Consider the following 137,286-nt stretch of genomic DNA (forward strand, 5'->3'; position numbering starts at 1 on the left):
AGGGAGGCATGCTTCTTTTACATTGGTGGGTACCAGATAGTTACTAATTAACATTTACATCACAGAGATGGTATGCAGGGGATGAGATAATGAAGAAGAACAGAGGTTGTGCCCTGAGCGGTCTGGAAAAGAAGATTGCTCTGACATTTCAAAGGTATGTTATCTTTGATGCAAACAAACAAACACAACAACAAATAATGGACAACTCACTTAGGTAAAGAGTCACCTTTGTCAAGGAAGCTGCAGGCCTAAGACATGACTACCTGCCATGACCCACTGTTAGGAGTTTGTATGTTCAGACCATCCCATACGGTTACTTTCAGTCCCTGAGTTTGTAAGGCCCTCCATGCATGTCTTCCCTGAGCTTGTCAGGCTTAGTATGTAGCCCCTTTCTCATCCACATTATCATGTATTTTAGGTCTAGACTGTTCTTTTTAACCTGAAAAAACAAAAATGTGTTGTTTTATTCTTTCACTGTCCATTTAGTTCCGCCCACACATTCATCACTTTTATTGTCCATTATTCCACCTTACAGCTTATATTTTCTCTGAGATATTGCTCCTTTCTGAAAAGCTAAATTCTTTTCCTTTCTTTTTTTAAATCCTCACCTGAGGACATGCTTTTATTGATTTGAGAGAGAAAGATATGTGAGAGTGAAACATCAATTGTGTTGCCTCCCGCACGGTACCTGGACCAGGGATAATGCACCCCAATCTGGATCAAACCCTCAACCTGGGTATCTGTTCCTAAGGGGCCTGTGTCCTCTCCTGTGTGGCCAGTTCCCCTACTCTGTAGACAGCGCCTGGGAAGGCACATGGGCATTTCTTTAAATTGTTGTCAGCTGAGTCCGAGGCGACTGGCAGAGCCGCGTCTCGGATACATGTTTCCCCAAGAAGGCGGAGACATGTAATCAGCTTGGCCTTTATATCAGCCCAGGTGTCGGCAGGGGCAGGTCTAGATATGTAAATCCAGTCAAGCAATAGGAATGCTCTGGCCTATTCAAGAATGCAAATAAGCTCCTTTGACCCTAAGTTTTTGGTGATACTTCCTGGTATTTGGGGGTATAAAATAAAAGTGCTGCGTGGCTCAGGGTCGTCATCGTCCTGCCTTTCCATCAGAGAGAATGGCGTCCCACCCGGCTCCCAGCTTTTAATTCTATTTCTGCCTCTTGCTTTCTTTTTTTCTATTATTTCTCAATCCCTGGCCACGTCCACTTAGAACAGGTTCATTCATCTCTCTTTCCATGCTGGACGTGGAAAAGGGAGATCCCTGCCATATCTGGCCCCCACCGCATCTGGCCCCCGCACTACTCCTTCCCTTTCTTTTCTCAGGTTTGCAGGGCAAGGCTAGGTGTTTCCTATAAAATTAGCCATACTTCAAATGTTAAAAATATTTTAAAATAAAAGTAAAAAATATGCATTATACCAATACATACAACAGAAAAAATTTTAGCCAGACCAAACCTATTCTGTTTGGAGGAGTATCCTCCTCACAGGCCTGACTGTGGAGCCAAATGAAATCTTTCCAGTTTCTCTCTTCTTTGGTCTCTTTGCAAGCAAGCATGCATCACCTTCTCATTTTAAGAATTTGCTTAGTAATAATAATAAGAGAACTGCAGATGTCGCTGCCCTGAAGCCACCCGTGACCAGCCATGGTGAACCTCACCGTGTTCTTCAACATCACCTTTGACGGTGAGTCCTTGGGCCGCGTCTCCTTCGAGCTGTTTGCAAACAAAGTTCCAAAGACAGCAGAAAACTTCCGTGCTCTGAGCACTGGGGAGAAAGGATTTGGTTATAAAGGTTCCTGCTTTCACAGAATTATTCCACGATTTATGTGCCAGGGTGGTGACTTCACATGCCATAATAGCACAGGTGGCAAGTCCATCTATGGCGAGAAATTTGAGGATGAGAACTTCATCCTGAAACATACAGGTCCTGGCATCCTGTCCATGGCAAATGCTGGACCTAACACAAACGGCTCCAGTTTTTCATCTGCACTGCCAAGGCTGAGTGGTTGGATGGCAAGCATGTGGTCTTCGAGAGGTGACAGAAGGCATGCATATTGTGACGGCCATGGAGCGCTTTGGGTCTAGGAATGGCAAGACCAGCAAGAAGATCACCATTGCTGACTGTGGAGAACTCTAATAAATTTGACTTGTGTTTTATCTTTACCACCAGACCATTCCTTCTGTAGCTCAGGAGAGCACCCCTTCACCCCAATTTGCTTGGAATGTTCTATAATCTTTGTGCTCTTGCCAGTTTATTGGGTTCCATAATTTCCTTACCTCTTCCCAGTCTAGCTGGATTGCAGAGTTAAGTTTATGATTATGAAATAAAAATGAAATAGTTGTCTGTCAAAAAATAATAAGAGAACCAATATGATGGCATAGGTAAATGCCTATACTCACTGCCTCCCACAACCACATCAAAATTGCAACTAAAATACAGAACAACCATCATCCAGAACCACCTGAAAGCTGGATGAATGGAAGTCTTATAACTAGAGAAGTAAAGAGGAAAGCACATTGAGACTAGTAGGAGGGGCAGAGGTATGGAACGAACTGGTCTGACACCACGTGTGCTGTTTTTTAAATCTGGAGGGATATCTTGGCTGTGGAGGCAACCCTTGAGGAGCAAGGGGTCCCAGTCCCACACCAGGCCCCTAGCCTAGGGTTCCAGAGCTGGGAAGAGAAGTCCTCACAACTACAGGCTATAAAAACCAGTGAGGATTGTGACTGAGAGACACAGAGGCTGCTGGAGATGCAGGCATTCCTCTTAAAGGGTCCGTACACAAACTTACAGGGACCTGCTTCTTCTGAGCTCCAGTTCTGGGGGGACCCAGACACATACGGGGAGGAACTGGATTGTCTGGCATTGGGGCAGGAACTCAGGGCAGCTTTCTTCCAGACAGAGGTGCTCACAAGGGTCATTGTTCCTGTGCTGGGACCTCCCTTGATACAGGGTTGACTGGCAGCCATATATGAGTCCCCATAAGCCTGGAGCACACTATTTGCTTCACCCAGGGTATTTTCTGAGACCCTGCCCCATCCAATCTGCAGCCCCACCCAAGCTGTTTGCATCAGCTTTTCCATATGAATGGCCTGTTCTGACTCAGGCTTCAGACTTTGCTAAAATCTCTCAAACAAGCTGCAGCTGGTGTTAGCATGCCCCAAACCTATCAATAAAAGTTCCCAATCCCAGAAATAGCACCAGTCTGCCTTGCTTCATAGCTATGCCTTGCCTCCTGCACAGCAGCTCTCCCACTGTAGTTGCAACTTGTCCTCACAGCTTGGAGGTCAACTCCTCCCAGAGACATCAAGAGCAGTCAAGGCTCAACTACAAGACTGTGCTCACAGCCCACACAGGGGCACATCTAGAGTGCCTAGCTCAGGTGACTGGGGAGGCTAGGCTACTGGGCCCTACTGGACACCTACTACACAAGGCCACTCTACCAATTCCAGGAGACATAGCAGCTCTACCTAATTCAGAGAAACAAACACAGGGGAGAAGTCGAAATGCAGAGACAAAGAAACATGTCACAAATGAAAGAAATGGAAGCAAGAAAACTACAGGATACATTGAGTTCAAAACCATGGTTATAAGATTGCTCAAAGATCTCCATGAGACTTTCAAGGATCTTAGTGAGAATGTCAAAGACATGAAAAAAGACCAGTCAGAAATTAAGCATACACTAACTGAAATAAAGAACAATTTACAACAGTAGAGTAGAGGATTCCGAGAATCAAATAAACAATTTGGAATATGAGGAAGAAGAGCAAAAAAAAAAAAAAAAAAAAAAAAAAAAAAAGAATCCAAAAATATGAAGATAGTGTAAGGAGCCTCTGGTACAACTTCAAGTGTACCAACATTTACATTATGAGGGTGCCAGAAGGGGAAGATAGAGAGAGAGTAAGATTGAAAACCTATTTGAAGAAAGAATGACAGAAAACTTCCACTACCTGGTGAAAGAAATAGACTTACAAGTCCAGGAAGCACAGAGAGTCCCAAACAAGAGGAACCCAAAGAGGCCCACACCAAGACACATCATAATTAAAATGCCAAAGACTAAAGACAAAGAGAGAATCTTAAAAGCAGCAAGAGAAAAGCTGTCAGTTACCTACAGGGGGGTGCCCATATGACTGTCAGCTGATTTCTAAACAGAAACTTTGTAGGGAGTGGCAAAAAATATTCAAAGTGATGAATAGTAAGGACCTACAACTAAGATTACCCAGAAAACCTCTCATTTAGAATTGAGGATCAGATAAAGAACTTCACAAACAAGAAAAACTAAAGGAGCTCATCACCACCAAACCAGTTGATATGAAATGTTGAAGGGTTTTTGAAGAAGAAGATGAAGAAGGAGAAGAAGAAGAAGAAGAAGAAGAAGAAGAAGAAGAAGAAGAAGAAGAAGATCTATAATAATAATAATAATAATAGAGGAATATGCAAATTGTCCAGGATGCTGTCACAGTAACAATAACAACCAAACAGCAGGCTGCGTGGGGCGACAAGGCCAGCAGGGGGGTTAGTGAGGGACGACCAAACAATGGAACAGCAGGCTGTGTGGGGCGACCAGGGTGGCAGGGGGGGCAGTTGGGGGCAACCAAGCTGGCAGGGGGGGCAGTAAGTGGTGGTCAGGCCAGCGGGCGGGTCAGTTGGGGGTGACCAGGCTGGCATGGGGGAAATTGGGGGCAACCAGTCCGGCAGGGGGTGCAGTAAGGGGTAATCAGGCAGGCAGGTGAGCAGTTAGGAGCCAGTGGTCCCGGATTGTGAGAGGGTGAAGGTTGGGCTGAGGAGACCCTTCCCCCCATGTGCACAAATTTTGTGCACAGGGCCTCTAGTGTGAACAATAAAATGGCAACTAATACATATCTGATAACAATTGAATATAAAAATCAAAATAAACAAACAAGAAATCTAATGAACAAAATAAACTGGTGAATAAAATAGAATCAGAGGCATGGAAGCACGGAACAGACTGACAATCTCAGAGGGAAGGGGGATCAGGGGTCCGGAAGAGATTAACCAAAGATCTTACCTATGGACATAGACAGTAGGGTGGGGAAGGCCTGGGGTGGGGTGGGGTGGGGTGGGAACTGGGTGGAGGACAATGGGGGAGGGGGGTAAAGGGGGACACCTGCAATAATAAAGATTAAAAAGAAAAGAATTTGCTTAGCAAGTGGTGTGTAAAAACACAGAGAGTCTAAACAAAACCAACATGGGGACATGACAAGCATTCCAGAATTTTTATGTTTGTCCTAGCTCTATTTTCCCCAGCATCTAATTTCCGCCATCTTGTCCAGTGTGGTTGTTGAAATCATGATCCATGGATGCTTACTTAAACACTCTTCCCCTGGCCTCTAGAACATGTAATAGCTAAAACAGTAACTGGGCACTCACTGTGCGCCCAAGCCCAGCCTAAGCATCTTACTGCTATTATTGCATCTCATTAGAGTCTCTCAAAAGCCCTTAAGGTGGGTAATAACATTTTTCACACTTCAACGATGAGGGCTGTGACTGGGTCCATCTGTCCATGGCTTCCCTCCCATTTTCTAGAAGAGCAGCCTACCAGGTGTGTCCGTGGGAGGGGAGACGACCTGGAAAGTCACCGCAGTGTCTCAAAAGGCTCTCCACTATCACTGCTGGAATGAAGCCTCCAATATCTTCCTTGACGAGGTCTCAGTCTGGGCAGAACACTGGATGGAAGTCCTCATTGTAAATGCCTCCAAAACAGTTATTTCCTACAGAAAATATTGTATTTGTTCCTGACACATCCTTGCAGGGGACAAAAAAAAAAATGTGGTTCTTTAAGTTTTGAGAAGTAGAACAGGCCATCCTTTCTTAGACTGCGCCCCTCCATGCAGTTTTTAGGGTCAGAATAAAAAATATAAAATGAGAAGGCAAAACGGAAAAGTAGGTGCTGGGACAAAAGCTGGGGAGAAGGAAGAAACCCTTGGAAGGCCCTAGTCTTTAACCCTCTGGTGGGCGCAATGCAAACATATCCATCTTTATCCCTCCTGCCCTTGTCAAGGTGCTGAGTCCTTGGGAACTCAAGATCCACGAAGAGTCCTTCCCAGGTAGCCCCAGTTTTTAGGACAGGAAATGGTCTTGGACAGGGTGTCTGCTCTGAGGGCAGCAGCACCAACACTTGGATCCAAGATGCTGGAGAGACAAAGCAGAAGTTCACGAGAAACGGAGGCCCCAGCAATACTGTCTGGGCGGGCAAGGCAGGAGGCGGCTGGGAGGAAACAGCCAGTCAGTACCTGGAGAGGCATCAGTTATGTAGAAAGGAAGCCGAGTCTAGCCCAGAGGAAAGACTCTCAGATTGGGCAAACAAGGAACTGGAGGGGAGGACTTCAGAACATTTGGGACTTTCCAAGGTGGAGAGTGTGGGAGGGGATTTGTTAAAATCAGACACACTTGAGTAAGAAACCTTACTTAGAGTGTGGGTGAGATTTGGTAAGAAGTCAACTTACCAAACCCACGTGGATACAGAGAAAAAAGCCAGAAGTCACAGTTCAATGGAAACAGATACTAGCAGATACAGTCAGGAAACCATGAAATACCTGGGGAATGCAAATATCACCTTGTTGCTTATTACTTGTCATAAGCCTGTACTCTCCTGAGTACCCACGGAGGAGTGGAAAGTGGAAGTCACCACTGACTCTTTCTGCATCAACTCTTCATGGGGACAATGCTATGGAAATGGTATAAAATCTGGACCCCTCAACCCACTGTTCCGGCCCCGCTGGGAGGAGACTCCAGTGGGCAGTCTCATGCTGTTGCTACTCCCCCGAATGTGGGGAAGGCAGGAATAATGAAGCAGGAGGTGTTCTGCACCCTGGACTGGCCAGAGGCCTATTCACGGCCAGGTGCAGAACATTTGCTTCATCACCGTGGTGACGAAGCAAGCATTCCACCATGCTGCTCACACGGCCCGCTGTCAGCGGCTGCCCGGCCCCTCCCCTCCCCCGGGGGACTCCGGTGGGGCTGAGAGGACTGGGCACCGCCATCTTGTGGCTATGGGTTCTGCCATATTTGTGACGGAGTGTCGGTTAATTTGCATATTACCCTTTGTTAGATAGGACTAGAGGCCCGGTGCATGAAATTCATACACTGGGTGGGGGGTGTCCCTCAGCCCAGCCTGCACCCTCTTCAATCTGGGACCCTGCGGGATTGGGCCTAAACCGGCAGTCGGACATCCCTCTTACAATCTGGGACTGCTGGCTCCTAAGCACTCACCTGCCTGCCTGCCTGATTGCCCCTAATCGCTTCTGCCTGCCAGCCTGATCATCCCCTAACTGCTCTCCTGCCAGCCTGATTGATGCCTAACTGCTCCCCTCCCAGCCCGATGGCCCCCAACTGTCTTCCCCTGCCGACCTGGTTGCCCCAAACTGCCCTCCGTTGCTGACCCAGTCACCCCCAACTGTCCTTCCCTGCCGACCCGGTCATCCCCAACTGCCCTCCCCTGCTGTCCTGGTCAGGCCTTGTCACCCCCTCTTCTGCTGGCCTGGTCGCCCCCAACTGCTGTTCCCTGCAGGCCTTGTCACCCCCTCTTCTGCTGGCCTGGTCGCCCCCAACTGCCCTCCCCTGCCAGCCCAGTTATCCCCAACTGCCCTCTCCTACTGGCCTGGTTGCCCCCAACTGCCCTCCCCTGCTGGCCATCTTGTGGCAGCCATCTTTTGATGATGTGGGGGCAGCCATCTTGTGACAACGTGGGGGCGGCCATCTTGTGACAACATGGGGCAGCCATCTTGTGATGACGTGAGGGCTTGAGGGCCACCTAGGCTTTTATTATTATAGATTAAAACGAACAATGTCACCTATACACAATAAGGTGTATGATTCACAAGCCTAAGGTTAAATGGGAAAAGCCAATATAAGAGAATTAAAAATGTGTTATTCTAGCCCTGGCCGGCTTGGCTCAGTGGATAGAGCATCAGCCTGCGAACTGAAGGGTCCCAGGTTCGATTCTGGCCAAGGGCACATGCCTGGGTTGCGGGCTCGATCCCTGTTGGGGGGCATGCAGGAGGCAGCCGATCAATGATTCGCTCTCATCATTGATGTTTTTATCTCTCTCTCCTTCTCCCTTCCTCTCTGAAATCAATAAAGAAATATATTTTTAAAAATGTGTTATTCTATTGATATGAAGTTCAAAAATAGGCAAAACTAAACTAGAGTGTTGGGGAACATGCACTCAAGTAGTAAAACTTTAAAGAAAAGCAAAGGAAGGGATTATTACAGAAGTCAGGATGTTATTTGGAGGGCTCGATTGGAAAGGACTTGTGGCATCCAGGGCTGAGAGCAACATGCTTTTTTTAACCAGGGTGTTTCCTTTATATTTATACAATGAGTGGCATTTATATTTTATGTTCTTTCCTGTGTGTATTAGCTATCACAAAAAGGTTTTTAAAAACAGAAAATACCAAATGAAAAAAAACTAACAAACTATAAAATAACTTTTCAAGAAACTTTATTTTTAAAAAGTACCTACACACATGATGGTGATGGTTGCACAACAATGAGAAAGTACTTAACGCTCCTAAACTATAAGCTAAAAATGGTTACGATGGTAACTTTTATGTTATTGCATTTTATCACGAATTGTAAAAATACCTAAACACACAGAAGTGACATTAAAACATACCTAACTAGCCTAACCTGTGTAGCTCAGTGGTTAAAACTCAACCTATGAACCAGGAGTTCACGGTTCGATTCCTGGTCAGGGCACATGCCAGGGTTGCAGGGTTGATCCCCAGTAGGGGGCGTGCAGGAGGCAGCAGATTGATGATATCTCTCTCTCCCTCTCCCTTTCATTCTGACATCAATAAAAATACATTAAAAATGTGAGTGGGCAGGGGGGGAGAAACAAAAATAAAATAAAAAAAAAACCCAACAATAATCCTATATAATAAAGAGGTAATATGCAAATTGACCATCATGTCCTTGCACAAGATGGCCACCCCATGTGGTCATAAGATGGCCACCACAAGATGGTCAGCAGGGGAGGGCAGTTGGGGGCAACCAGGCCATCCGGGGAGGGAGGGGAGTTGGGGGGACCAGGCCTGAAGGGGAAGGCAGTTAGGGGCAACCAGACCTGCAGGGGAGGGCAGTTAGGGGCGACCAGGCTGGCAGGGGAGGGCAGTTGGGGGTGATTGGGCCGGCAGGGGAGCAGTTAGGCATTGATCAGGTTGGCAGGGGAGTGGTTAGGAGTGATCAGGCTGGCAGGCAGGTAAGCGGTTGGGAGCCAGCATTCCCAGATTGTGAGAGGGATCCCAGATTGGAGAGGGTGCAGGCTGGGCTGAGGAACACCCCCCACCCCCACACACAGTGCCCAAATTTCATGCACTGGGCCTCTAGTAAATAAATAAAAACAAAATAATGTGGGTGGATGATAGCTGATGAATGAGGACTTCTGGAGGGAGGCAGGGGGAGGGGCACACTTCAAGGTGTGCTTGTTTCTCAAATTGGGTGGGTGGGAGTTATGAGGTTCATTTTGCTATTACACTTTGTAACTCACATCTATGGTACAGACATAGTTTAGTATGTGGTGATTATATATATAAAAGCCTAAGCGACCGTCGCAACCGAAACACCCAAACGGATGACCGAACAGGCTGTGTGGGGCAACCAGGCCGGCAGGGGGGTTAGTGAGGGCCGAACAAACGACTGAGCAGAGGGCTGCATGGGGCAACCAGGCCGGCAAGGGGATTAGTGAGGAATGACCAAACGACTGAACAGAGGGCTGTGTGGAGTGACCAGGCCGGCAGGGGTGGGCAGTGAGGGGCGACCAGGCCTGCAGAGGGGGGCAGTGATGGGTGACCAGGCTGGCAGGGGGGGGAGGGTGGAGGGTGGAGTTAGGGGCAACCAGGCCAGCAGCGGGGCGGGGAGCAGCTAGGGGTGATCAGGCAGGCAGGAAGGTGAACAGTTAGGAGGCAGTGCTCCTGGATTGTGAGAGGGATGTCCTAGTGCTGGTTTAGGCCCAATCCTGATTGGGCCTAAACTGGCAGTTGGACATCCCCCAAGGGGTCCTGGATTGGAGAAGGTGCAGGCTGGGCTGAAGGGACCCCTCCACCCCCTTGCATGAATTTCGTGCACCAGGCCTCTAGTTATGTGATAAAAATGAAAAGTCAGAGAGAAGTGCCTGAGCCTAAACCCTGGGAATAAAAGTGAGATGGGAGGAGAGCCAGACCCTGTGGCATTGTGGAGGATATAAGAACCTCTCAGAAGGCAGAACAGTCTCCCAGGTTCCAGCTTCTGAGAGCAGGGAGGGAAGATGAGAAGTGGAAAGTGTGTGGGATTTGGATTTGGCCACTTGGGGGGGGTCTCTAGGCTTGGAGGAGCAGTTCTGGGAGAGCAGTGGGGTGAGAAGCTAGGTTGTGGCTGGCTGCTGGCAACAGAAGGACGTGTGGATGAAAGGAGCCACAGGCTGCCCTGACAAGCTCAGGGAAGGCCTGCATGGTGGTCTTGCACACTCAGAGACCTAACGTCACCGCAAAGGATGGTCCGAAATGAAACTTTAACTAAAAGCTGTGATGGTGGGTAGTCACCTCCTAGGCCAGTCTCTTCACTGACAAGGTCAACCTTCACCTTAACGGAGCCAATCTGTCTTTTTGCACCTATGATAACATATCCTTGAAACGTCTGGGTAACTTGTAACTTCCTTTTTTCTGGACCCCTTGGGACACAACCTAATAATGTGCCTGGGCACCAGGACAGATACCACAAATTCCTTCATTATCGTGTTCATTGTTCCTGTACCCACTTAAGTATGTGTCTATCATTTTACTTTTTATCCAATCCCAGGAGTTCCCCCCGCCCCCCTTTGCTTTCTCCCACCTCTCTAGTCTATCACCAACGGATTTCATGTAACCCACCTAGGTCCCTTCCCTTTGTTGGCAGTGTATAAATACAGATGTAGCCCGCCATTCTCCAGAGCATTATCGCAATCCGTTGAGGTTCTGCTTCCCGGCAATTGTTGACCGTTTGGCTCAAACAAATTCACAAAAATTCTTTACAGGCTTGAGTGTTTCGTTTTTTATTTTAAACTGTTTTTTAAAAAATATATATATTTTATTGATTTTTTACAGAGAGGAAGAGAGAGGGATAGAGAGTTAGAAACATCGATCAGCTGCCTCTTGCACACCCCCTACTGGGGATGTGCCCGCAACCAAGGTACATGCCCTTGACCGGAATCGAACCTGGGACCCTTGAGTCCGCAGGCTGACGCTCTATCCACTGAGCCAAACCGGTTTTGGCAGGCTTGCGTGTTTTTCTGTTAACAGATGGATTAGTAGAGGCCTAGGATGACGACAGTCCCTTCTTCAACAGGACAGTCAAGCGGGAAGGGCACCACCTTCAGCCTCTTCTATGGAATGAACTCCCCCACCCCCACTTGGTCATTTCTCCCGCTGGCCAGAGGGGAACATGACTCCAGTGGACATGCTATTCCAATTGGCAAGGTCACGACTCTCTGGCCCAGCCAGGACTCCCGGGGGAGGGAAGGGCCTGTTCTTTGCCCTTATCCTGGAAGTCCAAACCCTGTGAAGACAGAAGAAGGTAGAAGCCGTAAGGTAGGAGTATTGGGGTGCCTGCAAAGGACCCTGGGGTCCAGGCCTGGCCTGTAAGAGTCTTCCGTGAACCAGGGGAACGCTCTCTGGGTCCCACAGTCCTCCTTCCCTATTGCCTGGCAGCTGGGTGCCAAGAAGCCCTTGTTGTAAGGACAAACAGACTGATCTGACCTCCCCAGACCCAGGCAGCCTCCAATATCACAGCCGAAACCGCAGGAACTGGCCCGGCTTCCTCTCATCTGAGGAGGCCGCAGCCCAGCCACCCTCCCATTGTTAGTCTTGGGAGCGGCAATTGCTGAGCAAACAGGGAAGGGAAATCCTGGATTCTGCCTCTTGATCAGCCGTTACCCAGGCCTGCGGCCTCTGGGGCCCCTCAGGCCTGGCTCCTTCCTGGCCCTGTGTGTGGAGGGGAGCTGGGTGGCGGGTTACAGAAAGCCAGGGCTTGGCCTTGGTGAACACTCAAAAAACAAACAGAAACACCCTGGCCCTGAACAGGTTTCATGAACATTCCCTGACCACTTACTGTGTGCTGGGCCCTCGGCTAGGCCCTCCGTATGTCAGAGCTCTCTGACGCGGCTCAGCCACCCGAGGACCTTCAGTATCCAGAAGAGGAAATGGAGGCTTGGGGTCATGAAGGGAGGATACTGGCCGAGGTGGGAATCCCACCCAAACCTCTTTGATCCCCACATAGTGCTCTGCACCTCAGCTCCTCTCCCTTTCAGGGAGGGGCAGAGCTTGGACAGGACCTGTTCCCTTTACCTCTTTTTCTCCCCCAGAGACCACACCTGCTGTCCAAGGCCCCAGCAAAGCAGACAACGCCCTTCCCATGGCTGAGCTCTTGCCCCTGCTCCCTGGGGCGTCCCTGCTGATCCAGGGTGGAGCCCAGGACTCACTTGGCCCCCCAGCCGAGTGGCAGAGCCAGCAGCCACGGGATGGCAAGGCTGAGGACCTGGCCTCTGAGCCCTGGAGGCTCCTGGAGATGCCCTCCATTCAGATAACACCATCCAGTGATGGGGAGTCACCCGACTGCACCCAGGCACCCCAGCGCCTGCAGCTGCTGAGGACCCCCGACCTGGAGAGTCTGCCCCTGGACAGGTGAGACCTGGGTGGTGGGGCAGGAAAGGGCTTTTCTCTTTCTAGGGACGCACGCTCAGGAGTGGGTTTCCTGTGGCTCTCTGCCCAGGTGGGGGCTGATGTCCCTTAGAATGTGGCCTTAGCCTGGCTGGAAGGTGTGAAGTAGATGCACAAACAAAAACAGGCAATTGGGAGTACACCTTGGGACAAGCAAATCTGGGCTTAGGTGAGCGCCCGGTGTATTTCAAACTATGGATCATGACCCGTTCAAAGACCATGAAACGGATGCAGTGCATTGCAATTGGCACTTTTTCCCCCAACAGAATTAGGATAGAATTGGAAGTAACACAGCGTATGAGGCATAGTGACTAAGTAGGGTTCCTTACAGCTTTTGTGACATTACATATGTTTCTAAGTGTGTAGGGAAGCCAATATAAAGGTATTGCCTGCTGCAGCTCACAGGCAAAAAAAAAAAGTTTAAACAAAACTTTTGCAAAAGAACACTGGTTCTGGCACAAGGAGACAGGAACTGGGAGGTTCAAGGCTACAGGGGAAAAGAGAAAAGAGCTACACTGGCCCCGAAGAGAAATATACACCGTGGTTTCTTCCCACTCAAGATAAGATTAAAGTTTATGAAGGAGAGCTCTGTGTGCCAATGTGGACAAATCTCAGAAACTGATGATGGAGAAAGCAGGTTGTAAAAATCATACAGTAGGAGCCTAATTGTGTATCTTTTTATAGTATGAACAACAGGACACATTACAGTGCTGGTAGGTGCCTCCCTGTGGAAAAAGGATGGGACTTGCACAGCTCCAGGGCAGTATGTACCTTGAGGGCAGAGGCAGAGAAATGGGGTGGGATCTGGGCCTTTGGCTGTGACTGTAATCATTTCTTTCTTTTTTTTTTTTTAAATAGATATATTTTATTGGTTTTTTACAGAGCGGAAGGGAGAGGGATAGAGAGTTGGAAACATCGATCAGCTGCCTCCTGCACACCCCCTACTGGGAATGTGCCCGCAACCAAGGTACATGCCCTTGACCAGAATCGAACCCGGGACCCTTCAGTCCGCAGGCCAACGCCCTATCCACTGAGCCAAACCGGTTAGGGCTTTTATTTTATTTAAAATATATATATATTTTATTGATTTTTTACAGAGAGAGAGAGGGATAGAGAGTTAGAAACATTGATGAGAGAGAAACATCAACCAGCTGCCTCCTGCACACCCCCCACTGGGGATGTGCCCGCAACCAAGGTACATGCCCTTGACTGGAATTGAACCTGGGACCTCTCAGTCCGCAGGCCGACGTTCTATCCACTGAGCCAAACCGGTCAGGGCCATTTATTTCTTTAAAAAAACAAGAAAGGGTCTGAAGCAAAAATGGCAAAATGTCCACATCAATTGTATAAGGGTGGTGGGGACATAGATGACTGTTATATTTTTTCTTGTTTGAAATAAACAGTCCCTAATTAAAAATGTTAAAGTATTTCAAAACAAGAAACAGGCCAAGAGAGTAGTGAGACAGAGGGAGACGATGGGGGAGGGGGTGGGGTGTCTCTCTGAGATCTGAGGGTGAGAGGGGAGAACTGGGGGGAAGAGCTTCCAAGCACAGGAAACTGCAAGTGCAAAGGCTTGGGGTGAGGGTGGGGGTGCATGAACCTGTCTGGTGAGTTAGAGGAACAGCAGGGAGGCTGGGGGGCTACAGGGAGTGAGCAGGGGGAGACAGGTAACGTCAAAGTGGTGTCTTGGGCATCACTGGGGAGGGCTTTGCTTTTAGCTGGAATGAGATGGAGCCCCAGGAGAGCTCAGAGACCTGGCGGGGTTCACAGGCTCCCTCAGGCTGCCTGTGGGGGTGGGAACAGGAGCAGGAGGCTGCAACCTCCCAGAGGGAGAGGGTGAAGGCTGGGCCCGGGTGGGAGGTGGAGGGGAGAAGGGTTTAGGTTCTGGGTAGATTGTGTCGGTGGAGCCCGCAGAGTTTGCTGAGAGATTGGAGAGGGTGTGAGAAAAAGAGAGGAGTCAGGAAAGCCTGAAGTTTGGGGGCCGCCATCCACCAAAATGGGGATGTGGAGTTGGGCTGTTTGGAGGACTGGGGAGAGGGATGGGAATGGAGGAAGGCACAGCCTGTCCTGTAGAGGGCTGGGGAGCCATTCTCTCTGCGGGGTGCTCCTGGCCAGGAGCTGTGCGGTGGGGCCTCCCATTCCGTGGGGTCCCGCCAAGGGGCCCAGGACCGACAGACTCAGGCAGCGGCCGCAGAGCGGGGGCGGGTCTCCCCGCGGCCTGCGGGCTGGGTGTCTCGGCCCCTCACTCTCCATCTCTGAGGCCGGGCCTCCCCAGCGGTGAGAGGGCGCTGCTGCCCTTCCCCACAGAAGTAGTGGGGTCCCCGGGACTGGGCCGACTCCCTCCAGGTCACGGCACAGACCCGCGCCGGGGAGGCTGGGTTCTGACCTCTGGGCTGACAGCCGCTGGGACGGAAAGGGGTCCCCCAGCCCCGGCGCCGCCGGGACCTCCGCAGGACAACCCTTCCCGCAGCCGCGATCCCCACCCCCAGGGCCAGCCGCCCCGACTCCTCCGTGTCCCACAATCTCCCTTCCCCCGCAGCTCCGCCCCGCCGCTCAGGTTCCTCCCTGCGGGGAGGGGGGAGCTCCGGGCCCGGGGCGCCCTTGGAGCTGAGGACCCCTTCCCGGCCCGGGGCCGGGCGCGGCAGCCGGTGCCAAGGCAGCTGCCATGGCGGCGTTTCGTTTTAACCACGTCAGCCTCCGTGTTTCCCTCCCTCCTTCGGTTCTCGCTCTCCGGCTCCTCTCCGGCGTCCCAGCCGCCTCTCCATTGCTCGGTCTCTCGGTCTCACGCTCCCCCCTCCCGCGCCCCCCCGATCCCCGCTCCCCCGAGTCCCTCGGTCTCTACTTCGCCCGGCGGCCCCTAGCGGCTCGCTGCCCCTCCGCGGCCGGGACGGGAACCCCCCGAGCCGCCCTCTCTCCGCCCCCCGCTCTCCGTCCCCGCCCCCCCGCCCCCCGGCGGCCTGATCTCTAGGCCCCGCCCCCTGCCGGGGCCAGCCCCCCTCCCTCCCGCCTCGCGGGCCGGGGGCGGCGCCGTGACGCGCGGGGGCGGGAAGGGGGTGCGTGACGCTGCGGCGGCCTGCGGCTGCTGAGCCCTTTTGTGCGGGCGGCGGGGCGGTGGGGCGGCGGCCTCGGAAGGCGAGGCGGCCGTGCTGCCGGGACGCCCAGCTCGGCCCAGCCCCGCTTAGCCGCCGGCCCTGCCCTGCCCCGCGGCTGGGCGCGCCCGCCGCCGCATCCATGTTCGAGTAAGGACCGGCGGGGCGACGGGGGCGCCGGGGCCGGGCGGGGGCGCGGCCGGAGCCCGGGTCCCGCAGCCTGGGCACGGGGGCCCGGCCTGGGTGCGGAGGGGGCTCGTGGTCCTTGGGTGCGCACGGGGCTGAGCGCCGACGGCGGGGCGCTCCAGCCTGGCTGCTCCCCGGCCGGGAGCGATGCGCCAGGTTGGCGGGGCCGTCGCTGCGGGTCCCGGGCTGATTCCGCAGGAGCGCGGCCTGCGTGGAGGGCCCCGGCCCGGCTCGCTCCTGCCTGGGAGGCGCGGGGGGGGGGGGGGGGGCGACGCGCACCCGGGCCTTTGGACTGGGCTGGAGGCGGGGCGGCTCGCAGGCCCCGGGAGCAGCCCCTCCGGGGCCGAGCCTCCTCCCACCGTCCTGTCGCGGGTCTCGTCGGGGTTCCTGGCGGGTAGGGACTTGCAGGTCTAGCAGGCCGACCGCGTGCCTGGCCCCGCGGGGGTCCTGCACCCGGACTGGGCCCGGTGCACCCGGACTGGGCCCGGTGTTCGTAGGTGCCTGGGAAGAGTGTGTATGGGTGTCAGTGTCCTGGTGTGTAGGCCGCTGTGATCCTCTTTGGCCGTGTGTGTGTGTGTGTGTGTGTGTGTGTGTGTGTAATTTACATCTGATTCCATCTGTGGCTGCAGGTGTCACTCTAAGTTGACTGTATGTGTGACTGTAATGTGTGGCCATATGTGTCCGGGGCTCTGTGCGCACTCCTGTGACCAACCCTCTGGCTCTGCATGTGCCGATAATTTACCTCTGGCCGTGTTCACTCTGTCCACGCATGGCCACACAGGTGTGACGGAGACTCTCTGGGGCTGTGCCTATAATTTACCTCGGATTCCATCTTTGGGTGAACGTTCCTGTGTGTGTGTCCGTTTGCGGCGTTGTTTTATGTGGGTGCCTGGCCTGCCCTGTGTGCAGCTGGGACCCTCTGGGGCTTGGCGTGTGTGAAGAGCAAGAGAAAGGGACCCCTTGTGACTCGTCGTGGGCCTGGGGCCCTCCCTCCGGAGACCTTGCGGGTCCCCTTGACTATTTGGAACCATGGTCATAACTGCCGCTGTTCCTGTTACAGTGTGTAAGGCATGTCCCACACGTTGTATCAAACCTGGCCTCGGTGTTGTTGAGATGGGGCCACACCCCTGGGGCCCCGTTATTCTGAGTCCTTGGCTTCTGTGCGAGGGGGCAGGGCTCTCTGTCAGCCACAGCAGCCGACACTTCCGTCCCTTGCCGCGTCAGAGCAGGCCTTTGCTTTGTCTTCCCCACCCCAGGGGGAGCACCCTGGGAGCCGAGCTGACCCTGTGACTTAATTTCCCTAGGTTGTGCAATGTGTTAGCTGGGGTCCTCTGCGACTGCATGACTCTAACTGGGAATGTTGCTTGTCTTCAGCTCTTCTCTGAGATGTTCTCGTAGCTGTATGTGTGAATGGGATTTATCTGGGACTTTTGATGGTTTTCTGTAACTCTGCAGCCTCGTGTGTGTGTGTGTGTGTGTGCACAGGTGTATGTGTATGTAGCTGCTGGGACTTTGTGGCTGTAGCATACTTTAATGCTGTGCGTAATTATGCTGGGACTCACGGCTCTGTGTGTGACTGTAACGTACCTGTGGCACTATTGCTGGTTGGGGGTGTGGGGAAGACTTCTTGCAACTGTGGAGAACTGCAGTTTGCCTGGAGCTCTGGGCCTGTGTAGCCCCAGGAAGCTGGAGGGGAGGTGTCTTCAGTGGCAAAAACCCATTTTCTTCTTAGTCCCCGCCCCCATAACGGTACTCCAGCCACTTGGGGCTCCTCCCTTCTGTCTGCTGCAGGCTGCCTGGTTGGGCAGCCTCAGGGCTGGGTCTGCCCTTGAGCACTTCCTGTTCCTCCTGCTAAGGAGCAAGATCTGGGAGCACAGGCCCCGCCCTGCTCTGTCTGTCTGTGTTAGACCTGTCCTCAGGTGCCCTCCCCTGACCTGTTTGTGCGGGAGACTGTGGCAGGTTGAGGAGGGGTCTGCATTGAAGTTCATACCAGAGGGGAGAAGATGAGGCGGGGAGGAATGGTCACCTTTCCTTCTGACCCATCCATAGCTCACCAGGGCCCTTAGGGTGAAATCCAAACTCCTGCCCAGAGCCCACAGCACCTGTGGGTGGGCCTGTGCCTTCCTGTCCTCCTTCCCCACCCCACTGGCCACCTCACTCTTAAGACCTGCTTAGCTCACTGTTCCTGCTCCCTAAACAGTCTTCTCCGTCCCTTTGCCAGATCTCTGTTTATCCTGGGGGCTCAGCCTAAGTGTGCCCTGCACCCCACCCACCCACCTAGCCCTCCTTTATCACTGTGGCCCTCCAGCTGGAACATGCATCAGTCTCCTGGGCCCCATCCCGTCTCTGATTCAGTGGGTCTGTGGTGGGCCCCAGAATCTGCATTCCTCACAACTTCCAGGTGTTGCTGGTGCTGCTGGTGTGACCAGTGTCAGTGAGGTTATCACCCTCGTTTGCATGTTTCCTGATGGATTGTTCCCCAAACAGGACATCCAGTCCTTGCCGGCAGGGTTTACACCTCGTTTGCTCACTCCTGTGTGTCCAGTGCCTGGTGCGTGGCAGGTGGTCAGTGTGTAGTTAGAGAGTGAATGACTGCAGTTTGGGGGTCAGACGGGCTGAGGTATCTTGCCATACATACCTGTCGCGGTCAGCATAGCATCTTCAGCATGGGTGTGCTGGGGCAGGGGCCATGTACTCCATTTCAGGCTGACAGCCCTTAATGATCAAATCTGAGTGCCTTCCCGGTGGTGGGCTGTCCGTCTGTCTGACCTGCAGGCAGCCCTGTGAGGTTGGTCCTGTTCTATTCCCATTATACTCACGAAGAAACAGGCACACAAAAATCGTTCAGAAAGCTTTCAACACTTACCCAGGTCACCCAGGGAAGTGGCTAAACGAATCAGCTTTGGCCTCAGCCCTCAGAGGGTTGGGCAAGCCGTATACCTGGTTGAATCCAAGTTCCGGGCAGGATGGGGGAGATGAAGAGGTGGAGAGGAAGGGGGGTTGGGAGTTAGGAAGTGTGTGTTAAATAGAGGGAAGGAAGGTGTCTTGGGGACATGGCCATCCAGCTGAAGGAGGCGAGGGAGCCTGCAGGCGCCGGGGAGAAAGGGCATTTGAGCAGAGGGACTAGTCAAGGCAGGAGCTGGGGGAGAGGGAGCGAGAGGAGAGGCGATGAGAGCAGCCAGCCCTGGGCTAGTAGTGGCGTGAGGGGCAGCAGGGGCGGGCTTACGAGGAGGGCCCTGACCTGCCTGTGGTTCATAGGCTCCCTCTGACTGCATGTGGGGGGAGAGGGGGGGAGCAGGGGGACCTGGGGAGAAGGTGGCTTTGGAAGTTTAAGAGGAGTGGCGGTGGCTTAGGTCACCGTCTATTTCATTCATTCATTTATTTCCACAAATCCATTTCACAAGGACAGGGGACATGACTGCCGACCCTGGTCCCTGTCTGGAGCAATCCCGGGGACAGAGCGGTAACCAAGACAAGAGGGAGCTTACAGATCTGTGGGGGAAAGGGAGTTGTCATCACACAGTGACAGCATAGAGTAGTCAGGGCGAGGATGAGGGAAGCATAGGCAGAGTGGTGTGAGCTGGGGTAGGAGCTGTGGGGGTCAGTGTCCAGGAGGGTGGCGGTGTGGAGCGAGAGCCCTGAAGGATGCATAAGCATTTGCTAGGCCACGAAGGGAAAGGACAGTCTGAACAGGAAAAGAGCATGTGCTAAACCTTGGAGACCAGAGAAGTTGGAGGAGCTCTGGGTGGTTGAGGCACTCCTCCCTCCTTCCCAGGGAGATCGAGGCCCCCGTGTTGGAATCCTGCTCTGAATTAAACGGACAAGTGGTTTGCTGCTTTGGGCCTCAGTTTCTTCCTCTGTGAAAAGGGTATGTGTGTGATCATCGTATCAAGTGCACAGCATGTGGTGGGAAGAGTACGTACCTTCATCATATGCAGAGCTGGCCATGACATTGGGTCCTGACACGCGTCCCTTTACAGTTCCCCGGCTGAGCCCACAGCCCTGTGGCCGTTGGTGTTTATTCTGTCCTGGGAGCGTTCTGCTTGTTCTGGGCAGTCTCCCAGCAGCGGTCCAGTCCTCTGGGCAGGAACCACCTCGAGTGGTATCTGCTGCTCCCAGCTCTAGGCCGCGTTGGGATTACCCTTGTAGTCACCAGTGTGTATTCAGAGCTCACTCGGTGCCAGGTTCAGTTCTGGGTGCTGCTGGAGGAGGCAGTGAACACACTGAAGAAGTGATCCGGAGGAGTTTAGACAGTGTGGGTGGGGCTGGGGCCACTTCAGGGGGGCCACCAGGGGAAGAGCATTTGAGTGGAATAAGACAGAGCTGCTTATGCTGGGCCTCTGGAAGGACATTCAGCCACAGGGAATAGAAGTGCAGAGGCTGGAATGGGGGGGGGGGGGTGACAGGGCAACACCAGGCCTTGGTGCCACAGTAAGGACTGCTTTCAGCTGAACTGAGCTGCAGCCTGGTGAGAACTCAGCCGGGAGGGTCCTGTCCCGACCTGACTCGGGTTCATAGGGCCCCTCTAGCTGTGTGGGGAGTAGATTATAGGGGCTGCTGGTGTGCTGGAGGCAGAGCCAGGGCGCTGGAGGCGGGGAAGTGGGGTATATCATAGAAATTAATGGAAATAGATTTTGGAGGCGGGACTTGCTAACAGATTAGAAATGAGGGGGAGCAAGAAAGAAAATGCTTAGGTTTTTAGCTCAAGCAGCTGAGTGGAAAGTGGCTGCTCAATAAGTACTGTACGAATGACTAATAAGTTAATTAAAAAATAGCAGCTATACTGAGAGTGCGCTGTGTGCCAGGCTCTGTTAGAAGCACTGTGCATGTATTGATTCGTGTAATCCTCCGGACAACTAGATGGGAACATGTATTTCTCACCCTTGGGTCACAGGTGAAGTAACCGAGGTACGGAGAGTTAGGGGACCTGCTCTGGGCCATGCCACTAGGAAGTAGAGTAGATGGGTGGGGATCACTGGACTGGTGGGCAGGCCTCCCAGAATAGGCCTGTCTCCGTACCCCAGCTTGTTTGACCCCATAACCCCTTCTTTCCCTACCCCAGTACCACCCCCCACTCTGGCCGGAGCACGCCAAGCAGCTCCCCATCTCTCCGTAAGCGGCTACAGCTCTTGCCCCCAAGCCGACCCCCGCCTGAGCCAGAACTAGGCACCATGGTGGAGAAGGGGTCAGATAGCTCCTCAGAGAAGGGTGGGGTGCCTGGGACACCCAGCACCCAGAGCCTGGGCAGCCGGAACTTCATTCGCAATAGCAAGGTTGGTGCAGGCCCAGGCCGGGTGGGGAGAGGGGGGGAGTTGGGGGATCCAGGGGCTTGTTCTGATTCCACTCCTTTCTCTTGCAGAAGATGCAGAGCTGGTACAGTGTAAGTGTTGGGCAGAGGGACTTGCTGGCGGGGAGGGAGGGAGGGAGGAGGCAGCCGTCAAGAAGTGGGTGCTGGGGTCAGCAGACCTGGGGTCATACCTCTGTTGGCTACTTATGTGCTGTGTGACCTTGAGTGAGTTGCTTAACCTCTCTGGGCCTCTCTCCTTGTGAAACAGTCCCTATCTGAAGGTCACTATGAGTCGATGATGATGGTGGGTATGTGACACAGAGCCTGGCTTATGTAGGAATCAGTAGATGGGAGCTCTCATCATGGTCACTCTCATGTTACTGGCGGTAGAAGCCAGACTGAGCTAGACTTGAAGCCTCAAAGAGCCTGTCCGGGACAGAGGAGACTGAGGGGCTTCTGAGAGCATAGTGGGGCAGAATTAAGGGGATGAACCCCGCCTGGATTCACACCTCCCAAACTTTCTCCAGATGCTGAGCCCCACGTACAAACAGCGGAATGAGGACTTCCGGAAACTGTTCAGCAAACTCCCTGAAGCTGAGCGCCTCATTGTCGGTGAGTCTGATGCCCACCTAGTCTTGGACCTGACCCTGAGCTCCCAGCTCTGCCCTTCCGACCTTCCCCGCCTGGGTGCCCGCCAGGCCAGCCGTGTGACTCGGGTGTCTGTCCGCCCATCTCTCCCTGGCCGCCTCAGATTACTCCTGTGCCTTGCAGCGTGAGATCCTCCTCCAGGGCCGCCTCTATCTTTCCGAGAACTGGATCTGTTTCTACAGCAACATCTTCCGCTGGGAGACAACCGTAAGCCGACGCAGGAATGAGAAGTGGCCTCGGGGCAGGGAGGGCTCTGGCCCCTTCTGACCCACCTGTCCTTCTAGATTTCCATCCAGTTGAAGGAAGTGACCTGTCTGAAGAAGGAAAAGACAGCCAAGCTGATCCCCAATGCCATCCAGATCTGCACAGAGAGCGAGAAGGTGAGTGAGAGGACCTGCTGGCAAGGCCATGTGGTCACTGATCTTAGCCGGCTCCTCCCTTCTCCCACCACCAAAGCCCTGTATTTTCTGCACCCTGATCTGTGCTCAGTCGGTGGCTTTCTCTTTGTTCTTCCTGCCCCGGCCAAGGCTCCCATCATCTCTGACCTGGATCTCTGCACCAGCTCCTACTTCCTTAGTCCCTGCAGTCCGTCCCCCCACACAGCTGCGGAGATAGGATTAACAGTAAAATTCTTCCCCCCCACGTATCTACAACTCAGATGTCCCCTCTCCTTGGAAGCCTTCCCTGACACTCCATTCTGTCCTCACAATCTTGCCTCATGGTCCCAAGATGGCTGCCTCACACCCACGGCCCAGACAGGAAAGGAAAAAGAAATGTGGCCGGGACACACACACACACACACAGACACACACACACACACACACACCATTTCACAGCAGAATTCCCTTTGTGTTTTATTGGCCAAAAAAAGATCAGCTGACCACCCTACTGGGCAAAGGAGGCTGGGAAAGTACCATGGGCTCCTCCCCCTCACAGCCCAGTCACTCTGGACTGACCCCATCTGGAGATGTGCCTGTCTCCTGCCCTGGACTGTGAGCTCTGGGGGCGGGGGCAGGGTCCGGCCCAGGGACCATCTCCTCATCATAGTGACTCCAGCGTCCATTGCCGAGTTGGGCACAGGATACACATTCTGTGGCATGAAGGAAGGAATGATGGGTGGATGTACCTCAGGATGGAGATCAGGAACAGAGCTGGATGGGGATGGAGCTTCCTTCCATCCTTCCGTGTCTTTCCCACACCCCATCTCTCTCCTGCAGCATTTCTTCACCTCGTTCGGGGCCCGGGACCGCTGCTTCCTGCTCATTTTCCGCCTCTGGCAGAATGCACTGCTTGAAAAGGTGGGCCTGGATGAGGCCTGGGTGGGGGGGTGGGGGTGCTTACGGATGGGCCAGGGGACCCTGGAGCCAGGGGTGCCCGAACTGCAGGACCACTCAGCTCTTCTCTACGAGTATCTGGCCCCACATATCGGCAGCTTCCTCCATAGGCACCATGAGGGGCCACCATGGGCTCTAGCACCAGACCCTGCCCACTAGAAATATGTATCCATGGCCCCTTATTCGCCGTCATGGTTTTATGTGTGTGGCAGCAAAATCTGATCTGGGCTAATAGTATGTTTATTATCTTGTGTGTCAGCAGTTCATAATCGAACTTTGTGCTGGGATGGAAGTGGTCTCTGTCTGTGCTGTCCAGTAGAGTAGCCTCTGGCCAAGAGTCTGTTGAACTCTTGAAAAGTAGCTAGTGTGATTGAGGATCTGCACTTTTAATTAATTTAAACGTAAATGGTCATGCGTGCCTATTGCCTAGCACAGGTCTAAATCTCACTATGACTATTCATGTGTTTCAGGACAAAAAGTTATTAATGTGCACGACTGGAGTAAAGCTTAGATGTGATCAATATAAAGTTATAGTATCCAATATAGAATCTACCAGTGATTCTAGAACTTTATAATTTCAGAACCCTTTATACTCGTTAAAATAATTGTACACTCCAAGAACATTTGTGTAAGTAGGTTATACCTAGTGATATTTACTATATTAGAAATTGAAACTGGGACATTTTTATTTTTATTCATTTATTTTTAAAATATATTTTATTGATTTTTTTACAGAGAGGAAGGGAGGGGGATAGAGAGCTAGAAACATCGATCAGCTGCCTCCTGCACACTCCCCACTGGGGATGTGCCCGCAACCAAGGTACATGCCCTTGACTAGAATCGAACCTGGGACCCTTGAGTCTGCAGGCCGACGCTCTATCCACTGAGCCAAACCGGTTAGGGTGAAACTGGGGCATTTTTAAACACAAGAATACACAAGCACACTTGCATTAGCCACCAGAAAAATGACAGCATGGCCTGTTATAGCCTCTGGAAAAGTCCCTTGTATACTCATGAGAAAATAAAAGTGAAAAGATCAGTAACATCTTATACTACTAGTAATATTTATTATACTTGTGAAATAATTTTGACCTCATGAACCCCCTGAAAGGGTCCCGGGGACCCCCAGAATTCTTTGGGCCACACTTTGAGAACCTCTGACTTACTTATACACTGCACTGGATATTAAATATACTAGTTATTATCATTGGCAATGTACTGTCATTCTTAAATCCCAAATCTTAATTTTGAATCATATCTTGCCCCAAAGGTTTTGAGTTAGGGATTTTAGATTTTTACTTACTACAATCTGATAGCCCATTGAGTGCTAGCTGAGCCGGCTCTCCTGGAATGCCCACTGTGGTTGCGTAGGTTTACATAGGATGCGTTTGGCTGCAAGTGACTGAAATGCCAACCAAACAATGGCTTAAGAAACAGATACTGAATTATTTCATAAGGTAATAATAGCTAACACTTCTGGTGCTACTAAGTGCGAGGCACTGATGTGAGCATTACACGAATTAACTCATTCAACCTTCACACCCACCCTATGAGGCAGTATGGGTTATCATCTTTACTTCACCCATGGGGCATGGAGGGATAGACTGGCCCCTGGTCACATGAGCTTTTATGTGGCAGTCGGGTTCTGGACTCCTCTCATCCACTGCGTCACACTGATGCTCATGTAACGACAGGTCTGGAGGCGGGTGGTCCAGGGTGGGTTTGAAGGCTTCCCTCTGTTGTCAAGATCCCAAGCTCTTGTCCATTTTTCCGTACTCTCATCCTTTGCATATTAATGTTTTGTTCACATGCTTGTTGCCCCGTGGTTACACGGTGGCTGCTACAGCTGCAGGCATCATGCCCTCATCTAAGTGTCCCAAACATGAAGGAGAAAAGGGGTGACTAGAAAGTGGAATTTCCTTTATCAGGGAGGAAAAGCCTCCTTTAGCAGATTTCTCTTTGTATTTCTTTAGCTAGAGCTGGGGCACATGACTGCCTTCGGTTGCAAAGGAAGTTGGGTTTGTGGCAAAGGAAAGATGAATTGGCTGGAGAAGATTTTCACCCCCAAACAAATCAGAGTTCTGCTGGCAGGGAGGGAGGGTGGCTAGATGTCAGGTTGGCATGGCTCATGGTCTGCTGCTGCTGGCCTGTAGCCCCTCGAAGGCCCAGACCCGCTCCTCCAGCAGTGCTGCGCTCACACCCAGCCACTAGGGGCAAGAGTGCAGGGGCAGGGGCTCAAACAGGACAGCACAGTGTCAGCGTCTGTAAGAAGGGGAGGACAGAGGAGGGTTCCAAGCTCGGGCCCCGAAGCCAGATCGCCAGGGTCGGAGTTCCAGCCCTATCGCTGAGGAGCTGAGGGACCTGGATAAGCCACTGAGCCCCATCGGTGAAAGGGACGCTGTCCCTACTTCACAGCAGCCAGAGTTGGGCGCAGAATAAGTGCTTGGCAGTGTCAGCTCTTACGGGGCAGGGTTGTCAAGTGGTTAGCTCAGGGTGCTAGACCAGCCCCTGGGATCACATCTCAGCACTGCCACTTGGGCACCTCTGTGCTTCAGTGTCATTGTCTTAAAACGACGATAAATGCACCAACTTCACAGAATGGTTTTAAAGACTCAGTAAGTTAACTCATGTGAAGGAATTGGAATGCCCGGCACATGGTACCAGCTCAGTGAGTGTTGGCTCTGCGCGGAGAGGTTGCACACCCCTCTGCTGCTGCTGTCATTATTACTGCTATGACTGTTTTGTCATTGTCATTTACCCCTTCTGGCCATGGGTAGCTGAAAGGCCAGGGCTCCTGAGGACACTGGAGAAATGGGTGGGGGCAGGACCGCCTGGGGGGTTGGGGCAGAGGTTCCAGAGGCTGGCTGGGTTTGAATCTCTGACCTCGTGCACATGACTTCTCCTCCCTGGGCCTTGTATTCTCCTCTGTAAACTGGGACCATTGACCTGTAGCTGTGTGAGTATTGTGAAAACCTGAGGGGAAAGTCCTGGGCATACTGACTCCTCCTCCCCAGGGCTGCCTTGGGGCTGAGATTTAGGATGGGAGACCATGCCGCCCCGTGTGGGCACTGGGGGAACTGCTGAGGCTGGTGGGGACGGGTGGGAAGGGCTCTGGCCTGGGTGAGGTGGAGGCTAGCCCCCTTACGTCCTGCCTGCCCAGACGCTGAGTCCCCGCGAGCTCTGGCACCTGGTGCATCAGTGCTACGGCTCAGAGCTGGGCCTCACCAGCGAGGATGAGGACTATGTCTGCCCCTTGCAGCTGAATGGTCTGGGGTGAGTCAAAGGTTGACAACTGGTTCCGGGTTTGGGGGAGACACGAGGGGCTGCGTGCAGAGCTCCTGGATTCCTGGGTGGAACGAGGTGGGTGTATGGGGCTCAAGGATACAGTGACCTCACCCCCTCCCTTTCATTGCAGGAGCCCCAAGGAAGTAGGAGATGTGATTGCCCTAAGTGACATCACCCCCTCAGGGGCAGCCGACCACAGCCAGGAGCCAAGCCCAGTGGGTTTGCGCCGTGGCCACATCACCCCCAACCTTTCCCGAGCCAGCAGTGATGCAGACCATGGGGTGAGCAGGAGGGTGAGAGAGCGAGGAGGGTGCCGAGGGGAAGAGACAGGCGAAGGCTAGAGGTGGTGTTGGGGAGAGGGACAGGTTAGGGGGAAAGGAGGGCATGGTCAGAGGGACAGAAGTGGATGGAGGGAGGGGTAAGAGGGGGTAGATGGAAGGATAGGATGGAGCTTGGGAGTGGGCAAGGAAACTAGGGGCAGGCAAAGGAGAGACGGATGGAAAGAGTGAGAGACAGCAGAAGCAAGAGAGGAATGGATGGATGAGTTAGGATGTAGGCAAGGCATGGACAGGACAGACGGATAGGACACGTAAGAAAGCTTATGGCCCAGGCATCCAAGATAAGCCTGGAAGGGGCTCTCAGCCCTCGCCTGGGTGGCCCTAGGGCCTCTTGTAGCTCTGCTGTAAGCCCTTCATATACAATACCTCCAGGCATTGGTTTTCTTACAGTCTTGAATTCTAATGGTCGATGTGGGCACTCAGGAGGCCCTCAGGCTGGGATGGAGGTGGGACAAGGCTGGATTAAGCCATTCTCTGCAGGCAGAGGAGGACAAAGAGGAGCAGACAGACAGACAGCCTGACGCCTCTTCCAGCCAGACAGTGATTCCAGTGGCTGAACCCCCCAACGCAGAGCCCACCCCACCTGATGGGCCCACTTCCTTGGGCCCCTTGAAACTGCTGCCCAGCGAGGAGCTGTTGACGGACACGAGTAACTCCTCCTCGTCCACGGGGGAGGAAGGTGAGGCAGGTGGTCTGAATCATTTTTTTCAGTTGCATGTGACAACCTTACTCAGACTGGTATAAACAAGGATTTGCTAGCTCACTGGACTAAGAAATCCAGGGAGTGGGCAGGTAAGGCATGCACATGGTGTTGTTAGCCACCTGGTATCTTTAGCTCTGCTTTAAAGGTAGCAGGGCAGGGTGGATAGCAGCACAGACGCTGAAGCCAGATGGCTAGGGTTCAAATTCTGGCCACCGTGGTTCCTAGCTATGTAACCTGGGGAAATTATTTAACCTCTGGGAGCCTCATTTCCCCCATCTGAAAAATTGGATAAGCACTAATAATATTCACTGCATAAGGTTGTTATTAAAAGAATTAAATGAGTTAATACGAGTAAAGTTCTTGGGCCAGTTAGTATTAGCTATTCTTCCCATCATCATCATCATCATCATCATCATCATCATCATCATCTCCATTTCTCTGTACCAACTTCATTTTCAGGCAGCTTCTCCTCTTGTGGGAGCAGAGGGAGCCCCTGCCCTGCTCCAGAGAAGCCTAGCAGAAGGAAAAGATGCTTTCCCAGTGGCTCTACTAACAGCTTAGGGTGGCTCTGAGTGGAGAGCGAGCCAACTCCTGAGCTAAGCACTGTGGCTGCCTGGGGTCACACACTCCCCTCTGAAGCAATCACTGGCTGTTTGGTCTGGTTGCACACACCCCTCTGAACCAATCACTGGCCGCCTGGGATCACACATCCCCGAACATATCCCTGGGGCCAAGCGCCACAGGCCAATGAGCCTGTGATTGCTGGAAATGCCGGCCTACGTGATTGCTCCACCTCGAACCGATCCTGGTGGCTCTGATGGTCTGGGCCTGGGGAACACGCCACCCTAAAGCCAGCCCTGGGGCAGAGGGGGCCGAGGAGTGTGCTGTGTCACAGGGTCCACTGCGGTCTAGGAGGATAGGCCTGCCCACCCACTCCACAAGGCCAGGAGTGGGGGAGTGGTCACCACAGGGAATCCGAGGAACCACTGAGGAAGGAGGAGCGCGGGTGGCCTCATTCGTTGCCCTTGTGTGTGGCCCAGCAGACCTGGCTGCCCTGCTTCCTGACCTCTCTGGCCGCCTCCTCATCAATTCCGTCTTCCACGTGGGTGCAGAGCGGCTCCAGCAGATGCTCTTCTCAGACTCGCCCTTCCTGCAGGGCTTCCTGGAGCAGTGCAAGTTCACAGGTCAGGAGCTGAGGTCCCCGGCACAGGGCGGGCTGGGCAGGACAAACCCGGAGACAGACAGGCACTGCTGTGCAGGTTGGGTGTGGCAGGGCGCGGGGGTTAAAAACAGCCTCCGTGAGACCAGAGTGGGCTGCCTCTTACTAGCAGGGTTCCAGCCTGTCTGTGCCTCAGTTTCTTCTTCTGCATGAGAGAGGTATGATAATAGTTCCTGTCTTATCAAGGTCTCAGGAGAGTTAAGTGAGTTAATACTAAAAAAGTGCCTAGAACAGTAACCGATAGTACAGATTTCATAAATACGATGTAACGATCATACATTTAGTGCCCATTCTCTGCAGAGACCAAGACAGATGTACCCAGAATCTGGTAAGAATGAGAGGAAATAGATTCTCAGACAAATAAGGGTGAGTGTCAGAGGGGTAGCTGAGATCTGAGAAGTATCAGGAAAGGCTGCTGGCAGGATGTGAAACTGAAACGAAGGCCTGAAGGAGGAGCTTTTCCAGGGAAAGAGGAGGAGGTGGGGGAGAGGGACCCAGGAGGCTGGCAGTGCGCCTACAGAGGCTCTGAGGCTAGAGGCAGGCACTGTGAGAAACGCCTTGAGGCTGGGCCCCTGTGGCCTGGTGTGGCGAGGGGAGCCACGGCAGCAGGTAAAGTGCAAGGGTTGACCATGAGACCAGCAGAGGAGTCAGATGGGGGCGGGAGTGTTCAGGCCCAGGGCTCTGGGGAGAGCCTGGAGGACAGTTGTACCGCCCCTGAGATAGGGCTCCAGAGGACGGGCAGCTTTGAAGAGATGCTGAAGCCAATGTGGGGTCCAGTGGGTGGGAGGGGTCCAGGGAACTTTCAGGGGAAGGTGTTCACGAGGTCACAGGATCTTAGGTCTGAGGCTTAGGGGAGAAGCCAGGACTGGGACAGAGGGAAGCTGAGGTTGCAGGAATGGATGAGATGGCCTCAGGAGAGGTGAGAAGTGTAGGAAGAGGAAAGGTTCCCGCCATCATCAACATACAAGGTTTTAAATGTCTCAAGGAAAGTGGGGTAGGCACTAAGCTGGGGACGTGGAGGAAAAGCAGGCGGGGAGCAAGGCCTACATACAGCCTGTGGACAAAGGGCTGGAGAATAGTGTCCTCATTCTGCTCTTCCCTGCCCCAGACGTGACCTTGAGCCCCTGGAGTGGGGACAGCAAGTGCCATCAACGCCGAGTGCTGACCTACACCATTCCCATCAGCAACCCGTTGGGTCCCAAAAGCGCCTCGGTGGTAGAGACACAGGTGAGCCAGACAGGTGGCCAGCTGGGTGGGGTGGCAGGTGGGGCAGCCCTGACTCCCTCCCGTGTCCCTGCAGACTCTGTTCCGGCGCGGCCCGCAGGCGGGCGGGTGTGTGGTAGACTCGGAGGTGCTGACGCAGGGCATCCCCTACCAGGACTACTTTTACACTGCCCACCGCTACTGCATCCTGGGCCTTGCCCGGAACAAGGCCCGTCTCCGGTGAGCAGCTGCCTCCACCGGATGCCCTGGTGGTTGCAGAGCCTCTACGCCCCACTCTCCCAGCCAAAGTCAGCAGCAGGAAGTTGGTTGCTGCCCTGGCAGGCAGAAGTGTTGGTCCCTAAGAGGCGAGGGACACCCAGAGGTGTTGGGCCTGAGCTTCTAGAACGATGGCGCTGCCATGGACCAGGATGGGGAAATGGGGAGAAGTCGGTTTGGGGAAGATCAGGAGCTCAGTTGGGGACATGTTAAGCTATCTTAGACCCCCTTTGTAGAGGTGCATGCAGCAGCAAGATGGAAGGGGTTCAGGGCTGCAGAGGGTATTAAGCCTCCGTTTGGGTGGGCAGTGCTTACGGAAGGGAGTCTTGCCAAGGCAGTGGGTATGGACAGAGAAGGGTTTACGGGCTGACTGGTCAGCGCTTCTGGTGAGCAGGGATCACAGGGAAGCCATGGGTGGGTGGGGGCAGGGTGTTTGATTTGTCTATGGGTGTACAGGGCCTCTCTGAATGAGGGGGAAAACACCCCCAGAAATGGGGCAGCAAGGCTGGAGTCAGACCCTGACCCCTGACCTCATTCCTCCACCCCCAGAGTGTCCTCTGAGATCCGCTACCGGAAGCAGCCCTGGAGCCTCGTGAAGTCTCTCATTGAGAAGAACTCGTGGAGTGGCATTGAGGATTATTTCCACCACCTGGGTAGGGGGCAGAGCCGGGCAGGACGGGGGTGGGGTGGGGGTGGGGGGCCTGGTCAGGCTCAGACCTGCTCTTTGTGTCCGCAGAGCGAGAGCTTGCCAAGGCCGAGAAGCTATCCCTGGAGGAAGGCGGGAAGGACGCCCGGGGGTTGCTGTCAGGCCTGCGGAGGCGGAAGCGGCCCCTGAGCTGGAGGGGTCACGGTGATGGGCCCCAGCACCCAGACCCAGACCCCTGCACCCGGGCTGGCATGCACACCTCGGGTGTGTCCCTCAGGCCCGGGCAGGGCAGGCGGAGGAGCGGGGCCCTTGGGCTGGGCTTAGATGAGTCTGACTCCGAATTGCTCTCCCACAGGCTCCCTCAGCTCCCGCTTCTCAGAGCCATCCGTGGACCAGGGCCCCGGGACAGGCATCCCCAGTGCCCTGGTGCTCATCAGTGTTGTGTGAGTAAGGAGGCTGGGCTTCGGGCTCGCACAGGCCTGGGTCTGCATCTTGTCTGTGACCAGGGCCTCACTGGGCCTCCGCCTGAGTGGGAGTGTGTGCTCACCGCAGCAAGGATTGAAGGAGCTGCTGTCTGGGATGTGCCCGGCCGAGCTCCGTGCACGGTGTGCTGCTCTGTTCATCGCAGAGAAGTCTTCCTGCTGGGAGAGGGCCGCCCGGGACTCTGGGAGGTTAGAGGGACCTGACCTCACCCAGGGGGCAGGGAGGGCTTTCTGGAGGAGCAGGTACCCAAATGAGGTGAAATTAGGTGAACCAGGAGAGATGCAAAAGAAGCAGTCATACTTGCACATTGTATCCATGTTTTCTGCGCCTAACCCTAAGCTGGTGATGCTGGGGACTCGGTAGTTACCAACAGCTCTGGGGGGAGACAGTCCTGGCACCAGACCACAGTGATGGCGGGAACACAGGCAGAAGGGACAGGGCTGGAATGGGAGAGCCCGGGAGGCGCATGGAGGCTTCCTCCAGGCGGGATGGGGGGCGGTTAGAGAAGGCTCCTGGGACAGAAGACGCCTGAGCTGAGGCCCCAGAGGGTTAGGCAGGGAGACCCACATGCAAAGGTCTGGAGGCGTGGGGGGCAGGACACTGAGGAAATGGAGGTGAGATCCCATGGACATGGACTCTTGGGGTGAGCGTCAGAGTGGCCACGCACTCGGCCTGTCTGGGCCAGCCTCAGTTTCCCAGCAGCAGCAGCAATCTAATGAGAGGCTGTGTGGCATGCTCTGCTGGGACTGGGGTGAGGAGGGTGGGGGTGGGTAGGATGAGCTGGGCAGTTCTCATCTCTTTGTTTCCCCTCACTGCCTCCTCAGGATCTGTGTGAGGTAGGGTCTGCCCTCCCCTCCCCTCCCCTCCCCTCCCCTCCCCTCCCCTCCCCTCTCACCCCTGGCTGTAGCTTCTCTGTTCTCCGCCCTTGGCTCTCCCAGGGAGGTGATTTGGTGGACGGTTAAGGGTGTGGGCATCAGACAGGATGAGAACCCTGACTTGGCTGCTTCTGTACTGTGTGACCCTGGACATGTCTCCCCGACTCTGAGTCTTAACTTCCTCCTCTGAAAGGGGGGAGTTGTGGTGTCCTTTCAAGTTGTGTGTGTGCCCAACTCCTGACCTCTGTCCCCTGCCCCCAGCCTCATCGTCCTCATCGCCCTCAACATCCTCCTCTTTTACCGCCTCTGGTCCCTGGAGAGGACAGCCCACACCTTCGAGTCCTGGCACAGTCTGGCCCTGGCCAAGGAGTGAGTGGGCCCCCTGAGGGGGTTGGGAGCTTGGGCGGGTGTGGGGAGGCCAAGACTCCACTCAGGTCCTGTACCCCCCAACAGCAAGTTCCCCCAGACGGCCGCAGAGTGGGCGGAGGTCCTGGCCCTGCAGAAGCAGTTCCACAGCGTCGAGGTGCACAAGTGGAGGCAGATCCTGCGGGCCTCGGTCGAGCTCCTGGACGAGGTGCGGCCCCGGGGCTGGGGGACCCTGCACTCACACCCAAGATGCGGCAGATGCCTCTGGGCCTCAGTTTCCTCCTCCATAAAATGGGAGGCCATTCATAGTCCCCCAGCTTCTAGGGTTGCCCGAAAAATCGGCAGAATGGAAAAATAGAATGTACTGGCTCTCATCCTGGGTCCAGCCACTAAATGGCAGTAAGAATTGATCTCTGCTACCATATTTTGACTGCCTCGCCCCCCCAGGTTCGGCTTGGTTTGGGGCATCCTCTCCCCCAGCATGACCAGGTGGTGCCTGCAGCTCTAAGCTGACAAAGGAAAGTGCTCACTCTTACTGGCTGCTGGGCTCATGTGCCCACCCCAAACCAGCACAGCGGCCAGGGGTAGGCCAGGCTTGGTCTCTGAGTCCCTCCCCCACTTGAGGTGACTAAGGGATCACATAAGGGTGGGAGAAAAGTTCTCCAAAGGATACTGGGGTCTCACCTCTAGAAGGGGTTGCCCCATATACCCCCTATAGTTCAGGGCAGCATCTATTCAGAAGGCCAGGTTTAAATTCCAGTGTGTGACTTGGGGCCTTGGCTTCCTCCTCTGTAAATGGGAGAGTAATTGACGTTACCTCAAAGACTGTTATGAGGATTAAAGGAGTTCAAATTGGAATAGTGCCAAGTTCATAGCGAACACTTTGTGTTTGCTGTTAGTAGTGCAATCCCAGTGCTAGGCACACAGTAGGTGCTCAATAAAGTGGTGGCTCAGCGCAAATTCCAGGCTCCTGGGGTAAGTGCCCAATGTGGGGAGTGGGTGTGGGAAGTTGGGGAGCAGCTGGCAGTGGCTGGGCACCCAAGGGTATCTGAGTGCAAGTTGGTGGGTAACAGTGAACATCGTGTCTGGTCACTGTGGGCCATAATGCTGAGGCTTATCTAGGGGCCTCATTGCACCCTGAAATTATGCTCGAACAGGTACGCTCACTCTGGGAAAGGCCATAGGCCAGGGTAGAAGGGTTTGAAGCTCAGAGAGGGAGAGCGGAGCCTCTCCATCCTCAGCTAAATGCTTGTTATTTTCCTCTCACATTGCTATGGGCACAGAGTTGACTTTTCAAATGTATGCTAACAGCAGACACTGGTCAAGCTGGGCTGCTCTAAGCGTCAAAATGACCAGCTGCTTTGCTTCTCATGGCCAGCCTCTGAGGGAGGTGCTCTTATCCCCCCATGTAATAGGGATGCTGAGGTGTGGAGCGATTAGACTTGCCCAAGGTTGCATAGCCGGGAATAAGAATAACATGTGTGCCAGGTCCTAGGTGGTCACCCATCAGGAACCTGAAATAACCTGGTGCAGCAGGTATGTTACTGACCCATCCTTCAGCTGAGGCACCTGGGACGGGGAAGGGGCTTGCCCAAGGTTATTCAGGAAGTAGCAGAGGCTGGACTTGAACCCAGGCCATCTGGGCCCCTTTCGTCTGCTGCCTGTAAGAAGTTAAACGGTACAGATGGCTCCACTTGTGTAACACCGTGACCCAGGCAAGGGGACATGGCCTCTCTGGACCTTCAGTTCCTCAGCTGCAGAGTGGGAAGTGATATCACCCCTCCCAGCATTCACCTCTTCCCCCAGATGAAGTTCTCGCTGGAGAAGCTGCATCAAGGCATCACTGTGTCAGACCCTCCCTTCGACTCCCAGCCACAGCCCGACGACAGCTTCTCCTGAGGACGCCAGGTCACACAGCCATTCCCCCAAACGGACAGATGGACACAGAACCTCGGTGACCACTGCTGGCCCGGTGTGAGCACCAGGAACCTCCTGCCCACCCATCCCCGTGGCCCAGCTAGGGGCCATGCAGACATGGGGACCACAGAACCGAGATGCACTTTAGACCAGCGTGTGCGAGTCCAGCTGCCATTGCCTGCCCAGCCAGGGCGCTGGCCTGGCCTTTGGCAGGCCCCCTGCTAACTTATTTTGCCCTGCTGGAGTTGTGGGGGCACCTGCTGGGGTGCACGATCCCCTCAGCTCTGGGTTTAATGTATTATATTTATTTGGGCTGACAGAGTCCCAATAAAGGGTTGGAAATGGCTGTGGCTGTGCCTATGGAATGGGCGGGAGCCTCCTGTTGCACTCATCCCGTGCGCCAGGGAAGGGGATCTGTCCATTTCCTGGGGCGATAGTCACTGACATGACCTGGACTTCCCTAGCGTCGCACACAAGCTTTGCCTCATCAGGGTCCAGTGTGGGGGCTCCCAGGACAGACTCTAATGCCTGGTGGCCTGGGTTCAGATCCCACCTCTGATACTTAAGCAGGCATGTAACCTGGCGCCGGTCAGTCTCTTTCAGGCTTAGTTTTGTCTTCTGTTCACTGGGCATAAGAATAGCCCCAGTCTCTCAGGGTTGTTCAAAGAGAGTTGTTCTCAAACTTAAGCTACATCAGGATCTCCCGGAGGGCAGATGGCCAGACCCACCGGCAAAGTGTGGTTCAGCAGGTCCGGGGTGGGCCACAGCCTGTGCTGTCCGCAAGTTCCCAGGTGATGCTGCTGATGTTTGTCTAGGGTTCCCACTTTGAGAACTGCTTTGTGAGGAGTTAATAAATGTGGCCACTTATGATAGGGTACTCACTAATGTTACTCATTGCAGAAGAGCTGAAGGGGGAAAAAGTGAGTACCAAGTACATACCAGGCTAAGTGCCATGGTCTGGTGTTCATTTAGTTCTTGCACTGGCTCTATGAGATGGAGACAAATAGTTACATGCCTGAGGCCCTTCAGTAGGAAGGCAGGGACTGTAGGCCTGGCCCCTGGTGGCTCCACATTTAGATGCGAGGTCCTGACTTCTTCAGGACCCCACTACGGCCCATCCAGATGAGGCTATCTGAGCCCCTGTCTTACTGATGAGGAAATGGGCTTACTCAGCATGGCGCTCAGTGCGGGGGGGGGGGGGGGGGGGGGCGGGAGACACAGCGGGGCACTGTCAGTGACTGTCGCCCCAGACTAAGGGATACAGAGAGACCTTCAGTATGTCCCAGTGAGGCTGTAAGAACTTTTGTAGTTGATGGCCTGGGGCAGAGGACTGGAGGGATGGGACAGGGGCAGGATGGACCACAGGTAGGGAAGAGCAGAGCCAGCCTCTCCTATCCTCTAGCTATGTGGTCATGGCAAGTTACCCACTCTGAGCCTCAGTTTCCCATACCTGTAAAGTGGGCACAATGGTAATACCCACCTTGTAGGAAAAATTATGTGAGTTAATGTTAGTAAAGTGCATAGAGCAGCACCAAGCCCATAGCAGGTGCTCAGGGAACATGTGTCAGTAGGTGCCCATGTCCCAGGCCTAAGACCTGTCCTCATTGTGCCTCTGCCTACCACCCCTGCCAGAGGGAAAGCTCAGAACAGCAAGGTTATTTTCTGTAGGGGAATTTCACAACCCAGGAAGTAAGTGCTGGCACAGAGGCCCAGACCACAGAAGTGTCCGATGTCCCTGGCTTCCTGTCCCTCTGCCACAGGCCTGCCCCACACCCTGGTTCCTCTTGTCCAGCAGGGCTAGGCCAGGGGGTTTCTGAGACCCTTTCCCCCCCACCCCCTAGAACTGGTGGCCAGGACCTGAACTGGGGGCCAGTGACACCCCCCCCCCCGCCCCCCGCATCAGAAGTCTCACCCCCACCAGAGTCTGACAGCCTATCTTCTCCATTTGGCCGAACCTACTGACAAGACAGGCCACTTGCCATCGCTGGGCAGGATTCCAGATCTACCTGAGGCCAGGGGCATGACCCCAGGTGAGGGAGTGATCAGCCTCAGTTTCCTCTTGGTGAAATGGGGCTAATAATAGAGCTTGCTGCCCATGTTAGGAGTTAGAATTTGATTCGGCATATCACAAGGACTCTGGCATTTATTTATTCACGACAAATATTTATCAAGCACCTACAATGTGCCTGGCACAGTTCAGGTCTGGAGACACAGGTGCACAGGACAATGTCCTCACCCCGGGGGTATATATTCCAGGACTGGAGGGACAGACAGTGAACAGAGAAACTATATACAGGAAGAGTACAATGTCGGGTGACAACTGCTGTGGGGGAAAAATGTAACAAGTAAAGGAGGTCAAGTAAAGACGGGGGAGGCAGTTTCTCTGGAATGGACAGAACCTGAGGAAGGTGACATTGAAGCCAAGAGCTGTAGGAGGAGCTGGCGTGAGCCTTTTGGATACTTGGGCGAAGAGTGGTCCTGGCTGACGGGAGGGCAAGGGCCCTGAGGTGGAAATGAGCTTGGTGTGCTGGAAACAGCAGGGGCCTGGGCAGCCAGCTTAGCAGTGGGGGAGAGAGGAATAGAAGATGATGTCAGAGACAAAGGAGGGGGGCATCCTCCTGAAAGATAGCACCCCAACCCCCCAGGGTGTCCTCTGGTTTGGATCCAGAGTGACCCTCCTGTTTGGGAGGGGTCTGCCATGCCCTGGCCTGATGCCAGGGATCACTTGGTGGTCCAGCAAGACCCTCTTGATCCCATGAGGGTGATCTCTATAATGTGAATTCTTAAGCCCTGCCCCCAAACTGCCCTCTCAGCCCCCTTGTGATTCTGGGGGTGACCTTTCCCAGACTCTGGCGCTGGGGGTTCCCAGCCTCTGGAGGGGCCGGACACCCAGGCCATGCGCCCTTGCCCAGAAGCCGTGGTCCCTGAGCCATCCGGAGAGGCCGGTGGAGCGGGCGCCTCCCGGGCCGCTGCGGCAAAGGCTTGGCTGCCGCGCCCTGCCCCCCCTCTGCCCCCCCCCCCCGCGGTGATTCATCCCGCCCCCTCCCTCTCCCTCCTCCCTCGCAGGCCGCCGCCGCGGCTGCAGTGCGCAGGAAAGCGGGGCCCGCACCCAAGCGCCCAAGCCTAAAGGGGCCTGGGTCCGGGCATCGGGCGGACGCGCCGGGCTGTGCGCGCTAGCGCAGCAGCCTGACCAGCAGCAGCCACCCGCGCGGCGGGGATGCCCGGACGCCGGGCCCGGGGGCTGGGCCCCCGGCGGTAACCGGAGCGGGGGGGCCGCGCCCCCCCTCCTTCCCCCACCTCGCTGGTTCCAGAGCCGCAGCTGCTGCGCCCGCGCGCTCCCGGGGACATTCTAACGGCCGCCGGGCCCCGCCGCCTCTCGCCCCGCTATTAATACCGGCGGCCCGGGAGAGGGGCGCAGCGCAGTCATGGGGACACTGCTGGCTTTCGTGGTCGGCACGGCGCTGAGTAAGTGAGCGGGGGGCGCGCGGCGAGGGACACAGCGGGGCACGGTCAGGCGGCGGGTTCAGGCTCAGGACCCCGGAGAGTGGGGCGAGGGCCGCTTCCGCCCATCCCCCGGCCTGGCTGAGTCCCTTCAGAAGTTGTGCGCACCGGGTGCGGGGCTTGGGGGGAGGGGTGGAGTTGCGGGTGGGCCAGAGACGGCGGGGTCCCGCTGGCACGGCTTCGCGGCTTCGGGTGCCCAGCTGGGGGCGAGGAAACGCGGAGTCAGCTGCTCCCGGAGCCCCGCAAGCTGCAATGTGACACCCACGCCGCAGGGGTGGCTGGGGATGGGGGAGGAGGCGGCGCCCGGAGACTGAGACTAGAGAGATGGAGAGGCTCGAAGAGATGGTGACAGGAGAGGGAAGGGGCGAAAGACGCAGAAGGACCCGGAGTACTCTGGAGTGCTCCATGGGGAGACTGGGGAGATGGAAGTAAAGGGGCAGAGACGAGATAAATGCTGAGTTTGCCAGAGAAAGAGATTGAGGAGAGTTCATCTGAGCTGCAGAGGGAACAAGTTAAAAGAGGCAGAAAGAGATGGAGACACGGGGGAGGAAAGGAGCTTACAAAGGGACAGGGAAAGGTGGAAAGAGCGCGCGCGCGCGCGCGGGAGAGCGTGTCTGAGCCAGGAAAGAAAACACGAAGTGGTGGGACCTTCAGAAAAGCCCCTAGGAGAGAGAAAGAGCGGGGAGTCAGAGACAGAGTTATTCAGGAAGGTGGAAAGGGACGGCAGAGTAAGGGGACAAGAATAATAAAGGGACAAAGAAAAAGACCCAGAGCTGGAGCTGGAGGCACAGCATTAGTTAGTGACCTGAGGGGGGGGGGGGACGGGGGGGGGGGGCGCGCGCAGGAAGGAGGTAGCAGGTAAGAATGTGGAGGAGGGACCCGAAGGAGCTGGAATCCCATGGACGTGCAAAGGCTCTGAGGCAGGAAAGAGCTTGGTGAGTTTGGAGAAGCCGATAGGAGGTGGGAGCCTGAGGACCTGAGGACAGAGGCAGGAGAAGTTGGGGAGCGGGAGGCAGGGGGGCGGGGGGAGGCGAGATGACACGGGAACTTGTGGGACTGGGGAGTAGGAATGGAGTGTGGGTCTTCCCTACTTCTAGGGCCCACCTCTCCCTTTGAGTCCTTGCCTTTTCCCAACCTTCTCTGGAGCCGGCTGGTTTTGCAGAGCAATGATGGTGGAAATGACTGCCACCTTGAACTTCGAACACAGCTGGAATTTCAGACCCGCCACTTAGATGCTGCAGTGCCTCGGACAAGTGGCCTTCTGAAGAAGGGGTACTTGGGTAGCACACACTGAGAGTTACTGAGCACAGTAGCAGCCCTATTGATTGGGGGCCTCTGTGTGCCAGCCCCCCCCCCCCACACACACACACACTTTGGGGAGTTACCTAACTTACGGAATCTGCTCAGCAGACTCCAAAAGCAAAGATGATTGCTTCCCTCACCATTCACAGAGGAAAGCAGGCTCAGGGGAGATGGGTGACTTGCCAAGAGACACAGAAAGGGGCCGAGCCAGACTGTGTCCGGCTCTGTCCACGCGTCGTCGTTATTGAGGGGAAACATGGCTTCCGAGGGGCCTGCATGGCCCAGGGTGATAGGTGTCCCTGCTGTCCCCACAGTGTCCTCCGCCTGGGCGGGCTGTGTGGAGGTAGACTCGGAGACGGAGGCGGTATACGGGGACACCTTCAAAATTCTGTGCATCTCCTGCAAGCGCCGCAGCGAAACCACCGCTGAGACCTTCACGGAGTGGACCTTCCGCCAGAAGGGCACCGAGGAGTTTGTCAAGGTGTGTGGGAGCCCGGCCCCGGGTGTGGGAGGGCGAGCGGAGGTGTCCACGTGGGGGCAGGATGGAGGGGGCTGATTGTTTGCTCTCAATAAGGTGCTATTCTTGATGACCTGAATTCAAGTTTCAGTTCCACCGCTGACCAGCTGGTGACCTTGGGGACATCGCTGAGCCTGTCTGAGCCTGCCTCAGTTTCCTCCTCTGTAGAGACAGGGTGGTCATGGTATCTCGCTCGTAGTCTGTGTGCGGACTGACCGAGTTGATGTCCCTGGCCCCCGGTTGGCACAATGGAATTATTTTGTACCAGCGAAATGTTTTGGGTGGCCGACCCAGAGGAGCAGCAGAACGTTTTGGCCTCCTTCACACGATGTGTGCTTGGAATTACAGCTGGGGAGGCGCCACGCACGTTTAGGGCCCACTGGAGAGTTAGGGTCCATAGCAGCGGGATCAGGCTGCCTCTGTCCGAGAGGGAGGCGGATGTCTGGAGACCGGGCAGAATTGTAGAGAACGAACAGGGGCTGGGGGAGTGATGGGGAATGCGTGTGAGTGCGTGTCTCAGGACTAGGGGCACAGTCAGGGTCTGAGGCAGACCCAGGCATGACCCTAGCCCCGCGGTGCCCTCCCTGCCTGAGCCCCCGGGTGTATCCATATGTCTGTCTGTGTGTCAAGGCAAGGGACAGCATAGAGGTCTAGGTGGGGGACATGAGCCCAGGCTGCGACCCCCACCGCTGCCCGCAGATCCTGCGCTATGAGAACGAGGTGCTGCAGCTGGAGGAGGACGAGCGCTTTGAGGGCCGTGTGGTGTGGAATGGCAGTCGGGGCACCAAGGACCTGCAGGACCTGTCCATCTTCATCACAAATGTCACCTACAACCACTCGGGTGACTATGAGTGCCATGTCTACCGCCTGCTCTTCTTTGAGAACTATGAGCACAACACCACCGTCGTCAAGAAGATCCACTTGGAGGTGGTGGACAAAGGTGAGTGAGGCCCTGCCTGTCTCCCTCCACTGGCAGATGGAGGGACAGATGGCAGGTAGGGGACAGGCTGGCTGCATTCTGGGCCAGCCAACTTGCCTACGGCAGCAGGGGGAACAGCGCCTCTTTCCCCAACCCCAGCGTGGGCCTCCGTTTCCCTTCAATTCACGGAGATGTCCCAGAAGGCCTCTCCCATGCAAGTTCTGGGGGTGAAACCTTTGCTGCCTGTGCTGTGTGACCTCTGGCAGGTGTCTTTCTGTCTCTGAGCTGAAGGGTTTGTCCTGTAGGAAACAGGACAGTAATGGTATCTACCTTTCAGGATGTTGTTTGAAACATTCCGATGTTCCAGGGAGGTTGTGAGGACTGAGTGACATGCTGGGTGTCAGCCGCTGGCCTGCCTGTAAGTGGGGCGATGGTGGCAGTTCGGCTTGTCAGGTAGTCTGGGCTCCGCCTTCCCGTGTCGCCGTGGGGGAAGCGATGGAAGGGCATCGCCTAGAGTAGTGCCCCTCCAGTGCGGCGCACAGCCCTCCCGGAGTCTTGCCAATGTGTGGGTCTGGACCCAGCAGACCTGGTGGGCCCAGGGTCCATTTCTGAAAAGTGCTCAGGCGAGACCGGTGCTGCAGGGCTAGGGCCACCCCGAGGAAGAGGATCTAAGATGTTTTTGAACCGTTTCATCATTTTGGCTTCAGTTGCCTTGGACCCCTCCTCTGAACCATATTCTGAAGGATGTAAATTGGAACTTTCCAGGGCCCTATGACCCATATCGGCTTAGAGAGTTGGGGAGATATCCCAGACCTCGGACCACCAAAACGCTGTGGCAAGGATAGCGCTTGGGGCCCGTAGCACACGTACACCATCATGGGCAATGTGACCGTCCTTCCTTTCCCCGAGACAGGCCTCAGCGCCTCATGTAGATGGAGACCCTCTGGGCTGGGGCTCTTACAGGTTGGGGAAGCCCAGGCTCAGGGAGGTAAGATGACGTGGCCAAGGTCATAGGGGCTGGGACCTGAACTGAAAGCCAACCAAGCTTGTGTGACTGCCGTTTCTGCTTTGGCATGACTCACTGTCTTCAGAGTGATCTAGCAGCCCGGCTGGTGTGGTTCACTAGCTGAGCGTCGGCCCATGAACCAGGAGGTCACGGTTTGATTTCTGGTCAGGGCACATGCCTGGGTTTCGGGCTCAATCCCCAGTAGGGGGCGTGCAGGAAGCAGCCAGTCAATGTTTCTCTCTCGTCGATGTTTCTATCTCTATCCATCTCCCTTCCTCGCTAAAATCAATAAACTATATTTAAAAAACAACACCACCAAAGTGATCTAGCAGAATTCAATGCAGGAGACGTGTCTGAGCAACTCTTTGGTGTAGGACACCATGCTGGGTGGGCAGCCACTCACACAGCAGATGGGCCCCGCCTGCATGAGAGTGGAGAAAGTGGAGTGGCTGTGACAAAGATGCCCCCAGGTACTGCGGCTTATAATCTGTGTCAATCCCGTCTCTCGAATCAGTGCTGAGATGAGGGGTCCGGGGGACAGGCAGGTGCCGTGATCCCGTCAGGCACCACGGTTCTTTCCATCTGTGGTCCTGCCTGGCTCAGGCTGCCGTCCTCATCTTCGTGGTGGAGGCTGGGGCTCAAGCACACCGCGGGTCAGTCAGGTCTCTCTGTTTTAACATTATCTACCATAGTGCTCTACTCTCAGAGTCTGTGCTCTTAACAACATCTGTCATCTGTAGAGCTCTTTATGTTGTGTTCGCAGAGCCTGCGGTTTCAGCATTACCCTCCATTCTCCGGTGTTTTTTATCTGCTATATTATAGTATTGCCTTTTAGCATCACCCACTATACTACGGTGTTTTATATTATACTGTTTTAATATTACCTAGCATACAACCGTATTTTTTATTATAATCCATCACACTAAAGTATTTTTTAAAAAATATATTTTATTGATTTTTTACAGAGAGGAAGGGAGAGAGATAGTTAGAAACATCGATCAGCTGCCTCCTGCACACACCCCCACTGGGGATGTGCCCACAACCAAGGTACATGCCCTTGACCGGAATCGAACCTGGGACCTTCCAGTCCGAAGGCTGATGCTCTATCCACTGAGCCAAACCGGTTTCGGCTCACTAAAGTATTTTTAACATTATCTACCATACTATCATATTTTTATCATTACCTACCATGCTATAGTATTTTAAAATATCAATCATATTGTAGTATTTAAAAATTTTACTTGTTGCACTATAATATATTCATCACCCACCATATTGTAGTATTTTTTATTTTTTTGTTAATCCTCAGCAGAGGATATTTTCCATTGATTTTTTTTTAGAGAGAGAGTGGAAGGGAGAGGGAGAGACAGAGAGAGAAACATCAATGTGAGACACATTGATTGGTTGCCTCCTGCATCCTGACCAGGGCCAGGGATTAAACTTGCAACTGAGGTATGTGCCCTTGATCAGAATCAAACCCAGGACCCTTTAGTCCACAGGCCAACACTCTATCCACTGAGCCAAAACAGCTAGGGCATACTGTAGTACTTTTAACCTTACTCATCACATGATAGTATTTCACTACCCATAATATTATTGTATTATTAGCACTGTTGGCCATGCCATATTCTTTTTTTTTTTTTTTTTTTTTGGTGTCTGTGTGTAGAAACTGTTGAAAGTTTCATAGTTTGGTCTTTTTTTTTTTAATACAGAGAGGAAGGGAGAGAGATAGAGAGTCAGAAACATCGATGAGAGAGAAACATCGACCAGCTGCCTCCTGCACGCCCCCCACTGGGGATGTGCCCGCAACCAAGGTACATGCCCCTGACCGGAATCGAACCTGGGACCCCCCCCCCCCCAAGTCCGCAGGCTGACGCTCTATCCACTGAGCCAAACTGGTTTCGGCCGTTTGGTCTTTTTAAAAATATATATATTTTTTTCTTGGTTTTAGAGAGGAAGGGAGAGAGAGAGAGAGAGAGAAACATCAATGATGAGAGAGAATCATTGATCAGCTGTCTCCTGCACACCCCCTGTTGGGGATCATGCCCACAACCTGGGCATGTGCCCTGACCGGGAATCAAACCGTGGCCTTCTGATTCATAGGTCGATGCTCAACCACTGAGTCACACTGGCTGGGCCATATTCTTTTTTTTTAATTTTAGTTCACTCTCTTACTGAGTTTCAACATTACCTGTCAGCCTATGTTGCTTCCTGGTAATAACTGCTAAGGAATGAACTGAGTCATTTCTAAAGGAGGGGCAGTGGGTGTTGGTGAGACCTTCACTGGCTTGGCAGAGGTACAGACGATGGTAGGAGACACGTGCGGCCCCCACTGGGAGTGAGGCTGCCAGATGGGGGGAAGAGGGCTAATTCTGTTTTGGATATGTCAGCCGAGTGTAAGTGAATCAGGAGTCTTTGGCTAGAAATAAATGACCAAGTTTATTTAAAAGTCTTAGGGTTTGCAAACTGAAAACACAACTAGACAATACCCAGAGTGTTCTGAAGAAGAAAGAAAAGCTAAGAGCTCTCACAGTAAGAAGTGCATTCGGGAGAAAAACCAGTCTTACCTTCTGAGCCTCTGGATTAACCCGAGATGTGACTTCCCAGGTGTCTAGTAATCTGGATAACGGATGTCAGTAGGTCTGGGCACGTGAGCATTAGTTCAGAAGTTCACATTTCCAGGGTAGTTGAATCAGGAGTAGAGTCATTTCCTCTGCCTCTACCTATTTGACTTCAGTAATTTAGCAGCTTGGACATAGTGATTTCATTTGATTTCTGCACTCTTTCCTCAGATGTGCCCAGTATGAGTGAAGAATGTCTTGAGGTGAAGCCGTGTTTGAGGCTGGTGAGGAGTCCGGCCTGTGTGGTCATGCAGGGGAAGCTCTTGTAAGATTTGGGGGTTTTCAAGAAATCAAAGATCTCCCCAGAGAAGGTGCCTCTGAGCCTCTCTGTGGCCCCCGTGCCTCACTTTCTCATCTATAATGAGGGAGAAGGATGGTCCTCCATCTGAGATGTCTGCGTGGGTCGACGGGGACCGCACTCTCTGTACAGCAGCTATTACCAAGTCTTTCTTTGGCTGTGGAAGCTTCACAGAGCAGATAGGAGCTCAGACCCTGCAGGCAGTTAGAGTCGGGGTGAATCCTGCCTCCGAGTCCAGTCCTGGCTGTGCATTTTTGCTCAGCACCCTCCCCTCTCTGGGCCTCAGTATCCTTGTCTGGAAAATGAGCTATCGAGCCGTGCCTGTCACTGTCCTGATCTGATTGGAAGAGCGGGAGGTACGGAATTACTTAACTCATTTGGGCACTGAGTTCCAGGAGCAGGGTTGCGAATTCTGGTGATGTGAGCTGTAGTGAACATTTATCTATCAACTCAGTGTGCTTCCTGAGGCCGGTTGGCACGGGAAACCAGAACTGTCTCTGCCTTCAGGGTTGTTTTGAAGAGTCCGGGGGATGCTCAGAGAAAGACCAAAGCACAGAGCCTGGCTGAGAGCACATGTTCACTGCATGAGGTGCATTCATGAGATCTTTTGAGTGAGTGAATGAATGAATGAATGAATGAAGTGTGAAACCCTGTCCCCACCTCCTCCTGTGGGGCAGCAGGGGGGGAAGCATCCAGCCCTGTACCCTCCCTCGCGCTGGTCCAGAAAGCATCAGTGCCATCTGTGGGTGAGCAGCAGAAAGTGCGCACTGAGGGAGGAAGACCTCATGGGCACAGCGGGGGCGGGGCGGGGGGTGGGGGTGGGGTGGGGAGGCGGGGGGGAGATGAGAGCCTGGCCAGCTGGAAGGAGGGGCTGGGGATGCAGACACCTGCGGAATCTGGCCCGGGTGCCACAGTGGCCTTCAACTCTGGTCCCCTGGCTAAGTGCACTCCTGTTGGGTTACATTGAGGCTCCATGAAAGGAGCCAGTGCTGTGGAAGGATAGGGGGTTTCCGGACAGCAGCCAGTGCGTAGACAGTGCTGTCTGTGAGTGCATCCGGGCACCTGAGGGATGTTAGCTGCCATCTTCTCTTCCCAGCCACCCTGTGAGGAGGCACGAGTGTTATCATCCTCATTTTACAGAGAGGGAATCAAGGCCCAGAGGGGGAGAGTCACTTGCCTCCGGTCACACAGCTACTAAGAGGCAAAGCCCGGACAGTCTGGCCCTAGATCCCCTGCTCTTAAGTCCTATGCTGGACTGCCCTAATAATAACAGTAATAATATTGATAATAAGAAAATGTTTATTGACATCTGTATGTCAAGCACTAGTCTAATGCCTTTTAAAAGCCTTTTTAATTCTACATCACTCTCATGGAGGAGATATGACGATCCACTTTTGACAGATGGGGAAACTGAGACCCAGAGAGGTTGAGTCACTTGCCCAAGGTCACACAGCTGGCAAGTGGCAGAGCCTGCATTTGAGCCTGAGCCTTCTGGTTGCAGAGCTATAGCTCTTGGGCACCTCTAGCCACCTGACTGACACAGATGCACCCTCGAGGTACACAGGGAGGCAGGATGAGGTGACCCTGCAGCCCATCACAGGCAGGATGAGGTGACCCTGCAGGTGACGAAGACCACAGTCACGGTGATGACACTAGGGAAGCCGCACACGGCCATGTGCAGGCCAGGCCCAGGAGGGCGGGCGAGCCACTTGTCCCAGCTGGCACCACAAGCTTGAGGAACTCGGGCGGTCCTGCCCCCTGAGCCTGGCCTTAGCGGCCACTTAACCCTGCCCGGCCCCTGCAGCCAACAGAGACATGGCGTCCATCGTGTCTGAGATCATGATGTATGTGCTCATCGTGGTGTTAACCATATGGCTTGTGGCAGAGATGGTTTATTGTTACAAGAAGATCGCTGCTGCCACAGAGGCCGCTGCGCAAGAGAATGCGTAAGTGGGGTCAGCGAGGAGGCGGGAGGCAACCCGGGACTCCCCAGAGGGGAGCGTGCGTTAAGTGGGGAGGGGGAGGGGAGCAACCCCGGGCACCATCTGCCACTTGTCCCTAGAGGGGGACCTTTGTTGTCAGAGATGGGAGAAGGTCCCAGCCCCCTCCTCTCTCCTACTCTCAGCCCCACTTCTTTTAGGACCTAGGGTTCGGGCCCAGCATACTGTCCCCGCAAAGATATAGGAGTCCAGGTCCCAGCCTCTTTCTTCCCCGGGACCCAGGAGTTTGAGCCCCCAGTCCTCTCCTGCCTCAGACTCAGGACTCCAGACTCCAGCCTGGACTCCTTGTGGGTCACTAGGAGTCCGGCCTGTCGCCCCTCCTTTCTCTAACTCCGGAGCCCTGTGCTCCTGGGGCAGAGACCAAACCCTCCTCAGTCTCCTGGCGGCGGGCCAGCCTGATGAGGGGGGGGGTCACTGTCCACCTGGCCTTTGCTCCCACAGTTCGGAATACCTGGCCATCACCTCAGAAAGCAAAGAGAACTGCACGGGTGTCCAGGTGGCCGAATAGCCCTGGTAAGGTGGCTGTGTGGGCAGGGGCTGGTAAGTCTGGGAGGGGGTCAGTGCACTAGGTCCCTGACCCTGTTTCTCCCTCACCTTTAGGCCCCGGGCTCCTCAAGGAAGAGCCAGCCCTAATGGGGAACTTCCGGGCAAAGCCTGCCCCCAATGGGGGTTGGCCATTCCTGGGCCTCCACAGCCTCAGAGTCCTGCCAGCGGAGCTGCTAGTGGGGGAGGGACAGGTGGCTTAGCTCACGCCCTTAATCCAGCCTTCCTCCTCCTGTCCACGTGCCCGCTCTCGCCATGCATGATGGCTAAAGCAATACTGCCGCTGCTGCCACCCCTGCTTCTGCTGCCTGTTTTTTTTGGGGGTGGGGGCGGTGAGGTGGGGGCAGCGGCTCCGCACCCCTCCTTCTTGCTGATTTGCACACATTGGCCGCTCGGACACGCACTGTGGGGCCCAGCCCCTCCCTGCCCGGCGGGGTCGCGAAGGCCAGAACGGTTTTGCGCAGGGGGTTCTGGAGCCCACGTCAGCCCTCACCCACGTGTCCCCTCCTGCTTCCTCTGGCTGGACCTGGGGGTCCCCTCTCCTGTGATGCACTCTTGCCCAGCCCACCCTCTCTCACCAGCCTTGGATTGTGGCCACTTAGAAAGTGGTCCAGACAGCCTCGTCTCTCTTTACACAAGTAGTTTTGTTCGTGAAATAAAGATTCTTGGACTTGATTTCTAGTCTCTCTCGTGAACCCAGTCGCCCTCTACACCCCACCCCCAAATCCAAGAGCCTCAGTTTTCCCTGGGACCTGCCCTCCCTACACACATTCAGGGATAAGGATGGGGAAGGAACAGGTGGGTGCAGTGTCTCAGGCTCAGTGCCTGCCGAAAGCCGGGCAATTGCAGCCACTTAGTACTTGATTCGTGTGGGATTGGGGGTGTCATTAGCTCAGCAGTGACCGTGAGTGGGAGGGAGGCTGGGAGGGAGGGCGGGCGTGCTGCCGCGGCGAGAAGAGGCTCAGCAGCTGTGGCGTGGGTTTTTGTGTGTCCCAAACCATTCAGCACAAATGAATCAGGAGGCTTTGTTAACATTAAAAATGGCAAAGTATTCAAGGGTCTTGGGGTTTGCAAATAAACACGATCACGTGGTACCCAGAGTGTTCCCCAGAAGAGATAAAAAATGGAGAGTTCCTACAGTAAAAAGCACATGGCTGAGGGGAAAGTCAGTCCTGCGTTCTTGGCTTCTGAACGGGTCTGAGGTTGTGATCAGATGTCAGGGGTCTGGATACACGAACACTCTTCCCTAAGCTCTTCAGAGGGCGATCTGTGGGGTTTATATCTCCAGCCATCGATGCACGGCTGGAAGGTCCAAAAGTTCTAGTTCCAAGTGCGGTCAAAGCAAAAATAGGATTGTTTCCCCATACCTTATCCTAACTGACTTTAGAAATGTAACAGCCCACGATGGTGACTCCATTTCATTTCTCCCCTCATTCCTCGGCAGCGTGGGTCTCTCTGGAGTGGTGGGAGTTGGAGAGGGGGAAAGAGAGAGAGGGGAGAGAGACGAGGGGCTGAGCAGCACCAAGTCTACACCAGGGTGTCCCCTGTGGGAGGCTGCGGCTGAGTGGGGTGAGCAGGTGGGTCTGACTGGGCGAGGACAGCCAAGCTGGGGGAGAGCTGTGGTCTGTTTATGGGGCTGTCCTCAGGCAGGTGTCTGATGGTGTCTGGCTGTTTATCTGGACCTGGGGTGTGACGTGGATCACTCTTGACCACTACTGTGACAGTGTGTATTTGCCATTGGTCACTTCCGGCCACTTGGCTTGGGCCTCAGCACTCAGTGCTGCCTTTTCCGGGCCAAGCCCCCTTCCCCCCTGCCTAGGACTCTACAGGCTCCAGAGGTCATTGCTGCAGGCAGCCGAGAGGCTGCCAAAGCAAACCAGCCCCCGTGACTTGTAGGAAAGCAGCTGGGGGAGGAGGCTGCGGGGGGGGGGGGGGGGGGGGCGGGGGTTGTGTATGTATGAGCAGGGCAAAACAGACGGACTGGGCCGGGGACTTGGGAAGGGTCAGAGGCTGGAGCCAGAGGCTGGAGTCAGGGCGGGGGCGGAGTGTGGGGAGGGGTCCGGGGCAGGGCCTGGAACTGGGGCAGGGACAGGGACTACCTTGTTCAGGAGCTGGACAGGGGGTGGGCAGGGACAGAGTTAGGCCTGAGCCGGGGTAGGGCGGGGGCTGGGCAGGAGGCAGGAGAAGGAGCCGGGCCGTCGGGGTCTGACTCCCTCTAATTCATATCCCCATTCTTTAGTCTTCGTAAGCACCCCCAGCCTGCTCTGTCTCCCCAAACCCATGTCCCCAGACCAAACCGGCCCCTACTCCCACCTCCCCTGACGGGCACACCTGGACCCACCCCTCAGGCTGGAGGGAGGCAGGTGGCTGGGCTCCCCTGGTCCAGCCCCTGCAAACCCTGCCCCACCAGCCAGGTGGCCTCCAGCGCTGCCAATCCCTTTGCCCGCCCCTCCACACCCCTTTCCCCGCCTCCTGCCCAGCCCCCTCCTCCTCAGGTGAGGCAGCCAGGCCTAGCAGGCCCCACGCCGCTGCCTCTGCCTCCTGGCCGCCGCCGCGGGGCCACCATGCTCCTGCCCAGGCCTGGAGACTGACCCTCAACTGGCACCATCTCTCAGCTTCGCCCCCACCGGCCGGACCCCAGGGTAAGGACCAGGGCCCTCAGTTCCAGTCCCCTGGCTAGGGGTCCCCTCACTCCCACCCAGCCTAATGCTCCCCTCCCAACTGAGGGACTCCCAGGGACCCCAAGAGTGGGCTCTCTAGCTTCTCTCCAAGGACCTTGGAGCAGCCCGCCCCCCTTCTTCACATTCAGAGATTGGGCCCCCGTCTCCTTCTCCCTCAGAACGAGGTGCCCTGCCCCTCCACCCCTCCAACCGCATACCATGGAGTCCTGGCCCCCAAAACCATCTTTCCCTGGGGCCCAGGATTCCAGGACCCCACTCTGCCTGGGAATTCAGACCCTCAGTCCTCTGTCCTCCGGGCGGAGACACGGGAGACCCCAGCCTGCACATCAAGGTGTCTCCCGGGCCACCGGTCAGACACTGACCCCATCCTTGAACCCAGCCTAATCTGCGTCCGTGATCACGGCGTGCTCTGGCCAGGGCCCAGGTCCTCCGGCCTCCCTGGATGGGCGCCTGGGACTGGGGGCACTGGAGCTGGGCTGGGCTCCCCAGGCCCTGCCTTTCCCTTCATCTCCCCACAGGTCCTGCCCCGGCCCAGGAGGTCAGCGGGGGAATCATTAACAAGAGGCTGTGACATGGCGGAGAAGGAGGGTGAGTCCCCCTTTCCGTGAGCCCCCGCTTTGGCTCTGCCTGCCGGCCCCCTCCCTCTGTGCTTTCTTCCCAACCCTCCGCCCCCTGGGAGCCCCCTCTCTCGCTGGCACTCCTCCCGGGCCCACCCCCACCCGCTCGGAAGCCTTCTGCACCCGATTAACTATTAACCGCATGTCCTGTGCGTCTGTGCCACCACCTGCCCACCTGCTACCCCGCATGACCTTCCAGGCTCCTTGCCTCAGTTTCCCCTCACCTCCCAGCAATTCCTCAGCTGACCCTGGGCCTCTCCTTCATTTGGGGCTGTGGTGGGGAGACGGGCTGTTACAGTTAAGGACACAGACTCTGGAGCTGAACCTTTTGGCCTGAGTTTGAATCTGCTTCTGCACTTTTTCTGTTGTATGGTCTTGTGCAAGTGACATCATTTTTCTGGACTTCAGTTCCCCCCACTGGGTCCAGCAGGGATCCCAAGGCCACATGAGGCTGTTGGGAGCAGGGACAGCAGCAGGGCAGGGTGTGAGGTTGGGAGCAGGATGCCGGCGGGGGCTTAGCATGTGAGCTGTATGCTGTGAACCAAAGCTCATGACAGAGGTCAGCAGACTTGGAATCCCGGGGATCTGAGACCCCCCCCCCCCCACCACCAATTCAGACATTCCTCCTGCCACCTGGCCTTGTGGGCAAAAGAGCAGAGGGAGGACTTTGGACCTGGCAGGATGGAAGGAGAGGGGAGAGAGCAGAGAAACGACTCCAGGGCCATGGGAAGAAGCCACTGCCGAGGGGGCTGGCCCTCAAGGGCTCTTGGCAGCCCCCAGCCAGGGCTCCCCACAGCCTGGGTATCTGGGCCTTCCCCCCCCCCATGGGAGCCAGCTGGGGGTCTGGGGGGAGGCGGCTCTTCCTTCCTGCCCTCCAGCCGGGCGGACTCCCTCTCTTCCTCCTGGAACCAGGCTAGCTGGGTTCCGTCCTAGGGAGTCGTGCTTTCTAGCTGTAAGGCCCTGAGCAAGCAGTATGCCTAACTCTCTGGGCCTCAGTCTCTTCATCTGCAAAATGAAGAAACTGAGGCCCAGAGAGTTAGGCATACTGCTTGCTCAGTTTCCCCTCCCCTCCCAGCAATTCCTCAGCTGACCCTGGGCCTCTCCTTCATTTGGGGCTGTGGTGGGGAGACGGGCTGTTACAGTTAAGGACACAGACTCTGGAGTTGAACCTTTTGGCCTGAGTTTGAATCTGCTTCTGCCACTTATGTTGTTGTGTGGTCTTGTGCAAGTGACACCATTTTTCTGGACTTCAGTTCATGCACACCTCACAGGGTGGAGCGAGTATTTAACGCAGGAAGTGCCGAGTGTGCTGTCTGCAATGATCGGCGTGGATCGCTGGCTCCTTGGGTCTCAGTACAGGGAGCCACTCAGACCCCCAACCATTCAGCGATGGCCAGAGTGCGGCCAACTTCCAGCCCCCTCCTCCTCCCTGCATTTAAATACTCACACCACCCTGTGAGGTGTGCCTGGGTCCCATCTCCATTTTGCAAACGATGGGAAGGATGGACAGAGACAGGTCTGGGTACCGAGGGAACTGAGGCACAGTGGGCTCCCGTGCGTCCTCAGGCAGCTCAGGCCCGGTCTTGGAGGGGAGTCTGGCTGGAGGGTGCGGTGCAACCAGGACCCAGATGCTGAAAGGTTGTGGTGCCGTGCTTACGTGCTGGGTGACCTGGGGTAGGTGGCTGCACCTCTCTGGGCCTCTTTTCCTCACCCGTAAGCCAGGGTGGGGATAGCAATGATACCTTCCTCACCAACAGCTGCAAAGACTTGAGGATCTGCGGGACAGGACCGTGAGTTGGCTTGCGGGTTGAGAGCCATTGCTGCTGCAGTGGTTGCTCGGCCTTGTGTTAGGCCCAACTCGAGGGTCTTGGTGCTCCTGGGGACTCAGCCTTGGAGGAGGTGATATCTGAGTTGACACCCCTGACGGGGAGGGAGTAGGAGGGTGTGCCGGGCAGAGGGAACAGCCTAGCTGAATGTCGGCAGGTAGCAGACTGCTGGGGGCGCGGTGGCACGTGGCTAATTTGGGTATTCCTGGGGGTAAAGTTGAAATGGAGCTGAGAGGGTGATGAGGTGTGTCAGTGGGACCGAGGTCTGTTCCCACTATTTTTGAGGAGGGGCAGGCAGATGCCTGGGTGTGCTGGGTCTCTCCACAAGGTGGCGCTGTCTGGTCTGCGTTGTTGCTCTTTTCTAACTTCTATTTGTCGGTTCTGTGGTTTCCGTTGTTTTTTGGAAGGGCTCTCAGGTTAGGGGAAATAGATGTTCAACTCTCAGATCTCTACCAGCCGTGCTTATGTGCTAGGGTTGCTGGCGCCGCACGGCTGAGGCCTTGGACTATGTCCTGTGGAACGTTGGGGAGTCACGGAGAGTTCTAGGGAAAGTAGGGACCGGTTGGGTTTGATATTTAGCAAGAGCCCCCCAAGCTTCCCTGTAGAGGCTGGACCAGAGGGGGAGCCTGAGCCCGGAGCTGGATGGAGTGAGGGACAGGGAAGAAGAAGGTGGACAGGAGACATTCAGGAGGCCTGCAAGCTGGGGACCTGCACGCTCTGAAGGGGGGGTGGTGCCCTGCAGAGGAGGGGCAGGCCTGAGGACGAGGGCCTCAGGTGCGACCTGGGGATTTGGGGAGACATGGAGGCCAGTGTGGGACCTGAGGTGTGAAAGGCCTAGAAGATTCCAGGAGGGGACATCTAAGAGGCTGCAGGGCCCTAATCTGCAGGAAAGTCCTGGCCCGGGACAGAAAAGGGAAACTGAGGCCGTGGAGACCGGGGAGACCGTGGAGACCGTGGCCCGCTCTGTGAATTCCAGATTTCAGAGATAAATAGGTCAGGAGATGGAGAAGGCACTGTGGGAGAAGTAGAAGGAAAGACCTCCGGGTGTCCCGGAATTTAAGTGAGGGGACTTCCATTCAGGAAGTTGAAGTTGGGTCTGAGGGGGACTGAGACATGAAGCCGTCAGCTGCGTAGAGTCTCAGAGACAAGGAGCCAGAGCTGTCACTTGGGAGGGTTTTACAGACAAATGGTGGGGGCAGAAGGAGGCGCCCCTGCAGGAGTGCAGAGCAGAGCCTCTGGGTGAAGTGGGGGGGTGGGGGGGGGTGGCGGGGAGTTGGCTCACTGATCTAAAAGGCCCGGTGGCTCCCATAGAATCACAACATGGATGGTCTTCTCTCAGAGTGAGGGTGCTTCCTGTCCACCAGAGGCACCTGTTGGGGGGTTGCTCGAAGTCCCCTGATCCAGAGGGCATGGAAGGAGGCTCTTCCTCTCGCCCTAGGAGACATGGGTGGCAGAGCTTTCTGCCTTACAGGCACAGCTGAAAACAAAGGAACCAGGACCTCCCACTAGAACCAGGAAAGGGCTTGGGTGCAGCGTTGGGAGTGGGCCCGGGAGGCCCTCCTGAGACATGGCGAGGCCTGCCAGCTGGGCCTCTTTGGAGGGAGGGAGTGTTCTCTCGTGCCTGACGAGAACCGCTGGGCTCTCAGATTCTTAAGACACCTGGAGAGTGGCCATCCCAGGAAGGTCCTGAACCACTCCCCGCTCTGTTCCTGGTGCTTGGCTGGCCCTGTGCCTGTCGGCCAGACGACCATGCCACAGACGAGAGAATGGGATCTCCTGTAGCCCTGGGAGTGCCTTGCAGATGCCAAGGGCAGTCAGGCACCTGCCAGGCCCAGCTGAAGGCATTCAGAAGCCTTTTCTCTTTGTTCCTTCCGAAAGGCCTAGCCAAGGGGTTGGCTTTTAATCCCCAGGGGCCCTGTTGTTCAGGGAATAAAATCCATCTTCTCCCCAGGTCCCAGGCCTCCCTGGCTGGCCCCAGCTTTGGTTCCACTGTCTTCCCCAAGTGCATGCCATTCTGGCCATATCAGTGGCCTCTCTTGCCCTCTAACAGATCATGCTTATTCTTGCCTCAAGGCCTTTGACTCTGCTGTTCCCTCTGCCCACAGTGTTCTTCCTTAAGGTCTTTGCATGGCTGGGTCACTTATTAGGGCTTGTGTGGCTCAATGGTTGAGCATCTACCCATGAACCAAGAGATGACTGTCTTGATTCCTGGTCAGGGCACATGCCTGGGTTGCAGGCTCCATTCTCAGTAGGGGGCGTGCATGAGGCAGCCAATCCATGAGCTTTCTCTCTCATTGATGTTTCTCTCTCTCTATCCCTCTCTCTTACAAATCAATCAGAAAAAAACCCGTATTTGTTAAAAAAAAAAAAATCACTTATTAGGGAGGCCCTCCCTGAGCACCCTACAGAAGCTACCTGCTGCCCCCGACATGCATTATTTTCTTTATAGTCTTTGCCACAACTGGAAATTATCAAGTTCATTTATTGTCTACTTGTTCACTTTCCCCTCACCTTACGCACATGAGAATGTGAGCCCTATGGCCAGCATCTCGTCCATCTTGTTTTGGGATGTGTCCCTAGAGCCTAGAATGGTACCCAGTACACAGCAGATGCTCAACGGGACAATGAATGAATAAGGCTCCATTTGACCAATGAGAAGACTGAGGCCCAGAGAGGTGAAGGGAGTTGCCAGGACCACACTGCTTTAATGATTGAAAGGCACTTTTTGAGAACTTGCTATATGCCAGGGACTATGTACAGGGAGAGGTAGCATGGCTTCGTGGTTATACATTTGAGCCCCAGCTCCAATTCTTCCTAGGGTTTAGGACCCAACACTGCCTCTTGCTAGCTGAGTCACTTCAGTCATGTGATTCCTCTCTGGGCCTCAGTTTCCCCTATATGAAAAATGGGACTCATAACTGAGATAAGGACTGAATAAATTAATGCATTTAGAGCAGTACTTGGAGCATACTAAGCATCTGGTAAGAGTTTGGCTATTATTTAAAAGAACTTTATTATTTAAAAGTATTATTTTTAGAGGTGAGTACTAGGTGGATGCCCATTAAATAGGTAAGGAAACCGAGGCTCAAAGAGGTGATGTCACCTGTCCCAAGGAAGGTCTCAGCTACGAGTGGGGAAGGTCAGTATTTAGAAGTAAGGCTGGCAAGTTTTCAAACTTTAAGTTCTTAACCTCCAGGGGCAAACTTGACCTTGGAGCTGGGTCCTGTGGGAAAAGTCTGGTACCCAGGGACAGAGGGTCTGGAACCTTTGAGAGAAACGAGGCAGTGAGGGAATGCCAAACAGCAGGGAAGAGAGCTGCCAAGAGGGCCAAGGTCAGGAGTCACAGCCCCCCAAGAGGCTCCGAGAACGTCTGGGAAAGTTAGCAGAAGTGAGAGGTCCAGGAACAGATGTCCCAACGTGATGGCGGAGCTGCAAAGCGGCGTCACTGGGGAGGAGAAATGCCAGGAGGGCAGGCAGCGAGGGTGGCAGCTGACCCAGCCCCTCCCCTTCCCAGCTGAAACCCTTGGGGAGCTGGACACCTGGCTGTCCCCGCTGCCGCGGAGAGGCAGCCCTGCCCGCTGGGCCTGGGAGGCTCAGACAGGTGGGGGCAGACAGAGCTGACCCTCTGCCCAGACCCCACCCTGACGAGGACGTGCCTGGCAGTCGCCCCAGCATGGTCTCTGTTGCAGGTGGCCGGACTGTGCCATGTTGTTCTGGACCCAAGGTAGCAGCTCTCACTGCAGGGACGCTGCTGCTCCTGACGGGCATCGGGGCAGCATCCTGGGCCATTGGTGAGAGTGGCCCCCTGCACCTCTACCCTCCCCTGCCCCTGCGGCCCCAGCCTACCTGGCCTCACCTCTGCCTTCTCTGCAGTGACCGTTCTACTCAGGAGTGATCAGAAGCCACTGTATCCAGGTGAGTAAAGCAGGCTGGGACCCTCTGGGGCTCCCTGGAGGAAACCTGTGCCTGGTGGGAGCTCAGTGGAAGGGTTTTTGAATGAAGGCACTCGGTGCCGAGTGCTTGTCTGGACCGGGTGCTGCTGTAAGCAGTCCACTTGTCTAACCCAGTGTTTTTCAGACTCTAAATGTGTCACCCATTAATTATCATACAATTAAATTAGTGAGTTGAAAATCGGATGTTAAAAAGTATGAAATAGATGAGACTAGGAAATATTCAAATGAGTCTCTCGCAGTAAGAGAAACTCTTGTTAATCTTTTTATTTTGGTTTTATGAGGGTGGGATTGTTATCCTCTCCATTTTAAAGATGGGGAAACTGAGGCCCAGAGCCATGGGATGGTTTGCCTCAGAAAACCTAAGTTCAAGTCCTCATCACGATGGAACACTGTTTTTTGGTTTTATTTTTAACTGCAGAGCGTAGACAAAACATGTCTGGGAGGCACTGTGTGAAACCAGTGAACTCTCTAGCTCCCCTAAGAAGGTAGCTGCTATCATCCCCATTCACAGATGTGGACAGTGAGGACCAGGGAGAACACACAACTGGCCAATGAGGGGACAGGCACGGCCCTTAGACGTGCCCGACGGAGCCGTGTCTGCAGCAGGCAGGGGAGAATGGCCGCGCTGATAAACAGGCACAGAAGCTCAATGTGGAATGAATGAACGAGTCGCCCCAAATGCTCACTCTACGCTGCCTTTCCGTGGTCCAGACAGCAGGAAGGAAGGGGAAGCTGGGTGATGGGATACCTTTTTCACTCCCATGCGCCTCATCTGCTTCCATAAAGGACTCAGCTCACATTAAGAGAAGAAATGAAAATCCAGACAAGGGAAGCCAGCATCAGTGCTGGTGGTCAAGCCAGCACTTCCGTGTGCCAGGCACAGGCCTTGGCTCTACAGGTGTCAATTCATGAAATCCTCACCACAGCCCATTTTAGTTTGGGGAAACCGAGGCACACAAAGGCCAGGTGATATGCTGCAGGTCACAGAGCTAGGAAGCTCGGGGGTCTGGAACCGGCAGCTGGGCTCAGCTCTTGTGCAGAACCTGCACGTGCTGTGGCCCCTCAAGAAACGGGAGCTGCCGTAGTGAGGGCTCCCATGTGCCAGGCCCTGGCTGTGGCCCTTGCACAATAGCCTGGTGACGCTGGAGCTACTATCATCTCCCCAGATGGGGAAACTGAGGCCATTGAAGTGCACTCACTTGCCCAAGACCACATGTCACATCAGGGGCAGGGCAGAGGGAGCATGCCCCTGCCAAGTCCCTCCATGGCTCCCACCGCCATTGGGCTCCCCGCGAGGGCCGTCTTCGCCCTCACTTCACACTTGCTCCTGGCACTCTCACACCCTTGAAGGACCCTCCTGGCACCATAGCCTTTGTTCACCCACTTCTTTCCAGCTCGTACCTAGAGGCAGGTTTCGGGGTTCTGCGGTATCACTGCCAAGTGGGGGCCCTGGCAGAGTCTCCATGTTCTCATCGGTAAGCTTGGGGTGAGAATTAGAGGACATAATGATCCAGGCAGGGCTTGGCTGTCAGCCAACTTGGTAAACATTGGTTTTAACTTCCCCGAGCCAGGCCTTCCGGCACTCCCAGACTGTATGGCCCCCAAGCCCATGGCCATCCGGCTGCGCGGGTAAAACTCTCCTCACACTCACCGTGGATTATTTACTCCTGAAGAATTTTAGGAGGGCAGGGGCATTTTTTTTTTTTCTTTACTGCCCCAGACAGTATCCTGAACATGGTGGGTGCTCAGGAATTTATTTATTTTTAATCCTTACTTGAGGATATTTTTTCCATTGATTTTTTAGAGAGAGTAGAAGAGAGAGGGAGAGTTTGCCTCCTGCACGTGCCCCGACCAGGGCCTGGGCCGGGGAGGAGCCTGCAACCTAGGGAGAAACCTGCAACCTAGATACGTGCCCTTGACCAGAATCGAACCCAGGACCCTTTGGTCTGCAGTCTGACACTCTATCCATTGAGCCAAACTGGCTAGGGCACGAACTCTTTGCTTAAGGAATGAGCACAAATACAAACCGCTGAGATGAACTAACTTGTCCTGGGCTTCACTGGGCGGAAGGTGACAGGCCACAGTTTTGACCAGCTCAGGCCAGTGCCAGCACCCTTGCCCTTCAGCTATACTTGGGGTCTTCAAAATGTGTTTGGAAATTACAAAACAAAAAACAAACAAAAAATCCCCACACAAAAAAATAAAACTATACCCTTGCCACGTTTTTCTGGGGTTGTCACACCTCTAAATATATCAGACAATTTGGTAAGCCAGCCAGGTGACCCAGAACACACTTTGCATTGATTAAAATAATACAAATGAGAATAAAGCGTTTAAAAGTGAGAAACAGTGGCACAAAATAAGGCTTTAAAAATAGTTGGAGGAGGCATTTTATATTCCTTCCCCCTCCACCTTCCCTAAAACACAATCATAAAGTGATAATGGTTTCCTAAAACCTCATACTTTTTGGAAATGACATTTCTGGAGCACTTATTTCAAAATAAGAATTTACTCCACCCCACTTGGTATTTCAAATCCAAGTCTTGGTCTTGGAACTCAGAGGGAGGGGGGGGGGGTACCACCCAGCAGAGGTGCCAGGAAGCCCCTGCCCAACCCCAGAGCAAGGGGCCATGATTAAAGCAAGCCAGGAAATGCCTTTTTGAAATTAAATATATTGGGATGACATTGGTTATAGACTTCAAGTGTGCATTTCTGTGAAAAATGATCTGTATATTGCATCATGTGTTCATCACCCAAAGTCAAATCATCTTCTGTCACCATATATTTGACCCCCTTTACCCTTTACTTACCCCCCAACCCCCTTCCTCTGGTAACCACCATATTGTCTGTGTCTGTTTTTGTTTGTTTGTTTATCTTGTCTGTTCATTTGTTGCTTTCAGTTTTATATCCCACATATGAGTGAAATCATATGGTTCTTGACTCTTTCTGTCTGACTTATTTCAGTCAGCATGATATTCTCAAGATCCATTCATGTTGTTGCAAATGGCAGTATTTCATCTTTTCTTATTAGCCAAGAAGCTCTTAGCTGGGCTGTGGGTGAGTGTATTTGGGATGGGGACAAGTAAGGGTCTCTGTTAGACCCACAGAAGGAGCAGGGGCTATGCAGGTCAGCAGGCCTGGTTTCACATCTTGGCTTTGCCAGTTTTTAGGCCCCTGGAAAAATACATCCTTTCTGAGGCTGTTTCTTTTCCTTTTTTTAAAAAAAAATATTTTTTTACTTTTATTACTAGAGGCCCGGTGGATGAAATTTGTGCACGGGGGGGGGGGGGGGGGGGGAGGGAGGGGGAGGTGGTGGGGAGGGGGGGTGTCCCTCAGCCCAGCCTGCACCCTCTCCAATCTGGGACCCCTCGAGGGATGTCCAACTGCTCGTTTAGGCCCGATCCCAGTGGAATCGGGCCTAAACAGGCAGTCGGACATCCCTCTCACAATCCAGGACTGCTGGCTCCCAACTGCTCGCCTGCCTGCCTGCCTGATTGCCTCTAACTGCTTGCCTGCCAGCCTGATCATCCCCTAACCACTCCCCTGCCAGCCTGATCAATGCCTAACTGCTCCCCTGCCAACCTGATTGCTCCCAACTGCCCTCCCCTGCCAGCCTGATTGCCCCTAACTGCCCTCCCCTGCAGGCCTGGTTCCCCTCAACTGCCCTCCCCTGTAGGCCTGGTCCTCCCCAACTGCCCTCTCTTGCAGGCTTGGTCCCTCCCAACTGCCCTCCCCTGCAGGCCTGGTCCTCCCCAACTGCCCTCTCTTGCAGGCTTGGTCCCTCCCAACTGCCCTCCCCTGCTGACCATCTTGTGGCAGCCATCTTGTGTCTACATGGGGGTGGCCATCTTTGACCACATGGGGACGGCCATCTTGTGTGTTAGAGTGATGGTCAATTTGCATATATACCTCTTTATTATATAGGATTTTTACATCTTTTTTTGTTGAAAGTATTACATATGTCCCCCTTTTCCTTCCATTAATCCCTTCCAGCCCTCCCCTGCCCCCCACCCCAGGCTTTCAGAGGCTCAGTTTCTTCCTCTGTAAAATGGGCATAGAAATGGTCTCTACCTCCCGGGATGGTATGGGAGAGAATAAGACACATAGCATGGGGCCAGCCCATGGACATCCCCAGGAAACGTAGTCAGTATGATTATTTCTGCGCTGTTATTGTTTCACCCTTACGAGGGGAAGTTGCCTAAGAGGCTGTGTAGGGCAACTTTAAAAGCTTGGGGTTTGGAGTCACTGGGGCCTGAGTACATATCCTCTCTGCCTTGTTTGGCGATGCAGGGCAAGTCACCCCAGCTCCCCAAGCGTCCACTCACCCATCAGGAACATGGGGATGACCTTTGTGGCCTCGGGGTACAGTGACAGAGAGTGTGTAGCATAGCGCTGGTGCACAGTAGGTCCTCAGCAGGACAGGGTTCTCCCTGGAAGTCCTTGCCCAGATCTGTGGGGCTTGGGGAAGACCGCTCGGCTTGGTGTGGTCTCACTGGGTTTTCCCTGAGAGGATGCGAAAGTGACTTTCACCAGAATCAGGGTCCTAGAACGTGCTCTCGGAAAAGGAGAGGCTCACAGCCAATCTTCCTCCAAACCTACCTTCCCGCTTTCCCCAACCCTGTCAGTGGCAGCTTAGTCCTTCAAGTGGCTCAGGCCAAACACCTTGGAATTGCCTTTGACCCCTCTCTTTCTCCCTAATCCAATTGTCCCCAAACCCTGCGGGCTCCACGTATAAAATCTGTCCAAAATCTAAACTCTTCTCCCCCTCCAGTGCTCCACCCTGGCCCAGCCTCCATCCTCTCCCTCCTGGACATACAGCCACCTCTATCTCCTGCTTCCAGTCCCTCCTCCCCTCCCCCCCCCGCCCCACTCTGTTCTCCACACACAGCCAGGGGGAGCCTGTGAACCCTAGGCAGGTCAGAGCCCTCCTGGCTCAGATCCTCCGCAGGGGCACCTCACTCCTGGTAAAAGCCAAGTCCTAGCGTGGATCCAGTCTGTCTCCTGCCTCACCTTCCCTCGCTCACTCTGCTCCAGCCTCCTTGCGGTTCCTCAGCCCCCACCCCCAGCCTGAGGATCTTGGCAATTGCATTCCCTTCCCTTGGCCTAGTTTTCTGTCCCCTCACTTTTCTTCACAACTCTCTTTCTCACTTCCTTCAGGTCTTCGTTCCCTTACCACTTCTTGGGAAGCTTCCCTTCCCAGCTGTTGAAAATCGCAGCCTCGCCCCAACCTCACCACTCACACCAGCACCCCGACTCTGTCAAAGCTTGATTTGTCTCCCTGGCCCCTTCTTTGGTGACACATGATCTATTTTCCTTATCTGTACCTTTCCTTATCCGTCTCACCTGTTGGCCTTTGAATGCCACAGAGCAGGGGGTTTTGCCTGATTTGTTCACTGCCTAAACTAGAGCCGGCGTGTACTGAGTGGGGAATGTCAATAACGATGCCTGAGGGCCGTGGCCAGGCTCAGGGGTGAACAAGGGTCCTCTGGCCGTGTGTGGGGAGCAGCCTGTGAGGAGCTGAGAGGACGTCAGCTTTCAACGCCACCGGCGCCGGGCAGGAGGAATCCCTCCCAGGCGCTGTTCGGCCCTCCTGTGTGTCCCTGCCCCGCCTCGTCTCCGTGTGAGGGTGTGCCTTGTTGGGTGATGTGCATTGTTATTTCCCTCACCCCAGACTTTGGCTCGGTGAGGGCTGTCTTCGTCATCTTTGTGTACCTAGCATCACCCCTCATAGGACCAAGCCTGAAGTCTGTGTCTAGTTAAAGCTTAGTTAGTTTGGCGAATGAATGAGTGAATGAATGAGTACTACATCATCTGCTTGGGGAGTTATCATGCACTTTAATATACTCAAGGCTCTGACCAGTCCTACAGGAAAGATACCTATCCTTTCCTCTTTATCTAAATTTAAAACTATAAGATGTCTCTTTAAATATTTTTTGGCAACCTGATGTATTAGTCAAGGGTCCTCAGATGGCAAAAGACGGAAGAAAAGGAAAATAAACTGGCTAAATGAAAAAGGGAATGATGAACTCAACCACTTCTAGGGGATTCTTCAAGCCTGGCTCCGTCAAGGAGCTTGAAACGATTAGCAGAAATCTCTTGGCTTTCCTCCGTGTTGGCTTATTTGTCCCCTCACGTGGGCAAAGACGGCCTCAGCACATGCCGCCTCCCTCACGCACCATTCCCTGGGGGACTGGTTGAAGCAGTTTCCCTCTTGCCAAGTGTCCCAGCGAAGTCCCAGACTGACAGCCCGTGAGCAGCCAGCTCAGGGAGTCCTGTGGAAAGAGGCGCTTCCCTGTCCCCAGCAGGACCAGCCCGAGTCCCTGGGCGGCTGATCCTTGGTCTATAATTTGTCACGTGCCCTTCTGGACACAGTCAGGAGTGGGGGGGGGGGGGGGGCTGGGGTGCTCGGATCAGCCCTGCGGGGACTCAGACCAGAACACACGGCGGAGCACAGCCAGGAGGGCTGGGCAGGAGGCGAGCGTGTGGCCGTCCTGTCCCCCTGCAGTGCAGGTCAGCCCGGCAGACACTCGGCTCACAGTCTTTGACGAGACGGAGGGGACGTGGCGGCTGCTGTGCTCTTCGCGCTCCAATGCCAGGGTGGCGGGACTCAGCTGTGAGGAGATGGGCTTCCTCAGGTACTGGGGTGCCCCTTGGAGGGGTGGCAGCGGGAGGGTGGGAGGAGCAGGCCTGACCCCTGCCCTGCCCAGGGCACTGGCCCACTCGGAGCTGGATGTGCGGACAGCGGGTGCCAACGGCACGTCAGGCTTCTTCTGTGTGGACGAGGGGAGGCTGCCCTACGCCCGGAGGCTGCTCGAGGTCATCTCCGTGTGGTGAGGAGGGCGGCGGGCAGGTGGGGGCACCCCCCCCCCCGGCCCCGCAGCTCCCGAGGCGCCCCTACCTGCTCTTCCTCATGCTCCTTCTCTGTGTGAACTGGCCTCTTTCTGTGTCTCTCTGGCCCCATCCCTGTCTTTCCTGCAGTGACTGTCCCAGGGGCCGGTTCCTGGCTACCATCTGCCAAGGTGAGACCCTGACACTCAGAACCCTCTTTCGGAGACCAGGGTAGGGCCATGCCCCCCAAGGATGGGTCCCTGTCCCCTTCAGATCGCCCAGGGCAGGGCCTTGTCCCATCGGACAACCCCAAGCAGGCCATACCCTCTGAGGTCCTCCAAGGACCAGGTCGTGTCCTCTCAGACTCCCCCCAGGGGGGAGCCCCCCTCACACTCCCAGAGTGGGGCGTGTTCTCTCAGACCCCCTGGGGCAGGGCTGGCCCTGAGGGCTCCCAGGCACCCCCCCTCCCCGCTCCCCCTGACTCCCCTCTCCCACAGACTGTGGCCGCAGGAAGCTGCCCGTAGACCGCATTGTGGGAGGCCAGGACACCAGCCTGGGCAAGTGGCCGTGGCAAGTCAGTCTTCGCTATGACGGAGCGCACCTCTGTGGCGGGTCCCTGCTCTCCGGAGACTGGGTGCTGACAGCTGCCCACTGCTTCCCTGAGTGAGTGACCCCCACGGCACTGAGGAGGGCAGCGGGGGCCGCGAGGTGGGTGGGGAGGCTGCTCCCAGGCAGGCTGCCACCCTCCCCTCCTGTTCTCTGGTAGGCGGAACCGGGTCCTGTCACGATGGCGTGTGTTTGCCGGCGCTGTTGCCCAGGCCTCACCCCACGGCCTGCAGATGGGGGTTCAGGCAGTAGTCTACCACGGGGGCTATCTCCCCTTTCGAGATCCCAACAGTGAGGAGAACAGTAATGATATCGCTCTGGTCCACCTCTCCAGCCCCCTGCCCCTTACAGGTAAGTGTGGGGGCTGAGCCCTGGCCTGGGGACTGCTGAGGCCGGGAGGTCAGAGGAGGGACCAGGGGCCTAGGAGTCCACGGTGATAAGGGAAATGCTCTTGAGAGACGCAAGCGGGTGCCCACCGAGTGGGAATGATGAGTGCGGCCGCTCTGTGAAGTCTGGCAGTTCCTCAGAAAGTGAACCATGGAGTTGCCGTGCGACCCAGCGATTCCACTCCTGGGGGGCGCCCCAAAGAAACGAACCCACGTGTCCACACAGGAGCTTGTGCACAAGCATTCACAGCAGCACTGTTCGCCGTGGTCAACAGGTAGAAACGACCATGTCTGTCCTCTGACAAACGGATAAAAACGTGGCCAGTCCATACAATAGAATACTATTTGGCCATAGAAAGGAACAACCATTTCTGTGATACGCAGTGGCCAACCCTTGAAAACATTCTGCTAAGAAAGAAGTCGGACACAAAAGGTCGCTATGTGATTTCGTTTACATGGACTGTCCAGAATAGGCACATCTATGGAGAAAGAAAGCAGATTCGTGGTGGCCAGGGATGGGGATGGGGATGGGGAGATTAGGGGTGACAGGTAAGAACACAGGGTTTCTTTGGGGGGGGGGTGATGCAAATGTCCTAAAATTGATTGTGGTGCTGGATGTACCTTCCTGGTGCTCCGCATGCTACTCAACATCTGTGAGCCCACTGAACACCGTTGACTGGTGCATCCTAAGTGGGTGAATTGTGTGGTATATGAATTACATATCAAAAACATTTTTTTTTACCACAAAAACCCAATCAAATGAAATGAAGACAGTGTTTTAAATATATGGACGAATCAGGCAGTTAAGAGTCATCCCCCCTGCAGCTCCCCGGGGCATTCCCTGGCTCCCAATGAGGAAGACTCACGCGGGGCCAGGGTGTCTCTGACACGTCTCCAGGCCCGCCTGGCGGGCTGAGGGCAGGCCTTGGGCTGCAGCCCTCCGCAGGCCATCGTGTGTAATAATAATAAAGACCATGGTGGTGGCGATGGGCCTCCGACAGGCACCCGTCTGATGATAATAGTGAAAGAGTGCAAAAAAGTGATGTAGCGATGAGAGGAGTGAACACGAACACTTGCCCGGCGCCTGCTCTGTGTCAGGCCCTGTTCCCAGGGTCCCGTGCACAAGCTCATTTAGTTCTCACCGCAGCCTGGGAGGGCGGGTCCTTTCATCATCCCGTTTTCCACCTGGGGAAGAGGTCCCGACAGAGAGGAGGTAAATAATGTCTCAGGTTCCCACAGCTGGCAAATGGCAGAGGTTCGAGCCCAGGCCTCCTGGCACTGGAATCGGCCTGCAACCCCTAGGCTGGGTGCCAGGGAAGCCAGGACCATTTTGTGGTGTGCATTATACTTATTTTTATGGTTATTTTCTTTTTAATGATTCATGATACTGGTTTTCCATTTAAGGGGGTGATGCATGTTCTTTTTTCCCCTTAAAACAAAACAAAGTCCCCTCTTTAGTGAAAAGAGTGAGGGGTTAACAGCACTGAGGCGAGGAAGTATCCGTGAGGCACGGGGGGTGGGGGACGGGTGGGGTGAGAGTGGCTTGGGTTTAAAAAAACACGGCTGAGGGCGTAACAGCTTCACCGTCAGATGCAGGTCCTTGCCAGCTGTGTGATCTGGGGCATGTGGCTTTTCTTTTCTGTGCTGTAGTTACCCTCATCTGTACAAAGGACTTCCTGGGGTGATTGACATGATTAGAAAGGTGACTAGGAGTCCTGGCCAGTGTGGCTCGATTGGTTGAGCGTCCCTTGCACCAAAGTTTGCGGGTTCGATTCCCAGTCAGGGCACAAGCCCGGGTTGCAGGCCCGATCCGCAGTAGGGGGGTGTGCAAGAGGCAGCCAATCCATGCTTCTCTGTCATCATGGATGTTTCTATATCTCTTTCCCTTCCTCTTTCTCTAAAAATAAATAAATAAATACAAACATATTTAAAAAAAAAAGAACAGAACACGGCCTGGGAGTTGGGCAATCTGGGTTCCGATTCTGGCTTTGCCGTTGACTCACCGTGAGACTTTGAACGAGTGCCTTCTGTGAAGTGGGGTCATAGTCCTCTTCCTCCCTGGGCGGATGGAGATGGAAGGAACTGACACAGGAAGGTGCCGGGTACCGAGTGAGCGCTCAGTAGACAGCAGCTGCTGCGGTGGCTGCTTTAAAGAACAGAGGGCAGGGCGGGGCAGGGGCACTGGAGGCAGCTGGACGGACGTGGGTTCCAGGTAGGGCTGCACCGGCGTGGTCTCTCTCACAGAGTACATCCAGCCCGTGTGCCTCCCAGCTGCCGGCCAGGCCCTGGTGGATGGCAAGATTTGTACAGTGACTGGCTGGGGCAACACGCAGTACTACGGTGAGTCCCACCCTCTCCCTGGGAAGCCGCCCTGCGGGGAGACTGACCCGGGCCAGAGAAGAGCTGTCTGGCAGGTTTGGTGCCTCTTGGCCCTGGGCCATAGGGACACTGAGGAGCCTGGGGTGGGCACCAGGAGGGGAGGGGGGTGTGCATGCTCACCAGCTCTCCCCAGCCTTGCCCGCACCCCCCCAGGCCAACAGGCTGGGGTACTCCAGGAGGCCCGAGTCCCCATAATCAGCAACGATGTCTGCAACGGTCCTGACTTCTACGGGAACCAGATCAAGCCCAAGATGTTCTGTGCCGGCTACCTTGAGGGTGGCATCGATGCCTGCCAGGTGAGGGATGGTGGGGGACCGCCCCTGACCCTGCCACCCGAGAGATGGAGGCACAGGGCAGTGGGCGGTCAGGCTCCCGACCTCAGGGCCAGAGGGCTCTGTGACCACAGCCCGTGGCCATCCGAAAGCACCTCCAGCCTTGCCGCCCCTTCCCCCACCAGGGCGACAGTGGTGGCCCCTTCGTGTGTGAGGACAGCATCTCTCGGACCCCGCGTTGGCGGCTCTGTGGCATTGTGAGCTGGGGCACTGGCTGTGCCCTGGCCCAGAAGCCAGGCGTCTACACCAAAGTCAGTGACTTCCGGGAGTGGATCTTCCAGGCCATCAAGGTGAAGGTGGGGCCCAGGTGGAGCCAGAGGATGCAAACGTCTGGGACTCTCGTTGGGGAAAGGGAGGCAGGGTTTTCTGGAGACCTTTGCTCAGGCCTAGAAGAGGCACCCGGTGGAACAGAGGCATTTCAGAGGGCTTCTTGGAAGAGGAGGCTAGTTGTGGGACTTTCAGGGAAGCCTCTCAGACCTCAGACGGCCCCAATTGTCTCCCCAGATTCACTCCGAAGCCAGCGGCATGCTGACTCAGCTCTGACCTGACGCTCCTCCTGGCTGCAGACGCCTCCGGGGCCCGCGTTGATCTAGGTGGCCTCAGCCCCACATGGTGGGATCCACCCTGGGCCTGGGATGGAACTTTTTTCTTCTTGGGCCCAGCCCACAAGTCCAAGGATACCCTCCCTCCAGGGTCCTGTCTTCCACAGTGGCGGGCCCACTCAGCCCCGGGACTACCGGAGATTCACCTTCCTGACCCGCATGTAAATATTGTTCTGCCATCTGGGGATCCCCATCTAGGTATCCCTGATGAAAAGCTGTTCTTTAAATAATAAAATTGGTTTTGATTAATGTGGCCTCTGAGTTTGCAAACGTAAGAAGCAATGAGGAGCCGAAACCGGTTTGGCTCAGTGGATAGAGCGTCGGCCTGCGGACTCAAGGGTCCCGGGTTCGATTCCAGTCAAGGGCATGTACCTTGGTTGTGGACACATCCCCAGTAGGGGGTGTGCAGGAGGCAGCTGATGGATGTTTCTCTCTCATCGATGTTTCTGACTCTCTATCCCTCTCTCTTCCTCTCTGTAAAAAAAAATCAATAAAAATATATATTTTAAAAAAAGAAAAAAAAGAAGCAATGAGGATATTTTGGGGGGAAGGAAACAAGGAATTAGGGCCTGGAACAAACCAGGCAGGGACCGTGACCTCTAATTCCTCCTGGAATTAGAGGAGAAAAGAATTGATTCATAACTGGAGATGCCTTGAAGCATCTGGCTGCAGGTACTGTTGGATCCAGCTGCTCAAATATATATATATATATTTACCAGAACTGTGCCTGTTTTCCTCGCAAATCTGCTTTTCTCTGGGTCAGCTTCACATCCAAGCAGCCTCCCCTACAAGCAGAGACAGAGATGCCTTGCCCCCTCCCCCCCCCCAAAAAAAAAGAAACACCTCTGGGTTTACACACCATGGACCACTTAGTGCCAGAGCGAAGGGAATGCTTCTTTCCCAACAGCCATAGCAAAAAAGCCCCCCCAGGCCTGCTCTTACTGGACAGATTTGGGCCATATGCTCATCCCTTATCAAATCACTGTACACCTGACCCATGAGGTGGGAGGGAGGTTTGACCCTCAAGAACTACATGAGTGTGGGGGGTTCCCCAAAGGAAACTGGGTTGCTATTTCCGGAAAAAAAATGAATGTAGATACCCAATAAGGAAAAAAGACACCCACCTTTGGCCAACACAGGAAGAGGCCCTACGTAGGACGGAGACAGGAGCACCAGCCCTGTGAGCACAGCCTGAGACCCCACCTCTTCCTTCAACCAGGCTGGAAGTTGAGTCCCAGTTTCGGACACCCACTGTGTTTTCCAGAGCATCTGCCTCCCTTGTGGGGGCCCAATGGCCACCAGGGGGCGCTGCTGCCTCTAAACTGTGAGAAATTAAGGCCCTTTTTGGCTAGTCTTGCCCACTGTTGCTGAAAAACGAGATACTCTGCAGGACAATGCTAATCGAGTGCAGGTTTCCCATCACTTCCAACGGCAACAATTATAATGTTTTGCCCATCAACTACAAGCCCCCAAACAATTTTCTCTAACATTAATAGACACAGGAAGGCACCTCTGAATAACTCACTATCTTGGAAAATGCTCCAAGCATCACTCGCTGCACACCAAACTATGCATGGTTGATCCCCACCCTGCTTAGTCCATCAGAGCACCCAGGTGCCAACCCACATCTGGTTGGCAGAGCTCCCCGCAGTTTTTCCAGACGCCCGCCTGTGGCTGGCAGCCCTGGCCATCCTGTGTGAGGTGTAATCGAAGACCTGACTCACGTGGCTTTGTTAGAAATGCATTGAGTTACAGGTCTGTGACTATACACTCTCCTTTGTAATTGTCAGCCGGAAATTGTACTGCACATGTGTTTTATGAAGTTCTGGGACTCAGAGAATACGGCCCACCTGCGGGTTCTGAGCAGATCACGTCCTGGAGGGTCTGAGAGGACACAGCCCAGCCTGGCCAGGAAGGAGTGGTCTAGGAGGAGAGGCTGCTGCTCTGTGGGGACTGAAGGGGCCACGGCCCTGCCCTGGGGCAGCTGAGGAAGGTAGCCCTATTCCAGGGTATCTGTGCGAAATTGGGGCATTACAAGTCAATAGGCAGCCTACTGGGAAAATGTCAATCGGGGCCCCTGTGGGTTCTGCCAGCATCATTGCTGCCTTGGAGGGAAAGTGGGGTGGGGAGATTATCATTCACCAGTTTCCTTTGTATGCTAGGGGTCAGCGAGCCCCACTTTCTCCTGTTCCCACCAACCTGCCACCCACCCCCGAGAAGTCCCAAAGAGATTAGAAAAATAATAACAACCACAGGGTTGCTTTGAAGTAGTGCTGGAATTTTGATCTTCAGAATAACTGCCTATCAAAACTCTCACTTCCATGTTATTGCTGTGCATCTCTGAGCCAGAGTATTTGACCCGTCTTATCTAATTACTGTAACCACATCAGGAACAGCAGCAAGGCTCTGCACTCACTGTTTTGTTTATAGCTGAATATTCACTTTCAAATATAGAAAAGCCTCCTGGGTGTGACTCGGAATGGAAAGCTCCGTATGCGGTTTATAAATTGGCATTCTCCCGTCAAATTCAAGGAGAAACGTACAATTATCCTTTCACAACAGGTACTCTGAAAGTAAAATGGCACCATGATTAACGATGATTGTGATGGGCATTCATTTTCTATTCAGAAATAATTATTGCGAATGTTCAAATAGTGGTGTAAGTAGGGAATGGATTTTTGTTTCTGCAGAAGAGGAATACTACTTAAACCCTGCAGGTATTAAGTGAGCAGCTGTTCCAGTTCTACTGCTGTATAACAAACCGCCCCAAACTCAGTGGGGTAAAATAGCAACCATTTATTATGCTCAAGATTATGTGGCTCAGAAAGTCAGACTGAGAGCAGCAGGGACCGCTTGTCTCTGCTTCGTGAGGTCCCAGGGCCTCATCTAGGAGACCTAAAGGGCAGAGTGTGGCTCAGTGAGCAGGGACTGGATTGTGAGCTTCCTTACAAGCCTGGTGTCTGGGCTGGAAGGCTCAACGGCTGGGCTCAGTTCGGACTTCCAACTGAGTGTCTGTCCAAGTGGCTTGCGCATCCTGCCAGCATGGCTGCCCCAGGACATTTGAATTTCTTGCATGGTTCAGGGCTCCGGAGTGAACATTCCAGCAAATGCTGCCTTTTGCACCCAGCCTCACTTCTGCTTTACTCTGGGGTTGAAGCAGTCACACACCTGCCCAGACCCAATGAGAGGAAACAGACCCCAACTCTCTGTCTGTTGAAAAAAGTTTGGCCATGTTTTAGAACTGCTACAGGAACTATTGACTAAGGAAGCATGTCAGCCGCTGACAGAAGAGGAATTATACTGAATTATCACTAAAGTGTTCAGCCTGGACGATTCACCTGCTATAGTCCTATATAATAAAAGCCTAATATGCAAATCGACCGAATGGCGGAACCACTGGTGGAACAACCAGCTTCTATGACATGCACTGACCACCAGGGTCAAACGCTCAACACAGGAGCTGTCCCTAGCCTGCAGGCCCCAGGCCAGCCAAGGTGGGTGCCAGTGGGAGCCCCCCAATCGCCCCGCTGGTTGCCCCACAGAGGGAGGTGACCAGTGGCGGCAGGGCGATCGGGGGGGTGGGGCTGGCCAGCGAGTGGGCCGGTGCCGCCCCCCAATCACCCCATGGGTCGCCCTGCAGATCGGCCCTGATTGCCTGCCAGGCCTAGGGACCTTACCTGTGCACGAATTTCTTGCATCAGGCCTCTAGTGTGGATAATAAAATTCTGACAGTAATACATGTCTAATATATTTTCTGATTTGTTTATATATCTTAGTAATTCATTCTTAGATAGTGATATTCATTCAGCTTTGGCCATATCTCTTTAAGTTTAAAATTTTTTTAAATTACAGTTGACATTCAACATTATATTAGTTTCGGGTGTGCAGCATAGTTCGTTTATATAACTTACAAAGTGATCCCCTTGGTAAGTCCTGCACCCATCTGACATGATATAGTTATTACAATATTATTGACAACATTCCCTGTGCTGCATTTCACATCCCCATGACTAATTTGTAACTATCAATCTTAAAGGTCCCAAGCACAGACCCACTTATGTTGGAAGCTGCCCATTGCCTTCACTAGCAGAGAGGTGTTGACAAGGAACCCGGAAGGCTGGAGACCTTGAGCTCTGAAAGGTCAGAGCCATACACCCACTGTCTGGTTGAGACAATGGTAGCTAAAGCAACTTCCACCTTTTTGTCTTACGTAAATCCTTGCTGATGGGCTGTCATTGAGCTGTTACTAGAAATTGCCTGCCTAAGGGCTATAGGTGGATCCCAAACCTGAATAAAAGGGATGGCGAGGCCAGAGCAAAGCGGAGTCCTCTCTTGGCCCCCAATCCCCAAATTAATATTGTCTTGTCTCTTTCATTTGTGTACAGCCTCCTCCAGAGCTCGAACCCCGAATCTGAACCCTGAACCCCATGCGGGACGTGGGGGGTACACTCGCAACTGGCAGCCCAACGTGAGGCATTCGCACACTTACTCACAAACATTCACCCTAAGCTCCAGAGAAGTAACAGCAGCTAGACGAGCTGCAGGGACTGTCAGGGGAGAAACTGAATTATCTGGCATCAGGGCAAGAGCAGCTGTTCTGGGACAGAAGTGTTATCAGGCACCATTGTTCCATTGTGGAGATCTCCCCAACTCAGCCTGCAGGTGCAGACAGGTGCCAAAACTGAGCCTCCATTAATCTAACACTGCTCTTGCCCCACCTGGTGATTCTCTGAGACCCCATACCACCCAATTCAAGTGCACACCAGAGATCTTTCTGAGGATAATCCACACAAATGGCTGTCCTGGCCCCATACTGCAGACTTTCCTAAAATCTCTCAAAGGTCCACAAATCCCAAACAAGCAGCAGCTGGCCTCAGGATACCCTGTACTTCTTGCCAAATGGCCTCAAGCTCAGCACTAGTGCAACTAATCTCCGTTCACAGCATAACCACCCCAAGGCACCTTTAAGCCCAGCATAGACAACTACTACCAAATTGCAGATTCTTTGTAACTCCTATCAGGGGCCCTAGGTCATATACAGGTAGCAGCTGACCTTGACCTGCACCAGAGCCCCTCCCAAGAGGCCCCTGAACCACCATACCTGGTGGCCAGCTTCAGATCACACTTGAGCACTACCCAATTAGTGCCACACAAAAAAAACACACCTAACGGGTGGACTCAGCAGGCACCAGAGCCCTGCTAAAGCAAGGGGCCAGCCTCCACACAACAGCTTGTCCTCTGTAGTCACAACCAGTCAGCCCGCCCACTGATGTGCCAATCCCACCCACTGACATGTCAATAGCCATCAAGGCTCCATCACAACAGGAGAGCACACACAACTCACACAAGGGACACCCCTGGAGCACCTGTCTCAGGTAAACAGGAAGACTGTACCACTGGGCCCCACAGGACACCTACTACATAAGGACGCCTGCCAAAACTGGGAGATGTAGCAGATCTACCTAATACGTAGAAACAAACACAGGGAAACAGCCAAAATGAGGAGACAAAGAAACATGTCCCAAATGAAAGAACAAGACAACACTCCAGGGAAGGAACTATACAAAATGGAGGCAAGCAATCTACCAGATGTAGAGTTTAAAACATTGGTTATAAGAATGCTCAATAAACTTAGGGGAAGAATAGATGATCTCAGTGAGAACTTCAACAAAGAGATACGAAATATTAAAAAAGAAGGCAGAATACATAAAAAAAAGAACCAGTCAGAAATTAAAAAAATACAATAACTGAAATGAAAGATACATTGGATGGAATCAAGAGCAGATTAGATGAAGCACAGGAACAAATCAGCAATTTGGAATACAAGTTAACAGAAAACACCTAATCAGAATGGTAGAAGGAAAAACAAATTTTTAAATGAGGGTAGTTTAAAGGGCCTCTAGGACAACACCAAGTGTATCAACATGCCCATCATAGGGATACCAGAAGGAGAAGAGAGAGAGCAAGGGACTAAGAACCTATTTGAAGAAATAATGGCTGGAAATTTTCCTAACCTGGTGAAGAAAATAGACATACAGATTCAGGAAGCACAGAGAGTCACAAACAAGATGAACCCAAAGGGGCCCACTCTAAACCACATCATAATTAAAATGCCAAAGGTTAAAGAAAAAAAAAAAGAGATTTTTATTTATTTATTTTAAAAAATATTTTTTAATTCACTTCAGAGAAGAAGGGAGAGGGAGAGAGAGATAGAAACATCAATGATGAGAGAGAATCATTGATTGGCTGTTTTCTGCATGCCCCCTACTGGGTTTCAAGCCCACAACCCTGGCATGTACCTTTGACCAGAATCAAACCCAGGATCCTTCAGTCTGCTGGCTGACACTCTATTCACTGAGCCAAACCAGCTAGGAAAAAAAAAAAAAATGAGGGAGAATTTTAAAAGCAGCAAGAGAAAAGCAATTAGTTACCAACAAAGGAGCTCTCATAAGACTGTCAGCTGATTTCTCAACAGAAACATTGCAGGCCAGAAGGGATTGGCATGAAATATTCAAATGACCTATAACCAATTCTACTCTCCCCAGCAAAGCTATAATTTAGATTCGAATGACAGAGATAAAGACCTTTCCAGACAAGAAGAAGCTAAAGGACTCAATCATTGCCAAACCAAGAAATGTTAAAAGGACCTTTTAAAGTTAAAGAATTAAAAAAGGAACATAAATATGAATAATAAAATGGCAAAAATATGTAGATATCAATAATCACTTTAAATATAAATAGATTAAATCTCCAGTCAAAAGATGTAGGATAGGATGTCAGAGGAATGGCAGTGTGAAAGGTTACCCTGGTCTCTCTCCTTGAAGTTACAACTATGTCAACAGCTATAATTCAACAAAGGATTCCCTGCTCAACACACAAACACATCTGAGGATCCACATATTGAAACATTTTAAGGTGCGTGAGTCAGAACAAGTAGGGGAGGAGGAAAGGAAAAAGAGCAGAGATAGGTACTATGGATGCAGTCCAAAGCTCACTGTGAGTCTCAGGAGAGGGGAGGAATCAAGATGCTGCCTGCACTCCCTGCCACCTAGAGTAGCAAAGAGATAGAGTGAGTATTCCTGCCTGTGTGGTTGGTCGATGCTGTGGCTAAACCCAGTGACTTAGGGAGAGACAAAGTGCAGAGGTGCAGCTGTGGCGGTCCAGTGACTGCCACTGCCAGGCAGGAAAACAAAGCCAACAAGTTTGGCTGCCGTCCCTCACGCTCCCAGCACTCCCTGCCCCCAGCACTCCCCGCCCCCATCCTTCCAGAGCTAGCAGCGGGCACCCAAAGAAGCTGCAGAAGTGTGTCAGGCTACAGAGCACATTTTTATCTACAACCTTGAAAACTGGAGAAAAAGAAGCATTTTTCCCTGAGTGACAGTAGCATGCTGCAACTCATCCCAGCCATGGGGTGGAGATACAGAGGGGAAGCAGCTGAGGTCTGGCAGTCACCATTACTAGGAGTACAAAGCCACAAATGCACCAGTTGGGCTCTCCCACCTCATCCTGCCCCTACCAATTGTGGTTACACTGCCCATATCATCTGGTTGCAGGGGATAGCACTGGGATTTCACAGGCTTGGAACTCCATCACCAACTGCATTGCCCCACAGGGGTAGTTCCCTGAGACAAGGCAATCTGATCACAAAGATGCCCGCCTCCCCATGGAATACAGGGTATTTTCCACAAACCTACAGAGATCTGAGAGGCTGGAGCAGTGGGGCGGGAGGGGGGGTGGAGAAAGAAAAGGAAAAAAAGAAAAAATTTGCACTTCAGCCCCTCCTTCTGGAATTAAAGAAAGAGCAGATTTCCTTCCATAAATGCTTAGTCAGAGAAATAATTCATCAAATACCATGAATAACCAAAGTAACAAGGCAGCTAAGAAATTATTTCTTTTAATTTATAGAAAATAAATGTAAACACTTGGAAAGATGGGATTTAAATGACAGAGAAAAGATGATTGCAGTTCTGGAAATATTCAATGAGATATAAGAAAACACAGATAGGCAGTTTAATGAACTCAGAAATAAAATCAACAAAGGGAATACTTTACCAAAGAGATTGAAACTTAAAAAAAAAAAAAAAGAAGAAGAAGAAATTCTGTAGCTGAAGAACTCAATAGAAGAGATGAAGAATGAACTAGCAAGCTTATGAAATAGAGCTGACCAGATGGAGGAAAGAATTAGTGATACTGAAGATAGAAATCTAAAAATGATACAGAAGAAATACTTGAGAGTAAAAAAAATGAAATAATTCAATAAGAACTCTCTGACTCCACCAGAAAGAGCAATCCTATGTAATCCTCTCTAATAAAATGGTAATATGCAAATTAACCATCACTCTGCTACATAAGCCACACCCACCAGCCAGGCCACACCCACCAGCCAATCAGGGCGAGTATGCAAATTAACCCCAATCCAAGATGGCTACAGCCACAGAGAGCAAGGTTTCCCAGGTAACAGAGCAAGCCAAGCTTTCCATAGCCGTTGCAGGCCTAAGCCTCCACTCAAGCTACAAAGTTTCAATTATAGAAGGTAAACAAATTCAAACAAATGGCGGCAGAATGGAGCTTGAGAGAGCAGGCCAGGGTTGCCGGCGGCAACAGGGGAAGCAAAGCTTTCCGCACACCCTGGCCAGGCTCACCCGCTTAAGGCTACAAAGTTTCAATTGTAGAAGGTGAATTAACTGCCACAGAAATGGCTGCCGCCCCAGGCTACAAAGTTTCAATTGTAGAAGGAAAATAAATTCCAGATACCAGGGCCTCCCCTTGGGTTAACAGGGGGCGTGGCCGGCCTGCAAACCACCACAGGCCCCTCACTCAGGCCGCCCCACACCCCAAGGGAACCCCCACCCTTATCTGTGACACCCTTCAGGGCAAACCAGTTGGTCCCCACCCGTGCACCAGGCCTCTATCCTATCTAATAAAAGAGTAATATACAGATTGATCATCACTGCAACACACAATATAGCAGCCCCCATGTGGTCAAAGATCCTGCCCCCATGTGGACACAAGATGGCCACTACAAGATGGTCAGCAGGAGAGGGCAGTTGGGAGGCACCCGTCCTGCAAGGGAGGGCAGTTGTGAGGGACCAGGCCTGCAAGGGAGGGCAGTTGAGAGGGACCAGGCTTGCAAGGGAGAGCAGTTGGAGGTGATCAACCCTGCAGGAGAGGGCAGTTAGGGGTGACCAGGCTGGCAGAGGAGGGAAGTTGGGGGCAAACAGGCTGGCAGGGGAGCAGTTAAACATCAACCAGGCTGGCAGCGGAGTGGTTAGGGGATGATCAGGCTGGCAGGCAGAAGCGGTTAGGGGCAATCAGGAAGGCAGGCAGGCAAGCAGTTGGGAGCCAGCAGTCCTGAATTGTGAGAGGGATGTCCGACTGCCCGTTTAGGCCCGATCCCACCAGGATCGGGCCTAAACGGGCAGTCGGACATCCCTCCAGGAGTCCCAGATTGGAGGGGGTACAGGCTGGGCTGAGGGACAACCCCCCGCCGTGCACGAATTTCGTGCACCGGGCTTCTAGTCTATAATAATAAAAGCATAATATGCTAATTAGACAGATGCCCTTCCGGGACGAAGCCAGAGCTGCTGCGGTATCGAGGGTGTGAGGGAGGAATCCAGGTAGCCATGGGCTGCGAAGGCCTATTCTTGCACGAATTTCATGCATCGGGCCTCTAGTCCTATATAATAAAAGGCTAATATGCAAATTGATCAAACGCAGGAACAACCAGTCACTGTGACACACACTGACCCCCAGGGGGCAGATGCTCAATCAGGAGCTGTCCCCTGGTGGTCATTGCACTCCCACAGGGGGAGCGCCACTCAGCCGGAAGCTGGGCTCATGGCTGGCGAGCGCAGCGGCATTGGTGGGAGACTCTCCCGCCTCCGTGGCAGCACTAAGGATGTCTGAAGGCTTAGCGGGGAGCAAGCCTAAGCCATCAGTGGGACATCCCCCAAGGGTTCCCAGACTGCAAGAGGGCGCAGGCTGGGCTAAGAGACCCCCCCCCCCAGGGCATGAGTTTTGTGCACTGGGCCTCTAGTAAAAGATAATATGCAATGACTGGTGGAACGACCCATCACTAAGATATACACTGACCACCAGGGGGCAGATGCTCAACATAGGAGCTGCCCCCAGCCCGCAGGCCCCAGGCCAGCCAAGACGGGTGCCAGCAGAGGTGGGGGGAGGGGGCATTGGCCCCGCCAGTTGCCCTGCAGAAGGAGGTGACTGGCAGCAGTGGCAGGGGTTGGGGCCAGCGAGTGAGCAGCGCCAGGCCGGCCAAGGCAGGTGCCAGTGGGGCCCCCCGATCGCCCTGCTGGTCGCCCCACAGATCAGCCCTGATTGCCGGCCAGGTCTAAGGACCCTACCCATGCATGAATTTTATGCATTGAGCCTCTAGTATAAGGACAATGGGTATACCAAAGGACAGGAGAGAGAGATTGGCACAGAGAGCCTATTCAAGCAAATAGTTGACAAAACTTCCCAAACCTATAGAGAAAAGCTAGATCCTCAAATCTAGGAAGCAAACAGAACACCTAATTATCTCAATCAAAAAAGCCTTCTCCATGGCACATTATATTAAAATTGCCAGAAATTAATGAGGGAGATCCAAGAGGGCAGTGGATTAGGTGGAAGCTCACTCAAACTGGAATTACAACTAAAGTATTAGAAAATCATCCTGAATAACCAACTGAAGACTATCTCGAGAGAAGCCTTATAACCAAGGACTTGCAGAGGAGGCCACATCGAGACTGGCAGGAGATACGGAGGTACGAGAGGGCTGGCTGGGCCCTCATGGCTGACAGCTGAAGTTCTGGAGGGATTTATCAGCTGTGGGTGATTCCCTCTGAGAAGTGTGGGGTCTAAACCCCATGCTGTGCTCCCCAGCCCAGAGGCCCAGAGTCAGTAATGGTGCCCACATAACATCTGGCTGTGAAAAGCAGTGGGGTTTCTGTCCACCAGGGAGAGAAATGCAGGCACCCTCTTAAAGTGCCAATGCACAACATTTCGTTCTCAGCCACTCATCTTGGGTACCAGTAGAAGGAGGGCAGAACTGACTAGAGCTGCATGAGGGGAGTATGGGGTTGGTGGCTCTGGGGAGAGAACTGAGAGGGCAGCCGCCAGGATCTCTGTGCCAAGTCACTCCTCCATACTGCATAAGCCAACTTTCTCAGGCAGAGCATTCCCCTCCGTGCAGCATCAGCCTGAGGGGAAGCAATAGTCCCACCCATTGGAATCCCTCTTGCGCCTCCCTGTGGAGCTTACACCCTTATGAGGAGTATAACCAGGGACTCTTTAAGAGACTAAGCCTATCAGACAGCCTGCAGGCAGAGGCAGATCTCTGAATGCTTTGAGACTTTTGAAGATCTAACTCTGGGCCCAGTGCTAGTAAAAGCTGGCCTTAATGTAAAGCTTGGTCCATGCACCTAGGCCCAGCAGAGGGAACCACAAGCTTTGTATCACTGATAGTTCCAAACAGGTTGCCCAGGGTCATTCACAGACAGCATCTGACATTGGCCTACACCAGAGTCCTTCAGAAGAGGCACAGAACCAATACATCCAGTGGCCAGCTCTATACAACAATAGAGCAGGATCTAAAAAACTTCATAAGCAGCATATCCACAGGGAGATCTCAGTAGGCACCGAACCCTGCTGAGGCGAATTCTGCTTCATATGCTCAGCACCTGCACAGCAGTTTACATGCTGTGTTAGAGGTTGAGCCTCACTGTCAGCCAGGCTGAGGGTCAATCCCACCCACAACTGGGTAAATAGCAATCAAGACTCAATTACAACATAAGAGCCCACACCATGCACACGGGATATTCTTACAGCATCCAGCTCAGGAGATCAGAGAGACTGCGTTACTGGGTCCAACAGATCACCTACTACATAAGGCCACCCTACCAAGACTGGAAACTGTAGTAGATCTATCTAATACATAGAAACAAACACAAAGAGGCAGTCAAAATGGGGAGACAAAGAAACAGGCCCCAAATTAAAGAACAATATAATTTTCCAGAAGAAGAGCTAAATGAAATGGAGGTAAGCGATTTATCAAATAGAGTTCAGAGTAATAATTATAACAATGCTCAACAGCATGAAAACAACAACAACAACAACAACAACAACGAAACCATAAAAAAGAACCAGTCAGAAATGAAGAATGCCATAGCTATACTAATAAAAGGGTAATATGCTAATTAGACCAGATAGACCAGATGTCTTCTGGATGTCCTTCAGGACAAAGCTGTGGCTGTGAGGGCCACGGCAAGCCGCCATGGCTGGGAGGACCCATCACAGAGCCCCGGCCGGTGGGCAGGGCCTCCCTCTGTGCAGCATTGATCACAGAGCCCTGGCAGGGTGGGCAGGGCAGGCAGGGCCTCCCCGTGGGCGGCAGTGAATAGCAGAGCTCAGGCCGGGTGGGAAGGGCCTCCCTCTGCTCTGCAATTGATCCCAGAGCTCCAGCAGGGTGGGCAGGACCTCCCTGTGGGCGGGGATCAATGGCAGAGCCCAGGCCCGGTGGGAAGGGCCTCCTTCTGGCAGGGTGGGCAGAGCCCCCCTCTGTGCAGCATGGATCACAGAGCCTGGGCAGGGTGGGTAGGGCCTCCCTCTGTGGTGGTTGCCATCAATCGCAGAGCCCTGGCGTGATGGGCAGGGCCTCCCTCTGTGGGGCATTGATCTGGGGGCTCCCAGACTGCCAGAGGGCGCAGGCCTCGCTGAGGGACTCCCCTGAATGCACGAATTTCGTGCACTGGGCCTCTAGGCTGAAATAAAGAATCACTGGTAGGAATACACATTTAGCTTGAAGGAGAGGACTGAATCAGTGATTTGAAAGACAAATTAGAAAAAAACACCCAATCAGAGCAGCCAAAGGAAAAATGAATTTGACCTCAAAGGCAAGAGAAAAAAAAAAAAAAAAAAAAAAAGAATGGGACTATATCAAATGAAAAAGCTTCTGCACGGCAAAAGAATCCACCACAAAACAAAAAGGCAACCAATCGAATAGGAGAAGTCATTTGCAAGCAACACATCTGATAATGGGATAATATCCAAAATATATAAAGAACTCATATAGCTCAACAACGATGACCAAAAAATTCAATTAAAAATGGGCAGAAGACCTGAACAGACAGTTCTCCCAAGAAGACATACAAATGGCTAACAGGTATATGAAAAAATGCTCAAGTTTAATAGTTATGCAAATCAACACTATAATAATAGCACCTCATACCTGTTAGAATGGCTACTATAAATAAGATAAATAATAACAAGTGTTGGAGAGGTGGTGGAAAAAAAGAAATCATGAGGCCTGGACAGTGTTTCTCCATGGTTAGAGCACTGCCCCACACACTGAAGGGTCACCTGTTCGATTCCAGATTCCCGGTCGAGGGCATAAATTCAATCCCGAGCCCCATTTGGGATGTGTTTGAGAGGCAACCAATCGATGTGTTTCTCTTTCTCTGCCTCTCTCTCTCTTACTCTACCTCTCTCTCTCTCTCCCCCCTCCCTTTCACTCTCTCTAAAACTTGAAAAAATGTCCTTGGGTGAGGATTAACAAAAAGGAAAAAACAAACAAAACAAAACAAATAAAGAAACCTTGATTCATTGCTGGTGAAAATGTAAAGTTGTACAGCCTCTATAAAAAACAGTATGGAGGTTCCTCAAAAAATTAAGAAGAGAGTTAACATATGACCCAGTTACCTCTCTTTGGGAATCTCTACTGGAATAAATTGGTATTTATTTGTAAAGTTATATGTGCTCCTGTGTTCATTGCAGCACTATTCATTAGCCAAGACATGGAAACAACCAAACGGTCCTTCCATAGATAATCGGATAAAGAAAATGTGGTACAATGGATTACTACTCAGCCGTAAGAAAAAATGAAATACTGTCATTTGCAACAACCTGGATGGATCTTGAGAATATCATGCTAAGTGAAATAATTCAGACGAAAAACTCAAGAGCCATGTGATTTCACTCAGATGTGGGATATAAAACTGAGAGTAATAAATGAACTAAACAAACAAACAAAAACTCATAGACACAGACAACAGTATGGTGGTTACCAGAGTAAAAGGTGGGTGGGGGAGTAGTAAAGGGTAAAGGGTAAATGTATGTCAACAAAAGGAGATTTGACTCTGGGTAATAAGCATACAATGCTTATTACCCAGTGTCAGATGATGTATTATAGATGATGTATTATAGAAATGTACAGTTGAGATTGATGTAATTTTATTAACCAATGTCACCCAATAAAATTAATTTTAAAAATGGCACAGGGTAGCTGAATAAGAAAACAAGATCCATGCATATGCTGAATACAAGAGATCCACCTCAGATCAAAAGACTCATAGACTGAAAGTAAAGGGATGGAAAAAGATATGTCATGCAAATGGAAATGAAAAACAAAACAAAACAACAACCTGGGGTAGGAATACTTATATCAGACAAAATAGACTTTAAAACAAAGGCTATAACAAGAGACAAAGAAAAAACAATTTATAATGATAAATGGATCAATCCAACAAAAGATATAATCCTTGTAAACATTTACGCACCCAAAGTAGGAGCGCCTACCTTGGGGGCATAAACCAAATATTGGCAGACAGGAGAGAGAGACAGTAATAGAGCAATTGTAGGATATGCTCACACCTCTTCAACCTCTTTCAGACAGAAAATTAACAAGAAAACAGCGGCCTCAAATGAAACACTAGACCAGACATTAAAATTATCTGAAAGTAATTGGTACTTCCAGATAATTTCACCCCAAAGCAGCAGGATATACATTCTTTTCAAGCACACGTGGAACATTTTCCAGGACAGACCACATGTTAGGCCACAACACAAGTCTCAATAAATTTAAGACAATTAAAATCATATTAAGCATTTTCTCTGACCACAATGGGATGAAACTAGGAATCAATTACAAGGAAAAAACTGAAAAGACATGGATGCTAAGTAACATGCTTTAAATAATGAATGGGTTAACAATGAGGAAGAAATAAAGGAAGAAATAAGAAGATACCTTGAGACAAATGAAAATGAAAACACAACCCAAAATCTATGGGACTAACAAAAGCAGTTGTAAGAGGGAAATTCATGGTAACACAGGCCAAACTCAAGAAATAAGAAAAATCTCAAACAATATAACCTTATACCTCAGGGAACTAGAAAAACAACAACCACAAAGCCCAAAGTGAGTAGAAGGAAGGAAATAATAAAGATCAAAGCAGAAATAAAATAGAGTCTAAAAAATTAATACAAAATATCAATGAAACCAAGAGCTGGTTCTTTGAAAAGATAAACAAGATGAATAACCCTTTAACCAGACTCATCAAGAAAAAAAGAGAGAGAGGACCCAGATAAATAAAATCAGAAATGAAAGAGAAGTAACAACTGACACTCCAGATATACAAAGGATTATAAGAAAATACTATAAACAACTATATACCAACAAATTGGACAATCAGGGAAAAAATGGATAAATTCCTGGAAACATACAGTCTTCCAAGACTAAATCAAGAAGAAACAGAAAATCTGAACAGACTGATTATTACTAATGACACTGAAACAGTAATTTAAAAAAAACCTCCCAACAAACAAAAGTCCTGGACTGGATGGTTTCACAGGTGAGTTTTACCAAATATTCAAAGAAGAGTTAACACCTATTCTTCTCAAACTGCCAAAAAATTTAAGAGGAGGAGGAAAGTTTCCCAAGCCTGTTGTACTAGGTCAGCATTACCCTGACTACAAAACCAGTCAAACACATTATTTAAAAAAATTAAAAATTATAGGCCAATATCCCAGATAAACATATATGCAAAAAATCCTCCACAAAATAATAGCAAACTGAATTCAGAAATACATTAAAAAGATCATACATGATGATTAAATGGGACTTATTCCTGAGAGGAAAGGTTGGTTCGATATCCACAAATAAATTAATGTGATACACCACATAAACAAAATGAGAAATAAAAATGACATAATCATATAAATTGATGCACAAAAAGAATTTGACAAAATCCAGCCTTCATTTATGATCAAAACTCTCAGCAAAGTGGAATAGAGAGAACATACCTGGACATAATAAAAGCTATACATGACAAATACATAGCTCACATCATACTCAACAGGGAAATGCTAAAAATGTTTTCCTTAAGACCAGGAATAAGCAAGGATGTCCCTTTTCACCACTGTTATTCAACATAGTATTGGAAGTCCTAGCCACAATAATTAGACAAGAAAGAGAAATAAAAAGCATCCAAATAGAAAATGAAGAAGTAAAACTATTTCTTGGAGATGACATGATACTATATACAGAAAACCCTGAAGATTCCACAAAAAAACAAACAAAACAAAAAACTATGAGAACTGACCAATGAATCCAATAAAGTAGCATGATATAAAATTAATATTCAGAAATTGCTTGCATTTTTATACACCAATAAAGAACAATCCAGAAAGAGAAATCAAGGAAACAATCCTATTTACAATTTTATTAAAGACACTAGGAATAAATTTAACCAAGGAAGTAAAAGACCTGTACTTGGAAAATTACAGGGCATTGAAGAAAAAAAAATTGAAAACAGAAAGGTGTATGTATCATGCTCATGGATAGAAAGAATTATTATTATTAATTTTATTATTTAAAGTATTACAAATAGTAGTACAGATGTCTTTTTTTTCCCCATTGACCTTCCCCCGGCCTCCTTACCCCCCTTCCCCCCCCCCCACATGCCCTCACCCCACCCCCCAGTGCAGGGAAGCACTGGGGCAGAGACCTGAGGGGATGAGAAAGGGAGTCATGTAGACACTGGCGGGAAGAGTATCCAGGCAGAGGGAACAGCCAGTGTAAAGGCCCAGAGGTTGGAATGGTGCCCCCGTGTAGCTGGAGCACTACATCCCCTCCTCCCGAGGACCTGGGCAGAAGTGTAGGACCCTAAGGGGCATCTTCAAGTGCCACCCACTTTTCCCTGGCACCGAGCAGGCATCTGGGCACTCACACATCACCACCTTTGATGGGAAGACTGTTGAAGTCCCAGGCACTTATTGTAAGATCGGAGTGGCTCAAGGAATTAGGCAGACACAGCGAGCAAGTAAGAGGGGGAGTTTGTTAGAGGGAATGGGGGGATGGAGCCACCACCGGGGAGGTTAGGACTCAGCCTCCGCTGTCCTTGGGGTTGAATTTTATGTGTCAAAACCGCAAGGGGCGGAGGCTGGGGGATGCAGGTGCTCTGGTCTGATTAGATGGAGTTCGTTGTCCTTCAGCCGATTAGGGCTGTGGCTGGTAGGCGGCCTTGTTATGGGGGGGGGGGGGGGGGCTGCTGTCTCGCCCTCGGTGCGGCTGCCTCCTGCTAAGCTGGACAGGGTGATTGCAGGCTGTTCCATGAGAGGAGGCTGGGGCCCCCTTCTCCTTCAGGACTTCCTAGTCCGCCTGAGCCCCAGTCCTCTGCTGGCCTGTCACTTACGCTTCTGTCTCTACCCAGTCCTTGACTCCCTCGGCTCGTTGGCCCTTTTCAAGGCGGAAGTTGGGAAGGAGAACAGGTCCATTTCAAAGACGTCTATCCAGGCAAGCGGCACCCAGACTGTCCACAGAGAGCGCCGTGACCTGACTGAGGTAAGCACTCACTGGCCTCTAGAGACTCTTGGTCTGTTTGAAGCTAAAGGAAATGCATTGGCCCAAGCGAAGTAAAACCACTGACACATATCCCAGTGCCGTGATTCTGGGCCCATGGAATTTCTTTGTATAACAGTTTAGCTTTTCTTGGTTATAAATAACAAAAAACACATTAAAACTCACTCAAACAGGTCAGATTTCTTTATCCCATAACTAAAAATTCCATAGTGAAACCGAGCGTGGTTTGAACGGGGTGCTGACTCTGTTTCTCAGCTTTCTCTTGGTCTGTGGCCTCTACAGCTTTAGCTCAGTCTTCAGGCTGCCTTTCTCGTGGTGGCAAAGTACTGAAATTTCCAGGTCTCCAATGTGCAATCCCCATTGTCCAAAGCAAACCCCAAATCTTTTCTTCCAATTACTAAACAAGATCCCCGTGCTTCACTTTGATTGGACCCCCCCTGAACCGGTGTTGTGGCCCAGAGGTTGTCTTAGAGGAATCCAGTGTTATCTTCGGAAGCAGCGGGTGGGAGAGATCCCCCCCAACCCACTCGGCTGCGGGTGGGAGAGATCCCCCCCAACCCACAGGGCTGCTCACGGCAAGGACAAGGATTCCCCAACCAGTATTTCTTGTTGCAGAAATCCTGCGAATTTACATTTATTTACAAAGAATGTAAATGCCCAGGAAGACCTGCCCTCTGAGACCTGAGGCTTTTGTCTGGAATCCTCAGGGGTGGATGTATTTTCCACGCCTGAAGTCCCCTGCCTACAAGCATTCCATTGTTAACTGTTGGAATACACAAGCCGTGCCCCTCCCACCTCACCCTTTCCCGGAAGGGGACAGCTTTCAGAATTAGTCATGCTGTCAGCTTTCCACACACAGCCCTATTGAATACAAAGGGCAGCCTGTAGCTTGAGTGCTATTTTTATCCCCATTGCACAGATGGGGAAACTGAGGCCAGGAAGGGAGACTTGCTTACCCAAGATCACATAGTGAGAAAGTGGTGGAGCTAGGATTTGAATCCAGGCTTTCTGGCTCTGACTTCCTTCCCTCTCCATCTGTGGACCTCGTGTGTTCCCTCAAAGTGTGATCTACTTAAGGAGAGTTGGGGTACCAGGTTCATCTGTTATGGGGCCTGGGATATAGTAACTCTCAAGAATGGTTTTCATTTATTCACTCAACAAGTATTTCCTGAGCACATACCATGGACCAGACCCTGTGCTCAGTGCTGGGGACACAGAGGGAATAGAACAGACCAGGTCCCACGCTCACTGAGCTGGCATCCCAAAGGGGAGAGAGAGAGACAGTAAACATAACCGGTATGTGTATAATTGTATAGTATGTCAGGAGGTGATGGATGCCAGTGCTATGAAAAAAATAAAGGACAGAACAGGATGCGGGGGGGGGGGGGGGGCGTATATTACAGGTGGAAACTATGGTTAAATAGAGTGACCAAGGAAAGCTTCATGAGGAAAGTGATGTTTGAGCAAAGCCCTGAAGAAAGGAGAGGAGATGGGACGTGGGTACATCTGTGGGAAGAGGAAGTCCCTAGAGGAGGGGCAGGAGCGATTCTGGGGGCTGGAAGGTAGCTGGGGTGTTGGAGGAGTAGCAGAGAGGGCAGTGTGGCTGGTGCTGAGTGAGCAAGTGAGTGAGAGGCTGAGGGAGAGAAGACGAGGCCAGGGAGGTGACAGGCAACCAGCTGGAGGGGACTTAGGGGGTGTGGTGAGGACTTTGGCTTTTTTACCAGGAATGAGGCACAGCGGAGAGAGCTGACCCAGGAAGGCCCTGACCTGACCCAGCGGTTCCCAGGCTACCTCTGGCTGTGTGTGGGGAGCAGATTGTAGGGCAGACAGGAGCAGGGGACCAGGGAGGAGGTGGCTGTAATGTCCAGGAGGCAGGGGATGGGCCAGGGTGGGGCGGTGGAGGAGGGTGGCAGTGGTTGGTTCTGAAAATATTCTCTGGGATCTTATTCCCTCTTCCCACCCTGCTGTCTGTTCTTCAAAGTTATGTGGGGCCCTGTTGTCCTTTGCCACCCGCCCCCCCCCCCCCCCCCCCCCGCCGCCACATACCCGATGTGAAGGCAGCTTGGAATTTCAGCTTTGACCCTTAATTAACTGTGTGACTGCGGCTAAGTGACTGACCCCTAATGTGCCACAGCTACCTCCACGGAGAGAAGAATTGCTGCCTGGCAGGCAGTGTGTCCTGCAGTCGCATCCACCAGGATTGTCCTTTGAAAATGAGAGGGAGACTGTTAGCGGCAGGCAAATGACTCAGGGATGTGCAGGTCTGTGGCGCTGGCTCTCACTGGGCACAGCACCGCCTTCTTGGACACGGAGGTGCTGGGAAGGGGGGATGGGGATGCTAAGATGTCAGGGGTCTGGCTGCCAGCAGGCTGCTGGGTCGGTGCCTCCCATGGCCACAGAGCCAAGCTCTCAAAACTGCAGACTCATCTCGCTGCCTCTGCAGCCAAGCAGGAGCCTGCCAACTCTAGGGCCAGCCACAGAGCCCGGGGCCCCTCAGGCCAGGGCTGGGCAGCCAGGAGAGGGAGGCACCCACCACTAGGAAGATGCATGAGGGATCAGGGACTGGCAACTGATCCAAGAGGAGGAAAAGGAAGACATTTTGGGAGGGCAAAAAAGAACACAGGCTTTTGTCTAAAAGAAAAACAAACAAACAAAAAAATATATATATAATAGGAAATATATAATACATACTATATGCCTAAACACATTGCCTAAGTTCAATGAAATTGTTTAACTTTGAAAATAATAATTTATTCATTTTTAGAGTGAAAGAAAGGGAGAAAGAAGTGAAACATTGCTCTACATTGATCAATTGGCTGTCTCCACCCCGCCCCCCCCTCGCATGTCCCCACCAGTGGTCTGCCAGGAATCAAATCAGCAACTCTTTAGTGCCCAGAACGACATCCAATCAACTGAGCCACACTGGCTGGGGCTCTTTATTTAACTTTTAAGTTACCCGATCCTAAATTTACTTTTCCTCTAATCTTTTATTGTCGTTTTTATCTTGTGGCTTATTATTGATTTTCCCAACTTTCCTTTTAAACTTTTTGAACAACAGAGAAGTTGCATAAACAGTACCCAATGAACCCAAATCCCCGTGCAGAGATTCAGCAGCTCTTCGTGTTTTGCCTCATTTGCTTTATGTCTCTCTATCTCTATCTGTTTATTACTTTTCTGAATCTTGCATCTCAGAAATCTCCTGCTCCTCTTTGCGCAGGCATTTCCAAAGACAGTCTTCTCTGTTGTCTGCCTGTCAAAGTCTTTTCCAGAGGGAGTCACAAAGCATGACCAATTTTTTTCTTAACTGTGCCTTTTCCCCTGACTGAAACCAGACAATGAATGGGTCCGAGCTGCCTGCCACTACCTGAACCAATTAAGCAGAGACAGGGTTGAATCATATATGAGCATTTTATTTTCTAACTAGAGGCCCGGTGCATGAAAATTCATGCACTGGAAGGGGGAATCTCTCAGCCCGGCCTGCCCCCTCTCACAGTCTGGGAGGCCTCAGGGACGGGAGGCAACCCGGCGATCAGGGGAAGGCTATGCCCCATCACACTTCTGCTGCTGCCACTGCTGGCAGCGCAAGCCTCGGCCAGCTCTGGTTACCCAAGTCTCGGGCGGCCCTGGTTACCCAAGTCTCGGGCGGCCCTGGGTGGGTGGGCAGCCGCCATCCGAGGCTCGCCTGTGCCTCGGGCCGGCCCTGGGCGGCTGGGGGGCTGAGGGAACTGATGGACTCCGGAGGCAGGCATGCATCAAGGCTGGGTCTGCTTGGGGATGGGCGCGGCCTTGCCACATTTCTGTCACCCCGGAAGGGCTGAGGGGACTGTGTGCCACCATCTTGTGGCTGTGGGCGCTGCCATCTTTGGTGGCGTGGCAGTCAATTAGCATATTCCCTCCTTATTGGCTATGGGTGCTGCCATCTTTGAGGGCAGGGCAGTTAATTAGCATATTCCTTCCTTATTGGCTGTGGGTGCTGCCATCTTTGTGATGGCGTGAGGGTCAATTAGCATATTCACTCTTTATTAGGTAGGATGTTGCAGGCAACATGGGAGAGCAGCAGGTCATCCACAAAAATTTGTTCTACCCACCCACCCCCATAAACCAGCTGCTTATATGAGTTAGAAGGACAAAGGTTACTTAGGTAAAATGGTTACAGGCGTTGTGGGCTAGGGGTTGCAAAGGGCAGGCACCTCGGGGACTCCATTGTTTTGGCAACAAGGTTGTTAATCTTTCCATGAAGATAGGCAGTTCTCAGACAAGGAGAATGGATGGCATTTTGAAGTTAACTCCCAGCCAGGTCAGAATGCACTTTCTTTAATCAGAACAAAACAATCACAGTTAACAGCATGATTAACATTTCTTATAACTATAGCTAGTCCTGACTATTCTATTTCTCCCTCCTGCCCCTAACATGACCAGGGGTAGACGTGATGACAGTCCTGGCAGTCTTTCCTACACAGACCCCACCCTGATCAACTCTCCAGTGTCTGTGCTGTAATGGTGGCCACATGGTTGGAAGGTGGGTCTGAGATGGGAGATGACCGACCAGGCCGGAGGTCATAGCCACTGTGAGTCTCCCGCTTCCTCGATTCCTCTCTGGGGTGACCAAGGCCCCATCTTGCCCCATCAAACCAGGGCAAGATGCGGCCTTGGTCACCCCAGGGAGACAGACCTACCCCTCCTAAAATTGCCCCCAAAGGGGAATGGGGTCCAGTTAGGACAGGTCTTCTAAGAGAAGCTGGGGATGCAGCCTGTTTTGTTGAACTATCCCAATGTTTCAATGTTAACAACCATTAACTTCCAATACTTTGTGAACTAAAGGAAACATGTAAAATAGTTGGGTTTGGCCCTGGAGCTACTAGTTTGAGATCCTTGTCTTAGTGAGTGAGGCAGGCTGGAAGGCAGCTGCAGGGTCTGCCCCTTGACCCCCATCCCAGATATGTAGCCTTCCCCCTCCTCCTTCCCTGTCATTCCCACTCATACCCAAGACTCCAAGCCATCCCTCCTTCAGTGATGACAAAACTAGACCAGGCCTGTCAGAAAATCTGGTCCTCTATGCCCACCTGTCCTCACCACCCCATCTCAGCTCCCGCAAGGCCTCCATGATGGTTCGTGGAGGGATAAGAGCACTTTCATTATTTAACAACTACTTCATGAACACCTACTATGTGCCAGGCATGGTTCTATAATTTAGATGAAATTCCTTGGGAGTGTTACAGGCCTAAGGTTCGTGTTTAAAGCAAAATGTGGGGTTTGAGTCTGAGTTGGTTGTCTCACAAAATCGAAGAATGAAGCTGTGGACAAAAACAGCAGAACCAAAGTTTCTTGAGAGAAGCCAGTCCTAGAAAAGGTGCAGCTGGGGTTCAGGCCAGAGTCCAGAGCCACCGTTCCGTGTTGTAGCTGAGTGTAGCTCAGCATCCATGGGAATGAAAGTCTATTAGTCCATGTGTGGAGCCCCATATGGCCATCAGCCACCTGGGTGCAGGGGAGCACAACCCCGCCCCCGCTTCACGTCAGAGAGAAAAGAGAGAGGAGCACGTGCTTTTTTTGCTGGCTTCTGATTGGCTCTTTCAAAGAATTCTGCCTTAGTAACGTTCTTGGAAGCTGTTACTGCAAGCTGCCTGTCTTAGCCACATTCATACATTCCGCCAGCTGGGTTCTCCGGTTTTACTTCCTCCTCATCATGGTCCCTGTTCCTGTCTACCTAGCTTCTGTCTGTCTCCTCAGTGTAACCAATGCTTCAAAATGTCACTGGGAAGGAACTGGGACCGAGACGGGTCTGCCCAGCACAGTCTAGAATGTGTGGGTTCTTGACTTTGTGCAGGAAAGATTTCAAGATATGAGTCCAGGTGATTTTGAGAGTATGTGTATTAAAGCTGGGACAGTGAAATAAAGGAAGGTCTTAGGATGGAGGAAGCAAGAACACAGCAACCGGAGTAAGCCCAGGCGGAGCTGCTTTTTGACTCACTAAAAGGTTAGGCAGGAGGGTCCTTGGAAATAGGATCAGAGAGTCAGCCAGGGACAAGCTGCTGCTGCCCCTCTGCTCCCCTTGTTGCAACTCTAATCGGCACCCTTAGAGCTTAGGAGAAAGAAGGCAAAGATGCACCCCGAGGAAGGATGGGGAGGGAGGCTCAAGGGGGAGCAAGCACTGGCATCCTTTGTCTTAAGAGTTTTTTTTTTTTTTTTTTTCTGTTTTCTAATGGTAGGAATTTTAGGGGAGGTTTCAGGTTTTAGGTGAGGGTCTCAACAGAATACTCACCAGCTTTCTAGGTGTGTCCTCTGATAGACTGATGAATAAAAATGAGGGTCATTCTCTGGTCAGTTTCACCTTCAAAGAATGCCGCTGGAGCCCTAACCGGTTTGGCTCAGTGGATAGAGCATCAGCCTGTGGACTGAAGGGTCCCAGGTTCGATTCTGGTCAAGGGCATGTACCTTGGTTGCGGGCACATCCCCAGTAGGGAGTGTGCAGGAGGCAGCTGATCGATGTTTCTCTCTCATCGAGGTTTCTAACTCTCTATCCCTCTCCCTCTCCTTCTCCCTTCCTCTCTGTAAGAAATCAATAAAATACATTAAAAAAAGAAAAAGAAAAAAAAGAATGCCGCTGGAAAGGAACCCGAACCAAGGCAGGTCTGCCCCACATGGTCTTGAATGTGTAAACCATTGTTATGGGGTCGAACCCTGGAGTCAAAAATAAGACCACCGGAGGCTGCTGATTGATTAAAAAAAGCAGGCAAGGATTTATTGAACTGGCCAGGACGGCCGCGAGGGCACCACACGCAGGTGGCCACCCTCACGACCGCACTGTCCCAGGTGTAGGCAGTCCTTTTAAAGGTCCAAACCACAAAAATTTTCCTTTGTTCTAAATTCTAAAGTCTGGGAACAGCCTGCAGGGGGGTTCCCAGCCCCTGCTGGACATTATTGGAACGTGGCCCTATCTTGGGAAAGCAGGTTTTTACAGAAGCAGACCCAGGCGGAGTCAGTAATCTCTAAAGGTTATCTACAGCTTCTACTCCTGGAGCTACTGAGTCAGTGGGAATCCATCTCCTGTAGTCCTGGTCCACAGGCACAGGAAAATTACCTCTGTGAGTCTCCAGGTCTCCGTCTGGAAGCTGAGGTAACCCCCCTATTGTCCAAGCAAGCAAGTGCGTACAGAAGCCAGCATAGCAGGGTTAAAATTCAAACAGCAGTTTTTACCTAAGTATGGTTGCTCCCATACTTCAACCATTTGTTCCTAAGTGTCTCTGGTTAGGAAAGATGTTGCGACGTATTATCTGGCTGTAAACTGTTCAGCCATTTTTAAACCATCTGTCTCAGTTTTCCTCATTCCGAAACTTGCCAAGGAATTTTCCTAGCTTCTTACTAGTCTCCTCAGAAAGAAAGGCCAATATTCAATAGGCCAGAGTTTGGAGCAAGGAAAGGTTTATGGGTCAAGAAGGCCTAGCTCAGGAGGACAGGAGAAATGATTCTTCAATGCATCTTCGGAGTCTGCACTCCAGGCATCTTCTATTGAGGGAAGGGAGGACGGGGAGAGGCAAGGGGTGGGTGCTCGCCTTACACCGTTAGACAGGGAGGTGTCAAAAGGAATCCAAGGAATAGTGAGACATTCCTCAATCCCTTTGGTCCTTTGATCCCCCTCTTACCCCCCCCCCCCCACTCTCAATTTTTTTTTAATATTAGCAAAAGCCTGGAATGATAGATCCTCCCTTCCCCCAACTGATGGACGGAGTATGACGTAAACTCCACCTGCAGCCGGACATTCCTGAACACCTTATATGGACTGTACATTGAACCACCAATCAGCACCTGCCATATACCCTAAACCCCCAATTCCTAAATCCCTAGGCCCCTAACCATGTGCCTTACATGAAACCACCAATCAGCGTGTGCTGAGTGCCCTAAGCCCCGTCCCCTCTTTTCCTCCTCTTAAAAGGCACTCTCACCCCGGCAAGCTCGCTCTCTCACGCTCTCTCTCACTCTCTTACTCTCTCTCTCTCTCTCTCTCTCTCTCTCTCTCTCTCTCTCTCCCCTCTGGAAGGCGGCCGGCAGGGTGATCGCCAATAAAGCCTGTGTCCTGGTATCCCATGGTCTCCGGCCCTCTGTTTCATCTTTCACCCCCCACCCTGCACACAAGAGAGAAAGAGAGAGAGAGAGAGAGAGAGAGTGAGAGAGTGAGAGAGAGAGAGAGAGTCCTCTTAAGCTTAAGGAGACGCCTGTGAAGCTTTGAAAAAGTCATTACTCCCACCTCCCTCCAGGTCGCCACGGAATGGGCTGCACCGGGGCGGGGCGGCGGAGCGGGCGCCTGAGCGGCGGGCGGCCCTGGGTTCCCGTGGGCAGCGCCCGGCTGCAGGTCTGCCCTTGCGGCCGCGGGGACGGCGGAGCCCAGGCAGCGGCGGTCACGGGCAGCAGCGGGCGGAGTGGTGGCCGGAGCCCAGGCAGCGGCGGTCACGGGCAGCGGCGGGCCGAGTGGTGGCCGGACCGGCCTGTAGAAGGTCCCTCCCCTCTGACCGAGCACCAGGGGGAAGGAGTGCCGCGGGAACTGTGACCGAAGGAGGCTTGACGCTTCCAGAAAAATCCCAAGGAAAAGTGTTGCAAGCAACAGTAATCGCTGTGGGATCGGGGTCCCGAGGAGAGGGTGGAGCGATTCCACAAGTCCGCGTGGAAGTTGGAGATCAAGTTCTTCTTCCAGAATCCGGAGGCACCAGAGTAGTTCTAGGCGGCAAGGCCGAGTTCTTATTTGGAGACGGTGACATTCTAGAGCAGGGGTCCTCAAACTTTTTAAACGGGGGGCCAGTTCACTGTCCCTCAGACCGTTGGAGGGCCGGACTGTAGTTTAAAAAACAAAACAAACTATGAACAAATTCCTATGCATACTGCACATATCTTATTTTGAAGTAAAAAAACCAAAACGGCAAAAACACCCGCATGTGGCCCGCGGGCCGTAGTGTGAGGACGCCTGGTCTGGAAAGTATGTAGATGGAAATAAATCACTACGGAAACGGCATCACAGGACGCTGCCATTCCACTGAAGTTCTGAAATCTTGCACCACGTGAATAATTTCCGTGTCTCTTTTGTAATAAACGGATGCTATCCACACTAATGACATCCAGCGTCTCTTAAAATTTAGTTTCACCGTGCTTCCAAACAAAAAAGAAAGAAAAAAGAAGAGAAGAGAAACGCCGTCATTACTTGGTGCATATTTCCCCACCCCTTTGCTGACGTGGGCTGCCCAAGCCTCCAGCGGAATTCTTCTCGTTAGTCAGCGTATCTGCAGCAGCAGGCATGGCCCGGCCCGCAGGCCATCAGAGAGAGGAAGCATTTCATGCTGTTACTGGAGGAGCCGACTTGCCAGCAGGGGAAGCAGAAAATCAAAAAAGCAAAGAAGTTTCCTCGAATATGCTTTAAAGATAGATAAGTTATAAGGGAATGGAAAAGGCGGAGGGTGGGTATGATTTTAAATAGGGTGATTGTAGGAAACAGGCCTCAGGGATCCATCTCCAGTACAGTCAACTTTGGTAACTGAATTTCCCCAGGGCAGACAGGATGTAGGGAGGAGGGAAGAGGATATAGGAACGAAGAACTGTGAACGGGAACCAGCACCTGGGTGGGAACTCCCCTGGCGCCCAGGATGAAACACCTGCCTCAGCTGGAGTTGGGGGGTGGGAGGGTGGAGACAACGAGAAAAGACAACTAGAGGGTGGAGACAACTAGACAAATGTCACCAGGGGTTATTCCCTTATAGTCTTCAAGTCCTGACTCAAATGCCACCTTCTCACGTGGCCTTCCCTGATCACTGTGAGAAATGACAGAAGTATGGTGAAAACGAGACTTTTGAAACATTCTTGCAAGAGCGGGTGTCCGTCTGGTTGAACAGGCACACACACAGCAGCGATCACAGGCTATCAGCCCCCCACCCCCCACCCCCTTTTTTTTTAATGGCCCAGTTGGAGTCAATCAGACCTAGACCAAGTGTGTGGAAAACTATTATCCCCGCAGTACTCAGCCAATGAGGAACCGGAGGAGGGACTCACACCCCAGGGATAAAGAGCCTGTGGTCGCTGCCCTGTGTGTGCCTGTTCAACCAGACGGACACCCGCTCTTGCAAGAATGTTTCCAAAGCCTCGTTTTCACCATACTTCTGTCTCTGAACTTGGACAGGTGAGCATTCCTCACAGTGATCAGGGGAGGCCACGTGAGAAGGTGGCATTTGAGTGAGGACTTGAGGACTAGAAGGGAATAACCCCTGGTGACATGTGGAGAGAGGATTCCGGACACGGGAGAGCAACTGCTTCAAAAGCCCAGAGGCAGAAACATGCCTGGAGCGCCCCAGGAATAGAAACAGACTGGGACGGAGTGACAGTGGTGTTCATTTCAAGGGGCTATGTCCTGGAATGGCGTCCACGTTGAGGTATCTCCACCCTCAGCTTGCCTAGTCTCTAAGATGGGGAACATAAACCAGTCAGCCCCAGGGCCTGATCCTGTCAGGTCCAGCCTGACGATTGAACCGGGCTGAGGTAGGGAGGTGGGATTTGAGAAGAGAGAGAAAGACAGGACAGCGGGATTCGGGAGGTCCACAGCTCTCGAGAAGCTCTGGCAACTTTTATTAGTAATACAGTGCTTTTCATACATAAGACACTAAGCAGGGAGTCACTCACGAGGAAAACATTCTTTGTTTCTCTAAAATCACTACTGGAGGGATAAGTTGAAGGACAGGTTTCTTGTGACAATAAATCTCACTAGTTGGATACATATTTCTTGGTAAGCCATGAAAGTAGCTCTTATCCTACGGATAGCAGTCATATAAACAAGCCCTGGGAAAGCTCTGTGGGCAGGGGCTGCTCTCGTTATACTGATCAGTTGCCATCCAAACAGGCCTGGGAAGTCTGTGCGGGTAGGGTGCCAGCCTTGCTAAGCCCCTACAGGTGCAAGGACCGTGTCAGCTTACAGCCCGTTCCCCACATGATCCAACCATTGGGCATATTTTATTTGGTCTTCAAAGTGTTAAATTAAAAAAAAGTCAGTTGCCAGTACTTAAAAACCAGGAGATAACATCATAAAAAACCAACATTTCCAGCTTCTCTTGGTGGGTGATGACATCAAAGTGTGATAGGCAGTTAGACAGACATGAGCAGAGCAAGAACGAGGGGCCAGATAGAGAAGGTCACCAGAGTGGAAAGCCCTGGGTGACCTTTCTTCCCCTAGCCTATCGCTGGTCATTGGGTTTGGCTCCCCTGACCTTCCCTCCCTAGAGATAACGTCTAGGCCTCAGTTGTATTTCAGCTCCAGGCCCAGAAAAGCAGCAAAGCCAGCCACAGCTGCATTGGAGAACGAACCCTTGCTCTAGCGTAGGCCAATCAATCAGGGGTCACCTAGACCCTGAAAGGACACACCTGGAAAGCTGATGTCTATTAAGATCTTCCCCTGGGACCTCCCTAAAAATCTCCATCCTTTAAACCCTGGGCCCAGCATGCTCCTCCTCCAGGAGCAAGCCCGCATGCACCTTTCCCTTTCCCCTTCCCCTCCCCCGGCCCTCAGGCGCATTGCCATTATCTTCTTCACTCCCAAGCTCCAAGGGCCCTTCCTTTGCCCCATAACTTGTTTCCTCAGTCCATTCCTTCCACAAATTACTTCTACCTCTGAGATTTTATAAATAAACTAGAGGCCCGGTGCACAAAATTCGTGCATGGAGGGGGGTTGTCCCTCAGCCCAGCTTGTACCTTCTCCAATCTGGGACCCCTCGAGGGATGTCTGACTGCCCGTTTAGGCCCGATCCAGGACTGCTGGCTCCCAACTGCTTGCCTGCCTGCCTTCCTGATTGCCCCTAACCGCTTCTGCCTGCCAGCCTGATCATCCCCTAACCACTCTGCTGACAGCCTGTTTGCCCCCAACTTCCCTCCTCTGCCGGCCTGGTCACTCCTAACTGCCCTCTCCTGCAGGGTTGATCACCTCCAACTGCCCTCCCTTGCAGGCCTGGTCCCTCTCAACTGCCCTCCCTTGCAGGCCTGGTCCTTCTCAACTGCCCTCCCTTGCAGGCCGGGTGCCTCCCAACTGCCCTCTCTTGCTGGCCATCTTGTGGTGGCCATCTTGTGTCCACATGGGGGCAGGATCTTTGACCACATGGGGGCAGCTATATTGTGTGTTGCAGTGATGATCAATCTGCATATTACTCTTTTATTAGATAGGACTAGAGGCCCGGTGCACAAATTTGTTTACCAGTGGGGTCCCTCGGGATCGGGCCGAAACTGGCTCTCCGACATCCCCAGAGGGGTCCCAGATTGCGAGAGGGCACAGGCCAGGCTGACGAGGGATCCTACCAGTGCACGATCGGGGCTGGGGAGAGATGGGGGAGGTTGGCCAGTCAGGGAGGGACTATGGGAGGGCATGTCCAGCCCATCTCACCCAGTCCAACAAATCGGCTGGACCCCAGCAGCAAGCTAACCTACCAGTCAGAGCATCTACCCCCTGGTGGTCAGTGCATGTTATAGTGAGCGGTTGAGCAGCCTTAGCATATCATTAGCATATTATGCTTTGATTGGTTGAACGGACAACCGATGACCAGACACTTAGCATATTAGGCTTTTATTATACAGGACTAGAGGCCCAGTGCATAAAGTTGTGCACAGGTGGGATCCCTCGGCCTGGCCACTGATCGGGGTTGATCGGGGCCATCTCGCGCAGTCCTGATCGGGGTCGATCAGGGCTGGCCGGCCTGGGGGAGGGACTGCAGGAGGTTGTCTGACTGCAGGAGCTTGGCTGTGGGAGCACACTGACCACCAAGGGGCAGCTCCTGCATTGAGCGTCTGCTTCCTGATGGTCAGTGTGCATCATAGCTACCAGCCTATTGTCTTGTTGTCTGGTCGTAATGGTTGCTTAGGCTTTTATATATATAGACTAGAGGCCCAATGCACAGATTTGTGCACTGGTGGGGGTCCCTCAGCCTGGCTGCGGGATCAGGCTGAAACCAGCTCTCTGACATCCCCAAGGGTTCCCAGGTTGCAAGAGGCACAGGCCAGGCCGAGGGACCCCACCAGTGCATGATCAGGGCCAGGGAAGGACTGTGGGAGGGCTCCAGGGTGTGTCTGGCCTGTCTCACCCAGTCCCAATCAGGGCCAATCAGGGCCTGCTGGCTGGAGAGGGACCGTGGGAGGTTGGCCGGCCAGGGAGGGACTTCGAGAGGGCTCCAGGGCATGTCTGGCCTGTCTCGCCCAGTCCTGATCAACCAGACCCCAGCAGCAAGCTAAACTACCGGTCGGAGCCTCTGCCCCCTTGTGATCAGTGTGTGTCATAGTGACTGGTGGAACAATTGAATAGTTGGAGGGACAATTAGCATATTAGGCTTTTATATGTATAGACTAGAGACCTGGTGCATGAATTCGTGCATGGGTAGGGTCCACTGGCCTGCCCCCATGGGGGCCATTGGGCCAGGTCGGCGGTGGGGGGTGGGGAGGGGAGGTTGGCTGGCCCTGCCCCCGATGGGGAGCCGATCGGGGTGGTGCTGGCCAGGGGAGGTTGGCCAGCTGGCCCCACCCCCAATTGGGATGGGGGGGTAATTGGGGGTGGGGCTGGCCAGGGGGAGGGGTTACAGACGGTTGGTGTACATCCCACCAGGTCCCCCAAGACCAGGAACTACACAGGCGCCCCTAGAGCACCAGTGAGGTGTGTTCTTTCCTGCCCTCCCTCAGTCTCCTCCAGGAGCATCAGGACCACAGGAGGTGTGGTGCTTCCTCGGAGGTGTAGTGTGCTTCCTCCACAAAGGGCCCTCCTGTAGACTGGGCTCTGGGTTTCTGAGAACTACGCCTCCTGGCATACCCCACACCAGGTCGGCCTTATCTGTCAGCGCAGAGTCGGGGATCCAGGAAGCTGGCTGCAACAGAAGGAGGGAATGTGCTTGTGCACTGGGCCAGCCTGTCCTGTTCGTCCCAATCATTGTAAACAGTCAGAGGCAGGGCGGGGTAAGAATGAGGCGCCTGAGGCCGGCCAGGGGCGCAGTGCAGGAGGAGAGGCTGTGGCCGGCAGTGTGAGTGCAAGGAGGCGGTGGCTGCGGCACAGGTGCGTGGTCACGCGGTGGCATGCAGGGGTCGCAGTGCATCCCCCTCTCGTGCCCGGGGAGCTCTCTCCACACCCACCTCACAGTAGCGTCTGCCAGACTGTCTGTGGGGCTGGGCTGGAGTTGGGTGTGAGGGGTGTGGCTGCCCCGAGTGCGGGTTCTTCCAGGCAGGCTTTTCCTAAGTTCTCACCCTCTTTGCTGTGCATTCCTCCCACTTCCCAGCCGGGTCTCCCTCGTCTCCCTCGTGGCAGCTGCATTTGTAATTTGGTGCTCTCGAGGTCTGGAGGAGCACAGCCAGGAACTGAGCCCCTCCCCGCTGGGGCTTTAGGCCTCAGGGCATCTCTTGGGCACCTCGGAGCTGGAGAGAGGGGTGGGGGTGGGGGCTAATCAGGGGCAGGGCCAGCTTTGGGGAGGGCCTCAGTGGGTTGTGGGGGGGGGGGGGCAATCGGGGTCTGGATTACACTGGCTGCTGCAGTGTGCATCATAGCCACTGGTTATTCCAGTCATTCTGGTCGTTCTGCAGTAATGGTCACTGGGCTTTTATATATATAGATAGATGTTCTCTTATAGTTGAAGTCTTGGCTCTGAATTCTATCCTAGGCAGAATTCAAGCACCGAGTGTTAGGGTCACAGAAGGAGGGATGCAGAGGTGGAAAGTGGTAAAGAATTATGAATTTATTAGATCATCTGGAAAACCAGATGGGCTGAGCTCCAAAATGGTGCCGGCAGCCAGGGACCAGGAGTCAGAGATTTTAAAGGACTCTAGATGGGATTTTTCTGGGCAGAGAAGTCTCTGGGCACGTCCAGATCCTGGGAAAGTCCCAAGGGAAAAGATAATGGTCTTAGCGAGTGGAATGTGGTCTTATTGAAAGGGAGTGTCATGGAATGTCAGTTGTGAAGTGATCTAAAGGTCAGTTCCCAGGGGAGAGGGTATCCATTCAATTATTTAATCCAACCTGTTAGAAATAAGGTAAGCCCACAAACCAGGGGTCCTGGTAGAACACGAAGGATAGTCAGGAGCCAGACAGTAAGGCTCCTGCAGGAGGATGTGCAGCCAACACAGGGTCTGGTAGCATGCACACTGAGTGGGCGGTCTGCTTGGGTTTTATCCCTGACACATGCAATCTGTCCCTCTCTTGATTGGTCAGAGCTTAGGTTCACATTCTTTTGTGATTGACTAATTTAAAGAAAAAAAGGGAGGCGTTGACCTTTGCCATTTCAAAATGGTGGTTGCCTACACTCCCTTCTTTGACAGAAAAGATTACTTGTTTATTCTCACAATTCCCCCCTTTTCTTAGGGTGGAACTCTTTTCTTCAAACTCGGGCAGCATTAGCTGACTTCATGCTCTGCAGTAATTAGAAGAAGGAGATCATCTTGCTGTTCGGTCAATGTGGTTTCAATTAACCTTTGGATAAGACCCCTCATACATGGGATGATATAACACCCCATTACTGCAACTCCTAACCCGATTATCAAAGAGATGAATATAGACACCATCATCCCCTTCCATTTTCCAAACCGTTGCTCTAGTAAATCAGAGAAAGAATCCTTAATTCCAGGATTCTCAGCGAACTCATTAGCTAAAGTTGCCAATCCCTGTGGGGCCTTAGTAATGGTTTTGTCTGGAGCTGTGTTGTCAGGGATGAATGTACAACATTGCCCCCCGCTCCCAACATTACGCATACTCCTCCTTTTTCTTCCAGAATCATATCCAAGGCCAACCTATTCTCCCACATCATCCTGCTGGTGGCATCTAGTTGTTCAGCTATACCTTTAACTACATCTGAGTATAGTTAACAAATCTTTGCTGGTTATAGTAAATATAATTAATCCAATCCACATTTTTGTTGATGGTTGACCACCAGAATAGGACAGATTCAAATCCTGCAGCAATCTGATTTTTAGCCTTAAACTCCTTGGCACTCCTCCTGAACCCCAATGGAATTTCTGTAAATATGGGGATTAAAGGAGCCCCCTGGACTCTCTTCTTCCTAGTCTGTCTGTCCATTGTAAAAGGCTATGATATGCCAAAGTGAAAGGGATAGTCAACTGTATTAGAGCGTAAGTTCTGCTCCATTGGCTGGGCAAGGCCGAACGTAATGGTCCCCCACAGTACCACCAGACATCAGCATGGGGTATCGACAGTGCAGAATAATCGACTTCTGAGGATACTCAGCCATTTAAGCATCTGGATAAATTTTTCATAAACTCTGAGTACTATCCCCCCACCCCACCCCCAAACACCTTGAGAGGTATAGTTCACATCGGGGGCTGGATTGTTTTGGGGGACCCTTGCTCCTTACCTCTGTTGGATGGGAATAACAGGGAGAGAGTCTTACAGGAAGTGTTTCCCCAGGTGGTTTCCTCCTGATACAGGGCAAGCACACATTCCATCCCGTTACTGTCAGAGGTCCATCCGAATGGGAATGGGACCACTTGGGGCTCTAGCCTTCTTGCTGCACAGGTGTAACGGTCACTTTTATTTAGGGCGTGTACAGAATATTTAATCCATTCCACCCAGGCATTCGTTCCCTTATATCCTACTTCTATTTGCATGCTGGTCTAGGGGGTCTTTTCCTGTGACATCTACTCCTAAATGTAGTCCTGGCCAATCTCTTGGCCTAAAGGCTGAAATATCCAAGTCATTCAAGTTCTCTATAATCAGTAACTTAACTGGGTAAGCATGATCCTGATTATACACATTTCCCCTGCAATTTGCCAGAGCCCTAAAGCAAACACACAGTTTACAGTTTCTTTGGTGTTCATTTCAAGGGGCTATGTCCTGGAATGGCCATCCAAGTTGAGGTCTCTCCACCCAGAGGGGCTGGTGGTACACCCCCAACCCGAGTGGGATGGGTCCAACCTTGTTCTGCAGTCCAAACAGCAGTCTCAGTGGTAACGTAGTCTCCTGGTCGATGGTGAAGAGCTGGGAACTCAAGAAGAGGGCGTTGAGCCAGGAGGCCTTCTAATCTGAGAGACATTAAATTAGAAGAGATACCCAGTACATAGTTCTTAAGAAATTGTCCTTAGTCACCATTGTAGGGAGATCTTGAGGCATTCCATGGCCTATTGGAATCACCTAAAGCCAATTCTAGGTCAGGAAAAAGTTTAATTTCATTTGTCCTTGGGTGTGGTCAGCAAATGACACTAATTGGATTTCTGCTGTCTGTCTCCCTGAGTACATTCATATAAACGTTTTACCCTCTTGTTAGGGAGGCAAAATGTAAATCATTTACTCTTAAGTGTCCTTGGTTTATGGAAGATGGGATTTACTAGATAGCTCCAAATTGCTGTTTAAGCATCTCAGTTTCCTCATTCTACTTGTCCTGGCTTACTGGCCTGTATCATTTATATAACTTCTTTTCAAGAGTTCTCTTTACAAACATTCCTCAACTTTTATAAACCCTTCCTCACAAATTTTACAACTTTCAGAACCCACTTTCTTTTTCCTTCAAAATGACACCAAAACCATAATTTCTTTCCAATTAGTTAGAACTCTTAACCCTTAGAAAACTTAATTTTTAGGTGGCATGTAAGTAATTAACATTCCTCAGATTAGCAATACATTCACAATTTTAAGAGATATTTTAAATAAAATACAAGAATTATTATTCATCAACAGATTCAAATCCATCCTCTAGATCAGTGGTTCTCAACCTTCCTAATGCCGCAACCCTTTAATACAGTTCCTCATGTTGTGGTGACCCCCAACCATAAAATTATTTTCATTGCTACTTTATAACTGTAATTTTGCTACTGTTATGAATCATAATGTAAATATCTGTGTTTTCCGATGGTCTTAGGCGACCCCTGTGAAAGAGTTGTTTGACCGCCAAAGGGGTCGAGACCCACAGGTTGAGAACCGCTGTTCTAGATTCTCCATATGAGGCAAACTGAGATTAATATTTCAGTATCCTGGTATTTCAAAATACCTAGATATTTAATAATTTTTTTTTTTTTTTTTTTTTTTTTTTTTTTTTTTACCATTTAACCCAGCAAACTCAAAGTTTTAAGTTACTAAAACTTTGGAAGTTACTAAAAGTTTTTGGAAAACTATGTTTAGGCCTATATAACTATTATCAGGTACACTTAATTTTTTTTTTATATTTACAACAACTTTGAGATTTTAAAGCTAACTATTATTACCCAAGGCATTTTATTGGCAATTTTGTAACAGGGACAACTTACCAGCCTTCCGTGGCTTTAATGTGAAAGTACTATTTTATTTTATTTTTCTTTATAAAAACGGGAGTGACCCTGCCTCCCCCTCCCCCCATTGCTATCTCTCCAGCTTGCTAGAGGGCACTTCTGCAGATCTGATTCTCCCAGTGTTAGAGGCAAAAATCTGGAAATTGTATGCCCACAAAACCTGGTAGTCAACTTTGGACCTGGGAGTCAACCTTGGAATGTGGTCCAGTCTCATTCAAGACCTGCCTTTGATCATGGAAAGATTAACAACATTGTTGCCCAAATAATGAAGTCCCACCCCAGCCCACATCACTTACTTCCCCAGGCCTGTAATCCCTACTTCCTCATGTAATCTTTGTCCCTATGTTCATAAACCAGTGAAGAGCAAACTAAGTCCCCAAATGATAAAAAGCAAGCAAAGTAAATTAGTAACCTAAATTACATTACAGACATAGATAAAAGATTCTCACTAGCTAAGAGTTTCAGGTGGCTGATGCCCTGAGAGGGAAAGAAAGAAGAGTCCCCAAGATTAAGAATTCTTGGCAGCTGCTGGGATGTTCCTGCAATCTCTGCCACATGTTCAGCCTTGCCACAAATAGCTGGGATCCCCCAAAGCGGGACATGCCCCACCTTTAAACAAATTAAACCCCAGAACAAAGAGACACAAAACATCAACAGAAACACTCTTATATACAATATTTATAGGTGCACACAACCCACAGATAAAGCTTCTCATCATGCTCCTTGCCTGTCCAGCCAGGCACCACAGAATGCCCTGTATAAAGTACCACCAAAGCAGAGCAATCTTTCTTGTCCCTGCTTTGGGGACTGTCCCCCTCCTCCCTGATCCTCAGCATTCTCCTCAATGGACTATCTGAGGAATGTATTCCCTAGGCCTAGAATTTTTGTTTCCCATCCTCAGAAAGTCCCTTGTGACTATTCTATGTGTCCTGTGTGATCAATACTCCACATTGGAGACTTCTTTCACGCCCCAAGATTCGCTTCATCCCTCTCTGGACATTGCCCTTGTGGGAGAATAGAACTGCAGGTTAGAACTCCACACTCACTTTTTGTCCCAGACACATCCAGTCACATATGTTTGACCTCTGAGGATACCCAACCACCAAGGCAGTACTTATAGTCCAGTTTCCCACCGTGGCTCATGCATGAGGTTATCTGGTTGCACAGTGCTTGCTTGGGTCCTTCCCACATTGCTGGCTGACTCTCGATCCAGAGCTTGTAGTTGGCCCAGGCGGTAATGGCCTCCCGTAATAAATAAAAAATCAGGCTGGCAGACAGAAGTGGTTAGGGACAATCAGGCAGGCAGGTGAGCGGTTAGGAGCCAGCGGTCCCAGATTGTGAGAGATGACTGCCAGTTTAGGATTGGGCCTAAACTAGCAGTCGGACGTCCCCTGTATATAAATAAATAAACAGACATACTTTAATACTGTTACCAGATGCACCTCAGCCCAGCCTGTAGGGTGTGGGTTCTTGATTTCATAGGAGTCCAAGTGATTTTGAGGGTATGCTTATGAAAGTTGGGAATTCCAGGTGGGCCCCCAAAATTGTTAGAAAGAAGGTGAGCCCCAAAACCAGGGATCCTGGTAGAACACAAAGGATACTTGGGGGAGCCAGGCAAATATCTTTACTTCTGGGGAAGGGTACACACCAACACAGGGTCTGGCAGCATGCATACTGAGCAGGCAGTCTGCTCGGGGGTTTTATTCCTGATGCACGCTGTCTGTCCCTTACTCTTGATTGGTCAGAGTTTAGGCTCACATTCTTGCACGATTGGCTAATTTAAATAAAAAAGGGAGGAGTTGACCTTTGCCTAAACTCCCTTCTTTGACAGAGAAGATAACTTGTTTATTCTCACAGACTTAGCCAGGCCTGCATCCTCTTGCAGTCTGGGAGCCCTCAGAGGATGTCCAATTGCTGGCTTAGGCCCGCTCCCCTCAGGAGTTCAACTGGGAGACTGGGAGTTCGATTGCTCACTATGACGTGTGCTGACCACCAGGGGGCAGTATGGAATGAAGGAAGGCCCTGGCTGGCAGCCAGAAGGCCCCGATTGGCCCTTATCACCAGCCAGGCCTAGGGACCCTACCTGTGCATGAATTTCATATCTATACTAATAAAAGCCTAAGTGGTCCTCATGCCCTTGCACACAACATCATCACAAGATGGCTGCCACAAGATGGCCGCACACACAGCAGAGGTGGGGCCCAGTGGCCGCTCCATGTGGTGAGGCCTGGGGGCCCCACAGCTCCGCGCAACACGGAAAAGGATGCGGAGGAGGCTGGTCCCAGCATCTTCACTGCCTCGCACAGAGGAGGCAGGTCCTAGTGGAGGAGGCAGGTTGCGGCAGGGGAGGGCAGTTGTGGGCGATCAGGCTGGCAGGGGAGGGCAGTTGGAAGCAATTGGGCCAGCAGGGGAGGGCAGTTGGGGGTGATCGGGCCAGCAGGGGAGGGCAGTTGGGGACAATCAGGCTGGCAGACAGAAGTGGTTAGGGACAATCAGGCAGGCAGGTGAGCGGTTAGGAGCCAGCGGTCCCAGATTGTGAGAGGTATGTTCAACTGCCAGTTTAGGATTGGGCCTAAACTAGCAGTCGGATGTCCCCTGTATATAAATAAATAAACAGACATACTTTAATACTGTTACCAGATGCACCTCAGCCCAGCCTGTAGGGTGTGGGTTCTTGATTTCATAGGAGTCCAAGTGATTTTGAGGGTATGCTTATGAAAGCTGGGGACAGTGAAACAAAGGAAGGGCTTAAGGTAGAAGAAGCAATAGGAGAGAGAGCCTAGGTGGGGCTGCTTTGGCTCACTGGCAAGTCAGAGAAAAAGGGGGCCTTGGAGACAGGATTGGGGGGCGGGAGGGAGGGGAGCCTGGGACAAGTTGCCATTGCTCATTGCTCCCCTGGTTGCAAGTCTTGGGAAATCCTTAGAGTATAAGAGAAAGAGAGCAGAGATACACACTTCTGTAGGCAGGAATCCTAGGGGAGTGAGTTCTCAGGGGAGGGTCTTAACAGAATATTCATTAGCTTTCCAGGTGTGTCCTCAATATGTTGATTCATCAAAATGTGCTATCCCTTACTTTATTTTTAATTAAACTTTTTTTCAAGGTAGCACATTTTTAGGATATATAAGTGAGTATCTCTTCCCACTTCATCCTGCAGCCTCCCAATCCCCCTCCCCAGAAGCAACAATATTTTATTCATATACAAGTATCCTATCTAATAAAAAGTGATATGCTAATTGACTGCACCACCCTCAAAGATAGCAGCACCCACAGCCAATAAAGGGGGAATATGCTAATTGACTGCCCCGTCCTCAAAGATGGCAGCACCCACAGCCAATAAAGGGGGAATATGCTAATTGACTGCCCCATCCTCAAAGATGGCAGCACCCACAGCCAATAAGAAGGGAATATGCTAATTGACTGCCACGCCCTCAAAGATGGCAGTGCCCACAGCCACAAGTGTGCCCAGTCCCCTCAGCCCCACAGGGGTGGCAGGCACGTGGCTGCCTCCGGAGTCCCCCAGTCCCCTCAGGCCCCCAGATGCCTAGGACCAGCCCAAGGCACAGGCAAGCCTCAGATGGCGGCTGCCCAGCCACCCAGGGCTGCCCGAGGCTCAGGTAACCAGGGCAAGCTGAGGCTTGTGCTGCTGGCAGTGGCAGCAGCAGAGGTGTGATGGGGGTGTTGCCTTCCCTGATCGCCGGATTGCCTCCCACCCCTGAGGGCTCCCGAACTGTGAGAGGGGGCAGGCCGGGCTGAGGGACCCCCCCCCCGCCCCCCCCCCCCCCCCGCCTCCAGTGCATGACTTTTTATGCACTGGGCCTCTAGTTTACATATAAATTATTTTCCCCTCACAAATGGCAGCATACTTCGATACATCTTGCTTTTTTCCCCAGGTATCTGGGAAGTACTTGTTTATCTGTCCATGTGGGCTTGCTCCAGTCTTTTTGGCAGCTGCCCGTTAGACAGAACAATAGTTCTCCTGTTGGCTGAATTGTCCCCATACTTTATAATCGCACGCCTGTCCTGCTGTACTCATTCACGATTCTTGCCTGGCCCCTTTGGCATCTGAGTTTGCAGACGGCGGCATAGATGAAGGACCTAGCATACATCCTCCACCACAGTGCACTCAGGCCTTCTCACGCTCAGATGCCTGTAGTTCCCAGACTTCCCAGCAGGGGGAGACACCACTCCACTCCCAAGACCACCAAAGGGGTCTTCCCAGGGATGTTACAATCCTGAAACTGTCTGTGCAAGAGCTGCTATCTGCCCAGACACAAAGACCCCTTAGCTGGACTGGAATCCCCCTCAGGCCTCCCCTTCCTCCGTCTCTGTCTCCACCCACCCCGAATTTCCCACTTTGGCTGAGCCCCACCCTTCCTGAGTGTCCCCTCCACTTCTTGTAGGGACTGGCCCCTCCTGAATGGGAGTGGGGAGAGGACCTGTCCTAGTCTAGGGCCTGGGACCGAGAAACTGCCTGAGGGAACCACATAAAGAAACCATATAGCTGGGTGAACATTGCTGCCTCCCTGTCCCTCCCTGCTGAGAAGTGGGGGGTCTGTTCTCCCTGCCCCCAGCAAATAGCCCCAGCAGAGCCTTGACCTCCAAACCCCTTTTCCCTGGCCTGCACTCCACCCTCTCCCTGGCCTGGTTCCTGCAGCCCTCCTCCCCACCCCTGTGATGGTATTGGGGGTCGCCTGGAGTCCAGCTGGTGGCCAGCACAGAGCCACCCCTTTTCTGGCCCTGCCCCTCCCCATGACCCCAATCCTCTACCAGCCACTCAAAGGAGCCTTGTTCTCTATCCAGCCCCCAGACAAAAGTCTCTCTGTCTAAAAAGGCGGAATTGGGGGGAGGGGGCACCCCAACGGGGACCAAGTGGGGGCATGCACAGACCCCAGCCGGAAGGAATGCCTTGAGGAGGAGGGGCGGGAGAGGGAGGGGGGAGGGTAAAGGAGCCGAGCACGGTGCCGTTGGGCCTTATCCGGAATGGCAGGCAGCCCCCCACCCCGAGGCCCGCTGTGTACCCCAGGCTCTCAGCGCTCTTAGGAAGAGCCTGGGCTACGAAGGTCTGGACCTGGTGCTCAGGAGCCAGTTCCCAGTCTCCCTGGGGCACGATGGACACAACAACAGAGGAGGAGTCATGGTTTAGGGCCAAGCAGCCCCACCTCTCCTCGGCCCTACCAGCATCTTCTGTTGACCCTCAAACTAAGTCAACAGCAGCAAGTGGCCTGGAAGAGGACATCAGCTCTCCCATGACTGCGGCCAATCCCTCCTCCAAGCACAGCACACGATCTAAGTAAAAACAACTGGGATACTACCTCTGCCTCGCCCTCCTCCACCCCCTCCCCGACCCCCAGGCCAGCGCTCTGCTGTTAAAGGCCCCGCAAGGACCTCCCTTCCAGGTCCTTCTCTGAGGGGCAGGAGATTGGAGAAAGCCCCCTCCTCTAATGTCGGGGCTGGGGATGAGTTCCAGCCCAGGGAGCTCCTGCCAGTGGTGGGGTGGCGGCTGGAGCTGTCCCTTTAAGAGCAGGAATGGGGTGAGAGTCCCTGGGCTTTAGGCAAGTCTGACTTGTTCTCTACCTGCCCGGCGCTGCCCAGGTTTGCTCAGGGCGTGGCAGCTGCAGATAAAGGCAGGACTCAGGCGGAACTAGACCGTCCACACAGCCTGGGGAGCCGCACCGGTGAGAGATGGGGCCCCCTCCCTCCACTGCTCTCTGTTAAAGACCCTAGAACCTACCCCCTTCCAGCTCCCTTCCTGGGGGCAGGAGCAGGAGATTAGAGAAAGCCCTAGAGCCGTGGTCGGCAAACTGCGCTGGCTGGCTCCTGAGCCACATGCGGCTCTTTGGCCCCTGGAGTGTGGCTCTTCCACACAATACCACGGCCTGGGCGAGTCTATTTTGAAGAAGTGGCGTTAGGAGAAGTTTAAGTTTAAACAAGTTGGCTCTCCAAAGAAATTTCCGTCGTTGTACTGTTGATGTTTGGCTCTGTTGAGTAATGAGTTTGCCGACCACTGGCCTAGAGAGATCCTCCTCCCATGAGTCTCCTCTGGAGCTGGTGAGCGGATAAGGTCTGCAGATGCGACTGGGTTGTCTGGGTAGATCAGGGGCACCTGGGTGGACCAGCACAGGACTGGGGGCATCTGGGCGAACAGGGGGGTTGGGTGTACCTGAGCGAATGGAGGCATCTAAGTGGATCATGGATGGTTGGTGGTATCAGAGCAGATAGGGTGACTGGCTAGACTCGAGTGTCTAGGGAGTGGGGTCCTGTGGATGGAGAAAAAGGAGCTGAAGGTTCCCGAGGAGATGGAAAATGGGGGGTGGGGTGGGAGATTTCAGGGACACGGGAGTCATTCCTCATGCCTGAGAGGCCTGGCCTCCACCACCAGGGAGGAGCAGAGGGGAGAGCGGAGGGCAGCTGGCGGGGACAGGAGCTCCATGGCAGGAAGGAGTGGGAAGGGCTGAGCAGAGCCTCCATCGGCAAAGCCGCCTTCCTGTCCAAGCCTCACACCAGTAACAGTCAGTTCAGGAGCAGCTCAGGCCTCCTCCAAGGACGGCCTGACAGGAAAGGGGGGGCAGACCCCCACACACCAGGCTCGGCGGCTTGCACCATGGGCGCGCCAAGCACAGCCGAGACCACTGCCTTCTCCCTGAGCTGGAGGTGCCGGGTGATGCTGGGAGGGAGAGTCATGGAGACTTCGCAGAGGGCGGGGGCTCGGAGGGTCCCAGGGAAAGTGGCTTAAGGGCTGAGACTCAGCGTTGCCGCATAGTTCACACGGGTTACAGCATTGCGACAGCAAAGCGGGCTGATCCCATGCACAGAACGAGCACAGCGTGCCCGGGGGACCCTCCATGAGCCGGGCTCTTACCAGTGCCAGTTAGTCCTGTGGCGGCAAAGCCTCACCTGGTCGCTTTCAACAGCAGCAGAACCTTCTACGGGCCTGTCCTGCCCACACACCCTCTCCAGACCCCCCCTCTGGATCGGGTTCCTAAATGCATTAGTAATGCTCCCCAAAACTACAGGCCCTCCTCCTGAAATAGAAAGCTACTCAGGTGGGGGTTCCATGGAGGGACCGAGAAGGAGCGAGATGAGGGGTGCTCTCGCCGGTCACATGGGCTTTTCACCAGGGTGGGGAGGACATATGTGTTCCCATCATGAAATGCGGAATGTAACAGATGGCCTCCGGGGTTGTCGGGATTACACGAGTGAAAACCCAGCAGGGTCATTGGCAGTGCCCGGCACAGGTGGGTCAGAGGAAGTGTAAGCTCTTGCTGTCAAGGTTATGGCAACAGATGCTTTGGCCGTGGGGCAGGGGCAGGGGCAGGGGCAGGGGCAGGGGCAGGGGCAGGGAGAGGGCAGGGGATGCACAGAGATCAGGTGCTTATCGCAGGCACAGAGGAAGGAGGGAGGGTGGACTAACCCTAGACCAAGAGGGGACAGAGGCGACCTCTTCGTGCTGAGCAGGGCTCCCTGGTGGAGGGAGAGTTTGCTGCCAGGAGGAGCTTGGCAGGGGTGGAGTAGGAGCAGGGCGGGGACTGGGGTAGAGGCAGAACCAGGGACCCGGGTGGGATGGGCAGGGGTAGGGTAAAAATGGGGGTCAATGGTCAGGGTGGCACAAAAGATGGAGCTGGGGCTGCAGCCAGGCCCATTCTCCCAAGTCTATCCCCCTCCCACCCCCACCCCAGCCTTGGGCTCTCCCCACCACACCCAGCCCTGAGCAGCTTGAGTCTATAAAGTCTGGGCAAGGCGGGCAGGTTCCCAGCTGCCTATAGGAGACACTCCTAGAAACTGGCCTCTGGCCACTTGGCTTCTAACACCCCATTTCCCAAGACACCCCGAGGCCCCGAGAATCCTGAGTTAGGGACAGCTGCTGCAAAGCCAGCGCTGGTTTAAACCCCACTTCTGACAAGGCACCGATCAGAGCCTCAGTTTCCCAGTCTGTAAAAGGGGGTTAACCACAGGCGGCTTCTCTCTTATTTGGTTGCCAGGGTGATTCACCTGAAGCCTCAAGTCCGTGTCCCGTGAGTTATTACTGCTGCTCCCCATCAGGTCTGAGTTCTCACCTAGCCCCCACTGCACTCCTCAGCTCTTGTCTCTCAGCCTTCAAAGCCAGCCTTCCCACCCTGGGGTGAGGTGTGTCCCCTGGGGGGGGGGGGGGGAGGTAGTGGAATAGGAGGAGATTGGGAACCAGAGGCCCTAGTGGCAGCCCTGCAGCCCTGCTAAAGCTGGGCCCTCCCCTCCCCTTCCAGGCCGGCTCCACCATGCAGCACGTGGCCCTGAGCCTGCTCCTCCTCCTCGCAGGTGAGTGCTGCTCCCGGGAAGGCCTTCCCCTGAGCCCCTCTGCTGAGCGGCAGGCAGGCCTCACAGAGTCCCCTGTGGGGTGGGGACTGTCAGGACAGCGTCTCCTTGAGGGAAGGCGTGCTGTGCTGTGATTTCAAGAGAACACAAAACAGGACTTCTCCTAGCAGCCGCTCAACCAGCTAGGAAGTGTCTCATGGGTGACGTCAAGCTCAGCCTCGTGCTGTGTCTTCATGCCTCCCTGGCCCTTCCCTTAGGAGGGGTACACTGGGAGCTGAGAGGTAATGGAGCAAGTTGCCAGCTGTGCCTCAGTTTCCCTACCTGTAACACGAGGGCAACAGTAGCACTTTGTGCAGCGTCACTATGAGGATGAGAAGAGTTGGCATTTGGAGAGCACTTAAACCAGTGCCTGCACAGAGTAAGCACGATGTGTTTGTACTTTGTAAACATCATTTAAGATTATTTATCTCCCTTTAACAAAGAAAGAACAGGGCTTAGGCCCCGAGCTCAGGCAGCCACTGCGTCCTAGCCAGAATTGAATCCTAGTCCTTTGCTTTCATTGTGTTTGCTTTTCTGTTACATCGGGCAAGACTGTATTCCATTTAGGACGGCGATAGAAAGATGATTTTTTTTTTTTATTGAATTTTACAGGGAGGAAGGGAGAGGGATAGAGAGCTAGAAACGTCGATGAGAGAGAAACATCGACCAGCTGCCTCCTGCACACCCCCCACTGGGGATGTGCCCGCAACCAAGGTACATGCCCTTGACCGGAATCGAACCTGGGACCCTTCAGTCCGCAGGCCGACACTCTATCCACTGAGCCAAACCGGTTTCGGCGAAAGATGATTTTTAAATGAAGTGTATGAGGTTTATAATTAGCAAGCTGCCTTAAAGAGGAGCGGTGAGCAGACATCAGAACAGGCGGGGTGGGATGTGGCAGAATAGGGAGCTGAGCTCTGAGGACGATGGAACGGATGCCGTCTGTCCTGCGGACAAGAACATCGCTCCGTTTCTGGAGGAGGCGCGGAGGAGCCAGGGGTCCGGAAACATCAGGCCCACGGGTGGCCAAGAGCTGCCCAGGTTAAAACCTATTTCAGGAGGCGACATGCTGGCATGGCTCGCAGGTGCGGGGCTGAGGGGAGGGTCCACACCTCCGAGATGGGACGGGCTAGTTTGGGGCTGGACCCCTGCCCCCTCGGGAGGCAGGGACTGTCCATCGGGGGGCCTTTCTCTAAGCCCCTTGGCCCTGCCAACTTCCTGAGACCAGCACCCACGTCCTCTCCTTCCTGCTTCTCCCGCCAGGCCTGCCTGCCCTGGACGCCAACGACCCAGAAGGTAAGTCAGACTGTGCTCTTCTCTTCTATCAGCCCTCCGCCCCGCCCCCCGCCCCCCATCCCCCCTGGAGCCCCTGTATCCCAGCTATGCTCCTGGATTTATGTCCTTTTTTTCTTTCAGATAAAAACAGTCCTTTTTACTATGGTAAGAGCTGGTGCCCTTCTCTTCGCGCCTCCTACCCCACCCCTCACACTGCTTTGTGCCGCGGGTCCCACACAGTGTTGGGTGAGGGTCTGATGTGGGTGGAAAGGGGGCAAGGATCGGATTGGTCAGGGACTTGGGCCCGCAGCCACAGCGGATTCAGGGAACAAGACAGGCCAGCCTGGTCCTCGGGAAGATGCATGACTATCCAGCAAGGACAGTTTACGAGAAGCAGGGACCGTTCGTAAGACGCCCATTGTTGTGTTCAGATCAAGTCTGGGTGGGTTTGACTTGAGAAAACTTCCTGGAGGAGCTGTGCCGTTTGGTCCAAATCCTCCGTGGCCTCCACCTTCCACACGATCTGCTCCGTGTCCCTCCTCTGTCCTCCTCCCCCCGCCACTGCTTCTGCTCAGGCCACCGCGGCCTCTCTGCTGGGGCTCAGGCTCAGCAGGTGCACTCCCTGCCTGCAGATCTTTGTCCTTTCCGATCCCTCTGCCTGGAACACTTCCTCCCCCACGCCACACGCTCCCGCCCTCATCTCCCCACGTCTCTGCCCCAGTGGGCCCCCAGAGAGGCCCCCCCCCCCCTGACCACGCTCCCTAAAGAGCTGCCCTCCGGCTTCCTGTTCCCCGGCTCCGCTCACTTGTCTTCAGACCACGTCTCTCCATCCGACCCTCCATTAAATCTCGTGTCGCTTGCCTGCGTGTTAACTCGATACGAGCAGAGGAGGCTGGGCTTGTTTTCTGCACGGCTGCACGGCATCGGTGCCCAGGCATCTCTGTGAACGGGATGGGGGCTAGGATGAGGAGGACGCTGGCTGACACTGAGGGCCCCCTCTGGGTTTCTCCTAGACTGGCACAGCCTCCGAGTCGGAGGGCTCATCTGTGCAGGGGTTCTGTGCGCCATCGGCATCATCGTGGTCCTGAGTAAGTGGAGGAGCTGCCAGGGGAGGGGGGCAGGGCCAGGTCCCCTCTCCTGACCATTCCTCTCTCCCCAACAGGTGGGAAATGCAAATGCAAGTTCAACCAGAAGCCCAGGTGAGCAGATTCCCAGTGTGTGCCTATCTCATGACAGACACCTTCCAGGGGTGAAAGAGCTAAGCCTTGAAGAAAGGCCCGGTCGCCAGGCTTGGCCCTGGAGATTTCCTGCCACTAAGACTTCCCAGGCTTATTCTTCGGAGCTGAAAATCCCCAAAGGGCCCCAGATCTTGAAATGCTTGGGACCCTGGGATGATACAACTCTGTGATGGAAAAGTAGCCGGGAAGCGAGGTTAAGGAAAGCTGAGAGTCTTCTAGTCTTGAGGGGGAGGACAAAGAGGTAACTACAGATCTCACCACTTTTCTTTTCCTAGCCACCGACCAGGGGACTCCCCACCGCTCGTCACTCCAGGTAAGACAGGAACAGATGGGGCTAAGGGGTACACAGGATGTGAGGCGTGTGTGTGTGTGTGTGTGTGTGTGTGTGTGTGTGTGTTTGCGCGCGCTCTGGGGAGAAAAAAACTCCATCTGGTCTCACAAGCTGACCCTATCACCTCTCCCAGGCTCTGCCCATAACTGCTGAGGATGGATCCACCAAAGAACACAGAGTTCCTCTCTCTGTCCCCACGTCCTGGTCTGCACAGGAACCTAACTCCAGGATGGAATTCCCCTCCTGTCCTCAGTCTGCCTTCCCAGACCCCACCTCACTGTCACTGCAGGGTCCGTGTTCACTATTTGATCTAAAGTGGTCTTGCCTCCAGCCCAAGCCGCTGAGACTCTGTGTGTGTCCTGGGGTTGGGTTTGCGGCGGACACGCTCGGGAAGCTGCGGCAGAAGCTGGCAGCGGAATCTCCTTGTTGGGAAAAGTCCAAAGGCCTGTTCCCTCGGGACCTGGCGAATGGCATGGGGTTTGTCCTCTACGGCTACGGCCACGGGAGCCGCATGTGCCATTTAACATGTTCTAGTTCAAACGGGGGACATTTGAGAGTGAAAGGGAGCTGTAACCACAGGAAATGCTGGGACACTCAGCTGGACACGGGGATCATCCTACCAGGATGTGAGTACCCAGATAGTAAGACCCCTTAAGGCTCACTCACTGCTGTGACCCCAATTTATCACACAAGACCCTTCCTCATACCCGAATGTCTCCGTGAGACTTTTAAGTAATTGCCCATGATAACCCTAATAATATATGATGGCCATCTGGTGTGAGAGCCTCCAATGAGCCTCAAACTCCCTTGAGACTCCCCAAAACCCAATAAGACCTCAAAATGCTCTCAAGAGGCACCCCTAAGGTGCATAAAAACCTTCAAAACACCCAAAAAGAGACCCCCCCCCCCCAGGAAGAGACCCACATTAAACCTGTGACCTGTCCCTAATAATGCCCTTATATCCCTTGAACATCCCCCATAATCATGAACCCACACTCCTTAGACAACTCCAGAAGCTTACCAGAGTACGCCAACATGCCCCCCTGGGACCTCCCCCTCTATAACACTGCTCCTGGGACACTGCGCCCCCCTCCCCCCATGTCACTCAGGGGACACCCTCTCCCACTGATCCCACAACAACAGCTGGGGCGGGTGCACAGCACATTTATTGAGCTCACACACCTTTGGCCTTCACCTCTGTCACTCACTGGAAAGGAGTACCCGAGCCACACGCCCCGCCCCCCCGCCCCCCCCCCCCCCCTACAAAAACTCTCGCTTTCCCTCCCACCAGCAAGGACAGGATGTGCTGGGCTTCCGCCTTGACAGCAGGCATGCGCACAGCAACAGAGGAAGTTAGCAAGCCTGGCAGGAAAACCTGCCCAGCAACTGATAACGTCATGGAGGCGTGCACTAAAAGCGATTGGCCAGATTGAGTTTAGTGGGAGAGGAAAGCCATCTCCTTCTGGGTACTTTCACAGGGAGCTGGGGTAGGAGGGGTGGGTTGAGGGGAGGGGGGTGCTTCCAGACCTCATGGGGCTCTGCACATTACTCCACCATGACTTCCGGAATCCGGTTCCGTGCCCCAGTCTGAGCGCCCAGCATTTGCCCCAGCCAAGATGTGGCTTAAGACTGGAGGGCAGTTCTTGCCTTGAACTTGGCCTGTGGCCAGTCTCTCACAGGACCAGGCATAACCCCAAGTGGGGCCAAGAGATCAGTCAAGGGGGTGTCCAGAGGCCTAGGACTCCCCATGCCAGCCCCCTCACCAACCATGTCCTGGATCCCATCCAGTGTCAGGCACTGAGGTCTAACTCATGAAGCTGGTAGATCTGTGTGGGGCCCTTGAAGCAAGCAGCGAAGAGGAAGCGTCTGCCAGCCATGGCGATATGGGCAAAGGCCCGGGGGGCCACCAAGGCTGGGGGCCCCAGCTCCTGCAACGGTTCCAGGAGCCCCTTGTCAGGCTCAAGGCGGAAGACCTGGCTGAAGGCGAAGTCACTGCCCAGGATAGCCAGCTGGTCCCTGGCTATGAGCAGTGGCTGGAAGACGTGGGCACCACGTGAAGGAAGTTGCTGCAGCAGGCGGAACATGGAACCATCCCAGCGCATGACCTGTGGAGTGTGGCGGCTGGTTAGGACTGGGATCCAAGAGGGCCAGGCCTGTTGGTCGTCCTCTAGGCTTCAGAGGACTTGGAACAGCTTGTAAGTAGAGGCCTGCAGGTCCCTACACTCCCGTAGCTTTCTTTATAAATGTCATCACCCAGCTGCTCAGGCCGCATTCTTGGCCCTTCTTTCTCCTGCCTCCCAACCCCCCAACATAGAACCCATCAGTAATGGAGTCTGTCAGTTTCACCTACTATGCTATATATTGCTCCAATCTCCTCTGGCCGCACTCCAACCCGGCCACGGTCGCCTTTTCCCCGGTCACCTACTCCCGTCCTTGTGCCCACAGAGACACTCTATGAACTGAGTCAGAGCAGTGACTTGTAGGCTCAGACTCTCCCCCTGGGTCCACCTTTCTCTAAAAAGAGAGTGCTGGAGGGTGTGGGCATCAGCCCTGGGGATTCAGAGTGTGATGCTGTGGTTAAATATAAGTCCTGGAGCGAGTCAGAGCTACAGAGCCAGAGTTTGGGGTTAGAATCAGAATCTTGGGGCCAGTGTCTGTGTTGGAGAATGGGAGTAGTTCAGGGTTAGCAATGCCTTGAGGGGTCACAGGCTTGAAGTCAGTGTTGGGGTGGGGTCAGAATTCAAGGATCCACACATTAGATGGGGTGGGAGTTTGAAGATCAGCCTGTGAGCTTGGGGCACCCTGTGAGTTTAGAGGCCAGTGTGCGAAGCGGGGTCAATGCTGAAAGACCGGCCCATATTGGGTGGTCCCCATGGCAAAGACAGCCCTGAGTAGGAGTCAACTGCAGGTCAGAGGTGGCTTGTGGCCTCTGCTGCCACCTCCACCTGGTTGGGCCCAGGCTTACCAGGGAGTCCCCGATGTAGCGTGTCAGGCACAGGAACACATCCCCACTGGCCTGGAAGTGGCGTGTGGCGTAGACGTCCTCGGCCTCGGGGATGTCCGTGCGCCTCTCGAAGCGGCCCCCAAACCAGCGGAAGAGCACGGGCCGCTGTGAGGCTGAGGCCAACAGCAGATGAGGCCGGCCGTCCAGCTCAAAGGCCTCAGCGTCCGTGTCCCGGTGCCAGGCGTGGAGGCTCTGGCGTGGGTAAAAGCCAGGCCCGTCGCGGCACAGCAGGGTGGTGCTGCCTGCCTTGGAGGCATCGGCCACCACGAAGCAGGGCTGCCCATCCAGCCACAGGAGCTCAGCGTCATTAGGCCTCAGCAGACGCTTTGGGGCCAGGGCCTGAGTCGGGGCCAGGCGCAGGCCGGGCCCGGGCCGAGCCCACAGCTGCGAGCCTCCCCACAGGCGGGCCGCCAGCACGAAGAGGCGCAGACCCAGCACCAGCGGCTTGCAGGACACCACCGAGGGAGCTGAGGGGAGTCAGGGAGCAAGAGGCAGATCAGGCCAGGTGGGCAGGGCAGCCCCCACCCCCTGCCCCCCCCCGAAGGCAGGAAGATGAGAGGTGGGGGGCGGGCTCACCAGATAGCTCTTCCTCAAGCCGGAAGCGCTGCAGGCCATAGTCCCAGGAAAGAATCAGGCAGCGACCAGCAAAGGGCTGTGCCAGGACCACGTGGGGTTCCCCCTGGTAGGAGAAAGGTTCCACGCCCAGCGCCGACTCCCCAACCGTCTGGAACCGGGACAGCTCTGGGGGTGGAAGGAGAAAGTCAGGCAGGCCCAGGAGACCCCAAAGGTCTTCATGGCTGAGCCTCGGTTTGCACATCTCTGAAATGAGGACCCTCATGGTGTTCATCTCCTAGGTACACAGAGTGGGATCTTTTTAATCTATAGCGTATTCATTCAAAACAACATGGGAATGCTTCATTTTCTCAGCTTCGTGGCATCATCAAATAACTGCTTAGAAACAGCATGTTTATTCATTCATTTAACTTCACAAGATCCCCATGAGGTACATTCCATTGTTATAGCCACTTTACGGATGAGGAAGCTAAGGCTGAGAGACACAGGCAGCCAGTTGTCCGGCAAAATCCATCTTCCCATTTTCCATGAAATAGGATTGGAGGCGGGCGCCATCTGCCCAGCTAGAGGCCACAGCACCCCAGGGCTCCCTGAGGACCCCTCCTGAAGGTAGGTGTGGCCATGTCCAGACCAAGTTTCCAATGGAACAAGAGCAGAGCGGTGGCTGCAATGCTTGCCTCAAGTGGAGGTGGCTCCCCTGGACCTGGTCTCCTTCCCCTTACTCCCAAGAACTGGCAGATGGACGTGCTACAAGTCAGGGTCAACCATGAAAACCAGGACAACGCAGATGTGCTCGGAGTGCCTGCTGCAGGCTGTCTGTCTTCTTTAACTCGGAGCGTTTTGAACCTCTTCGCTACAGCTTAGCTTTTATGGTCACAGTGCACCCAGGGTGCCCCGCAGAGGGGTGGTGGAGCTGAGCAGTTGACTCCGGGTCATACTACTTCACTCGATAGGCCAGGCCTGTTTCTAAGTGCCAGGATTGCAGCAATGACCCAAACTAACAAGGATGCCCACCCAAAGAGGGATCTTTTAAAATGTCCATCAAATTATCACTCCCTGCTCGAGACCCACCATGGCGTCCCACAGCCTCAGGGTGAAGTCCACTCTCCTCTCGTTGCTCTCAGGGTCCTGTACAGCGAGACTCCTGCACCTTTGACTTCATGTGTCCTTCCTTTCACTCACTCTCCCAAGCCAAACCTGCCTTCCTTTGATCCTCAAGCAGGACAGGGTCTGTGCTGCCTCAGGGCCTTTGCACATGCACCCACCCCCCCCCCCCCCCGCTCTGCAATGTCCTTCCCTCTAACCTAACGTAGCGACATCCAGATCTAATGCCATCTCTTTAGAAACCCTATCAGATGCCCATGTAAGGTAGAACCCCCTGTGTTTATCGCAATATGTAACATACATCTATTTGTGCAGTGTTTTATTTAATGTTTGTCTCTCCCTTCCTCCCCCCCCCCAGAACGTGAGGCCCAAGGCCCAGGGTTATCTTGGTCACCACAGTGTGCCCATTGCCTTTCATAGGGCCAGGCGCAGAGTGGACCTCGGTGAATGTTTGTTAAATAACTTAATAAAAAAGGACCCTTGCCCTAGCCGGTTTGGCTCAGTGGATAGAGTGCTGGCCTGTGGACTGAAGGGTCCCAGGTTCGATTTCGGTCAAGGGCACATGCCCAGGTTGCAGGCTTAATCCCCAGTAGGGGGCGTGCAGGAGGCAGCCAATCAATGATTCTCTCTCATCATAGTTGTTTCTATCTCCCTCTCCCTCTCCCTCCCTCTCTTAAATCAATAAAGAAATATATATATATATATATATATATATATATATATATATATATATATTTAAATGACCCTTAAGTTAAATTCTCTTGTTCTATGAGTCCGACAAACCCAAAACACGTCACATTTAGCTATGATGATGATGATAATAGTTATTATTATATTAATAGCCTTCAGATTTGAACTCAAATCCCATTCCTTCAGGAGTATCTGACTCTTGCTCTGGCTCTGGGCTCCCATAGCCCTGGGGGCTCCCCATCTCCCAGCCCTTAACCCTCTGTGCTTCCCCTACCCTGGCCCTGATCCTGATCATTCTCTGCTTTCCCCTGGACTGTGGGCTCTGTGAGGACAAGACCCAGGGCCATTTCATCACTGCTGCGCTCTCTGCATTGCCCAGTACCCATAACGGCACCAGCCTATGCTTACGGAAAAGCAAAATGATCATAGGAAGCATTTTAGAAATGGCCATTTGTATATTAATAACAGTAACAAGAATGGACATGTATAAGGGCCTCCCATCCCAGGCTCTGTGCCAAATGTTATCCAGGTGTGGATACATCACTGAATTCTCACAGCAATCCTGTCACTGTTTACTACCTCCATTTTACAGACGAGGAAACTGAGGCTCAGGGAGGTGATGCTGCTTGCTCGGTCTCACAGCCAGGAAACGGCAGGAAGCAGGAAGTGAGGTGAACCCGTCAGCCCAGGGCTCTGACCCCTGATCTCCCGCCTTCTTCTGGGAACCCCTGCTGTCCCTCCCACCCCACAGGGAAAGCCCCCACCTATGGTTCTGCACTTGAACGTCTTGGGGTCGAGATGGCGGAGCTGCATGTGGGCCAGGGCGGTGGGGCCGGCACAGGCCCCGGTCCCCACGCTGGCGTTCACGCTGGGGATCCACTGCAGCAGCCAGAGGACACGGCAGTCACACTGGAACGGGTTCCCACGGAGGTCCCTGGGGCAAGAGGCCGGGGAGGGGCTGCGACCCGGCTTTCACCATCTGGAGGCCACCCCCAACCCCCTCCCCAGGTAAGCGTTCAGGATGGAGCCCCACAGGTGGTGTGAAAAATATGAATCATTGCAGCCGTACACATCGTGCCTGCCAAAAGTGGGCACAGATATCCGCTCCCTCCTCAAACATTCCCACCCTCCCTGCCCTGCCCCCTTGAGCCTCACACATGAGTCAGGGTCTCCAGGCCTCGGAACAGGAATCTGGGGAGGGTCTCAAGATGGTTATTGGCCAGGCTCCTGGTGGAAGGAGAGAAAGAGGAGGAGCCGTCAGCAGCTACGAGGACAGCCTATGCTCTGGATGATGGCGTGAGGGGTGCCTGCCGGGGGGCTGGGGCAGTGGAGGGGTGAGGCCTGGGAGGCACATACAGATGTGTGAGTGAGCGAAGTCCTCTGAGAGCGTTCTTAGAGATGGAGCCAATTTCATTGTCCTCGATGAAGCTGTGGAGGGGAAGGGCGGTAAGGGGGAGACCCTCATTTTTTTTTGCTGTGGCCCCACAGTTTTTAGGGAAACTCACCCCATGGAAGCCATACACCACTGGAAGGTGCTGAGTTCTCCCCAACACTTGGCATAACCCCAGGGGAAGCCTCCTCAGAAACCTCTTCTCACCGAGGTCCCAGCCTACCATCCTGGGGGCCAAGAACCTGACCCTGGGGTCATTGCCAGCCTCACAGCGAGCACTGCCACCCGCCCCACCGCCACTGCCACTGTGACCACTCACACCAGCACCAGCATCAGTACCTCCACGATTATCCATTGTGACCCATACCCAGCCTCTACCATTGCCATCAACCTCAGGACTGATAACTGCATTTATCACCAACACCATACGGTGCCACCACGGTCACTGATACGGCCACCCCCATCACCGACACTACCATCACCACCTACTTCCACAACACCATCCTCACCAACTCCAATAAGCTTCACCCACAATGCAGCCGTCACGATCAACACCAAAATGACTGCCACCATCTTCACCAACACTGCCACCATTGTGGCAAGCATTAGCGCTGGCACCAGCATTGCCAACATCACCATTATCCCCCACACTCACCCGTAGCGCCCCATTGGCAACACCTCCACCAGCACCACCAAACCAGTACCAACAACATCTTCATGACATCAACACCGACACCAACATCCCACCCACAGCCATCACCCGCACCCACACCCACACCCACACTAATCCTGGAATCGCCAGAGTCCCCTGCACTGATAATTATCCTACACCAACCCCTCAGACTTCATCCGCAGTATCACCCACAGCACCATCACCATTGGGTCCTCCGTTTTTACCAGCATCGTCCCCACTCCATCGTCCTCAATAATGCACGGCTTCCTGTGAGCAGCAGCAGCAGGATCCCCACCAACACCAGCAGCACCAACACCAGCTTTGTCGTACTGTCGTCACCACCGTCACCACCACCACAATCGCTACCATCACTACCCAACTCAGAGTGGTTTCCTATTAGTTTGACACATTTCCTGTCTCCGGCTCTCTGAGCTCTCCCTGGGTGCCCGTAAGTCAGGGCGGGCCAGAAATAGCCGCGGATTTCCAGGCTCTTTTTGGATCGTCAAGCCCAGACAAGTGAGGTAAGGAGGCTGAGATGCCACACCTGAGCAGGAGTCCTGACCCCACTCAAGAGGCCAGGCCCTTTGCCCCTCGAGGAGGGATCCCTGTCCAGATATTTCCTCCCCAGGGCAACCAGCCCCTCCCTCCCCCTACTCTGGGAGCCACAGAGGGGTCCCTCCGTCCTTTCCCAGCTCCCCATTCTGGCCTAACCACCGGCCACACTCACAGATATTGCAGGTGGGACAGGCCCGCAAACGCATCATCCTCAACCGTGGAGAAGGAGTTGAACGTGAAGAGGCTGGCAAGGGAGCAAGAGAGAAAATTTTCCAGAATTGCTGCCCCGTATCTGGCATTTTAGCCTTGACCCCCACCCTCAGCCCACATGGGCATGGTTACACACACACACACACACACACACACACACACACACACACACACACGTGATTTAAGTGTGTGTGTGGATGCTTTCACAGACACACACATGACGCACATGCACATAGCCCCACACGCATGTGCATGAACACCCACTCCCTTGAGCTAGTTGTCAGCTCTGCTGGGCCCCCACTCACAGCAGGTGCAGTGACGGCACCCTCAGGAAGCTGCCGGCCTTCAGCTGGGTAACTCCAATCCTGACGAGTGAGCTGGGGACGCGGGCAGTTGTGGGTGAGGGGAAACCCACTCCCGTGCTCCACGCCCATCCCGGTCACCTCCCGCCCGGGAGACCCTGGCCTGCCGCCGTGGCCCAGGTGTCTTACCCCGACGTCCTCCGCAGGGAGACAGGCATTTGCTCGCCTCCCTTGGCAAGGATCCTGGTGGCTCTCAGCCCACCCCCTGGCTATCCCTCCTCCCCAGCCCCTAGTGTGATGCTGCCCTTTGGAATTTCCCGTCTACTCCCTTTCAAACCCAGCAGCCCCCTTTGGGGCATCCCAACATCCTTTGCTGCCCATCTTCCAAGATCCTGACAGGCCCCTGTTTCCTTGGCACCCTACCCCCAACCTCTGGGGTACCAGGACTCCCATCCCCACCCTCAGGCCCCCACAGAGCCTGGCACTCACAGTGACAGCAGGGTCGGGGAGAAGCTCTCGGGCAGGTCCGGGGAGCCTTCACACAGGGCACTGTCTTTGGAGCAGGAGCAGCTCAGAGGACATTTTCCCTTTGGGGGTCTCCAGGCTGCCCCGGCCCCCACCTCAGCCAGCAGCAGCAGCAGCAGCAGCAAAATGCCTGCCCCTCCCATGCCCCCTCACCCCTGCTGAGGCACCAGCTCCCCTCTGCCCACCCAGCTCTGCCCAGGCTGCGGCCACTACATCTCCCATGCCAGGCAACCCTCCATTCCGCCAGCTGGCACACTCCGCCCTGGCTTCTCTCTCTTCTTTCTGTTCTTTCAGTCTGTCTTTCCCCCTGTATCTCTTTGGAGCCCAATTTTCTGTTTATTTCTGTTTCCCTGTCCTTCTTCCTGCCTCTCTCTCTCTCTCTCTCTCTCTCTCTCTCTCTCTCTCTCTTCTTCTGACTCAGTGAGTTAGCCTGTTTCTCACTCTGTTCTGTCTCTATTTCTGTCTTTGTCTTTTTTTTTTCTATCTGTGTCTCTGTCTCTCAGTCTGTTGGCCTTTCTTTCTGTGTGGTGTGGTGGTGGTGGTGGTGGTGGTGGTGATGGTGGTGGTGGTGATGGTGATGGTGGTGGTGGTGGTGGTGTGTGTGTGTGTGTATCTCTCTGTGTGTGTTTCCCTCTGTCTGTCTTTATTTCTTGTCTCTCACCCCCCTTTCCAGATCTCTGTGTGTTTCTTCCCTCCTCCCACACTCCTTCTCCCTGGGGGTTTGGGAAAGGGACACAATGGGCACCGGGTGTGCCCGAAAAGCCGGGTGAGAATGAGGAGGGGGATCAGAGGCCATAGGAAGAGCAGCTCTGGGGAAGGGACTGGATAGCCCCATGGGAGGGGCGGGGCCACCAAGGGCTGGAGCCTCCCTGGCCACTCCCAGGCAGGCCCCCCCCCCCCCCCCCCGCCCGCCCAGACTCCGCACTCTGGGAATGTGAGGAGGATGCCACCAGGGTGGGCACCAGAGGGCTCTGCAGGTAGGAAGGTGAGGAGAGACCACCGAGGGCTGGGGTCACCCTCGTCACTCCCAGAGGGCCCCCTCCCTAGGCTTCCGGAGGGTGCGGTGGATGCTGTTAACAAGCTTGGAGGGGCCAGTTCAGGTCCAGCTGCTCCCTCTGGTGGCCACACGTGGCAGGGCGCTACCCTGACCCAAACCCATCTCCGCTCCAAATTTAACCCCTTGAGTGCCCACCTCCTACTGGGGGTAGGGAGTTAACCCAGGGAAAAAATGATGATGAGGCCACCCCTTCTTCAGCATCGGCTCTGCACCAGGCTCTGTCCTGGAGGCTGATCCATTCGCTCCTCTGACCTCCGCACAGCCTTCCGAGGCTGACGCACGGCACGGTATTTTACAGAGGGACATCCTTTGGAGAGGAGTCCGGGGAATCCGAGGGCTGGGTTACCCAGAGCGGGCGGAGGCAGGACTGAGCCCAGGCGCCAGCTCCAGAGCCTCTCCCCATGCTCTTGCGCTCTTTCTTTGGAGATCAGAACTCGCTGGTCGTGGTCATTTTTATTTGGACTAAGCTTTTAAGCAATTCGGATAGATTCTGCCCATGAAAGAAGAAACATAAGTAAATGGCATTTGTCACCAAATCCCAAATAATAGCGATAACACTTCCTGAGCACTTACTGTGTGCCTGTCTCTACACAGCATTACTCAGTCCTCACAACAACCCTGTGAGGTGGGTAATATTACTAATTCCGACTTTGCAGATAGGGAAACTGAGGCACGGGGAGTTTAAATGAAGTTTCGTGGCACTGGACAGGTCTAAACCTAGCCACGCCCCCGCCACTGAGTAAGCACACAGCCTCTCTCCTCCTGCTGCACGCATCCAGAAAACGCGGGGAGCAGGGGCTAAACGCTCAGGCAGGATCACATATATCTGGGTTCCAGGCCCTGTTCTGTGTGGATTTAGGCAAATCAATCACTCAGCCTCCCCGACCCCCAGCGTTCCCACCTCTCAAATGGGACAATCTTGCACCCACTTCCCAGGTGTGTAGAACATTGAGGGAGACGCCCTAGCCGGCTTGGCTCAGTGGATAGAGCAATCGGCCTGTGGACTGAAGGGTCGCGGGTTCCATTCCGGTCAAGGGCACATGCCTGGGTTGTGGGCTCCAACCCCAGTAGGGAGTGTGCAGGAGGCAGCCGATCAAACTCATCATTGGTATTTCTATCTCTCTCCCTCTTCCTTCCTCCTCTGAAATCAATAAAAATATATTAAAAATAAAAAAAAGAACATTGCGTGAGACAACAGAGGCAATGCCACTGTGCAGGGTGGCATTGCCCAGTGGTTGGTGGACTTGGGGTGGGCCCTGGACCGAGGTGCATACCTGCACCCAAACAGCTGTGTGATTTGAGCAAGGCCCTTGGGTCTTGGTTACCTCAGCTATAAAGGAGGGATATCAAAATTCCTTACAGGGCCTTTAACAAGATAAAGGACTTAGTGCCAGGGTACAGAGGGGGCATGCACGGCATGCCCAGCCCAGCAAGGACGATGATGATGGCCACTTACTGTGTGCCAGGCTTTGTCCTAACTGTTTTACACGGATCATTTCTGATAATCATTCCGACCTCCCTATAAGGCGAATGCTGTTATTACCTCCATTTTACAGAAGAAGAAACTGAGCCACAGAGAGGTTAAGTCATGTGCCCAACATCACATAGCTAAAAAGTGGCTGAACCACTCTAATCTGGAGCAGGTGGCCCTATGAGGGGAGGAAGCCAAGGACTGGCTAGAGCTGGCCAGGTGCCCCTCTTCCGGCTCACCCCCTTGCTCCCTGTCACCCCTCCCCAGTGCTGCATAAACATCAGGGTTATCATTAACCAGGAACTGCTGGTGACCCTGGGGTGCAGGCCCAGGAGGAACAGAGGCTAAAGGCTCAGAAAGATGGGGATGAGGGAGCCTTTCGAAGCTCTGTAGGTCCTCTGAGGCTGTGTGCACACACATATGTGTGTGTCAGGGCTATACCTGTGCCGAGTGTGAGCATGCACACTTTCCCCTGACTCTGTGTCCTGCAGAGCCTCAAGTCTGGGCCTGCGTCTGACCTTTGATTGAAAGGGAGGCAGTTTCTGTCCTTAACCACCAGGGGGACCCCCGGAGAAATAGCTCCACTTTGCTCAGCCCAGGTTTGCTCATCTCTAAAATGGGGTCAATAATAAGACAAGGGCGGGTCAGAGACTTCTGCGCTTGGTTGGGGTTACAGTCTGACCTCAGTTATTTCTCCATTTTATAGGATGGGAAGCTATAGAGCGGTCTTATGGACTGCTCAAGTTCACACAACCAGGAATGGCAGAGTCTAGACCTGACCCCAGATTGGTCCCCAGTGCCTTGTGAATTTGGCCTGCCCATGAGGATGCCAGCTGTAGTGTCCTCCAGGAGATCCTAGAGGACACATGAGCTCGGGGAAGGGGAAGTTCAGGGTTAAATACATCAACTCATATTTGAGGGTGTCAATGTGTGAACAAAAGCACGTAGGCCTATTGTGTCTATGATAGTGGGGCCAGCTGTGTGCTTGTTTGCCTGTGCATGAGGTTGTGCTCACAGGTGTGTGTGTGTGTGTGTGTGTGTGTGTGTGTGTGTGTGTGGTTATGTGTAAAAGTGGCTGCTTGTCTGGCTGTGAACTTGACAGTGTTTCTGCTTTTCTGTGTGCCAATGTAAACATGTGTGTGTCTGTGTGCATGTGTACACAACTTTGTGGACGTCACGTCTCTGAGAGTGTATAAGCGTGCTGGCTGTGTGCCTATGTCTTTGAGTGTATTTCTGTGTGGCACGTGTGCACTGGTGTGTCAGGATGTCTTCTTAGGAGCGTGTATCTTTGTGACCGTTTGTAAGGGGGATAGTGTGTGGCTGTGTCTTTGATTGTGCCTGTGTACAGGTGTACATCTGAATGAATACGTGTGTGTTGTTTGGGTAAGCAGATGTGTTTGCCTTGGTGTTTTGTGACTGGTGTAAGAGGTGCCGGCTGTGTGTGCATCTTTGGGTTTCTCTATGAGTGTGTTATTCTGTGTGTGTCTGTCTCTGTTTGTATGTACATACAACATGTGTGCGTGTGCTGTTTTGCCTGTTTATCTGGGTCTGTGGGTTTCTCTGTGTGTGTGCGCACAGGCACATTCCTGAGGGACTAAACAGTCAGCAGCGAACAACACACACACACACACACACACACACACACACACACACACACACTGAAATGTCCCCCAAACAGCCCTGTGCTGCTTGCTGGCCGGGGCTCCGAAGGACACTGGAATCAGGGGTCAGTGGGCTCCTCAACACCCAGGCTAGGTGGCTGTAGGCGCCACCTAAGCCCAATTCCCAGGGAACAGCACGGAAAGTTATTGACACCCCTCAGCCCAGCTCAGAAGCTGTCTGAGATAGGCCTGAGGCATGTGTGTGTGCGTGTGCGTGTGCGTGTGCGTGTGCGTGTCTGCAATCCAGTCCTCTCTGCCAGGACCTCCTCTCTCCAGCTTTCCGAAACGTGGCTGTCCACTGTTCCTCCATCTGAGCGGAGAGAGTTAACCTAGCGGGCCAGGGCGGTCTGGGCTGGGGGCCGCCCCCTGGCCCCCCTCCAGCACCAGCTCCAGTTACAGCTGCTGGTTGGGGAGGGCATGGCTGGGGTGGGGCTGGGAGGGGAGATCGCCGGGGGCGGTGCATCCAGCTCTGGGCCAGGGGGTCCAAAGTGCTTGCCCGGTCACAGCCAGACTTGGGGGCCTGCTTCCAGCAGGGGACAGCCTGATTGGGGTGAGCGTCCCCTCCCCCTCCCCTCCCGGCCTCACCCCTCGCCTAGCTGGGCAGCCTATTTTGGGAGCAGGAGTGGCCAGTCCCCGGCTTCCCAGGCAGGCCAAACCCAAGAGAAACGCAGTATGTTTGGGACATTCGCTTGTCCCAGGGGTGGGAGTATGGGTGCAACTCCTCCCTGCCTTGCTGTTGCCCCCGGCCTGGTGTGGGTGGTGGACATTTAGGTGTGTAGGTTGGGTTGCGTCACTGTGTGGGTGCACTGGAGGCCTAGATGAGGAGTAATATACGCCTGACTGTGTCTCCACCCCGTATCCTGCTCCAACTAGAAGTGTAGGGGTACCGGACGGGTGCGTATCCATTTCAGCCCTACTGTGTGTGTGTGTGCATGTGCGTGTGTGTGTGTGCGTGTGTGTGTGTGTGTGTGTGTGTGTGCCCCTGCCCCTGGCATCTGTCTTTTCCCTCATGTCTCTTGCCTGGTGTTGTCCGCTTGTGAAAGATGTCACCCAGAGGTGGGTGGAGGGGATATTGTTCCCTTTTCTCGTGGTTCCCAGAAGAGGAGAGGGGGTGGCCTTTCCCCAGCAGGGTTGTGCCTGACCCCAAGGAGGGGAAGGAAGGCTGTTGCCATGGTGGCCTGTACGAGGCAAATTCCTCCAGAGTGAAGTGGGAGATATTTATACCCGGGGTCAGGCCGAGAGCGGCTGTCAGGGCCGGGACAGCAGAGCTGGGATCTTTCGGACACAGCGAGGCCAATGGTGGGCAGGTGGGCCCCTGGGCATGTGCGTCCCTTGCAGGGTATCTGTCTGTCCATCTGGGTGGGGTGAGGCCTCCCGCTCTCCACGAGAGTGGGTGGGGGAATCCGCGGCCTGCTGTGGGGAGGCCCAGCCTGCAGGAGATCCCCGTAGGCAGTGTGTGTTTCACCCCCCGTCCTTGTGGCCATGTGACCCCATTTTGTGGGTTGATTTGGTGACACTGTGTCCTGTGAAGCAGGGGGTGCCTGTTACTCAGGGTGCATGCCAAATGCTTTTGGAATTAAGTCCCTCTCTGACTTAACCCCTTGGGTTCAGGCCCCAATGGTGGGGGGGACGAGGGTACACATTTCCTAACTCTTGGTGTCCCCCAGGACAATGGCATCTCTCGACCACATCTTGGTTCTCTGTGTGGGTCTCCTTGCCATGGTTAGAGCAGGTGAGTCTGGGGAGGCAGCCCACTACCCACCTCAGACCCGGGGTGGCAGGAGTTGGGGAAACCCTGCTAGAGAACCAAGCTGGAGACTCCAACCTAACCTGAGTCAGTTGGGGCACTGGGAAAGTGGGGGTCTCACGTGGAGTCCAGTAACAGGCTAGTACGTGTAGGGGGGGGGGGATGCCCAGGTCAGGCACAGGGTGGGATGGTGGCTGGCTTCCCCAGAATGGTGGAATCAGAGACAACCTGAAATGAGATGGGGAGCTGGAGCAGTGAGGGGCTCCCTACCCTACCCCACCCAGGGCGGTGCAGAGAAGGTAGCTAAGACCCGGAGAGGGCAAGTAGCTTGCTCAGGGTCCAACTGTCCCCCAGCTCTCAGCCCAGGAAGGTAGAGCCCCCCAAAAGGGTCTTTTTATGCCCCTCCTTGTCCAAGGAGCCCAGGAAGCATCCAAGCCCTGATCTCTCTTTCTCTTTCCAGAAGCTCCACAGGAACATGACCCATTCACCTACGGTGAGGGAGCGGGAGGCATCTGTCTTTGGGAATTGGGGTAGGGGGCTGGGTTTGCCTGTCTTGTCCTCATTCTCTCTCTCTCTCTCTCTCTCTCTCTCTCTCTCTCTCTCTCTCTCGCTGTGGGCCTCTGTTTCTCTATTTGGTCCCTCTCTGGTTCTCTGCTTCTCTTTCTCCTTTTACCTCTCAGTATCTGCGGCCCACCCTCTGCTGCTTCCTGCCCTCTCTCCTCTCCCTGTCCCTCTCGTCCTCTCCGCCGTCCTCCCTGCACTGCCCACCTCCTTCCCTCCCTTCGCTCTCCTCTCCCCATCCATCTCCTCTGTCCTCCCATACCTGCTCCTTTCTGATTGATCTTCTTTCTCCTCCCCTCCTCCTCCTCCTTCCTCCTTGCTCCCTCCTCCCCATTTTGCCCTTCTCCTATCCTTCTCCCTCCCCTCCCTGCCCTCACCCTCCTCCCTGCTGCCCATAGACTATCAGTCCCTGAGGATCGGAGGCCTCGTCATCGCCGGGGTCCTCTTCATTCTGGGAATCCTCATCATCCTCAGTGAGTGCCCCCCCCGCCGCCTCCAGCCGGGTTCCCCGGCTTTCCACCCCAGTCCCGCCCGTCCCCGCCCCACACCGCCTTCAACCCCGCCCTATTTCCACCTTCTGCCCGCCCTGTTCGGCCCCGCCCAGGCACTGCCCCATTTGGGCCCACCCCCATTCCACCCTCGACCCCGCCCCCCGGCACCCCCCGCCCTCGGCCCCGCCCCCCGGCTCCACCCTCGCTAGCACCAGCTGGAGCCAGAGTGCCCCTCGGTGCCCGCCTAGCTGGGACTCTCAGCCCTGTCTTCCCCCCACTCCCTACCCACAGGCAGAAAGTGCCGGTGCAAATTCAACCAGCAGCAGAGGTAAGGGGCCCCCCAGCGCTCACGCACTGACGCCCGCCCTGCAGGGGCTCTGAGGGTGGAGCAGAACCCACCCACCCCACAGCCAGAGACCCGTCCGCGAATCTGTACCCAGCACCACCTAGGTGCCACGCCGCGAGCCAGGTCCTGGGACCCAGCCATGAATTAACTGCCCTCCCCGCCCGGCTGAGCTCCCAGCCCCGGGGGCGGCGGCCGGAGGCGCCGAGGGCTGCACACAGACAAAGTCCTGCGCGCGGCGAAGGCGCACGGAGGGGTGAGATCACCGCTCGGTGGCCCAGTTTAGCCCGGTCTGGTCGCCAGCTCTTTGATTCGTCGTTAAATTTAAACATGTGAAGCCCAGACGATGCGGAAGTACAAGTACCTTCTCCCCGTGGAAACAATCACAGATGTTCTTCTGAACAGCAGCCGGGGTGTACGGGGCGTGCCCCACGTGCCCGAGGCCGCGGCGCTGGGTCTCAGGGACCGTCCGCGCCGCCCCGCGGAGGCCGGGGCCGCGGCGAACCTCCTTTTACGGAGGCGAACGCCGAGGCGCCGGGAGGCGGGTGGTCCCCCTAGAAGAGGCCATCTCGAGGCAGTCTGCCCCTCAAGTCCCTTCGGCCCCCGCCCCCCACCAGCTCCCGGTCCTTTCCCCGCGAGGTGCTCCCTGGTACCCGCAGGAACGCCTCCCGGGCGCCCCTGAATTCTGGCGGACCCCAAGCCTGCTGCTCCCCCCCGCCTCGGCCTCGGGGCGCGCGGGTCTGCGGAAGGAGGGCTGCCCCGGCGCGGCTGCCTCTCCCTTTCCCCATCCCCAGTCCCTCTGCGTCTCTGTTCCCAGGACTGGGGAGCCCGATGAAGAGGAGGGAACTTTCCGCAGCTCCATCCGCCGTGAGTTTGGGGGAGACTTCGGGGGTTCGGGGAGGAGGGTGGGTTCCAAGACCCGCATGCCGGGCCCTCTCCCTCCGGGCGTGTGGAGGATGGGGGACTGCTCTCAAACTGGAGGGCGGGGAGTGTCTCTGCCGCTCCCCACTCCACAGGAGCCGGGGTACCCTCCTGACACCCGAACTCTGTGTTCCCCCTCAGGTCTGTCCAGCCGCCGGCGGTAGAAACACCTGGCACCATGGAACCCAGCCAGGTCCTGCAGCTCTGGCTCAGCCGGGCAGGGAGGGGGCGGAGGGGGCGAAGGGCTGAGGGGGGGGGGGCGGGGCGGGGGCGGGGAGGGGGGGCTGGGGGACTCTCCTGACTCACCCTTTTCACCCGCACAGGGTTCCCCTGGCGCCTGAGGCCCCCCGCCCCCCGCCCGCGCACCGCTGCCCCCTGGACTGCTCCACTTCCTAGCCCGGACCCCCCGGCTCCTCCCTGCCGCCCCGACTGACAATAAAACGTGTTTTTCTCTCCTGACAGCATTTTGTCGATGTCAGTTCCTCTGCGCGGAAGCCTAGGCAGGCACCCCCTAGGCCCCGGCAGGGGGCGCCCCCACCCTTGGGGAAGGGGCGGAGACCTCGGCAGTGGGCGGGGGCGGGGGCGGGGGTGGCCTGGACGGAGGCGGGCTCTCCGGGCCCCCATTGGCTACGGCCCCCCCCCCCTCTCAACACCAGGGCTCCCCCATCTCCCCCAGACATCAGTCCATCGGTCTTCCAGCTGCCGCAGCCGTGCCTTCACCGTTTCGGCATCCAGCCTCCCCCTGCTCCAGCCCGGCATGGCGACCCCAACCCAGGCCCCCACCAAGGGTGAGCGTCGCCTGGGGAAAGGGTGCAGGGGGCGGGGGGGCTCCGAGGTCTCAGAGCTGCGGAGAGAGGATCTGAGGAGATGTCAGTGCTGGCAAGGGAGGGGAGAGGGGAAGGGGATGTCCGTTCCTCCCATGGGCGGAGGCCCCTGCAGTGCACCCCTGGGCGCCCCCTGGGCCCCTTGGGCACCCTCTCCCAGTGGTGTCCCTTCCGTGCCAGACCCCTGGTGGGAGAGCGGCAGTCGGGAGAGGAAGGATGCTCGGGCCGGTAGCTATGGCAACCGGGTGGCTGATCCTGCACTGCACAGCATGGTAGTGGACTGCGAAGAGATGGGCTTTGAGGGTGGGGGCTGAGGGGTCAGCAGCCACAGAGGCTCTCGCCCTTTTCAGGGTCCCTGAAGTGGGCAGGGGGGAGGGGTCCTATCCCTCTTTTCCCAGCGCTAGCTTCTATGGTGGGAAAGCCTGCCAGGCAGGTTCAGGGGGAAAGGGAGAGAAAGGAGTAGACAGGGGGATGGAGGAAGTGAGAGATGGAGAGAGACAGCAAGGAAGGTAGGAAGGGACGGACTGAGCCTGAACGAGATAGAAAGGGATCAAGGGAGACGGGAGACCCAGAGTCAGAGACCCAGAAAGACGGATATGAGACTCCGAGAGATTCCAGGAGAGAGAAGGGGAGAGGCAGAGAGAAACAGAGAAATGCAGAGAAAGAGAGAAGATCGGAGACCGAGAGAGATAGAGGGAATGAGGCAACTGTGGAGAGGGGCGCATAGAGAAAGACACCGGAGGTGAGAGAGAGAGAGAGCTAGACCCAGATCGCCAGAGAGGACTGAAGAGAGGGGAGGAAGGGCAGGCAGCACGGGGTGGGGCCTGATCTGCTGCAGCAGCCGCCCCCCCCAGGGCGGGAGTGGGTGACAGGCCCCTCCTTTCCAGCCCTCATTCAGGGGTCCTGTCTGGACTGGGGGGGGGGTGCACTTGGGTGCACATAGATGCTCCTCCCCACCTCCATCCAACCACAGCGATGTGCATTTCACACCCATTAACCCAGTTCTATGCACCCGCTTAAACACTCTCCCGCTCCTAAGAGCCTCCTTCCCTTCCCTGAGGCTGCTTCTCCAGAGGAGCGAGGGGAGGACGGCTTAATTGAGGGTTGGGGGGCAGAGGAAGGGTTCCCAGCGCCGAGAGCAGGGCCAGCGGGTAAGGCTAGCTGGTGCTGAGGAAACCCCTCTCCACTCCACTCTTTCCTCCCCTGCCCCCTTTCCCGGCAGGCAGGGGCTGCCGCACCGAGCCGTATCTGCAGAATTGGAAGCAGGGCGGGGGTGGGGGGGGGGGCCTGCAGAGGCTGGAAACCACCCTGGGGAGAGGGGGCTGGGCTGAGCCGGCAGGCCTGGCGGGAGCCCAGGGCTTCTTTTCATGGAGGTGGTTAGCAGGATCGATGACAGTAGGCGGGCCAAGGTGGGAGGACAGACGCCTCAGCCACCGCCCCCCCCCTCACCTTTTCCCCAGTCACACCATCAGAGGGGACCACAGGTTTTGGGGAACCCCTGGAGGAAAAGTACGCTGTGTCTTGCAAACTGCTTAAGGAGGCTAAATAATGGATTGTGGGAGGGGAAAGGAGGGGAGGGGAGAGAAAGGCGAAGTCTCTCCCCAACCTGTCACAGAGCAGGAGGGAGAGTTGGGGGACAAACCGGGAATGCAGGAGACCCACTGGGCCTGGGTCCCTTATTCCTGAGAAAGGGCCCTCAACTTGGCCAGAAGCCAGCCCTGGGGAGGGGCAACAAAGGGAGGTACAGAGGGAGCAGAGGGGGTCAAGATTGGCTCCAGAGTTAGAAACCCAACCCCTAGGCCCCCACAGAACCCCACCCGCCTGAGGTGCCTGAGCCCACTACCTCTCTTCACTTATCAAGATGCCCCAGTTACCATAGCAACCACCTCCTTCCTCTTGTCTCTGGCAGCTGGCCAGGAGTGGTGCACATTCCTTTTCCTGCCTCCTGGCTCCACCCTTAGCCCAGCCTCGCCCCGAGGACCCAGATTGCTGGGGTGGTAGGAACCAGAAGAACCTGGAGCACGGAGCAGCCAGGGAAGAACCAAAGAGGATTCTAGGACAGGCCCTCACCCAGCGGGTTCCTGATGGTTGGGGTAGGGACGGTATATGGAAACACAGGCAACCAAAAGCAGGAGAATCCAATTGCTCTACCGAAGACTCCCTTCCCTCTCTGAAGACTGAACAGAGAACAGAGAAGGGTGAGCTTGCACACTGTGTGAATCAGTGCTCTTCAGGGTCTTGCCTAGGTGCCAGCTGTATTAGTCCGTTTAGGCCAGAGCATTGTGGGTAACGCACAGTGCCAAAAATCTCAGCGGCTTCTGACGACCAAGGTTTATTTCTCACTTACGCTATTCATCAATCACAGGTCAGCTGGGGACCTCATTCACCAGTGAACACCGGAGCGGTTACCATCCTGAACATTCTATGTCACCAGGTCAAAGCCAGCAGGGAGATCTTGTCTGGGCTCTTAAATGCTCCAGCCTGGAAGTGAGGATGACATTTCCGCTCACAGTTCATTGACCAGGATTAGTCACATGACTCCTTCCCCCCCCCCCCCCCCCACCTCAAGGCAGCCATCTCTCCCCGAGCCTGGAAGGGGATGAACACTCATGACAACACCTGGCATTGCTGGTACCCCTCCCCTAGCGGTGCCCTAGAATTCTGCCCTAGCCACGGCAGACTGTCCTAAGAGCTGTCGGGGGAATTCAGGAGCCATCAGATGGGTTCCTGAATGGGAAGGGTGTTCTGAGTTCTCCTGAAGGAGAATCTAGTTTGGGACAAGGAGAAGAGAAAGTCCACACACATACATATTTTACCCACGCATGAACATTTATGAAACCAGGGTGCGTTTTCTAAAAGATGGGTATGTTTCATGTTGTACAGTTACAGTCGTATTCATGCGTAACACACCCCCCCTGGAAAAGCTATTACAAAATCCATTATGAATCTTAAAGTCGGTGATGCCTTAGAAATAAGTGATACAAACACATTATATATAGCAGGATACAGGGTGTATGATAGGCCAGCTCCCTGTGCTGGGCGTGGTGGCAGAAGCCAGGGGATGAGAGCAGTAGCCACAGTGGCTGCCTTTTGGAGCTCAGTGACGGAGAGGTCTCGGGGAGTGCTCAGGGGAAGGAGACACACTCAGCAGCCCATCGGTGAGACTGGAGTCTCTTCACCCCCAGCACCAGATGCACGTGGGATTCTCTATACGCTTTCAGGAAATGAATCCATCATTTGCAAAAGACCTCCACAAGGGCCTAGGGCCAGGACTGTACAAGGGAAGGTTCTCAACCCATGGATTAAGTGGGAGCTGGAATCCATCCTGTGCTCACTCTTCAAACCTGGACGCTCTATCACCCAGAGCAAGGGGTCTCTATCTGATGTCTACCCAGAAACCATTAGGCCAGTGGCCCCATCCGGATCCTCATAGATGTTAAGAAACCCAGTGTTGAAATATTTTTTTTCCCTCTCTCTCTCTTTCTCTGCCTTCCTTCCTACAGTTCCTCAGGAACCTGACCCATTTCACTATGGTGAGTGGCAGATTCTGTGCTAAGAGCACCTGGGGGTGGATGAAGGTGGCTGCTGATCCCCCCTGGGGTCACTGCGGAAGCGACTCCAGTTGTGGCTGATATGGGCTGGGGCTGCTAGTCATGGGACCATGTGGGTACAGCTCACGACGGCTGGGCTCATGGAGGGCAAAATCAAATTGGGGTACCTTCTCTGGGCTCCTTCAGGCTTCACCAGGACTCTGGGCTGGTGCGTTGGGGGTCACCAGAGGAGCCAACAAGTCTGAGTTTTGCCTGGATGTGAATCCCGGCTTATCCACTCACGCGCCGGGTTGCCTTTCTGAATCCTCCTGTAAATAAGGGAAAGTAATAGTTCCCACCTAAGAGAATCGTGAGGAGGACTTACATGGCTGATGCCATTAAATCATTCCCACAACATGGAAGCTCAAAGAAGCTACCTGCGGGTCCAGCAGACCTGGTCCCTGTTCCCTCTCCGAACAGCCCTCCTGCTTCTGCCTCCGCTCGCTCACGCTGTTCTTGCAACATGCCCAGCGCTTGCGTACCTCAGGGTCTTTGCACTTGCTCTTCCTCTGACAGAAGTCGTCCTCCTCTAGCTCTTCACACAGCTGGCGGAGGCTCCTCTTCCTTCCTCAGGCCTCAGTCCATACTGACTGCTATTCTAGGAGAGGCCCTCCCTAATGCCAGGCAAGAGGAGCCACACCACAGCTACCCATGGTCACAGGGCTCAATTTTTGGTTTTGTTTTGTTTAGTGCTTTAGCACAATAATCAAGTCAACTCCCCGAGGGCAGAGGCCTGGACCGCTGCTGATACAGAGTGGGGTGCCCTAAAAGTTAATATTTCAAAAAATATTTACGGCAGTATAATTAGATAAGGATAATCCTTATGTAGGAAAATAAAGGCAAGCATTAGATTAAAGTGTTGAGAAGATGATGGGAAATTCCAAATAGGACAGCCAGAGAAGGTTTTACTGACATTTGAATGAAGCCCAGAAGTTGGTATGGGAGGGATATTTGGGGGGGAAGATCTTGCAGGTAGAGGAACAGCAAGTGCCTGACCCTGAGGTAGGACCATGCCCGATAGGCTCCAGGAATAGCAGGGAGGCTAGTGTGCCCAGGGTTAAGG

At 53.6% G+C, this 137,286-nt stretch overlaps 7 protein-coding genes and 1 pseudogene across 22 annotated transcripts in view; 7 read left to right on the top strand and 1 right to left on the bottom strand.

Annotated features, from left to right (window-relative positions):
- Positions 1 to 1,651: 1,651 nt before the first annotated feature.
- On the top strand, positions 1,652 to 2,251 carry LOC307092641 (peptidyl-prolyl cis-trans isomerase A-like; annotated as a pseudogene). Its single transcript has one exon. The product of its transcript is annotated as a peptidyl-prolyl cis-trans isomerase A-like (transcript).
- A 9,186-nt stretch (positions 2,252 to 11,437) lies between these two features.
- On the top strand, positions 11,438 to 34,901 carry GRAMD1A (GRAM domain containing 1A). Of its 6 annotated transcripts, none has more exons than XM_079800182.1 (20): positions 11,438 to 11,572; positions 12,346 to 12,664; positions 21,038 to 21,248; positions 21,335 to 21,355; positions 21,790 to 21,874; positions 22,014 to 22,117; positions 22,195 to 22,290; positions 23,128 to 23,208; positions 26,405 to 26,517; positions 26,660 to 26,810; positions 27,348 to 27,546; positions 28,611 to 28,754; positions 29,898 to 30,016; positions 30,090 to 30,232; positions 30,818 to 30,921; positions 31,005 to 31,178; positions 31,270 to 31,357; positions 32,534 to 32,641; positions 32,726 to 32,846; positions 34,445 to 34,901. In XM_079800182.1, the coding sequence occupies exons 2-20, from the start codon at positions 12,396 to 12,398 to the stop codon at positions 34,535 to 34,537; spliced, it is 2,424 nt and encodes an 807-aa protein (XP_079656308.1). In that variant the 5' UTR covers positions 11,438 to 11,572; positions 12,346 to 12,395; the 3' UTR covers positions 34,538 to 34,901. The 6 variants fall into 6 exon arrangements, with proteins under 6 accessions (XP_079656308.1, XP_079656303.1, XP_079656307.1 ...); XM_079800181.1 differs by lacking the exons at positions 11,438 to 11,572; positions 12,346 to 12,664 and adding exons at positions 15,756 to 15,939; positions 19,751 to 19,843 and having other exon boundaries at positions 26,660 to 26,822; XM_079800177.1 differs by lacking the exons at positions 11,438 to 11,572; positions 12,346 to 12,664 and adding an exon at positions 15,755 to 15,939 and having other exon boundaries at positions 26,660 to 26,822.
- A 2,719-nt stretch (positions 34,902 to 37,620) lies between these two features.
- Positions 37,621 to 48,027, top strand: SCN1B (sodium voltage-gated channel beta subunit 1). Its single transcript, XM_079800567.1, has 6 exons — positions 37,621 to 38,020; positions 39,673 to 39,839; positions 40,575 to 40,815; positions 46,524 to 46,665; positions 47,161 to 47,232; positions 47,320 to 48,027. The coding sequence occupies exons 1-5, from the start codon at positions 37,981 to 37,983 to the stop codon at positions 47,225 to 47,227; spliced, it is 657 nt and encodes a 218-aa protein (XP_079656693.1). The 5' UTR covers positions 37,621 to 37,980; the 3' UTR covers positions 47,228 to 47,232; positions 47,320 to 48,027.
- An 838-nt stretch (positions 48,028 to 48,865) lies between these two features.
- HPN (hepsin) lies at positions 48,866 to 67,768 on the top strand. Of its 2 annotated transcripts, XM_079800727.1 has the most exons (14): positions 48,866 to 49,154; positions 49,758 to 49,904; positions 50,462 to 50,531; positions 56,076 to 56,177; positions 56,260 to 56,301; positions 62,845 to 62,974; positions 63,047 to 63,169; positions 63,318 to 63,358; positions 63,665 to 63,830; positions 63,934 to 64,124; positions 66,404 to 66,499; positions 66,692 to 66,834; positions 66,996 to 67,166; positions 67,375 to 67,768. In XM_079800727.1, exons 3-14 carry the CDS (start codon positions 50,516 to 50,518, stop codon positions 67,411 to 67,413), a joined length of 1,260 nt encoding a protein of 419 aa, XP_079656853.1. In that variant the 5' UTR covers positions 48,866 to 49,154; positions 49,758 to 49,904; positions 50,462 to 50,515; the 3' UTR covers positions 67,414 to 67,768. The 2 variants fall into 2 exon arrangements, with proteins under 2 accessions (XP_079656853.1, XP_079656854.1); XM_079800728.1 differs by lacking the exon at positions 48,866 to 49,154 and having other exon boundaries at positions 49,403 to 49,904; positions 66,996 to 67,160; positions 67,375 to 67,754.
- Positions 67,769 to 99,063: 31,295 nt separating this feature from the next.
- FXYD3 (FXYD domain containing ion transport regulator 3) lies at positions 99,064 to 114,870 on the top strand. 7 transcript variants are annotated; one of them, XM_079799429.1, is made up of 9 exons: positions 99,064 to 99,151; positions 111,339 to 111,483; positions 111,600 to 111,651; positions 112,951 to 112,983; positions 113,104 to 113,127; positions 113,976 to 114,050; positions 114,125 to 114,161; positions 114,476 to 114,513; positions 114,665 to 114,870. In XM_079799429.1, the coding sequence occupies exons 3-9, from the start codon at positions 111,612 to 111,614 to the stop codon at positions 114,682 to 114,684; spliced, it is 267 nt and encodes an 88-aa protein (XP_079655555.1). In that variant the 5' UTR covers positions 99,064 to 99,151; positions 111,339 to 111,483; positions 111,600 to 111,611; the 3' UTR covers positions 114,685 to 114,870. The 7 variants fall into 7 exon arrangements, with proteins under 7 accessions (XP_079655555.1, XP_079655557.1, XP_079655554.1 ...); XM_079799431.1 differs by having other exon boundaries at positions 99,105 to 99,151; positions 111,339 to 111,399; XM_079799428.1 differs by lacking the exon at positions 99,064 to 99,151 and adding an exon at positions 108,953 to 109,034.
- A 143-nt stretch (positions 114,871 to 115,013) lies between these two features.
- On the bottom strand, positions 115,014 to 123,700 carry LGI4 (leucine rich repeat LGI family member 4; the record flags this gene model as incomplete). Its single annotated transcript, XM_079799427.1, has 9 exons — positions 115,014 to 116,636; positions 117,497 to 118,002; positions 118,112 to 118,276; positions 120,667 to 120,836; positions 121,058 to 121,129; positions 121,259 to 121,330; positions 122,693 to 122,764; positions 123,036 to 123,107; positions 123,522 to 123,700. 9 exons carry the CDS (start codon positions 123,698 to 123,700, stop codon positions 116,322 to 116,324), a joined length of 1,623 nt encoding a protein of 540 aa, XP_079655553.1. The 3' UTR covers positions 115,014 to 116,321.
- A 4,484-nt stretch (positions 123,701 to 128,184) lies between these two features.
- FXYD1 (FXYD domain containing ion transport regulator 1) lies at positions 128,185 to 132,264 on the top strand. 3 transcript variants are annotated; one of them, XM_079759832.1, is made up of 8 exons: positions 128,185 to 128,296; positions 129,414 to 129,478; positions 129,954 to 129,986; positions 130,453 to 130,527; positions 130,837 to 130,873; positions 131,706 to 131,755; positions 131,951 to 132,002; positions 132,133 to 132,264. In XM_079759832.1, exons 2-7 carry the CDS (start codon positions 129,418 to 129,420, stop codon positions 131,971 to 131,973), a joined length of 279 nt encoding a protein of 92 aa, XP_079615958.1. In that variant the 5' UTR covers positions 128,185 to 128,296; positions 129,414 to 129,417; the 3' UTR covers positions 131,974 to 132,002; positions 132,133 to 132,264. The 3 variants fall into 3 exon arrangements, with proteins under 3 accessions (XP_079615958.1, XP_079615959.1, XP_079615960.1); XM_079759833.1 differs by lacking the exon at positions 128,185 to 128,296 and adding an exon at positions 128,458 to 128,640; XM_079759834.1 differs by lacking the exon at positions 128,185 to 128,296 and adding an exon at positions 128,728 to 129,045.
- Positions 132,265 to 132,566: 302 nt separating this feature from the next.
- Positions 132,567 to 137,286, top strand: part of FXYD7 (FXYD domain containing ion transport regulator 7) — a gene marked incomplete at its 5' end in the record, with an annotated part of 7,450 nt that continues 2,730 nt past the window's right edge. Inside the window, 2 exons of the mRNA XM_079760017.1 lie at positions 132,567 to 132,597; positions 136,137 to 136,166. Of these exons, the coding sequence (XP_079616143.1) occupies positions 132,567 to 132,597; positions 136,137 to 136,166 (61 nt within the window). The remainder of the gene's footprint in view (positions 132,598 to 136,136; positions 136,167 to 137,286) is intronic.

The sequence above is a fragment of the Cnephaeus nilssonii genome, assembly GCF_951640355.1.
Source record: "Cnephaeus nilssonii genome assembly, chromosome: 20".
NCBI lineage: Eukaryota > Metazoa > Chordata > Mammalia > Chiroptera > Vespertilionidae > Cnephaeus > Cnephaeus nilssonii.

Bases quoted from the DNA above. Each gene is read 5' to 3' on its own strand.
- SCN1B (XM_079800567.1), top strand. From the start codon at position 37,981: ATGGGGACACTGCTGGCTTTCGTGGTCGGCACGGCGCTGA. The intron at 38,021-39,672 runs GTAAGTGAGCGG...CTGTCCCCACAG, and splicing joins CGTGGTCGGCACGGCGCTGA to TGTCCTCCGCCTGGGCGGGC. The intron at 40,816-46,523 runs GTGAGTGAGGCC...CGGCCCCTGCAG, and splicing joins CTTGGAGGTGGTGGACAAAG to CCAACAGAGACATGGCGTCC.
- FXYD1 (XM_079759832.1), top strand. From the start codon at position 129,418: ATGGCATCTCTCGACCACATCTTGGTTCTCTGTGTGGGTCTCCTTGCC. The intron at 130,528-130,836 runs GTGAGTGCCCCC...CCCTACCCACAG, and splicing joins GGGAATCCTCATCATCCTCA to GCAGAAAGTGCCGGTGCAAA. The intron at 130,874-131,705 runs GTAAGGGGCCCC...CTCTGTTCCCAG, and splicing joins AAATTCAACCAGCAGCAGAG to GACTGGGGAGCCCGATGAAG.
- FXYD3 (XM_079799429.1), top strand. From the start codon at position 111,612: ATGCAGCACGTGGCCCTGAGCCTGCTCCTCCTCCTCGCAG. The intron at 114,162-114,475 runs GTGAGCAGATTC...TTCTTTTCCTAG, and splicing joins AAGTTCAACCAGAAGCCCAG to CCACCGACCAGGGGACTCCC. The intron at 114,514-114,664 runs GTAAGACAGGAA...CACCTCTCCCAG, and splicing joins CCCACCGCTCGTCACTCCAG to GCTCTGCCCATAACTGCTGA.
- HPN (XM_079800727.1), top strand. The intron at 56,178-56,259 runs GTGAGAGTGGCC...CCTTCTCTGCAG, and splicing joins GGCAGCATCCTGGGCCATTG to TGACCGTTCTACTCAGGAGT. The intron at 66,835-66,995 runs GTGAGGGATGGT...TTCCCCCACCAG, and splicing joins GTGGCATCGATGCCTGCCAG to GGCGACAGTGGTGGCCCCTT.
- GRAMD1A (XM_079800182.1), top strand. From the start codon at position 12,396: ATGGCTGAGCTCTTGCCCCTGCTCCCTGGGGCGTCCCTGCTGATCCAG. The intron at 21,356-21,789 runs GTAAGTGTTGGG...AACTTTCTCCAG, and splicing joins AGATGCAGAGCTGGTACAGT to ATGCTGAGCCCCACGTACAA. The intron at 26,518-26,659 runs GTGAGTCAAAGG...CTTTCATTGCAG, and splicing joins TTGCAGCTGAATGGTCTGGG to GAGCCCCAAGGAAGTAGGAG.